This window comes from Xenopus laevis, chromosome 1S (genome assembly GCF_017654675.1).
Source record: "Xenopus laevis strain J_2021 chromosome 1S, Xenopus_laevis_v10.1, whole genome shotgun sequence".
NCBI lineage: Eukaryota > Metazoa > Chordata > Amphibia > Anura > Pipidae > Xenopus > Xenopus laevis.
In genome coordinates this window covers 32,976,175-33,120,353 of record NC_054372.1, presented here as the reverse complement: position 1 = coordinate 33,120,353, position 144,179 = coordinate 32,976,175, and the positions used below count along the sequence as shown (strand labels likewise).

The 144,179-nt window shown below is 37.9% G+C and overlaps 2 protein-coding genes across 5 annotated transcripts in view; both read right to left on the bottom strand.

The window, feature by feature from the left end:
- Positions 1-31,919: 31,919 nt before the first annotated feature.
- Positions 31,920-127,117, bottom strand: mtnr1a.S (melatonin receptor 1A S homeolog). The gene is made up of 2 exons (XM_018243177.2): positions 126,702-127,117; positions 31,920-33,685 (listed from the first exon to the last, which is right to left on the bottom strand). Exons 1-2 carry the CDS (start codon positions 126,883-126,885, stop codon positions 32,817-32,819), a joined length of 1,053 nt encoding a protein of 350 aa, XP_018098666.1. The 5' UTR covers positions 126,886-127,117; the 3' UTR covers positions 31,920-32,816.
- Positions 127,118-140,030: 12,913 nt separating this feature from the next.
- The window catches only part of LOC108706612 (protocadherin Fat 1), a 173,242-nt gene continuing 169,093 nt past the window's right edge, over positions 140,031-144,179 (bottom strand). For 2 of the 4 annotated variants that reach the window (XM_041579499.1, XM_041579500.1), the window contains 2 exons: positions 143,519-143,554; positions 140,031-141,093 (listed from right to left, as the gene is read on the bottom strand). In XM_041579499.1, the coding sequence (XP_041435433.1) occupies positions 140,462-141,093; positions 143,519-143,554 (668 nt within the window). In that variant the 3' untranslated portion in view covers positions 140,031-140,461. Of the gene's footprint in view, positions 141,094-143,518; positions 143,555-144,179 lie in introns of those variants that run through there. The other 2 variants (XM_018243176.2, XR_005964876.1) reach the window with 2 other exon arrangements.

Here is a 144,179-nt window from a genome sequence, read left to right as displayed (position 1 = left end):
AAGCTGAACTAATGCCCCATAATATAAGGATGAAAATAACAAAGATACCTTGAAGATTATGCATATTGTCATAGTTATTCTTATTAAAATTTTGGGAAAGCAGTGGAGGGTTATTATATGAATAATGATATAACAAGTTGAAAATGGAGGATAATTATAAATACAGTGGCGGAACTATCGGGGTGCAATCACACTGCCTCGGGTCCCGTCTGTGGTTTACGCACCAGTGAATCCGCCACAAAAATTGGGAGGCCCCGCTGCATGGCCTACACCTGGGCCCTGCTTGGGGTAGTTATGTTACTATATAAATATGAAAATGATTACAGGCAGATAAATAGACACTGGAATAATTAACATTCAGACTTAATATTTTACTCCATGCAACAAGACAGAAATGTGAAGACTGATAACCCAGCAACATCAACTCTTATTCCCTTTTCAAATTTCCCTACAGAATTACAGTTTGAGATGAGTGTACCCCTGACTAATAAAGGTCTGTGTTTTGTAATAAAATGTTGTGGTTGTTTTGCAAGTGAACTCTAGTTTGTTTTGTTTTCTTTTTTTCAGCTGTCCAAATAATAATGTCACAGCCAGAATAGGCAGTTATCATTTTTGATAGATTCAACAGAAAATAGAATACTAAAATGTGTACGAGTAAAACGAGTGAATATTTTTGGTATATATGTAATGCTACAATTCTTAGGGGCAGATTAATCAAGCGTCGAATTTCGAGTTCATGGGAGTTTGTAAAAACTCCCATAAACTCTCATGAACTCCCATGAACTTGAAATTTGGAAAAACAAACCACCAATAAAAATTTTTCAAAAAAATCAAATTTTCCAAATTTGGGTGAATGGGATCGACCTGCAAACTCAAAATGAATTTGAAACAAATTCGATTTTAGTTTTTTCACCAAAAAACTTAAATTTTTAGGATGTCTCCAAACAACTTCAAATTGATTCCGGGATGTCCCCCATAGGCTAAAACAGCAATTTGGCAGGTTTATGGTGGCAAATAATTGAATTTGAATTCTTAAAGGGCCAATACATGATACATTTTGAAATTCAAATTAGATTTTTTTTTAAAAAAACTTGAATCGAATCAAATGGCAATAAGGGGCATATTTATCAAAGGTTGAAGGTCAAAGTTAAAAAAACTTCGCACTTCGAATTCAAAAAGACCAATCGAATGGAGGTCAAATTTTTTTTGGACAACAGCAGTTCGGCAGCTTTTAGGTGGCAAATGGTCGAAGTCGAAGTCTTAAAGAGACAGTACTTCAAAAAACTTAGACATTCGAATTTCTACGTTTTTTCAAATTCGAATCGAAGTATGACTGTTCCCTAGTCGAAGTACACAAAAAATAGCTCGAAATTCGATGTTTTTCACATAAAAACTTCACCTCGACCTTTGATAAATCTGCCCCTAAATAAACTCCAAAATTTTAATTTTTAAATTCAAAATTCAAAATTTTTATTTTCACTTCAACTCTTGATAAATCTGCCCATACTGTTTCATTCTCACCCTCTCTGTTTCCCTGTGTTTCAGACTATCGTTATAAACTATTTGTCTGACATGCTTTTTCCCATCACTCATTTACATACAATCACAAATTACAAATAGAGAAATGTTTTTTGTTGACATGTGAGACCATTAATGCTAATGTAGCCTTTAAAGCATTTTGAAGGACATTGCAGAGAATAACAAAATTGTCAGCAGCTATAACTTTGTGTTAAGCAAAATTTTTAGGAATATGAAACATCATATTTTGGGTTACCAATCATTACATCAGAGAATGTAATTAAAGGGCTAGTAACACCAAGAGGCACATTTATAAAAGGTTGAATTTCAAATTCATGTGAGTTTTTAAAAACTCCAATGAACTCATAATTCCTACCAATCAAAAGTTATTATAAAAATCGATTTTTTTGAACTTGGGTGAATAGGATCTACCTGAAAACTCAAATGCAAATCGAAAATGATTCGAATTTTACAAACTTGATTTGATTTTTTTTCTCAGAAAAAAAATCAAATGTCAGGAAGGCTGCAAACAACTCAAAAATGATCCCAAGACGTCTCCCATTGACTTAAACAGCAATTCAGCAGGTTTTAGGTGGCGAATAGTCAAATTTGAGTTCTTAAAGCGTCAGAGTATGATAAATCTTGAAAATCGAATTCACATTTTTTTAAAAACGCTAATAGAATTTGAATAATGGCCTAGTCAAATAAGACAGTTTCAACCATAAAATAACTTGAATTCAAATTTAGAATTTTCAATGCAACTCTTGATAAATCTGCCCCCTAAACTGTATTATATGCATTTAATTACAATGTGCTGTTACCCTGCCCTGGTAAAAATTGCATTTTTTCTTCAGATCATAGTTTATAGAATTAAGCTGCTGTTTGCCTATGGGGGTGACCATTTTACCTGAATGCAGCAAAAAGACACAGGTTTACATAACAGATAACCTCTTTACAATACAATGGTTTTAGTTCTTATAGAGGAAGACAAACTATGGCAGAATATCATTATTGGTGCTACAGAACTATAGAAATGCAACCAAATAAGACTTTTGATGCCAAGACTTTGCTCATTTGCATGTGCTTCATCAACAGGTACAAACCTTAATTTTACTAGTCCTTTAAATGACAAACACAAGAGGCAAAGTCTGATCATAATGTGACATTATCAAAATGGATGATGAGCCCAATAAGCACACAAATCACATGCAAGATGGGGAATACTCACCATCTTGTAATTGAAGATGTAGCTTCAGACAATTTACCTATCCATACCTATGATCCGTAACAGAAAATTTGTGTCTAAACCGAGGGATGTGAAGCAAAGAAAAACTAAACAAAGAGTAAAGGGTGGTATGTTGAGTTTTAAAACCAAAAATGTTGTTGTAGTCGTCTTTATGGTACAGTTGCTTTTCCTTGTGCATTCAGTGGATGCAGGTTCACAGACATGTAAACATAGTCATACTCTGATGTTAAAAGACCAAATAGAAGACCAACAAGATATTCAGAAAATTTCAGATGTTCCTTAGAAACCAGAAGGCAAATGATGTTTAATCTATGTTAGGTATATAAAAATCAATATTGTTGCACTCTTATTATAACTGTATTAGGCCCACTTTTATTTAATTTGTTCATTAATGACTTGGAGTCATTCCATCATGTGGCATCCTTGCAGGGGAGGTCTGGACAATTTGGGCAAATGGGATTCAATAATGATAAATATAAGGTTATGCACCTAGGATTTAAAAATATGCAAGCCATTAAAGTTAGGCCAAGTCAGGATAAGTAGTTATGGGGTGTTACAGAAATTATGTGTAAGCATATACATTTTCTTGAATTGTTGTCCCTTTAATTAATTTAAATTGATTTTGCATAGGAATCGTTTAATCAACAATGATAATAATTACACATGGGTGTCAGGTACAAATAATTCAGGTGATCTTAACTTGGTAATTGAAAAAGCATAATAAGAATATCAGTGGGTAGGGTTGCCATCTTTTCTGAAAAAATACTGGCCTTATTTATCTTTTTTCCCTATTAATAACATTGGGATCAGCCATAATTTTTACCAGTGGGTCAACTATTTATGTTCGGGACAAGGTCAAACAAATTAGCAGCCTAATCTCTGTATAATGAACTGTTCTTTATCTAAAAAGCTAACATTCTTTAGCAGGGGGAAGAAAGGGCTCTAATTATACAAAGGGCTTCTCAGTGGACTGCTGGTTTGTTTGACTTTGCTGTTTGGGATCAGGAAGTAGAATGTGACTTTAGTTTCATTTTCAAATGTTTACTCGGGTGTTAGGTGACCAGTAATCTCTACCTGCTGATTGGTTGCTATGGATTACATCTTAAGGGCAAACTTAGTGCCATTTATTACATAAACTTCCTAATTAAAAAATAAACAAAAAATATGTTTAGCAAAAGCCCTATTCATTGCATCAGTGTCAAACAAAATTTAAGTGATAACTTCCCAAGAAGAGGCCTAAACAGAAAATTATGTAATCGCGTTAATTACGTTAGCAGTTTCTGAAAATGTATATTTAATGAAATTAAATATCTGCAAAGGAATAATTGATGGTGCTCTGGGGTGCGCCAGATGCTTCCTAAGATCTTCCTTCATCTGTATGTATTTCCCAGTAACCACACATAGCTGTATTTATCTGGGGATTTGCTAAATAGAAATCAGGTGGTTATTTCACTTGTCTTGTGCCAGTTTATAGTTCTTTGTAGACCAAAAGATAATCTAGAATATACATGAGACACACATATCTAGATAGTCAAGTTAAGCAAACCACACAGAAAAGCAGATTTCAACCCAAACAGATGTTTTGATTTAATTGGGCCCATGGAATCTCATTATTTCCCTCAAGGCATGTAAAACATATTTTACCTTCACACATATAAGCGCATAATTCTGGCAAGACCAGTAATGGCTTTAACATAACTGTCTGTCCAGTTATAATATATTGCAATATATGGGCAAATATAGCTTTTAGTAGCTTTTGGCAGAGTGCAGAGGATATTTTTTGTATTGAATGAGGTGATCTTATCCTCACAGTGTACTCACAGTGTATATCACCAAAATAGAGCACTTCTGTTCAAATGTTAATTGATCTTAGTTGGGATCAAGTAAAAGGTACTGTTTTATTGTTACAGATAAAAAGGTAATTATTTTCCAAAGTGTTAATTATTACTTCCTATATGTGAAGACTCACCCTGGTGGTCTAGTGCTCCATTGGCGGGGACACCCACCATGGTGACGTCCGGTGCAGTGACGTCACGGCGCATGCGTGGCGCCATTGCATCACAGGCGCCATTCCATGTACTGTGAACTGCACCCATGTGTGCACGCTACAGTGTTTGGGCAGGTCAGTAGCATCTTGTAATACTTAATTAGCCTAACTGTGCTCCCACAAATTCCTTGTAAAACCTATTTCTTCTGATCCTGGAGAGCTGAAGATGGCTACTGCTATAAAACTGCAATACCTTTTAATGACATAATGTAGGCAAAACTGCCCTTTCTAAATTTTAATGGTTTAAATACAACCCCCACACACTCTACAGTGGTGCTGTTGAACTGTTGCAGGGAGTGAGGAGGGCAGACCAAACTGAGAAGAAAAACAAAAAAAAACTACAAAAAAATACTACAAAAAAACAAACCCCCCCCCCCCCAAAACTACAAAAAAACAATGATTTGAGCACAGAAATGTGTTCAAACTTTCATAACCTGCCAAATTTTGTAAAATGAACATGGTAATTAGGGGTGTGGCCACAAAAATGGGCGTGGCCAACAAAATTGCCGCTCTACACGTGCCGACTTATTTAGCCCTCTTTCTGTGGGGGAGGTATGTGCTAGCATGGCTGTTCACTTCTCGGGCTTTGAGCCGGTATAACCTCTATAGCCATGATTGGTTCAACCACTGTTTCGCAGCTGAAGCAGTGCCGAGACATGGCTGTCCCCATTCAGCGCATCTATGTAGAAGGCTCATGGCTCCTCTGTGCAATGCCACCAAGTCTTTACAGAACAGGACATAGAGCTGACCGAGTGCCTGCAACGCTAGTCCTCGCCCTACTACTTGCTCTCCCAACCCAGTAATGCTGCATTCCAATGCGTGGGGGTGGTAGGGGGGCCCAGTTTTAAATTTCCGTACCAGGGCCCTTAGGGGTCTAGTTACACCACTGATTTTCATTTAACCAATTTGCTGTTTGGTTATTGTTATTGCAAAAACAAGCTATTCAAGGAAATTATAGTTTTCATTTTAATTGTATTATGTTGTCTCTTACATTGTCTGTCTATGAACGCTCAAGTTGGGGTGGCTATATTACTACTCAACTGTGATTGCTAAAGAAAATATATTACACATTGAGAATTCTGTGTGTAGACACTGATTTGAAATTAATTCAGGATAAAACTATTATTTATGATGCACCTTGGATCTGTGCTATTTCAGTTGCTCAAAGGAATGTCAAGATCACTAACAGGATGAAAGCAGCAGTTGTTCCGACAGCTGAAGCATGAACTGAATCTGTCGAGCGAAATTAGTCTAATACTGCAACATTACTTTTGCTTTATAACTCAGTTCACAAAACAGAGGAATTTGCCTCCTCTACCAACACATCAGTTAATTCATTGAATAATTATTTTATGCTTAGCTATACACTTCTAAGGCCAAAACATGAGCAAACACAATGTGTGAACAGTATCATAATGGAATAATAATGTCTATTAGACAGAAGGTTTTTTTTAAGAACTGTTGTATATTCAGGAACTAGCTTAAAAAACTGATATTTAAAATAAGGTTGTATTAACGCAGGTTCCATTTCTTTTAGTGTTATAGTAAATTGGCTAAATGTGTCATTGGTTGCTGATAATTATATACCACTAACTTATTAATTTTTATGAATGCTGCATGTGGCAGAAATATTACCAATTAATCGGAATGAAACATTTTGCCCACAGCAAAGTATTCTTATTAAGTAAGCATGGTCAGCAAGCATAAAACATCAAATTTAGCATTTAGAGATTATAAAGATAAACTAATTACTTAAGGTTGCCATACACAATAAGATTGTTTGGCAAGGTTGCCAGACGAGCATATCTTAACCCGATATGCCCACCAAAGGAGGAAGGGTTAGTTTTAGGAATAGTGCTGGTGATTAAATGGATAGGAGTCAATGTGCTGTGTAACAACAGTTTTAATAAAGAAAAAACGTGCACATGCATCTGCAGATGAGTATAAATGGTGGCAGTTAGTAAAACAAGTATTTGAAACAGGCCGAATGTCAAGGGCGGCCAGCAGACACTTGAGATGCTGAGAGCCCATCATTAGTGATGGGCGAATTTGTGGCATTTCACAGAAAAATTTGCGAAATTCGCGAAATGGCGAAAAATTAGCGAAACGGCGCCGGCGTCTCGTTTTTGACGCCGGTGCCCGTTTTTGACGCCAGCACCCGTTTTTTTACGCCGGCGCCCGTTTTTTCGGAAAAAAATGTTTGACGCCAGCGAATTTTTGCCGTGAATTTTCACGGGCGTTTCGCGAATTTATTCGCTGGCGGATCGCGCAAATTCACCGCAAATTCGCGCCTGCCGAATAAATTCGCCCATCACTACTCATCATGCAAAATGAATCCCTTTTGTTGTAAATTCATAGATTCATGAATTCATCTATTTTCTAAATATCATTTTTGGTTCATTTTATTATTGATTAATTAGGATGTTAATTCATTATGTAATCAATTAATTAGTCTGATTATGTTTATTCATTTATTAGTTCACTAACTTCATAATAGAATGTTTTTTAATCTAATGAAAAGTTGTAGATTTCATGAATTAGAATTGAATTAAGTATTTAGTTACAATAAATTTTGATCCAACATATATTAATTACACATATGAACTAAACTTGTACGTGCATACTTTGCTTACTATCTGTCGAATTGTTTGGGAATTTAATTCAATGTGTAACGTATTTACCTTTTGTAATTTTGTATACTTATATATGTTATACCGTTTTGTACATTTATCAGAGACATTGCTGCGGGTATTAAATCTAAATTGATCCCAGTTTCCCCCTGCATTAACAATTTCCATTGTAGCTTAAGTTCTATATAAACTAAATTGGTATTAAATTGGTAGTATAGGGTTAAACCCTAAGAGGGTTAATCCTAATGTCATATCCTTTTAACTAGTGATGGGCGAATGTGCGCCGTTTCGCTTCGCCGGAAAATTTGCGAATTTCGTGCGAAATTCGCGAAACGGCGGAAAATTCGCGAAACGGCCGTTTTTCCGATGCCGGCGAATTTTTTTCCGCAAATTTTCTCGGGAGTTTCGCGAATTTATTCGCTGGCGGCGAATCGCGCAAATTCGCCGCAAATTCGCCCATCACTACTTTTAACATGTTTAAATTCTTGTAACAGTTTCTTTACATTTGTGCCTATGATTACGTATCAGTAGATATGAAATGCATTAGGACGTGTAATTTTAGAAAAAGAGACAGGCAGAGAACATGAGGAATCAAAAAACAGGCCAAGGTCAAAGCAGGGAGTCAGAACCAGTGGGAAAAGGGACAGGACAAAAACAGAAATACCACACTGCCTCCTGTGACTCAAGCAGGAGAAGCCACTATCCAACAGGCCCCTGGTTCAAGTTTCAGGGAGTTCCTCCCACACTGATTTACACACACAGAACTGTCAATAACTTTGGCATCAGTGGTTCTTGAAACAAATAGATAACCTTTACTTGCTCATTTTTGGCCACCACCCTGGTGCCAAGGTTGTACATCCCATAATTCTTACCAATGCAGGTCCTGAGTCCCCTTTGCTAAGTGAAAGGTACTGGGAAACTCCTCTCTGGCAGTGCATCCACCTAATGGTATCCGGGAATACACCTGCGGTTGGCCCATTAGGAATAACATTCAACACACACTTTGCTTTTATAAAAAACATCAACTTTATATAAAGAAAGTGTAAATTAAAGAGTAAGTAAAACGACATTTACAGTACACATAAATGACCCACTCCCATGGGAACTTGTGGCAGTCCATTTCCTGGCCCTAAGTGCCAGGCAAAGTCCCGCACTTCTCCATTTGCAGAATCAGAGTCTCAGTCCCTTATCCCCAATGAGTACAATAGGTCCCAAGTAGTAATAGCAGCCCAAATACCTTTCCCTCCAGATTTAGTATTTGGCTCCCTCGTGGCAGGCATAAACAAAGCCTGTGTCACAAATGGAATATGTGCTGGATCCTCTCTTTTTCTACCCTCCCCTGGCATCACTCACCCTGGGGATTCACTCAGACATGTAGGCTCACCCAGAGCTGGAGCAGGCATCCACAGTGATGAATCCATTCCATGAACATATGCAGCTTGTATTATCCTCCAGACATAGTTCCCAGCACTGTCTATAGAGCGAGCACGTAAGATCTCCATGGCTGAACTACAACTCCCAACACTCTCCATAGTGTGGGCACACAAACCAGCATTTCCAAACTTGAAACCATGGTTGAGCTTCCAGGGATTGGAGGATCCTGCCTCAGCCTTGGCAGGCCTATCAAACTCCACATCAGCCTACATTTTGCCGGTTTAGATTCACTTTCTCCTAAGTGAAACAACAGTCAGCAGCAAGACCAAATCGTAATGAAGAATGGCTGTAGTGGTGCTGCAGCAACACCTTGTGGTATCCTCCGGTATCTGCCATGCTGCACCAGCACAAGGGCTCTGGCCCTATTGTCCAGCCCCTGGGAAACCCCATAGCTCAGTCCAACATATGGCTCTGTAGGGAATTAACCCTGCAAGTCCCTACATATCTTTAGTGGTATTTCACAGTTAGTGTACTATTCAATCACATAACAGATACTTTAGACAAGTTCATCCTCTTGAGGATATTAACACAGTCAAAGCATTGGCAACACCCAGAGATAGTACTCACTGATAGATAAAATTGTAGTGGTGCCTGACACAAGGAATATCTCTATCGCTGCGACTAACCACTTGCCTTTGTTGCCAGGTAACACCCAGGGTACTAACCCTTCTGATTAGGCTTAGCCTCCCCAAGCCTTAATGAAAATGCGTCTATGAAGACTATTTAGCAGTCTTCATAGGTGAAGTAATAGTAGTCTTGGTAGTAAGAGTACTTAGTAGTAAAGGGTGGTTAATAATATGTATATAAACAATTTGCAGTGGAACTCCTGAGCTGTACAAATACATGCACACTGCAAAATTCAAACATCACTGTGCCTGAAATCACAAGGAAAGGCTTGTAGCAATGAACTAATTTAGAAAAACCATGGTTAAATGCTTAGGTTCAGTGAGTCAATTAATTTCCCTGTGCCTTAGGGGCCAAATTTCAGGTTGTAAGCATTACATTTTTTCTTAAAACCAATATATAGGCATACATTACTGGGGTAATGAACTGATAACTGGTGCATATGTACAGTATATCAGTCATACGATTCACCCAACCCCCTCAGTCAGATAACATAATTTATGCTAGACTTTGCAGTAAACAGTTAAAGAAGAAGGAAAGCCCCAGGGCGCAAAACCCCTCCCCCCCTCCCGTGTATTGCCCCCCCTCCCTCCTCTCCCCTGGCCTACCCCTCCCGCTGGGCAAATGCCCCTAATTTTTTACTCACCCCTCTGCGCAGGTCCTGTCCACGGAGTTCACAGTCGCCATCTTCTCCCACGCGCGTCTTCTTCCTGCTCTGACCGGCGTCTTCTGGCGCATGCGCAGTAGGAACAGATACCGGTACAGCTCTATTGCGCATGCGCCGAATGTCACGAAGTTTTCCGATTTCACTTCGTGACATTCGGCGCATGCGCAATAGAGCTGTACCGGTACCTGTTCCTACTGCGCATGCGCCAGAAGACGCCGGTCAGAGCAGGAAGAAGACGCGCGTGGGAGAAGATGGCGACTGTGAACTCCGTGGACAGGACCTGCGCAGAGGGGTGAGTAAAAGTTAGGGGCATTTGCCCAGCGGGAGGGGTAGGCCAGGGGGGAGGAGGGAGGGGGGGCAATACACGGGAGGGGGGAGGGGTTTTGCGCCCTGGGGCTTTCCTTCTCCTTTAAAATACCTCCAATATGCTTTTGAGATATCTGTTGTTCTTTTATAAAATAAATTTATAAAATGGGCAGTTAAAATTGATTGTTGACCTACTTTTCCTATAGAAAACATGTAGTGTACCTACATTGTTAAAATGACACTTGCAGGTTGCTACATACATACAGCTGTCTGATTCTTATATTTTGAAATCAGTTAATTTTGTGGCGTTGCACAGCTACCGGAATCTACAGCCATAAGAATTTGGATGGAACAGGTCTGAACCATAACCATTTCTTGGCCTCCGGTTATGATGTGTATATGGATTTCCAGAGTATCCTTCTTTCATCTTTTAATTCATGTTTTAAAAAACCTAATACAGCAATTCTTAACTTTTTAAGAAATGGATTTTAACATTAATAACTGAAGACTAAACTGATCTGACACGATTACTATACTCTGTAATTAGGACTGTAGCCAATCACAGTAATCATATTGTACTTTTCACTGCTCGTGCATATCCTGAAAACTAGCACTTTGCCAAAATATATTATTGAAGTTACTGTAAATATGATTCAAGAAGACAATTTAAAAAAATTAACGTCAGTAATAATCTACTGGCAAGTTACATAAAAATGATTTGATCTCTGGTGTTTGAACAAAGTGTATCACTATTGTACTGCTTCAGAACTCCTATAATATCGAAACTGGAGAAATAAGCCAGTACTCTGTGTTGTGTTATTGCCTGGCAACTACTCAGCATTATAACCAGTAGGCCCAAGACTTTCTGCTGGAAATAGAAATCCTTTGATCCCAATGATCAATGATTTATTAAGGGTCGAATTGTACATTAGAATTAGAATTTTTTGGTCAAAACTCTCAAATTTGAATTGTAAATAATCCAATTAGAATTTGAATTTAAAATCAAGGTTTATCAAACCTTAACCCTTGGAACAATTCAAATTCGACAAGTCAATGGGAGATGTCCAGTGACCCATTTGAAGATGTTAATAGCCTTTCTGACATTCGAGTTTTTTTCTGAGAAAAAACTTGATTCAAGTTTATTTTGAATTCAATTTGAATTCAATTTGAGTTTTCAGGTAGGTAATATTAGCTTGTTTTAGATATAACATTTTTTTTATCAAATAACCTCCCAATGGAATTTTGAATTTATTAGAGTTAAAAAAAAATCACAAGAATTTGAAATTCGACCTTTGATAAATGGGCCATTTCAAATTGAATGGAATCCTGTGAATTTTTTTACTATTAATGATTTGCTTCACAATACCTCTCTCAGTATATTTTCACATATTCTAGAGCTGCATTCTTACTCAATAATTCAGCAATTAATAAAACAATCAAACAAGCAAAGTGACTCACTTCAAACATTTATTTGTGTAAAATCACTACAGCACATAATTTCATTTCAATAATTCCCTTCCACTTTCCCGTAGATGTTCTCCCAATGGTTTAGCCTTCAAATAATCTCATAAATACTCTTTCTTTAAAGAACTTTAGCCTTATTTTGCTTACATCTCTTTTCATCACTCTTCACAATAAACTATAAGTCACTGCCATCAGTGCAGCATCTATCACTTTTATGAATTACATTTTGCCCATAACCACACTTTTTGCTTTATACTGTTTATGCTTTATTTGTAAGCTGTAATCATCAAGGTCCTCTCTATCTTCTGTGTCAGTCTATGTTTGTATGTAATGTGCATGTTATGATTATGTACTTTTTATGAAAAATAAACTTTGCAAGGAGGTGTGAAACAAGTGCATAGAAATAAATCAAAATCAAGGCCCCACCACACAACCAGTATCCTCAGGGCTAGAAGTAGACAAAAGTTAACCAAGCATAGTGGTCAAAAGCAACAATATTAGTAATTATTCTTAAAAAAAATATATAACTTTCAAAAGAGCAGTGATAATGGTGGTGGAGATAGTAAAAATAATTTTGGGAGAAGGAAAAAAGTATGTTAAACAGCATGAATAAAATATAGGTTCAGTCTTTAGAGGCTTATTGTTCCCAGGGCACCCGTACTTCTAAGGAGTGACGGCTATTGTTATGGATTATTGCAATACCAGATTCAAGTACCTTTTTAATTCCCACCTTTCATTTGATTTCAGCCAAAGTTGGGGGAGAAGAGTTTTTCCCTTTAGCTGCAATGGATAGACGGTCATAGGTCAACTGGTGTAGGGTTATTTAATATCTTGCTAAATAGTTCAGAGACCATGGGGCAAATTCACTAAGGCGCGAAGCGCCGAACGCTAGCGTTAATTCGCTAGCGTTTGGCATTTTCGCTACTGCGCAAATTCACTAACGAACGCTGGCGTAGTTTCGCTAGTGTTACTTCGCAACCTTACGCCAGGCGAATCTTTCGCTAGCGACGAAACTACGCAAATTCACTAACTTGCGCAGTGTAGTGAACGCTACCTTTTACGCTAGACTTCCTTCAGACCTGGCGAAGCGCAATAGAGTAGATAGGGATTGTTTAAAAAAAAGTCAAAATTTTTTCTAAGTCCCAAAAACGCTGGCGTGTTTTCTACATGATGGCTGATAGGCTGAAAAAGATCGAAAATTTTTTGGGGCTCCCCTTCCTCCCCCCTACATTTCCTGACTCATGGCAACTTACCTAGACAGTGGGCACATGTGTAGGGCAAAATAAAATTTTTATTTGCAGATTTGAAGGTTTTCTAGGCATTTGTAGTGCAGATACGTGTTCCTCCATTGAAATTTGAATTTTGCGCCGTATGCAAATTAGCCTCCACTAGCGCAACTTCGCTTTATATAGCGAAACAACGCTAGCGCAACTCCGCAACCTTACGCTACCCCTGTGCGCAACTTCGGATTTTAGTGAATTTGCGAAGCGCTGGCGAAACTAGGCCTGGCGAAGTGCGGCGAAGTGCGGCGAAGTGCGGCGAAGTTGCGCCTGGCGCAACTTCGCATCTTAGTGAATTTGCCCCCATAACTGGAGTATAGCTGGACAGAACCAAAATATGTGTGGAAGGGTACCAATCTCCCCACGGTTCCTCCAGCATAGTGGGGGGTGATCAGGTAGAAGAGTGTGAAGTTTAGCTGGGGCATGGTACCAAAACAAGAAGATTTTATAGATGTGTTATTTTTGTCTCAAACAGGTAGTTATACTTATCCTAAATACAAGCCCAGCCCCAATCTGCAAGAGATTGTGGGAGGTAGGAGTCCCATTTGATCATATAGGAGAGTCTTAGGGGTGGATCAACCTGAGGCCCAGAAAACAACTGATAGATTTTAGCAATGAGCACTTTTTGTGGGAGGCCAAGTCTAGCTAATTAAAATGTAGGAGGAATCAATTTTGCATTGTCGCTGTAAGATTTGACAAAATGCCTCAGTTGAAGGTACACAATAAGATTCAAAGTCATTGAGATTGTTAAAAGATTGGATAAGGGATTCAGAAAGTCACCTAGGTTGAACACCTGTCTCTTTCCATTTATTGATAAAATTTGGATAGGCTTCAGGATGTAAGTGATAATATAATATACTTCCATGCTGTTGTACCTCATTGCACAGAATTTTGGTGATTATCACTATTAATCTATTTACAGAATTTTGGTGATTAATTTCTCCCTATTAATCTATAAATATATTTATGTATATGTCACTGAACATATATATGTATGCATATATGCATATAAAAATTATGTCACTGAAACCTGTATATTATTAAAATGTACCCCTATTGTAAAGTATGAGGATATTAGAAGTCACCTTGGTGTTCCTGTATAAAATCACTCTACCTTTGTCTTTGTGATTTTATATAGTCTTCAGTGACTTACTTTTTATAATAGGGGGAACATTATTCCTTACATATTTAATCTTGAAAGAAGAAGGTGACTTTTAAACTTTTTTGACATCCTAAATCATTTTAAAAAGTGCATCATTACAAGGATACATTGAACTAGATGTCTCCTTGATGGGGACAAATAAAAATAGCAGTGCCAATATAGCAATAGCTTCAGTGACTGAACTAGGTGGGGGCGGGCCCTGGTGCAGGCCGTGCAGCCGGGCCCCGCCCCCACCCTCGTCTGTGCGGCGCTGCAGCTGACTCCAGCCAGCGTGACTGCCGGGGGCCCTGGCCCAATTGCACCCCCTGCTCCCCCGGTAGTTACGCCACTGAATACCTTGATTAAAACAAGCGTTACAAAATGAAATGCGATATAATACACTTTAAGGCAAACCATGCAGCATATTTTGGGACCAAAATGTAAAGGCAGTACACATTACATTTAAATGCATTTTGGATTTTCTTTGCAATCAAACCATTGGCATTAGAGAATAGGTTAAAATGTAGACAACAACTTAAATTGCCAGAGCTAGGCCAAACTACAAGCCTTCCGGGCTTCTCAACTTTCTTCTTTAACTTTTCCTGTTCATCTTTCAGGGGAGATAATTACTTCTCAAAGCACACACAGTATGAATTGACAAATTTAAGGACACATTTTGAACAGCTGGGTATTTAAAAGTTACTTTCAATCAAAAGAATAGAACAATTTCTTTTGTAAACAAACAGCAAGACAGTACATTTTCATATCCTGCAGTGAGTCTATATTTAAAATGTGCACAGAAATATCTGATTGTTTGGAAAAGGTATTTTGTCACATGTTGAGGCAAGGTTGACACTAATTTGACTCTTAGAAGAAGGAATTAAATAGAGGACAACTATTTTCTTGTCTGCAGTAGCCTGCTTCTTCTTTGCAAAAATTATGAATTTAAACAAATGTAGGGATTTGCTGAAAATGCTGCTCAAACAAGGATGCTGTTTCGCAAACAAAATTGCCATTTGCCCATTGAAGTAGGAATGCTATGTCACATTCAGTTCACTACAAGGTATGTAATTTTGTCCTCTTTTCCATTTCTGGCTCAAAATTGCCCATAGGGCCGGAACTAGTGGTAGGCAGAAGATGCACCTGCCTAGGGCTCAACGCTGTGGAGGCACTGGTCAGGTGCCTGTTCAAGATTCTTCTGCCAAACACTAGTCTGGATTTGCTCCCCTGTGCAGGTCTTGTCTACCCCCTCTGTCGCTTGCTCGTCTGTTCCTCCCTCCTCTGTCCATTCCTCATCTGTCCATCTCTCCTCTGTCCCTGCCTTCTCTGTCGCGGGTTGCCTAGGGTACCCGATCGGCTTGACCTGGCCCTGATTGGCAGAATGATTTTTCTAAAGGTGAAAGAGAATCTCTGGGGGTACCCAGACAACATAAGTTGTACGTCCAGAAATTTTAGTTACATACCTGTATCTGCTACTCTGGGCTGGTGATCTGAAACTTAATAAACACACAAACAACACACAAGCTCAGGGCACTGTTTGAGTAATGCAGTACCACCATCTTGTTCTGGTGTCTTCTTCTCCCTGTGCCATCTGCATCTGGGTCCAGTGCCATGGACTTGTGCATGTTTTTTAGGAAGAGTAAAGTCACTGTACTGTGCATGTGCTCTGCTGCAATAGGCACAGGGGGTGCGTAGGACACCAGAACAAGGTGGTGAGCAGTCCTCTTTAGCAGTACCCTGGTGTGATTTCTGAAGAAGACCACAAGGCCAGGTACCACATTGACCAAATTATCACTGAAATGTGAGCAATATTTGTGTATGTCATGTGGGTAGAAAAAGACCATTTAATTGGCAGAGACAGAAGTCCTTGATATTTCACTACAAAGTGAAAATCGGATCCAAGTGGCTGAAATACCCTTGCAGTTTGTAAGATTGCAATGACATCTTATGTTTACTCAACAACATTTCCATTACCACTATTTAAGCTCCATTATGCCTTTTCAAGCTTTAGAACCTGGTGATATCATCAGAAAACATGGCCTGAGGCAACAAACTAATTATTACTACCCATCATGATGTGCACATGAATAATGTTTACAGAATATACATCGCCAGACATAAAAAAGTTGCAACTATGCAATCAGTTAATTGTAGTAAACTAAACTAAACTTCTAAAGCGGAAAAAATGCAATTAAGAGGGAAAAAGTGCAAACAGTATATTCCTCAGATGTCTTACTGAAATGATAGAGAAATCTTATATAAACATAAACTTTGAATGCAGATATAATTAGTAGGTTTTCAACATTCATATAAATATTTCACTCCCACATGTAGGAGAAAGCTATAAGAATATTTTTAATCTGATCCATTTAGTTTATTTCCAATACAAATTACATCAGTAAACATAAAACACAGGGTGCACATTTTTATTTTCATGTACAGATATAATTGGTCCCATTTTTTTAATACTTTTACATTTGCCTTCTTATTCTGCCTCTTTTCAAACATGATTTTTAACTTGAGTTTTTAACCTTCAGATTTTTAGGGATGTAGCGAACTGTTCGCCGGTGAACTAGTTCGCGCGAACTTCGACTGTTCGCGTCCGCCGCAAGTTCGAACGATCGAAGCCATTGGATTGAATGAAATCATTCGATCGAATGGCTTCGATCGTTCGATTCGAACGAAAATCCTTCGATCGAACGATTAAAATCCTTCGATCGTTCGAATCGAACGATTTTCGGATGTTCGAAGTTCGCGAACTGTTCGCGAACTGTTCGCATTTTTTGCCGGTGTTCGCGAACGGCGTTCGCGAACACATACTCGGCAGTTCGCTACATCCCTAGAGATTTTAACCTATAAGGTCTGTTTCTATTGTTGCTGATTACAAACTATAAGTTCCATACAGAATGCTGCCACAACAAAGTAATTTGACTTCATTGGACAACTGGATAGCTGTCAGAATCTGCCTGTTCTCAAACTCCAGATCATGTAATACCTGGCTGAGCCATTGAAGGGTTTCAGAGTGTGCACTGGCTAGTTTTCCTCAATAGCATCACCCAGCAGTGTATATCACAACCTCACTGTTCTCACTGTGAAGAACCAACTACGTTCCTTCAAATGAAAGTTATTTTCTTCTAGTCTGAAGGGGTGGCCTCTGGTGCGGTGATCCTCTTTATGCGTAAAAAGGTCCCCTGCTATTTGTCTATAATGTCCTCTAATGTACCATGTAATGGTAGATTATACGATGGCTGGTAATGTTTCTATCTACTCTACAAAATGCCCTAATAGGTCACATTGATCTTATTATGATCATCATTCTTTTATAGCTTTCATTTAGTCACTTCAATTCTAGGGCTATAGGGTTATATTATCATGGTTACAAAACACAACTTGTCACCAAAACCAATGACCTATATTGTAGAACTCTATTTGGACTCTATCTGAATTAAAATGTAGTCTGTGTGCAAAAGAATTTTCAACAAGTCTATCGTAATAGTGGATGCTAAGCAAACTGCACAACAGCTAGACCTGCTATGCGCTCTAGCATTAGGAAATATTGTGGGAGCCTGTGGGATATCAGTGGTTAAATGCCTGGGTTACAGTGTGCCACAATGACAACATTGAAGGCTTTACCTACCAACTGACTGCACGAAGGATACCAATCGCTTATAAAAAAGTAGAGGGTTGGAAAAAAAAAATATGGTCTCACCTAGCTAGCTCAGGAGCCCAAAGGCACAGAAGTTCACATCTACAAAGATGACTTCGGTATTCCTATATGTTATAAATCTGCGTGGTAAAAAGCATAAGCCTGTCTTGGACCCTTTCATGCCTTTTTATCCTCATTAGTTTACTAGTCATTCTGTGTGATGAAACTTTGTGTGGGTTGATATATGTTATTATGTTATACTGTATATGGGAGAGTTCATTATTACAGCTGTGGGCTGTGTTGTCTTCTATGTTCTTTTATTAAACAGCATCTAAATCTGAAAATTAAGAATCGTAATTATCAGAAATAATAAGGACGGAAATAGGGTAGGAAATTATTGGTAAGTAGTGATGGGCGAATTTCACGAATAAATTTGCGAAACGCCCGCGAAAATTCGCTGGCAAAAACGGCAAAAACTGCATCGAAAAATTTTTCAGCGAAACGGCACAAATTCGCCCATCACTATTGGTAAGGATCTGATATAAAGGTAGCTACCAGACATGAAATGTGGTTTGTAGCTCTTTGTTTAGATCTAGATCTGGTAGAGCTTTGGTTTGACAGTCGAACTAAGATCTGTGGACTAGGTGGTAAGTGCTGTGTCTTACAGCAGAACTAATGTTAATTTGATTGGAGTTGGGTGCAGCAAGATATGATTGAGATAAGCCTCTGTAGGTACCGTATTTTTTCTTTGCTTGGATTTCCCAATGTGGAGCGACTATAAGACAAATCCTGGAAATAATAAAGCCTCTTACTACTTCTGTACTGTACTTAAGGTGGCCATAGACATACAGATATTATCGTACAAAACTGATTTACGATATTCGGTGCGTGCATGGTGGGAAAAGAGCCGACCTATGTCGCCAGAAAACTTGGATATGGGTTGGCTCCTCGATCGGGCTGGATGGAAAATTTTGATCCTTTGAAGGTACCCAAACATTGCTCATTGTTAGTTCTGAATCACCAGCTGCAGGTAGAATTCTATTGTTTCTACCTGTATACTGTATCTGACGATTCAGGTCTACACATGTGTATTAAAATGAACGATCTTTCTTGGAAAGATCTTTTCAAGTGTCAAATCTAAAAATATCTTACGATTCAGATTTTTTCACAATTTTGCAGAGTCTTTTCCGGCACCTGATTTTTTTCTAGTAAATTTATTGATAAATACAGGTATATGTGCATGGTGGTTTGGCCAAAGTGGTTTTAAGAAAATAGTGAGAATTTTTTGGATTTAAGTAAATAACTCCCCAAATGTGTGAAAAACACAACTTAGGAAACACACAAGGATGCATATTTAGTCTTATAATTGAAAAGTAAATGTATTTCAATATCTTTCATTACCATTTGACATTGAGTTTGATTGTGACAAGCAGTGATAAAAAAAAATAGCACGACCTAACATTAATCTTAATGAATGAATCAATGCTTGTGCATTTTAGATTATTCTGCCTTTTGACAAGATGAAATAACAAAGTTCTTGATGCTTCAGCTTTTCATCAACTTGCAAAGATTAAAGCAATTGTCCATGTCAGATGAAATGTGCAGTGACACTGAACTGTAATCTAAAAGTGGCACAACCTAAGGGTCTAAGTGTTTTCCTTGCATTGCTGCCTTTTATAAGGTCATAACTCAAGCCTAGATGATTAGCCAGTATTGTAGGGTATTGATAAACAAAGAATTATTGCCCCTTTGTGATTTAGTGCAAGCATTAATCTTAATACTGATTATATAGCGAACTTTCTATGAACAATTTTGTCAGTGCATCTATTCAACCAGTAGGTTCCTTTTTCTGAAAACTGTTTATTAGTGGAAAATAGAAAGGTTAAAAGGAAAACAAGTTTTTTTAAAAAACTGCATCAGTTAATAGTGCTGAAATATATTTAATTCATATTTAATTTTGAAATCCGACATGGGGCTAGACATATTGTCTGTTTCCCAGGTGCTAATAGTCATGTGACATGCTCTGATAAACTTCAGTCACTCTTTATTGCTGTACTGCAAGTTGGAGTGATATCACCCCCCTCCCTACCCCCCCTCCAGCAGCCAAACAATAGAACAATAGGAAGGTAACCCTGACACTAGATAATAGCTCCTTGGTACATATGAGAATAGCACTCAGTAGTAAAAATCCAAGTTCCACTGCGACTTCTTTAGTTACATTGCCTGAAAGCAGTTGCATCCTGTGCTGGCTCTTTCTGAATTCACATAACCAGGCAAAATTACCTAAAATGGCTGCCTACACACCAATATTACAACTAAAAAATGATACTTGTTGGTTCAGGAATACAATTTTATATGGTAGTGTGAATTATTTGTAGTATAAAAATATAGGCTAAATGTAATTTAGAAATCAAAACTACAGCATAAAAATCATGACAGTATCCCTTTAAACCATTTAAAGCGTCATAATGATTGTACAAGTAGGCAATCTATAATTCTAAATTTCTTGGGATCTATGGTTTTCCAGATCTTTCCATAATGTGGATCATATCTTAAGTCTGCTAAAATAAATTAGACATTAAATAAACACCAATAGGATTGCTTTCCCACAATACAGCTTATGCAGCTTAGTTTCCATCAAGTACAAGGAATTAGTGGTAATTTGAATTCAGCATGGCTTGTGTTAGGCAGCACTTGATCAAAGTGAAAATCATTTTTAAAATTAGAATTATTTGCTTAAAATGAACTTTATGAGACTTTTAGAGATGGCCTTCCAATAATTTTAAGCTTTTTGGATAATAGACTGGCAGTAAGGGGGATCCCATACCCATAATACTATGTTGTAAGAGAAGTGCAGTAAAAGACGGATGAAGAGAAGGATGTTACATGCACTAGCTCCAGGGAAAAATGTGTGGTATTGTAGCTATTGATGGGCGAATAAATTTGCCAGGCATGGATTTGCGGTGAATTTCCGCTTTTCGCCACAAGCAAATATAATATAATATATATATATATAAATATATATATATATATATATATATATTTGTATATATATTATATACAAGTATGGGACCTGTTATCCATAATGCTCGGGGCCTGGGGCTTTCTGGATATTGGATCTTCATATCTTGGGCACATTCACTAAAGGATGAATTTTCGCCAGTGAACGATCCGCCACACTTTGCGCCACTTTGCCAGGTGTAATTTCGCTAATACTGGCACGAATTTCTCAATGCGAGCATTTCTTAGAGATCTTTTGCTAGCGTTCAATTCTGCCTAGCGAAACTTTGTTAGTACTCATGCTTAGGTCAAATTGAATAGGGTGGGTACATTTAAGTCGTATAGACGTCTTTATTACAGATGTTGGTTAAAATGCTTGAAGTGGCTACTTATTATTACAAATTACCAAGGAAGCAAAATAAAGAATAAAGAGATCCTCTAATGCCCTAGACATGAGCCCACCCTAAAGCAAATGTGGCACACCCCTTAAATTGAAGCTGGAGAAGGAAACTCTGGTGAAAAAATTAAAAAAAAACTGTAAAATTCGCACTTTAGTGAATTTGCGGAGTTACAATTGTTCATCTGAGTGAAAACTGCGCTAAAGCGCAAAAATGCTCTAGTACGGTCTCTTTCGCTAGCGGCTGTTAGTAAATTGGTGATGTCCCTGCTCTTGAGATTTCTGAGGAATTTTCTCTAGCAACAGCACTTCGCCCTTTAGCAAATCTGCCCCCTTAAGTCTACTAGAAAATCATGAATAAATAAATAAGCCCAATGGGCTGGTTCTGTTATTAATAAGGATTGATTATATCTTAGTTTGGATCAAGAACAGGATATTGTTTTATTATAGAGCAATCCCAGAGTCAGTGGGAGATAGCCTTTCCGTAATTAGGAACTTTCTGTATATATATATATATATATATATATATATATATGCTGTATATTCTGATGTAATCTATGCTTATTGAGGTGATAATACCCCCGATTATCTTCTCATCTGTGGAGATGTACTACAGTAGTAATGGTCTGAATTTGGAAAAAAGGTTTATGTCTTGCTCCACTGCTAGGCTGGCAGGGGTGATTTCTAAGGGCAACAAAATAGACTGGAGGTGCTGCATATAGATTGAATTTATATATTAAATATTGCATATAGACTTGGTTATAAAAGGATTTGTATTGCAATTCTTTGCTTCTTGAAAGCTCAATCCCTCCCTCTGCCTCTATAACTTGTAAGAGTGCTACAACTGAATATACATTATTTATTCCAGCTAAATAGAATATAAGATCCACTGAATATATGTCAGAGTTGCTGGCTAATTTACCTTGGGATTCATGTTGATATCCTAAAATAAAGTAGGATCATCAGCTTTGCAAAGTACTATTTTTGTTCATGGTCAATAGGATTATTCAGATGTTAAGAGCTTTAATGTTTTTTAGAACTGGATGTAAGCTATCACACACTTTTGAAGATGATTTCTTTTGTATCAATTTTACCTGATTTAAATGGTTCTAAATTGAAGTATGTGCAAATTATGTCATTGTGTTTCATAGATGAATACACTTTTATTTCAGATTTAGTCATTAGCCTCTAGAAAGATCCTTGCGGAAAAGATTCATATTTCACAAAGTATTTCTTCTCTCTCTTTCATTTATATTAAACCATTCAAATAATTATAACTCTAATAGGCAACTGATACAGATTATGCAATCTCTCCAGTTCTCTTATACAGATATACAGATATAAAGGGTGAAATGTGGTAGCCTCCATTTTTAGGGAATTGAAGTGCACACTCTGGGGTTTAAAATATGACAGGGTATCTACTGTTCAGATCCCCATACAAATTAGATTATACCCTTATTGGAACTCATCAGTGAGGAGCAGGGTTTGGTGAAGCCAGGAAAGTGTTTTTTTTTTATACAAACCCGTAGGAGTGCTGTGGAGGAAATCAAACTTGCGTCTTCTCACCTGGGTACAGGTTTGCATTGAAACTCATGCTTTCACCAGCGGCAAAACATTTCTATTATCTTTTAAAGAATCAGATTTTAAAATAGATGATGTCAATGTATGAACATATATCATTGAATCTACTAGTTATGTTTTATGGTGGCCAAATGTGATCATAAGTCAGAAAGAGCTATTTCAGATTACTGCTACCTGTATACAATTACAGCCTCTAAGAGCTATTTTTTAGAAACCTCAGCGTGCCCCCTGGAGATTGTCCTACTTTAAAAGCTTCCTATGCATCTCATGATTTTTTTTACAGCGAAGAGCAATTGCGGGGCAAACTTTGAAACAACATCTTAAATGTTTCTATCCATTTTATGCTTGAGATTAGTGATGGGCGAATTCGTCTCAATTCGATTCGCCGTAAAAGATTTGCGAAAGGCCGATTTTAACATCAAAATGGGCACAGGCGTCAAAGTTGATTCCGTCGCCTGCGTCAAAAAAACGTTGATGCTGGGGAATTTTTGCGGCAAATTCCCAAATGTATTCGCCGGCCGCAAAACATGAAATTCGCTGTGCATTCACGCCTGGCGGATAAGTTAGCCAATTGCTACTTGAGATAAACAATTACTGTAATATTATTTTGTTCTGTAATGACTGGTATTGTAGACTCCTATATTAACACCATCTTTAACATTTCTTTTTATATCTATATTCCTCATTTTTCTTTACGGGTAAGATAAAGCATGCTGCAACTTTTTATATTCTCAACCATTTCAGGGGTTTGTGTCTGGGGAAGCAATTAGAGAATATATTACGCAAAAAGTAGTTTCAGCATCACTGTAAGTAGTGAGGGAGGCCTCCAGGGCTACAATTAGGGGAAGCCCCAAACCAGTGCAAACTGTGACCCAGGGAAGGGGGTCACAAAGGACATGGAAAATATGCAGTAGTAACTCACACAGACTGAATAAGATATATATATATATATATATATATATATATATATATATATATATATATATATATATAAATCTAGAAGGTACCTGCACTCTGTCCCCATCATCTACTTCATTGGTGCTTAGTCAGATATTTATATAAAACAGTTCAAAAGAGACCAGCACTCCGATTTCTTTAAATCACCAAGTATTTAACATCTGTGCATCCAACTTTTTGGCCCACATTGGGGCCTTAATTAAGAAATTGGAGTGCTGGTCCCTCTTGAACTGTAGTATATACATATATATATATATATATATATATATATATATATATATATATATATATATATATATATATATATATATAATATCAAAACAGGGGGGTTGTGGGAGCACTCTAAAGGCTTTAAAGTATATATATATATATATATATATATATATATAAGTATAATAAATGCTATTGCATATGTACCCAAACAGGGGTTATTTTGTTACAAAGTTATGATCATAAAATTGATAAGCCACCATACCACGTCAAGGTAAACCCCGAATGGCGGTCCCTAACTTGTTTTATATTTAATGTGCATTTTAGCATTACCTGTAATCAATGTCCGTTGAACGCTGTTATATCCTCCCCAGCCAGCAATCAGGCTTTTAAAGGAGAGATATTCCCAAAACAAACGCCCAATTTTAAAAGCATAGGATCACCACTAGTTTAAAGGGGGGGTATGGGGTGCTACAACCACTGAAGCTATGCCACAGCTCCTGGCTAAATATACAATATCAAAACAGGGGGGTTGTGGGAGCACTCTAAAGGCTTTAAAGTATATATAAAAGTATAATAAATGCTATTGCATATGTACCCAAAACAGGGGTTATTTTGTTACAAAGTTATGATCATAAAATTGATAAGCCACCATACCACGTCAAGGTAAACCCCGAATGGCGGTCCCTAACTTGTTTTATATTTAATGTGCATTTTAGCATTACCTGTAATCAATGTCCATTGAACGCTGTTTTTTCACTGAGGGCTAAATACTCCCCAGCCCTCAGTGAAAAAACAGCGTTCAACGGACATTGATTACAGGTAATGCTAAAATGCACATTAAATATAAAACAAGTTAGGGACCGCCATTCGGGGTTTACCTTGACGTGGTATGGTGGCTTATCAATTTTATGATCATAACTTTGTAACAAAATAACCCCTGTTTTGGGTACATATGCAATAGCATTTATTATACTTTTATATATACTTTAAAGCCTTTAGAGTGCTCCCACAACCCCCTGTTTTGATATTATATATATATATATATATATATATATATATATATATATATATATATATATATATATATATATAAAACTATATTGTCATAAATATATTGATAATGGGTTGAGTGCAGAGGACTCTTGTATTTGTATATACTGTATGTATATATATATATATATATATCTTCGTTTGGGCAGCACTCTGTTTGTGAAGTTTGCCTTGGGTACAAATAAATAAACTAAATATTGAAAGAATGACAGGCATCACAAGATATTGGTGAATTATTGAAAGGTGAATTAAGAATCACATGAAAAACCTTGTCATGTGATTTTTAATACACCTTTCAATAATTCACTAATATCTCGGTGTTGCTGGGCATTCATTCATTCGTTCATTCATTCATTCAAAAAAAAAAAAAAAAAATATATATATATATATATATATATATATATATATATATATATATATATATATATTTATATAAATACATAAACTCCAACTGAATCCAGACACACAATTCAGGCAGCACTGGAAGAGATACAGATTAGGGAAATCAATATTGGTCTACAAGCTACAATAGCAGGATTGGTAGAATGAGTGAAATATATTTTTTACAGTAGGATATGAAATCATCATTCAAAATTGAGTTCAAACAGAACAGATATTTCCTGGCCTTGGATAGAAAAATAAGAGGAGGCCACCGAAGGAGCAGATTTGTAGTTTCAGCCACAGAGAGAATAAGAGTCTCCATTGACTTTTGCTCCCCTACTATGGATGAGCATGGAAGAGTCGTCCTTATGTCTGAAGTGTAACACCCTTAATGTAGATTATATTCATTACATGTGGTGTTGTTGAACATGAGGTTCGTTCTTTCTGGCTGTGTCCATGGCCCATATACAGGACAAGTCCCTTTTTCCCAGTGTACCTCCCCCAATGGTTTTTTGATGGGCATCCTTGATACTGATGTCCAAAAGGTTTTTTACAAAAATCTATATACTATTGTGTGCAAGGAAGTGTATTCAGCCTCAGTGGTAGGTGCTTGTATTTCATCTACACAAGAATGTACAAATCCATGAAAAGTGCCTAAATGTAATTTGCTGCTTCATTTTTAACGTTGCCATCCACTATGCTCTAATTGGCATGCTGCAGAGTTCTGTTGTTGCACCAATTTAATTTAAACATTACTGATTTAAAAACGGACATTGAAAGCATAATGGTGTTCTTTTCAGATAATACCATGTAGTGCATGAGAATATGTAATTCTATTTTGCTCTGTAGTTCCCAGAAATAAAAATGAATAATCGATGAAGAATTTCATATGAAGATATGTTGGAAATTGTTTATAACTTGTTCATAACTTTTTTTGAAAATAGGGCTACACAGTGGTAACAAAGATGTCTCTTAAGATTTTTAGATTGAGACCAGTGATGCTCTCTGATTGTTGAATAACAAAATACAGGACCTGTAATCTTTCAGTAATTTAGATCTTCATACCTTAACATTTATTAATGATTTAAAAATGAAAAAACCCAATAGAATTGCTTTGCTTTCAATATGGATTCATGCGGCTGAGCTACCAACAAGTACAAGTACAAGGTTTTGTGTTATTATTGCGCAAACAAATATCAGTTTTAAAAATTTGAAAATTTTGTTTAAAATGGAGTCTATGGGAAATGACCTTCCTGTAATTCTGAGCTTCCTGGAAAATGGGTTTCAACATAAGAGATCCCATACCTGCACCATATTTCAGTATAAAATGTTACAGACATCTGGAATTTCATCTTCTGCTACATTGTTTGACAGTAGTGATGGGCGAATTTGCGCCGTTTCGCTTCGCTGAAAAACCGCGAAATTCGCGAAACGGCGCCGGCGTCTCGTTTTTGACGCCGGCGCCTGTTTTTGACGCCGGCGCCCGAATTTTCGCGGGAGTTTTGCGAATTTATTCACTGGCGGCGAATCGCGCAAATTCGCCTCAAATTCGCGCCTGGCGAATAAATTCGCCCATCACTATTTGACAGTATAAAATCAGTTTCATCTGCAACTTCCCAATATGGGGCAAATTCACTAAAAGGCGAAAATTCGCCAGCGCTGTCTTCACGCACATCTCAACACTTTGCCAGGCGTAAATTCGCCTGGACAATTCTAATTCACGAAGATCCAAAGTTGCGCACAGGGTACTGAATGCTGTCGAAATTACACCAGCGAAATTAAGCTCAGCAGTTCGAAGTTACCCTAGCGTTCGCCTTGCGTTAGAGTGTGAAGTTGCGCCAGAGTCTATCTCCTTGGCGAAATTATGCCAGCTACTGTTCGTAAATCAGCAAAGTGACAAAATAACGTCACACTGGCGAATTTTCGCCAGTGTTAGCCACTTCGCCCTTTTGTAAATTTCCCCCAATATAATACATTGTAATTACAAATGCTTAGTTTAATGTTATTTGTAAATATGATTGCAACTTAAAGCAGTATTTGTGTATTTCTTTCTGTCAGTTTTGTATTTTTAAGCAACGTAGCAGAAGCCAGCTATCCTTCAGCCAAGGCTCCAAACTCAGAATTGCTTTGAATGCTTTATGGGCACGGCTTCTGCTACACGGCAATTACATTTACAAATAACTCCACCAAAACTATTAATAAATGTATATTGTAATGTTGCTTAGGATTAAAGTTTTATTTTGTGAAGAATAACTTAAAATTGAAAAAGGCATTGTGTGGAGATGAATATTTGCAGTAAATAGTGAATTCATAAATTATCATTCAAGCAGGCTTATCTTTCAAAAACCACACTACCAATTGCAATTAACAGGGTTATTCTGTATTGTTGACTTATTAGATTCTGTTCATTTATACTACATTTGAACTGCTTTCCTATTTTTAGGATTCGGCTGAACCCCAAATCTTTCAGGAAGGTTTCAGCTGAATCCTGATCTGAACCCTAATGAGCACATGCAAATTAAAGGGGGGAATGGGGAAAGAAAAACACTTTGATCCCCTTAATCACATGACCTCAAGTCACTTGATTTTAAGAGATCAGATTTTGGTTGGCCAGGGACTTGGATTTGACCGAATCCAAAACCTGCCCAGATTCAGTGAAATCCAGAACCAAAAGCAGGATTTGTTGACTCCCTTATTTAAACAGTAGCAAATTATTTTTAAATGGTGCCCATCATCCGGATTTCATCAGATCTTAAACATTAGAATTCTTATTTTTGTATGTATAAAAGTGGGCGAACCATTAATTTAGTACCAAAAAATAAAAATAGTAAATAATGTGTTGACACATCAAAATCCATTTTTCAGACAAACATTTGAAGACTCAGCTTTATTAAAAATGTAGATTTTTATTGATACAATGGACTTTCTACATTACTGCTTTTTACAAAATCTAAAAACAATGCTTTTTTTATTAAGATGCATTATCCAGAAAAAAGTTACAGTAACACAAGTATTGTAAAATAATTAATTTCTCTAGTACGATGCTAGTCCATTTTGACTTTTAGCACAGTCCCAAATGGATGGCAGAAATAATTAGGGATGAGCGAATGTTTTCGCTGCGGACATGTCGCCCATAGATTTCACACGTCAAAAAACATTTGCTGCGCGTCAAAAAACAATTGACACCCATACACTTTAATGTATTTCGGTGAATTTTCACCAGTGGAAATTTTTGGCAAAGCAAAATAACTCAAATTCACCCATCCCTAGAAATAAGACATAATTGAAACTTTTAAAAAAGAAAGTGAAATCTCAACCTGGGAAATATAACTTGTTTACTAGGGGTTTCATTGTCTACAGATTGTAGGTGGTAAAGTGTAACTGAGCAACATAGTGTTAAACATAACATACATTTTTGAAATCACAGCAGGTCGTGGACCTCATCAGACTATGGTTTCCGAGGTAAGGATGTTTTTGGCAATGCTTAAAAATAGTCCACAACTATATGCACAAGAAAAATGTGGCTGATTTACTAAGTTGCTAAATTGAACCATTATCTCTCAAAAACCAATCAGGAATTTAATCAAACTACTCCAAGTTAGAAAGTGAAAGCAAACATCTGATTGGTTGCTGTAAGTAACTGTACTGGTGTAATTTAGCACCCTATCGGGGGAATGTAATAAAAATCACTAACGGAAAAAATATTCGCAATGCGAAAAGTTATGCCTTTGCGCGAACAAATTTTGCTTTGTGCGAATTTAATATAGCTTTTGCGAGCCCGGAAACTGTTTATCGTCCACTAACGACAGTGAAAGACCGTTTGCGAATTTTATAGTTTGCGCCAATACGCAGTCAATGTAATAAAACTTCTTACTGAAAAAGTCGTTATGTTTGCTCCAAAAGATTACGACACCTTCAAGCACTTCTTATGAGTGCGCAATTAAAATTCGCAATGCGCAATTAAAATTTGCAATGCAATAACAGTTTAAGGAACAATATTACATTGCGAGATGTGGATTTTTAGTGTTATTGGTGCGAATTGTTTTGCTCTTTGCGACATTTATTACATTCCCCTGAATGTATCTTAAACCAGTGATTTATGTAGTTTCACTCCAAATACTGAAGATGGATGGTCCAAATGTGAAATTCAGTTCATAAGTATTTTCAATAACTCATTCTTTTTTTTTATTTAACTGCTTTATTGGTTTTCAAGAGATAACAAAAAATCAGACAACACTTTATCAATAACTCATTTGTATTTGCTCTAAAATAACATTGGAAACAGATTTCAATCAATACTGAGAGATTATGATTTACATTGTTTCCGTTCCCTTGCAGGGAAGAAAGCTAAAATGACATTTGTATAAAGTTGGAAAATCTTTGCAATTACCCTGCAGTTGATCATTTAGAGCACGAGTAAAACCTGCATCCCCTTCCTGCTATTACACTACATTACACTAGCTGTATCTCTCTGTTGTCATATAGCAAAAGTTGACTAATTTTCAAACTTAATACACAATTATATACATACATAACCATACTGCATACATGGTTCTTTTCTGTTCATATAAAAAGTACACTTGGGTGGTTATTTACTAAACTCCAAATGCGAAAAATGCGAAAAATTTGTGTTTTTTATAGTATAAAATTAAAATTTTTAGTGAAAAAAAATTACAAATTTTTTGGAACTTAATAAACCCAGAGGATGGAAAAGTCCAAATCAGAAAATCTGGCATCTCAGACCTGTCGAGGTTGCATATAAGTCAATGGGAGAAGTCCCAATGATTTTTTTGATGTGGGATGGGTTTGTACAATACCCAGAAGTTTTCGGAGTTTTAGGGCAAAAAGCATAAGCAATCAGAGTTTTTGGGTGAAAAATCCGGAAAATTCGTATTTTTTATGGGTTTTTTTCTGATTTTTTCCTGCAAATTTTTTTGGGAAAGTGTATTAATAAATAAGCCAAAAAAAACAGTGCGAATTCGGTCAGAATTTTTTTCAGAAAAATTAGATAAATTCGGACTTTGATAAATAACCCCCTTGTATGATACACGTTTGACATTGAGTTTTGCCATGAATTGCAAAAAATGTTATCATGGTTTCTTTCCCTACAATTGCATTTTTCAATTGTGTGTGTTTTTGTTGTTTTTTTAAAACAAAAATGTTGCCTAAATTTTAGCGAGATTTGTTTACCACAATCAGGAGAAAACACAAAATTGTATGTTGGTAGCGGAAAATGTGAGAAATCAATGACAAGCAAGCTTTTGTAACATCAGCCCCTATGACTGAAACTTAGGTGCCATATCTGATTAATTTGGCACCTTTCCTTCAAGACAATTTAAACATAACTAATGGAAGGATTAGAAACAATTTCATTAACATTAGATGAACATTTAGTTTGACAGCTTTTTATTGCATATAAACATTTCAAAAATAGAGTCTAACACTTAAAAATAAATGAAAACATAAGAACAACATAATACACGCTATGCTTATGATTCATACAGATTTTACTCAAAGGCTTATGTTCATTAGACTTAAAGTTTGCAAAAGTGGGTACAATTACTTAAATGGGTGCACTTATGAAGATAAAATAAAGTATAAGGCAAATTAAACCCAAAGTTTTGATGACTTTAGCACTAACTAATATTACACTTTCTTCATAACTATTATACAGTTTATAGGCAATAAAAAAAATAAAGGACACAAATTTTCCTGGAAATCTAACCTTTAAATACAGGTTTTTGTGTAAAAGACACAGACATTAAAAATCTTCTCCGTGCATGTTTTTTGAAAACAACAGGGAATGTTCATTTGCAATGCCAGATGCAAAACAGATGCTGTGCTGCACTGTTTGAGTCATAGATATAGCAAGGAGTTTAGACCTAACATTTAGCAGCTATGTGCTGTGAAAACATAGCATAGCAGATTTTTCTGTAGTTGAGGAGGTGTAGGAGATAGATAGGTTACAACATTTGAAAGATATATACATATAAACTGAGACATATAATTTTAAAGACCAAGAATGATAGTGAGTATGAAGATACCTATAGGTCAAGAGATAGCTTTAACAGATAGATGATAGATAGATAGATAGATAGATAGATAGATAGATAGATAGATAGATAGATAATAGATAGATAGATAGATAGATAGATAGATAATAGATAGATAGATAGATAGATAGATAGATGATAGATAGATAGATAGATAGATAGATAGATAGATAGATAGATAGATAGATAGATAGATAGATAATAGATAGATAGATAGATAGATAGATAGATAATAGATAGATAGATAGATAGATAGATAGATAGATAGATAGATAGATGATAGATAGATAGATAGATAGATAGATAGATAGATAGATAATAGATAGATGCTGTATTTATATGTGTGTTTATGACAACTTGCTCTTAAATGAAATTGCAACCTGTATTTTGGCATCAGTACTCTTTTAATAAGAAAAGATAAAAAGCTATGTACACAGAGTTTTTGAGTGTAAAATGTAAACAAAGAGTATTATCGTGTTCCTTGGCAATGTATTGGCATGCATTCTAGCTTATTAAAACAGTTCTGAGATGTTTGGATATCTTCATAGGCACCAACAACGTACTGAAAGTAGCTTTAGATATGTAGATCAGAGGTGCCAAATCTTACGCCAGACTTCAAGTAGTTCATTTACCCAAGCAGATAAAGTGCAAAGTCTTGGAAAGTTTATAAGTGGTGGTTAGGCCTCTGTGCAAAAAGAAATGCCTACATAACCATGATATTTGTAACAATCATCTGAAATCAATAACGTCATTTGGAGCCTGAATGATATGTTGTGTGCTTCTTATAAATCAAAAAACATGATACAATTCTGGCTAAAAATAATATTCTCTTCAAAAAATTCTATTGTATTAAATATAGTAATTGATTTATTAAGTCTATAATACTTTGGCTAGTTGTGTTGCTTTGAATACTCATGGCTTCATTTCATTTAAGACCAGCATCCCCAGTACATTCTACTGGTTTCAATCTAGCAAACGGGACAATGTGATATATATTGTATAAATATATTGATGGCCTTATTGAATTTTTTGATGCAGTATAAAATTCAGACATGTTCTACAAATAATGCTCCTCCATGAAGGATATGTACTGATACAGCACAGCCATTCTTGCATGTGCCTTTACACCGCATTGTACAATAATGGAAGTCACATGTAATTAGTAAGAATTCCATTTTTCCCTAAACTGAGTCAACTTTGACTTGATTATTATTTGTTAGCATTGGAGATGGTTTGCTTTTCATTTTTTCTATCCCATCATTAGAACTTTCTTGAAAGAAAATTTTTGCTGTACAAATAGAAATAACAATTCTTTTGTACTCTCGCCTAAAATTTTGGTTTAAGAGACCATAAATTATAGCATTAAGGCAACTGTTAAAATATGCCATGTAGTAGCTGCCAACAAACAACCATTCTGGAATTCTGGGTAAAATTGTATCTGGGTTCACAGCAACAGCAAGACCAATGAAGTTCAGTGGTGCCCAGCAGACTGCAAACAGTACAAAAACGACAAACATTGTAACAAAGTTCCTGATATCGTGGGGTTTCAGCTTAGGTTTGTTATCTGGCTTCACCCTTCGCCTTACCTGAATAACCAAGATCCATATACGTAAATAACAGAAAGTTACTACGGTTATTGGGAGAATAAAGTGGAAAAACACAACTGCTATGGTATATGCTGAGCTAACAGATTGTGTGAATGTACACGAGTAGATTCTGGCATCGTATTGTAATGATCCAACAAATAAATTTGGCACAATGGCAATGAAGGTTAGCACCCAAATCAGAATGACATAAAACAAAGAATTTTTGTCACTGTACAACTTGTCATATGTGAGACTGTGACAAATATAACAATAACGATTCACTGCAACGCCGGCAATGTTGAATATGGATCCAATGACACTTATTCCCATTAAAAATCCACTAATCTGGCAGTGAACGTATCCCAAATTCCATCCTTTGTGAAATATTGATGTCAGCACCAAGGGATATGGGTAGATGGCAACCACCAAATCTGCAACAGCCAGACTAACAACAAATATATTTCCTAGAAAAACAAAGAAAAAGGTATGGTTACATTTTTTTCATAGGCTGGATTTGTAAAGTATTTCTAATGTATAAAGTAAGTCAGTTAAAGCAAGAATCAATATATATAGAATCAATCTATTAAAATCACAATATATATATATCAGGCATAGCATTACAAAGCAAATTTCTGCCATGCTTTTAAGATGAAATGTACCAATTTTAAAACAGAATAGTGAAAAATGAAATGCTAAAGTAAAATGACTTTTTAACTGTGAAAAAATAAAACTATAACTGAGAAACACCGGGATCCAGTATTAAAAAATGCAACAGTCATTCAATAGCAAAATAATATTTATATTTCAAAGTTATTTCTACTATATGTTGACATGGCAAGACAGTTTTCATTAAAAATAGATCTAGTGGGAAATAATTTTGTTTTCAAATCTTTTTAATACATTCATTAACTGATACCATCTAGCAAAACAAATGTACAGATTTGATTATCTGTGAGTCAGAGAACATTCCACTGGTGGTGTGTATGAACCTGTAAATTGGTGCACTAAGTAGGAAAATAACATCTATAACACACACTAAAAATATTAATAAAAAGAGAGTCAGGTAAATCAGGATTTGTATTTAATTGTATACACAGAATGAGAATAATAATACTAGGGGCAGATTTATCAAGGGTCAAATTTCGAGGGTTAATAAACCCTCGAATTCGACCCTCGAAGTAAAATCCTTTGAATTTGAAGGACTTACAGCAAATACTTTGATCGAATAAAATCATTAGAAGCAAACGTTTCGAACAATTTTAAACGATCGATCGAAGGATTTTTATTCGACCACAAAAAACTTAGTAAAGTGCGGGGTAAGGTCCACATAGGCTTACATTGAACCTCAGTACGTAAGTGGCGAAGTATGAAGTCAGAGTATTTTTTAAAGAGACAGTACTTAGACTATCGAATGGTTGAATGGTCGTACTATTTTTAATTTGAATCGTTCGAATCATTCTATTAGATCGAATTTGACCCATTCGATGGTCGAAGTACCCAAAAAAAATACTTCGAAATTTCAATTTTTTTAATTCGAATTATTCCCTCGAGCTTAGTAAATCTGCCCCCACGAGTAATTTATTAGAGACAGCAGGGTAATATAGTGAGACCTTGATGAAGGGGGTACTGACCAACCATAAACAGAATAATGGAATCATCATCCCCATCCACATTTTCAATGTATAGTTTTACGCTTTTTATCAAAATGAGAACAATCCTATTTTTTTTGCTCAGCATTAAACATTTAGCAATTGTGCAGTGCTCAAAATCCTTTGTTATGCGCCCAATTAGGTTGTCAGGTGCTTAAACTGGATAACCTTTGACTGCCCTTCAGATACAGTTATCCATGTAAAATAAAACCAGTAGCACACTGTTAAAGGTGAAAAAATTATTCTGTGATTTATTTAGCCCATATGCATACAAAAAAAAGAGGGCAACGTTTCGGGTTCCACTGAGCCCTTTATCAAGCCTATCAAGGTTTAGATGTAAAAGACTAAACTCAATGGACAAGTGTCTTATTTCTGCCTATGTGATTCATCTGCACCCATTTTGTTAAAATATAGGCAGATTTTATAGCAAAGAATGCAAATAGCCTATCAAAATTTAGTAGAAGTAATACAAGAGACAGTATACTCCTATGCTTTACATAAGCATATTAATAAGCATTATTCTTAAAATCTATTCTGGCTATTTTTTTTAATTAAGACATTTGTGTTTTTTTATCTTATTAGAAAACACAAAATTATCCTTTTTTAATCCTTACTACATCCCTCTCCATCCTTATTTAATAGAGGATAATAGTACAAATAATGAGCTCTATAATAGTGACTTTTAATTTGACTCCTTTTAACCAGCTACTTCCTGTGCCTCTGGTTTATAGATAAATGGGGGAATGTAATAAAAGTCGCAAAGAGAAAAACAATTGCACAAATAAGAATAAAAATTTGCAGTTTGCAATGTAATAGTCTTCCTTAAAGGAGAAGGAAAGTCTGTATTTACTTGGGAATGCCAAAAGTTAGGCACTCTCAAGTGAATGTATTTACTTACCTGAAACCCCAGGCCGGTGCTCCGATCAGCAGAAAACTGCACCGGTCCAGGAGTTCTTCCAGCGAGCACCACCGAGCGAATTTGGATCTTCCTATTTTAATCTACTAGAAAATCATGTAAACATTAAATAAACCTAATAGGTTGGTTCTGATTCCAGTAAGGATTAATTATATCTTAGTTTGGATCAAGTACAAGATAATGTTTTATTATTACAGAGAAAAAGGAATTATTTTTAAAAAATTTTGATTATTTGGATGAAATGGAGTGGCCATTCCATAATTCGGAGCTTTCTGGATAACGGGTTTCTGGATAACAGATCCCATACCCGTATTATGTTTTAAAAAAAAGTTAGCATTTAAAAAAAAAAAACATTTTCGTAAAATAATTTTAAACATATATATTTACAAATTTTCTGGTCATCTAACTCTGCATCAATACATCAGAGTGGGGCAAAAGTCGCTGCTCTATCTTTAGAATTGTAGTTTGCCAACTGAACCTGGTCTTACACATGATAAATTGGTGAATAGTCCAAGTTTTGTACTAAAGAAATTTTACCTCGTGACAAGATGTAAATGTAAAACAGTGCAAAATTAATTTGGCAAAACCTACCATATTCTCTATTTTGTAAAACGCATGACGTTGAGGCAAATTTAATTGTTACCATTTAGTTGATATGCTCTATAGTGTTCACATAACCTACAGTTTTGAAAATGTACTTGATTATTAGAAAGTACCTATTTTTAGTAAGGCCTTTGGTAGCAAAATTGCTTTCAATGACTCAAAGCAGTTAAATATATTTTGATGAACTGACACAGGTATCAGATAAATTTGGTATTTTATTAAAATCATGTGTGATAGTCAGGAAAGTTTTTATAAACAGCAAAATGGATTTAACTACTTGTTTAATCTGTAATAATCATGCTCCTTAGATTTATATAAATCAAGTAAGTATCTGAAAACAATTGCTTTCCTCAAGAATCAGTACTGTATGAGAGTCAATATTTCTACAGAAAACATCCTGCACAACAGGCAGCTGCCTATAGTATGGTATCTCTATACATTTTCTATTGACATAATGGTATTTATGGGTTACCAAACTGCCAATAATAGACAAATGTGGGTCTTAGCACTGATTATATCCATGCCAATGGAGCCATAAACCTAAGTGAATTTATTGAAGCATAGGCAAGGCAAGTCATATTACTGTGTGTTTTATTCCTCTAGTGACCAGGAACCTATCATCAGCTAATGTACTGCCGATCTCAAAGGCACTAGAGCGTGTTACATGATATGAATAATTCACGCTTATTGTACTGCATGTCTTTCTAGATTTGCACTTGTAAATCCATATAGTTTAGAAAAACTGCCATCATGGATTTGAATATCTGCAGCCAGCAATCATTATGAATATACTTTTGGATCAATTATAAATACAGTAATGCCACCCCTAGTATTATGTGCAGGCAGTCCCTCAAAGTTATGGACACCTAACTGGGTCCTAAAATACAGTTGGGAGGGGTACTGTTTGCTCTTTCTGCTCTAAGCTAGGCCCCTTGCTGCTTTTCACAGTGACCAGCAGATGGCACTGTGCTAGGATATAAAAGGCTCTGAAACCATGCGTTCCTGGTCCATTTTGGCTGGCTCTGACCTGAACAGGCAGGTAGAGCCCTGTGGAACCTAGACAAGTCAGGTCTAGTAAGAATAGGCTACTCAACATTATAGGTCACTCTAGGAGTGACAGATAGACAGGTTAGTTAGCTGAGCAGCTCAAGGCTCCGACGAGGAGAGTCAGAGGGATTAAGATCCCGGGTACTAATAGCCCAGAAGTAGGGACTAAGTGTATAGGAACAGGGTAGATAGATTCTCCTCAGGTTCCACTTAGGTAAAAGGCTGAAAGCTGGGTGTACCTTTATTGCTGCTGAGCTTGTCCTCTTGCCTGTGGGGACTAATACTGACCGTATGGTGCTGTGAGTATTGCCTATTCAATGTGATGCCAAATCCTGTTATGCTCTATTGTATACTCCACTGAGGATTGTGTATGTTCAATAAATCAGTTCATGTTTAAGTTATAAGAACCACTGGCGCCCAATTATTATACCCTGAATCCAGTTACAGTTACTCTACACCCTGCCTCCACACCGTTGCGAGGGCTCACTCCTTAAGATTACAGGTCTCATCCGGAGCATATTATTGGGAGTGGAGCTCAATAGTGGTGTAAATAACACACAATTTACTATAGCGCTACATAAATATGAAATGTTGTATCTGTGAATTTTAATATAGTTGATGCTTCCATTCCCATGATTGCATATTTGATTATTACTGGTAGTCTTACACCTGCTGATAAATCTAAAATAATACTGTACTGTAATACAGTCCTCTCTAAAGGTGTAACAGTGTTCTCCAGTATAAAGAGAACCTACTTAATCTGTTCTTTATGCAGCAAAATTCAATCAAAGACAAAAAAATTTGCTGAAAGTATTTTCTCACCAATTCCTACATTTAGACCATTGTGCTAACTATTTTAATATCAAGAAATACAAAATATCTTCCATTGACATTTATGACAAAAATTTAATTTGAACTGCATTTTTAAATGATCAGGGCCCGGGGATGCACTAAAATTGGAATGCCCTAATGCTTACATATAATTAGTGACTAATAGTGAGATCCATGCATGACTTCAAGAATTTCATATTCAGGCAATTACAGACATTTGATTTTTCCAGTCGAAGACTCACTTTAATAATACTTTAACATCACAAAACTAGCATTAATAAGCCAAAACATTATTGTTTTATAAATATAATAATAATATAATATAATTCCTACATTTTCACATATAGTGTAATATACAACCTCTTAAGTAGCGTGCAAACTGCAAAGACACATCGGCATTTATCAGCACTATATTCTTGAGGAACAGGAGGGGAAGACATGAAGGAATCCCCCCTCCTACCCCCACCAATCCCCTAATTTGTACATCATTAGGGAACTGTAGAGGCCATAGGTAACAATGAGAACCTGTCCTTACTGAATACCCTATGGCAGGAATCCCCAACCAGTGGCTCATGAGCAACATGTTACTCCCCAACCCATTGGCTGTTGCTCCCAGTGGCCTCAAAACAGGTGCTTATTTTTTAAATTCTTGGCTTGGAGGCAAGTTTTGGTTGCATAAAACTAGATTTACTGCCAAACAGAGTCTACTTTAGACTCCAAGTCCACATAGGAGTTACCAAATAACCAATCACAGCCCTTGTTTGGCCCCACCATGAACTTTTTCATGCTTGTGTTGCTCCCCAACTCTTTTTACAATTGAATGTGGCTCATGGATAAAAAAGACTGGGGACTCCTACCCTATGAAATGTGGTAAGGACTGGCCTGCACACACTGATGCTTCACTTTGCACAATGCACTAGGTAAAGAGTGCAGCATTCCTTTAGGCACAAGTGCTTATTAGCACTGGACAACCCCATTAACTTTATTCCAGAAGAAGGAACATTTGGTTCCAAAAGGATTTCTAGCTATAGCACAGAAGGGTTTTGTTATGTTTTGGGTAGCCGAGGATGAGTAGAGTATAACAGTGCTTTATTAGCAGAGACTCATGCAGCCATTACACAACAGGAAGCAACTCTTACATTCACTTTTAAGCAGTCTAGACAGTATTCTGTATTCACAGTATAACTATTGTGTACAGTAACATCTACAGCCTACAGGCCATTTGTATTTATACCACATATTCCCCCTATAGTAGGAAAGCATTTTGGCAAATGTACTAAACAACAACAACGCATCTTAAATCAATAATATACATTCTTCACATCACATAGTCCTTGATCTATGCAGGTAGTTTTCTGATTCTCTCAGTACGCCTTATAGGTTCACTTTCTTCAGGCCTGTTGCAGTTGAGTCAGGAATAGGAAAATGCCCTTCATCAAATGAAGCTTCTCCAAAGTCATATCTAACAGGAGCAAGAGGACTTGAATTCCATATGCATCCATCAGACAGTTCATATGTGTATGGTTCTCGCTGGCATCTCACTTCAAGTGGTGTAGTAAATTTAGATTGTCCTTGTTTCAGTATTCCTGGTTTCTTAATTCTGACTAAAGATCCAGGCTGAAAGTGTACTTCTCTGGCACCATGTTTTCTGTCAGTATAAGCCTTGCATTTGGCTTGGTGACGTTTCAAAATGTCAGCAGTAGAGGATTTTGTAGGCACAGTATTTTGTAGAAGTTTGATATCTGCAAAATGTAACTTAGTGCACATCTGTCTGCCATGTAATAATTCAGCTGGAGATGATTGAGTTGTTGCATGACACGCTGCTCTGTAGTTATGTAGGAACTCTGTTGTAAATACTTTCCATGATTTCCCAGTAAGATTTGCTGTCTGTAGTGCTTCTTTCAGACTTCTGTTGAATCGCTCGATTTCTCCATTTGCTTGTGGGTAATACACTGAAGATTTCCTATGCACAATATTCCTCTCTCGCAGAAAGGATTCAAACTCATATGAGACAAACTGTGGTCCGTTGTCTGATATTAACTCCTTTGGATTACCTTCTCTGCTGAAGACTGTAGACAGAAATGTTATTACTGTAGCTGATGTTATATGAGAAACAAATGCAATGTCAGGCAATTTACTGTAATGCAACATGTTTATGCCTAAGGTCATGAAAAATGAAAAATATACTGTAATACTAAGGACATCATTATGACAGGCGTCGTATTAAAAAGCCTATTCGACACTATTTTGAATATGTTTCGTAGTTGCGTAGTATTGTTTCGTGCACTGCAACCTCTTAGAAAATAACTACAAAATTATAATACATTGCTGGAAAAGGAATATTCATTTAGAGAAGAAACATCAAAGCAGCTAAATTTGCTTCAGGGACAAGTACTGTATGTGCAGTGTAGCATAGTCGGACTCTGATTTGTGTTTATATGATATATTATGCTGTATATTTTATTTGTTTGGAAGATATTCCCTATGGAATTACAGCACATGATATTCAGTAGAAAAAAAACTAGAATTAACCGTTGGGTCTAAAATTAAAGCAAATATCAACATGAGCAGTTTTGTTATCGAAAATAAGCAAAATGTTTTCTTTTATGGTCCTTCAATAGAAACTCACTGCTTGGGGTGTTTATAATATCAATGGGGAATCTGATTTGGAATTCTCTCCTAATTCTTCTGTGCACCATCTTGGTTAGCATCCCATGGAGTGACAGGGAAGAAAAATAATATCGAACTTGAGTTTAACTTTAGAGATTTAGTTATCCTGCAAGAATGGAGTATAAGCGATTCAGATAAGGAATGGAAGACCTCATTTTCCATGAGCAGGCACATATTCGTATCCATAGTAAGAACTTTTAGGGAGCATTGCTCCATACAATACCTCTGTAGATTTTTGTGGCACTAATAATGCAGGGGAGAGCCAAGACGACCAGGCACCCTAGGTAACACAGCCGGCCACCTCGCACCCCTCTGTGCATGCACCCATGCTCAGTGGCATCACTCATGGAGGGGGGACCCTCAGAAAAAAGGTGAGAGCAGTGAACCCAGGAACTAGAGAGCAGACTGGGGTAGACCGAGGAATCTTTTGCAGTAAAGAAACCTTACAACACATAAATGAATCAAACTGTGCCTGTGCCACCCAGCAGCACCTAAAATACTGCCCCTAACCTGTACCTGTGTCAGCCTGCAGCCAAAATATTGCACCCAATCTGTACCTGTGCCAGCAGCACCCAAAATATTGCCCCCAGTCAGTACCTGTGCCAGCCAGCCAGCCAGCCAAACTATTGCCCCCAATCGGTACCTGTGCCAGCAAGCCAAAATATTGCCCCCAAATCTGTACCTGTGTCAGACAACAGTCAAAATATACCTATGCCAGCAATGCCCAAAATATTGCCCCAAAATCTGTACCTGCTGTGCAAGCCATATTTCCCCCTCAAATCTGTACCCGTTGTGCCAGCCGTATTGCCTGGCCCAACTGAAGTTGCTGTCCGTAGGAAAGTGGTGGAATGTTTTCATGAAAACGCAAAATATTCAGTTGATTTAGACAATTGTACTATATCGATACTGTGTATTACAAAAAAGGAAGAGTAAGATGTACAGAAGGAGCAACTAACAGGATAACACCATAATTACCAGCCACCCAGCATTTTTACAAACATTGGAGCACTGTTAATTATATCATCATGTCTGCTGCACACATATTGTTGCGCAATGATGTAAGAGGAAAGCATCCATGCCTGCTAGTTTTGAGACTAAATACATTATATAATACTGGGGAATATTTAAGTTTACTATAGCTATAACCCTTTTGGAAATCAGATACTAGTGTAATGGAACAGAGAACCCTTCCTATGCGTAATAGATCTTGCCAGACTAACTTAATTTCTTTTTATGAGAAGGTAAGCAGGGACCTTGATTCTGGGATGGCAGTGGATGTGATTTACTTAGACTTTGCTAAAGCATTTGATACAGTGCCACACAAAAGGTTACTGGTTATTAAGGAATGTTGGCCTGGAACATAGTATTTGTACCTGGATAGAGAACTGGCTAAAAGATAGACTACAAAGAGTGGACCAGTGTTGTTAGTGGAGTACCACAGGGCTCTGTACTAGGTCCCTTGCTTTTCAACTTGTTTATTAATGACCTGGAGGTGGGCATAGAAATGCAGCGATGCTGCATTCCTCTACCTTATGAGATTGCATGCAGGAAAGCGATTTCTCCTGAGGATTTTCTTAAATGCGCTCTTTATGCTTGAGCCTGCATTGAGCTTGGCCAGAAAGTATGGCCTAGATATCCAGCTGTACAGAGAGCCCATCCTGTTCCCTGCCAAGCTGATAGACATCCAGGAGGTGAAAGGTGCCACTGTGGAGAGTGTCTGTGCTGCAAAGCTGCCTGTAAACTCCAGCATGACTGCCTCTGAGAGCAACCTGATGAGACAACAAGTGTGGAGCCCCTGTGAGAGGACAGGTGTTGGCTATGTACCTGCTACTTGGAAGCGGCTATTAAGTCCAAGGAAAGGTACTTTGCAAAGGTAGCGTTACCTGGAGTATAAGAGCTCTTGAAGAGACATGTTGCATTGAATTGAACTGAACACCTATAAACACTGTTGGGAGTTGTTCGTGAGACTGTGATAGTAAAAGAATTGTGTTAGGTAAACAAAGTGTGATACTGTATCTACCAGTGGGTTAGCTAAACCCTATGAATCCCCAGTGCAGGATTTGTTATGCATTTGTATTATATAATATTTGCCTTCTTTTATCTTTATGTAAATTTAAATTTGCTGCAGAAATTTCTGGGTTTTATTTTTCTAGTGGAATTCCCCTGAGGTGTACTTCTCAGTGTCCACACTGTTAACCCAAGTTCCCAGTATGTTTCATAAGCAAAGAAGATCAGATCTGCTGGATCTCAAACAGGTTAAAGGGGACCCGTCACCCAAAAAAAATGATTCAATATCCTATTTTATCACATTAGTCAAGCAAAATGAACTTTAATTACACTATATAAATTATTTGAATCTTGTTTCCTTCAGTCTGGGAATTCAAAATGATAGCAAGCAGTCAGGAGCCATTTTGTGGACACTGTCTTTAAGGAAAGCCTTGCATCATCTCAGAATCTTGTTTGTGCACCAGAATGGGGGACCCGCTGTCCAATTAAATGTTAAAGAGAACAGGGATATGTGGGGAGAGCAGTGACATGTAGGAAGTGCTGAATCGAAAGTGAAAGTAATTGCCTGCCCCGCCTCTATGCCCATGGCATAGAGGAGGGGCAGACAATATTTGATTGACAACTGAGATTTTTAAATGAGCTTACAACAGCTATGAATGCTTTAATAAAAAATAGAAATTGGATTTCATGTTTAATTTGAAAAACTTTTATTATACAGATTTTTGTGTCTGGGTCCACTTTAAGTAAGGTAAAGTAAGTGTGAAATGATTCTACAGGATTGTGCCAAGAAAGGGTTACACTAGTAAAATGACTAGTCCTTTAATAAGCAGGTCTATCGGTTTAGTTTCAATATATTATGTGTGCCTATCTTCTCGGACGCAGTCTAGAGTAATCCATGGGATTTCTCAAAGGATAATGAAAAGAAAACAGCTAAGTTAAGATTCTGCTACTCAATATGAAGTTAAAATGATTTAACACAGCAGCAGTCTGCATTTGAAAAGTACCCACCAAGATTTAGTATCTACCCATTCAAACATGGTAAGCCACAACAAGTCAGATGCTTTTGTTATAATAACTGCACTTGCCCAGTATAAGCTGATTGGTTGATAAAGGTTATAGGTCAAGGGGAAATTCACCTGTGTTTGCCTACAATTCTGTACAGGTAGTAAAATGTCCTGCCTTTTTAAGTCTGAACGTGGTGTGAATTTTTCAATTTCCTATTTTACTATGTTTAAAATAAAAAAAGCTTTATTATACTCATTCTCAAGTGAATTTAAAATGAATGAATTAATAAAAGCTCCCAAAAATAACTACATTTAATGAAATGCTGCTACTTCTTGAACAACATATATTTACACCATCTGGACATGCCATAAGCATAAAAACAAACACAAATACGGTTTTGTTTCCACAGTGCCTTGTCATGATCAGCTCTACAGACTTTTTTCCGCAAGATAATTAGCTAGCTAATTACAAGAATGCACAAAACATGACATACAGAACAGTATTATTTTTAACCCTTTGCTTGCTTGGGAGGAAGCTGATGACCTTAAGATGCATTTAGTGATGCAGATTAGAGTATAGAAGTCTTTATTGACCTAATTAAACTGGCTTTAAAAGAAAGATAAATGCAGTCCCAAAGTTTATAGTATTGTTCAGATTAACAAAACTGTGGGAAACACTTGATATTGATTTTTCCTTAACTGTCACTGAATGAAATGTCAGCTAATAAAGAATTGATCTGTATGAACTGTTAATAATAATGATTGGAAATCTACTCTTAAAGGCAAAAAACAAAATCCCATTTTTACTTTCTTTAATGAAAAAGAAATCTATCTCCAAAATATTTTATTTTACTTTAATTAAAAAATGTGGACCTGTTTTTATAATAAACCTTACTGTATGCAGTGAAATTCCCCCTTCATTTTATTTGCTCTGACTGCTGTGGATAGGAAACTTCAGATGGTCCCTAACTGCTCTGTAGGGAAATGATAATACTCAATGTCGGACTGGAACACCAGGGGCCCACCCAAAAATCTTAGACCAGGGGCCCACTCTCAGTACTATTATAATTCCTCTCCTCATGCAACCTCTATTTTGCTAGTCAGTTTATTTACATGCTATAATCAATTATTCAATCTATTTATTCTCTTTGTTCTCATAGAAATAGGAAATGGCCATGAAATGTGCCAAATGTTTTGAAGCAGGAGGGCCCACTCACACCTGGGCCCACCGGGAGTTTTCCTGGTATCCCTGTGGGCCAGTCCGACACTGATAATACTTTCAAAAGGCAGGGGGCCCCCCACCTTACTTCCCAGAACTCGAGTAGCTTTATTTGTTTCCCTATAAGCAGCCGACAACCCTGTAGAGATTCGTATACACAAGCCCAGTGCAGAAGCCTCATTTATAAACACAGCAAAGTCCAATTTTTGGATGCAAATCATCTTGTATTTTTACCCTTGTTTTTTGTCCATGGAAATTCTGTCTGCTGTATATTCATTTGCTGCCTCTGTACACCACATAGTTCGGTATATCTATGCATATTGGGCATCAAATTGTTCAGGAGAGCCCTTTCGTTCATATTTGTGGTGTTTTATGCTGGTTTTATGGGAAATTTCATAATACATATACCAGGTGCTTATATTTCATCATTTAGAGGGGCAGATTCACTAAGCACCGAATTTGGGCTAGCTTCCTATTCGCTCACATCGCAACACTTCACCAGGTGTAGATTTGACAGGACAAAGCTAATTCACTGAAATCTGAAGTTGCGTCCAGGGTGCCGAACGCTGACGAAGTAGCACTAGCATTACTGCGGCAAGCGAATCGAAGTTGCCTAATTTGCATACTGCAGGAAGTTAAAGTTCAATGGACATATATGTTGCAGCCAATACATTACACAACACAAGCCTGGAAAACCTTAATAAAATAAAATAAAATAAAATAGAGCTATTTTATGGCCCTATACATAAGCCCAGTGTATAGTTTATGGGCCACGTTAGGAAATGTAGGGGGAAGCTGGGTACCCCAGAAAAAATTTACGATCTTTTGCAGCCTATCACCCTGAAAAATGAAAAGCTGCCAGCATTTTTTGGGACTTTTTTTCAACTATTTCATGAGGAAGTCCTATCTACTCCACTGCACTTCGCCTTGTCTGAGGTGGTGAATGAAAGTCTGGTGCAAGAGGTAAAGTTCAGTAAAATCCACATCTTAGTGAATTTGCATAGTTATGTCCATTCGCCAGAGCGCAACTTCGCCAGGCGTAAGGGAGTGAAATACCGTCTATTTTCTTCGCTAGCAAAGTTACGCCTGTGCCCGTTAGTAAATCTGAAAAGTAACAAAATGATGTCACGCTGGCGAATTTTAGCTAACATTAGTCACTTCACCCTTTAGTAAATCTGCCCCAGAGTGTCAGCTCATTTAGGTGCCTCTGTATACCACATAGTTTGGTAAATCTATGCATATTGGTCCTCAGACTGTTCAGTTGACCCCTGGAATTCATATTTAGGATGTTCTATGCTAGTACTTTAAGAAATGTGATGCGTATAATGGTGCAAAATTCAAGCCTTTCAGAAATTTCATAGAAACAGCTACAGTACATTTAGCATAGCTTTGCAGTTTGGTAGTTTGCAGTAGAAAAACATATTTACCCATTTTAGATTCATCATAATTTGTGTATTTTCAATAAATATATGGTTTGGGGGGTCAATGTATCTTTTTGTGTTTTTACCTTGCAAAAAATACAGTTAAATGTGTTGATTATTCAGAAGCTGATATATTATTCAAATTGCAGGTAAATAATTGCTCACCAAAGTTAATTACACATTAATGATGATTAACTGAATAAGTTAAAACTGTCACTGAAATTGAAGACAAATCATGACACTTCTCCAGATCCATATGCAACTTCTTCTCCAATTTAACACCATGGGGCCCATTCACTTAGCTCGAGTGAAGGAATAGAGGAAAAATAGTTCGAATTTCAAACTGTTTTTTTTGGCTACTTCGACCTTCGACTTTGACCTTCGACATAGAATCGAACGATTCAAACTAAAAATCGTTCGACTATTCGACCATTCGATAGTCGAAGTACTGTGTCTTTAAAAAAACTTTGACCCCCTAGTTCGCCACCTAAAACCTACCAAGGCCAATGTTAGCCTATGGGGAAGGTCCCCATAGGCTTCCTAACAATTTTCTGATCGAAGGATAATCCTTTGATCAATGGATTAAAATTCTTCGAATCCTTTGATCGAACTAATTGCGCTAAATCCTTCGACTTCGGAAGTCGAAGGATTTTAATTCGGCAGTCGAATATCGAGGGTTAATTAATTAGGTAAATTTGCCCCCTAGGGTGCTCTCAAGAAAGTTTTTGAGCTCCTCATCATGGATGATTGGGGTAGAAAGATTGTCACAGCTGTGTCTACCTCCTCTTCTATGTTCTCCTCACCCACAAGCTCTTCCTGGCTAAGGGAGTATTAATATTCCTGTTTACATATATACCCATTAAAAATGACACAATGTTACTTCTGATTGCAGTAAACCATATCCTAAGTTTTACAAAACTAGCTAAGCAGTCTCACTTATCAACCATCTAATTCTCACCCAGTAATCACTCCATAGGGTAGAATGGCATTCTAATTGTTCCTGGATATATAATCTCTGCCCCTAGCAGAAAAAAAGATAAAAAGAAAACATTGTTCTCCTGATGCATCTATAGTCCACAAAAAAGTGCTTAGCTATAGTATTATAAAGCATCAGGAAAACATGCTCCTGATTTAATTATTGACATCTTTCCAGTCCATAGAAAACACAGTTATACAGTATTTTGAATTTGCTTACATTTTCTCAAGGGCAGTTTACCCTCCACCAGATCATCTTCTAGTTGGTTGTCAATTCTGTTCGTCAGTGCTGGCGGCACTAACATAAAACAACTATATTTCCATGATTATTGTACTAGCAATCACTGTCTTACATCTAGTCCCCTAAAGGCACGGAAAGAAAAGAGGCAAATGGAGAAAATAATATAACACATTTATGGAATATTATTCTTTTTTTTATCAGAATATTAAATTTAATTTCTGATTTCATCATATACCAAAGGCTGTTACCTACTAAACAATAGCTAATGAGTCCATAATTACAATGTAAACAGCTAAATGCTAATTTCTGATTAAAAGCTTTATTTTGCTGCACTAATTACACTATGAACGGGAAGTCTACTGAACTGAATAAAACAGTAATTTTCGTGAAAATATATTTATAAATGGGGGGGGTCAGTGCAAATTTGGTAAGAGTGGTTTTCAGAAAATACTGAGAACATTTCGGATTTTGATAAATAATCCCCTGTATGTTATGTATCATTATTTGTGAAAACAGAGATATTCTGTGCATATATTGCTTATTAAAGAGGGATAAGAGTTGTGTTATGTACCTTAAATAGCTGGTATTAATTGTAGGTGCAAATGTGAATTTTTTAACAGTAAGGGAACATGAATCCAACAGATACAGGCCAAGCCCCCCAAAAAACAACCAAATCATTTTAAATTCATTCAATAATAATCCATACTGTACATGCATACATTGCATATACACAATGCAAAAAATAGTTGTCATGTTATTTATCCTTAACATTTCTAACAATTCCTAATTAATCTGCAACTACGGTAACCATGCTTAATATTTAAAGTGATTTGCTCCATCCAATTCAGTTGGCATGTAAGCAAGCACATATTGGCACAGCAGGAAAAGGGAGCCCTGCACATACTAATTGGCAAATTAAAGTATAACCTGTAGGTCTTCCATGAGCCAAAAGATGCTGAATATTTTTTCTTGCACCTCATCCACCACAGTAAAAGCAAACTGCAGAAGTTGATCCTAGTGATTGAAAATGAGTTGCCTCAAGCTCAGGGCTCCAGCCTATGTAAAATGGTCTCTTGATTATCCCTCTTTCTTAGGATCTATGACAAAAAAAACACTTTTGCTCACCATGCCAGTCAACCAAATGACTATGTTGGGTAGGACGAGTTTCCCTAATTACTTTTTATAAAGTACTATTACAGTTCTTACAGTAGTAATACATTTATTCTAAACTGTGGGTCACAAGACGCAACTGTATTTAGGGACCTGTAGGTTTAGTACCCTCCCTATGCCTTTAAATCCCTGCACTTCCTTTTATCTTCAGTTACTGGGCAAAAGCTCATGTATCCATTTATTCATTTACATAATTCCATCATTGGCCCCTAGGTCTATGACTACTTCCTGCCACAATTTAATATGATTTAATAGTGTTTGGTTAGGGGTGGTCCTTTCTCTTTGGCCTTCATTTGCTGACCAAGCTGGATGTGCTCCAGGGAGTCTGGGATTAACAAAGCTGTGCTGCCCTAGAATGACCCTACCTCTAGTGAAGTCAGAGAGCAGGAACCCTGTGTATGAGGCTTTAGTCAGTGACAGGTTACTCCTTGCAATAGTACTTTCTAGGAAAGTGAGATAGTCCGATCTAGACAGAAAGAGCAACATGTGCTCCAACAAAGCTTGATAGCAGCGAGTAGCTCTCCCCTGGGCTCTGCTAGGGGACCACAGTTGAAGAGTCTTCTCCCTGATCCATGTCTGCTGTATGGGATTCAGACCACATGGGGCATTGAAACTTTAAGGATAACACTTAAAACTCATTAGCTGTCTCCCCAAGGTGTCACATTGTGCTAGCTATGTTCCAAACTGTACTGGTGCTAATTTGCCTCATTGGATTGTGGACATAGTCTGGGACAATAAATTTATTCTGAACCTCCAAGAACCTCCTGGAGTACATATCTTATTTTTAAATACAGTAACATAAGTGAGTTGCAGTTCTACTTTACCTCTCCGTCATGCCTTCCACAAAGTGAAGGCCCTTTCCTGTGTGTTAGAATAAAGTGTAACCCATGCTCTGCAGTCTTTAGCTGGACATAACCTGATATAGCCCGAATTAGTGTAACAACTGTTAAAGAGGATATTATAGGAATCAATAAATGTGCACAACATAGTTTTGTTGAAGAATAGAATATTGTAGCCCCACAACGACCAAAGACTTGAGTTGTAAACGCTGACATCCAATTTCAGCTTTATGATGTATTTACCATTATATTGATTTATTCAAGGATAATGAGAAATTAGACCAATATCAAATTGCAAACTTATGAATGGTGCACCTTGAACAATTTCAAAATTTGTTCATTAAACATAACTGTAACTACATCAAAGGCAGCTCTGTCATATTATATAACTCATATACCCTCATATTACATAACTGCATGCTTTGTGTAAATAAATATAATGTAAGTTCTAACATTACTTGTTCAAACAATCTTTTTATCTAATAGAATGCAATTAAATCATGAACCTGTCTCACAACACTAGTTAAACGCAGTTCTGACTCATTATGGTAAGAGCAATATGTACAGTGCTAGAAATGAGTGGGCTAAAATGTAGATAATTCAATTTACAGCACTAGCCCAACTGATACTGAAATAGGAACATACTGTATATAGTTATGCTTCTTTGTTAAAGGAACAGTAACACCAAAAAATGTAAGTGTTTTAAAGTAATGAAAATATCATGTACTGTTGCCCTGCACTGGTAAAACTGATGTGTTTGCTTCAGAAACACTACTATAGTTCATATAAACAAGCTGCTGTGGATCAATGGCGGAAATTGAAAAACGGCTATATGGCACAGGTTAACTAATGGATAAAAGATAACACCATTAGACAGACAGAGCTTATTTGCTATCTGCTTTGTAACCTGAGCAGTTTCTCCTTTGAAAATCAAATCTAAGTTTGCACTTATGCTTGCATTAATGGCTTTATATACAAAGAAGTGACCAAAGGTTACCAAAGTTTATTTGGGGGGCTATAATCTAAATTTTTCTGTTTGAGACTTTTATTACATTTCCCCCATTGTGTGCTCATAGAGAAAAGCTGGGAAACTATGTGTGTGTCTGCACCCACTCAGGAGTACATTTTCGATTCCTGTTGTGCCAAAGTTGTGTCTGTGTATGTGCACCAAGTATGTGTGACAACCCATAAGAATCCCAGTTCAATTCCTCTGCTTTCTTAGGTAATTACTGGTCAAGGGGGCACCCAATGGGGGGAGCATTTGATGTGGTTGGGAAGAAAGAAGAGGACAATTTTTGGGAGAAGGCATTTATAAAAAAAAAGTTGTGGAATAGCTCCACACTCCATTAAAGAGACATGTTAAGTGCAAAAGTTGCCAATCTGTCTCACCTTTACTTTAAACAGATAAATAAGGGGCTGGAGTATATACACCAGCTCCCCTTTAAAGAAGAAGGAAAGTCATTTACCACTTGGGGGTGCCAAATGTTAGGCACCCCAAGTGAATGTATTTACTTTCCTGATGTAAATAATTTTACACAGCAGAATAGACCCCTAAAAGAAGGTGCAATTCACTTAGAACACAGCTGTCTTTTTGGTTATGGTCTGGCCCACTGGGCACTGGGAGAAATCCTGGAAGGCCCCTGATACCATGAGCTCATTGCATGCCCAGGATCTGCGGAGGGAGCAGGGGGGTATGTAACAGTGAATGGGGGTTCGGGAAATGGCAGTGTTGGTGAATGGGTAGTTGGTTGTTGGTTGGGACAAATCTATGAACCTGGGTGCTGATGCTTACAAGCAATGTTTATGTGTTTCACCAATACTATTTTTTATTGGTGCCCCTGACCTTCTGGTTACTGTGTTTTTTCATTAAATTATGCTATATTTCTAGTCTTTTCTTTCTGCCCCTGCATCCTTCCAGCTTCCAGTATTGTTTTCAACAATGGGCATACAATGGGCATCACTAGGAAGGGCCCTTTAAATGGAGACATACAAATACACAACATCACCAGGCATCACCCAAGTACTAGAGGGTTTTTGTAATCCAGTCAAAACAATGTAAAGTAACAGTTGGCTGTCATTTTAATTCCCAGGTACCTATAATGATTTAACAGTGTTAAAGTAATCAAGAAATATAATAATTTATTATTACTAACATTGTTTTAATAAACCACCTACCTGCAGATTCAAAGGTATTTTAAATTGCAGTAATAAGTCACTTACTATGCAAATTGAGCCATAAAGCCCAGCGCAGCAACCTGCACATTGCTTTATAAACATCTGAGATCCTATCAAACTAGTCTGCCAATTCTTATTAACTCCACTATGGATAAGTATGTGGTGATGGCGGAACACATGCATGTATGAATGCATTATCAGTCTAAAATTGATGTTTTGAATTTCAATTACATGTGAAAACTGTGATTAATGGGTCATATGACCGCTGTCACTTACAATATAGGGCACAATTGCTGAATGAAAACCATTATTCAAAGCATCATTCCAGTTTTCAGTTTATCTCAATGTAAAATAATATCTCTAAGTCCTTTGGGAAAAGCCAACCATTGAAATGCTTTTAGACGGCTGGAAGGCAAATGCTCAAACTGAACCATCACTATGCAGGGCTATTTATATCTCTACAAGCACCTTATTGCACTATTTTTGTGCTGTATGAATATTCTACAAAGAAAGATCCCTTAAGGAGAGCTTCAAGAGATGAGGGCTCATGTTATTGTGCATACTACAGACCTAGATCTTCTGCTAGCGGATGTATATAAACACATCATGGAATTCATTTCACCTTCTTGTTTGTATTTTATCTCCTTCCCTGCATTGATATTCTGCATTGACTAAGGGGTCCGTTTACTAAAGAGCGGTAAAAATATTCACACAAAATATAGACAAATTTGTTGCAGAATATGTTTTTGCCAGTTTACTAACCTGCAGTAAAGTATTTTTTCACCAGAAAATTCTCAAGGGGCAGGAAATATTCCATAATACTTTTTTTTTTTACCCATCATTCTTTGCTGACAGGAGAGAGAGATCTGTAGCTATTGCTGAAAGGATGTTTTGGCTTCTGCTTCTATCTGCAGCAATTTCAGCTCAGAGTCGTATTATTGTCAGCGGTCATCACAGTCCAAGGATTCGTCAGCTTCTACACTTTTTTGGTTTGATTGTGATTGGCTACATTAAACTGTGCATTTCTATGAAGTAAAGAGATTGACTGGTATGATTTCTTGTTCATATGATTCTATAGGCAGAAGGGTTTATATGATACATACATGTTTGATTGGTGTTACTCTGGTGATGTTGTTGGATGGTATAATCATGAGCTTTGAAGATGCATTTCTGGCCGAAAATGTCACAGTAAAAATTGCCATAATAACTGCCATAAAACAAGACTATTTTATAGCATAAATATTCGCAAAAACGTAATTTGTCATCAGAAAATTCACAACTCACTAAAATTACCGCTAACGTAAGCTGGTTCGTTAACGTAGTTACTGCAAGTGATCACAATGACTTCTGAGCGCATTGCTGTTCAGTAAACTTAGTCGCTGCGAATATTCTGGCGGAAAAATATTCGCAGAGATAACATGCGGAAACTACTTTTTACACCACTAATACATTTTCAGGAATTTTTCTGTGTCATTATGTGCTATGTAATTATACATGTAGTTTAAACAATAATTTATATTTTAGAAATGTTGTTAATGCAGCAAATTATTTATGTTTGATCTAGGCTATATTCGTTATTAAATGGCATGGAAAGTCCATTAGAAACTTGTTTGATTTCAATTAAGGTACAGGGCTGAGCTGGCCAGAAGCTTGTGATATATAAAATATCACCCCACTCTCCCCCTGCATAATGTACAGGAGTGCAGACCCTCCTGAGTGTGAAGTACTGTACCTAACGGGGAACCATCTTGAAAGCAAAAATGGAATATAAGCTTCTTCACATGGAAATAAACATCTTAATATGTACAATCAATAAAAATGTTGTACTGCACTATCCCTCTCTCTTTCTTTACATGAAGGCTTTGTGTTGGAGTCAGGTATTTTTTTAAATAATAGCACTAATAAAATATTTAGGAAATGGAAGCAAAGGCCAAACATCACATATAAACATTTTTTTCTGTAACCAGAAAGCGCCAAATCACAAGAAGGCATCTCCCAACAAGTGCATTTTAAGTAAATAATTATAATATTTAAAAAGATTACCTTTTTTATCTGTAATAATAAAACAGTCATATGCAAGTGATGGTAACACATCTGTATGACCCCAAATTGGTGACCAAACAATCCTATTGGGTTTGTTTAATTTTTAAATTATATTTAGCTGACTTAAAGTACTGTATTGTGATCCAAATTCCAGAAGGATCCCCTATCATGATCCAAACCTACTCTGACTTAAGATAGTCCTCTTTTACTCTCTGTTGTTTACATTCTCCATTTCCTTGTCTTGTTCTTTTCACATGCCCAACCTCATTTCTCCTTGTGTCATTTCCTCCTTTCTTTCTTTCTTTTCCACCACTATCTTCCTCTTTGACCTTAGAATGAGCAATTCAGTGTTTAAACCCTGGCCCCTAACACACCAACACATTCTTTAAAGATATACTGACATCAGAAAATAGCCTTTTTTATTATCTATCAAAACATTGTCTTTGAATGCTGTTTATAATTTTGCCATAAAAGTATTTGCCTGATGCTGTTAAATTCCCTTTCTTACTACCCTGTCCCTGTATGAGGGAGCTGCCATATTTGTACAGCAGTAGTCAGTTAACATTAGAAACTGACAGATTAAGAAGGGAGAGTCAGGTTGGCAAAACAGTCAGGTTAGGAACTTCAAGTGACAATTACTTACTCACAAAAGCAGAACTATCAGCAAAAAAACATCAACATGACCTATAGGTAACTTTTAATGTAGATTCATATTTTCAAAAGAAAATTTTTAGTGTCAGTATCCGTTTAAGTACAGACATAGTTTGGGGCTATGAAAGTGTTCTATCATCTTATCAGTGAGGGGGTTTGAAGTGCTGGGTGCTTGGCAGAGTTGAGAGGAAGGGAAGAGGTCCCCTTGTACCTGTATTTAGTAATCAACAAAACTGTGCCTGAGGATATGATGTAACACATTGCGCCCAAGTCTGATATTTCGTCTACCTACTGTACCACAGAAATAACATGGAGTTACATTAAGTTACATTACAGCATTAAATACAAGGTGAAACTCAACTAGTCCTACTGTAGCTTATAAAAAAAATGTTCTGGCCTATATTCCCCTGAGCAATGCACAGGAGACAAAGAATAAAGGACCTGCCACCTAAATTGTTTCCTTTTTTGTGTTTTAGGAACATTTTATTTTCAGGATTCAGAGGACAAGGATCAGGATTTTGCTTTACAATACTGCCACTAGGATTAGAATAGAATAGGCCATTTAGATCTTTTCAGGTATTTATTTGAAGAACTGGCTATGCCTGCAGCTAACTAGACCATAACATTTTAAAAATAGTCTGCTTTTTAGCTCAGCTTCAGTATCTAGTAGGTATCAAGTCAGACTTGAAGAGCTTTTGCAAAATGAACTGCACACACATGGAATACAACTATGTAAGCAAAAACATGCCATTTAGAGCTCATACAATAACAAGCTACAAGGAAGTCATTTTCTCCCCCCATTTCCTTCAGGAGTGCAGTGGCACCCACAGACAATGGCAAGGGTGCAGAGTGTGCAAGTTTTGAACTTGCACACTACCTTCCTGCCAATAAAAGATGTCCTGTCTTAATGGGTAGATTTCCATGCATATGCCGCACTATAGCGTGCCAGAACATGTATGTGGTGTTTATACAAATAGCCTGTAGGTGTCACTGTGCACAAGAGTTATACTAAGTACATAGTACTTTCTATACTGCTTAAAAGTGTTAGAGTTGAAGTGTAATGGCTGCATGAACCTGCTAATAAAGCACTGTTCTACTCTACTCATCTTTGGCTACCAAAACATAACAAATTGGCGACAAGATGTCTCTTCTACCTCTGCAGCAGCCTGGTGAGCCTACCATACCTTTTTACTGCTTGTATCCGTATGTTTAAAAATAACATTAATGCTGCTGACCAAGGGGAGATTTTGGAGCTTTCTGGATAATCAGTTTCTGGATAGTAGATCATATATTAAAATGTTTTTAATAATGGGACTCATAAAGGGTCAAGATGAAACCCAGCATGACTGTTGGCAGAGGTACTTTGCACCTACTGATGCTGTAGGAACCCTGGTGCTATGGTCACCTTCAAGGTGGAGATAGCCTTAGGGTTCTCCATTGTCAGTGGGCACACAATGCAATGTTGATGGTGTGCAATGTTAAAAGGGTTGGCCCAGAATAAGGGTTCATTTGGATAAGCTTTGGGAAGAATTTTTAAATGATCTACTAGATCTGGGTCAGTTTATAGATCAGTTAGGATAAGATTTGACATATTTGCTGTTCTATATGTTTTGATTAAGTAGCATGTATTATGTATCTATGATCCTTGTTATGAGCTATGTGGGATCATGACCAAAGGCTGAACATCTAAGTGGAAAGGCTTCTACTGAACAATCCTGACAACCACTGATCAAATGTAATAAACAAGGATTAATTTTATTAACTCCCTTTTATTAATTCTAGGATTTGCTGTGCTGTCATACCTATCAAAAGACAATTTTAATTACACACCAACATTGACACTGATTATACAAGGCATCTTAATCAAGGGCTGATTTATCATTGTTCAGTTTTTTCTAATGAGTAGCAACAATGGCTACAGTCAGTAAAAAAATATACCAATGCCTTAAAGTGGACCCGTCACCCAAAAAAATTATTCAAAATCCTATTTTATCACATTAGTCCAGCAAAATGAACTTTAATTACACTATATAAATTATTTGAATCTTGTTTCCTTCAGAGTGGAAACTCATAAATATAGCAAACAGGCAGGAACCATTTTGTGCACACTGTTATTAAGACAAGCCTTCCATCATCTCAGAATCTTGTTTGTGCACCAGAATGGGGGACCTGAAGTCCATCCCTGTGCCCTAGTTACACGATTAAACGGTGAAGAGAACAGGGGAATGTGGGGAGAGCAGTGACATGTAGGAAGTGCTGAATGGAAAGTGAAAGCAATTGTCTGCCCCGCCTCTATGCCTAGGCATAGAGACGGAGCAGACAATATTTGATTGACAGCTGAGATTTTTAAATGAGTTTACAACAGCTATGAATGCTTTAATAAAAAATAGAAATTGGATTTCATGTTTAATTTGAAAAGGACTTTTATTATACAGATTTTTGTGACGGGTCCACTTTAAGATTTTTGACACACATTACTATTACATGCCTCCTTTAAAGGAACAGTAACACCAAAAAATGAAAGTGTTTTGAAGTAGTTAACATATAATATACTGTTAGCATGCACTGGTAAAAGAAACTGGTGTGTTTACTTCAAAAAAAGACTACTATAGTTTATAAAAACAAGCTGCTGTCTAGCCATGGGGGAAGCCATTCTGGCTGGAAAAAAGAAGAAAAGGCACAGGTTACATAGCACATAACAGATAAGCCCTGTCCAAAACAATGGTATTTTATCTATTATCTGCTATGTAACCTGTGCTTTTTCTCCTTTTTTCCAGCCTGAAAGGGACACTCTAGCTTTTGACAGCTCAACCCGCTGTGACAGATTTGTACTGTCCCGAGTTTCTCTTTGATCTGCTGCACTGAACAGCCAGAAACAGATACAAAGTTTCTAAATTAATTGGGTCTTGGCAGAGAGCCCAGCATAGATACTTAACATCATTTTGTAACAGTTTAATAAGATAAGAACGAAGACTCACAGCTTAAAGGGCAATTCCCCTTCATTTGCAAAACTGTAATAACATATACAAGCCACAGAAATGTGTACAAACGTTCATAAACTGCCAAATTATGTGAAATTAACATGGTAATTAGGGGGTGTGGTAACAAAAATGGGCGTGGCCAAAAAAATCACTGCGCTTCAAGCTGACCCCCCCATGCAGACATTTCAGTGAGCCCCCCACTTGGGGAGCAGTCCCAAAGCCTGTTATATTTGCTTCAGCATAATTAAAACACCATAAAAATGAACAAGGAACTGCTCAAAATTTTGTAAACTTATCTGTGATATTTGTGTTTGCACATTGCAAAGACCAAATACCCAATCCAAACTGACAACTACAATTATCTAATAAGCTTTGCCATTTTCTTATATGAGAAGAAGAAATCTATTCCAAATGTGTTCCATTATATCTCATTGTACTGTCGCTCACAGAGAGAAGAGTACTATTATATTAAAGTGGGACTGCCGCTTTTGATCTGAAAGGTCATTTTTTCAGATGTGACTTTGTTCCTGAGTGAAAAGTACATTCAGACAGAGAGGAAGATACTTTAATAGTAAGATACTTAGATGTGATCTATTTGGATTTTGCCAAAGCGTTTGATACTGTGTCCCACAAACGACTGCTTTCTAAACTAAGGTCTGTTGGGCTTAATGAAGTCGTTTGCAAGTGGATAGGAAACTGGCTACAGGATCGGGTACAGAGGGTGGTTGTTAATGGGACATTCTCTACTTGGAGTAAGGTTCTTAGTGGGGTCCCTCAGGGCTCAGTATTGGGTCCACTTTTATTTAACTTATTCATTAATGACTTAGGGGAGGGTGTTGTAAGTAATGTATCAGTGTTTGCAGATGACACAAAACTATCCAGCCCAATTAATTCCATCCAGGCTGTGGCATCCTTGCAACATGATCTTGACAAACTGGCAATCTGGGCAGCTAAGTGGCAAATGAGATTCAATGTTGATAAATGTAAAGTCATGCATCTGGGATGTAAAAATATCCAAGCCACTTATACCCTTAATGGGACTGCACTAGGCAGGTAAAACAGCAGTGTGCGGTGCAGGGGATCTTACAGCTACAGGTGACAACTAGGGATGTAGCGAACTGCCGATTTGGTGTTCGCGAATGGCGTTCGCGAACACCGGCAAAAAATGCGAACGTTCGCGAACAGTTCGCGAACTTCGAACACCCGCTAAAATCGTTCGATTCGAACGATCGAAGGATTTTAATCGTTCGATCGAAGGATTTTCATTCGAATCGAACGATCGAAGCCATTCGATCGAATGCTTTTCATTCGATCGAATGCTTACAATAGTTCGAACGAATGGAAATCGTTCGATTTTTAGCGGTCGAAGGAATTCGAATGGTCGAACGATCGAACGCGAACTCAAAATGCGAACGTTCCCAAACGTTCGCGAACATTCGGCGGACGCAAACGGTCGAAGTTCGCGCGAACTAGTTCGCGGGCGAACAGTTCGCTACATCCCTAGTGACAACAAGTGCCTTATAAACACATATAATAATAGTTAATATAGTCCAACCTGGTGGGTTCAATATATCACAGAAGGTTTTTCTTTCATTCAAAATGTATGCTTTAAACTGCTTCTGTTTTTAACTCTTGTGGACATTAATGCTTTACCTAAATTTTTACTTTGGTGGCAAATATGCCTGCTGTGGCTTGATGGTCCCTGTAGAGTAAATAACACAAACTCTTAGTAATAAATATCATCAGTAGCTTTAAATGGCTAATTTATTGTTCATGATCATATTTATTCTGCAATTCACAAAAATGATGGCAAAAAAACATACACAATTTTCGTTAATTCGCCGATTCACTAATGGACGCTGGCGTAAATTCGCTTGTGTTACTTCGCCTTGTGAATTTGCACAAAGGACGTAACTACGCAAATTCACTGACGTGTGAATTTTTCTGAACGCTACCTTTTACGCCAGACTTCCTTCGCCACCTCAGACCAGGCGAAGTGCAATAGAGTAGATAGGGATTGCTTCAAAAAAAGTTAAAAAATTTTCTAAGTCCCCAAAAACGCTGGTGTTTTTTCTTTTTTATGGGTGATAGGCTGAAAAAGATCGAAAACCCTCCTTCCCCCCTAAATTTCCTAACTCATGGCACCTTAACTATACAGTGGGCACATGTGTAGGGCAAAATAAAAATTTGTTGTTTTGAAGGTTTCCCAAGCTTGTATAGTGATGCTACATATACCGCCATTGTAACTTCAATTTGGCGCCGTATGCAAATTAAGCATCGCTAGCGTAACTTCGCTTTGCTTGGCGAATTAACGCTAGCGCAACTTCGCAACCTAAGGCTTCCCCTGAGTGCAACTTCGGATTTTAGTGAATTTGCGTAGTGCTGGCGAAAATATGCCTGGCGAAGTGCGGCGAAGCGGACGCTGGCGCAAATACGAAACTTAGTGAATTTGCCCCTCAGTTGGGCTGAATTAGAATAGAATTTACAATGTACCTGTATTTACAATTTGTAGAAAATGAGGAGATAGTGTATGAATGTTTTTTACCCCATTTTGAATGCTGTAAACCACCCACTCTATACAGTCAGCAGTTATGTGCTCCTTGCAGGAATCAGCAACACCTTATAGGGTTCTACAGGCTGGAAATAGGGTCTGGGGTAGTTTACATTGTATTTATTTTTTTATTCTGCTACTGAATATGACTTCAATTTAAAATTGTTCTTCCAAAAGAGCCTAAGTTGGATCATTTGCACTCTTGAGGGTAGTGTTCAGGCACTGATTGTATAAGACTGACCTCCAAAAATTGGAATGCAAAATATTAAAGTTCCAGGCCTGGGGATTGCGAGTGATAGTGAAAAATGTGTAGGATTATTTGGGGTGTTCGGCATGAGTGGGAACTGCATCATTTAAATAATTTATGGTAGTCAAAATTGGACTTGGGGGCCTGGGGCCTTTGCCCCTGCTGCGCCGCGTGAGCATGCTACCAAATGGCCAATCACAGTCCTTGTTTGGCACCCCAAGAATATTTTTCATGCTAGCGTTGCTCGCCAACTCCTTTTACTTTTGAATGTTGCTCACGGGTTCAAAAGGTTGGGGATCCCTGTTATAAAGGATGCAAACGAGACTGTAGGGGTTCAAACTAACCATGATCAGAAAGCATGCTAACAGTTATTTCTCCCTAAAGGAGAACAAACTTCCCTTCTAAAGAGAAGCTCAAGAGTTGCCACCTTTTTCCCCGGTGAATACCGGGCAAGGGGTGGGCCATTACGCTGAGGGGGTGGGACTGTGATGTGGAGGGGCATGGCTGTGACATCAAGGGGGGAGACTATGATGCAGCAACTGGCGATTGGCCAATCGCCGTGTCAATCACGGGGAATCCTGCCCATTTTTCCTTATTTAGAAAACCGGGCAGGAAGTTCGAAATACCAAGCTGTCTGTGTTAAAACCGGACAGGTGGCTACCCTAGCACCATCTTTGGTTCCTCTTGTTCCTTTTGGCTATTTACAAAACTTACCGGTGCAAACGCAGTAGGGGTGAATACCAAACTGGCTCCAACTGCGCATGAGCAACAAAGCGTGTCAGGGGTCCTTTAACGAACGTATCGAAAGATGCCACTTGTGAGCTCCGCTGTGCTACTCTGCATGGAGAGGTCTGTGCGACATTCAGCTACACTTTTTATATTCGTGGACTGTGTGAGGAGGAAGAGGGGAGGGAGTGAATGGGGGCTAATGAATGGATACTTTCTCTTTAAGGGGGCAGGGTTGGTTCTCCTTTCATTTTATCTTTTGAGAAACCAAAACTCAAAGTCATACTCATTTTTTGCCTTTTAACCTGTCAGAATGCATAATACAAAATCACAGATTTCAATAATGACAAAAAATGTGTCCACCCCAGAAAATACCTTCTTTCATCTGATCTTTTGAACATTGCTTGTCTTATCATGCTGTTTCCAGGAAAACCGATTTCCTGGGAATCAAACCATACTTCCCCTTGACTCTGACTGTTTTTCTGATCTACATTGTTTCTCACCAATCCTTTTTGAGGCACTTATCTACAAAACCTTTGACCTACCAGGGTCTTGTTTAAAGCTGGCCATAGACGCAAAGATCAGATCGTACGAATCGAGGATCCCGACATTTTTAAAAGATAAAAGGTACAAAAGATAAAGGTTAAAAGATTTCTGAAGGCTGCGGGTAATATCTCTGCTGTATTGCCGATCGTATGATTTTCAGTGGGAGACTGTCACTAACTTTCGTACGATTGCTGTCAGGCGCAGAACATCGGCTGATCTGTTCTTTTACTACTTTATTTGATCGGAATGGTTAGTGGCAGTTCGGGAGATGAATGAAGTCCGATCGTACGATGATTCGTACGATCGGATCTTTGCGTCTACGGCCAGCTTAACAGAAAGCTCCCCTCTAGCTCACAGCCAAACTTCTAGCAAATAAAAATAGATTGATTAAGCTGGACATCACGCTATCACGTTTGGAATCAATTTTCCAACAAGTCTAATAAGGTCTAAATATAAACATCTTAATAGTAGAAGTCTATTAGTATCTAGTTACTAGTCTTATAGTATCTAGTTACTAGTCTTATATGTAAATGGAAACATGTATATGTGGACTTAGAACATAAAATGAGGTTATTTAACAGCTGTACCCATATTCTTCAATCAGTCTTGGTGTTATGGATTCACTCAACTGTGTGCCATGCTAACCGTTTTATTTTTATAATTTATAAACCATGTTTAGCCGTCACCGAAAATTTGAGTAATATATTCCCGCATTACAATTTTATGTACTTTTCAATTATAGAACATCTTCTATCTTTCTATAATATCTAATCTTTCTAAAAGTATACCAAGTTCTTTAGATCTGTAAGGGCTGCACTGTAATAAGGACTTCAACAAAACAATTCACTATTTCAGATCATTATCTGTATTCTGTTATTTATTACATTATTGAACACTGAGAACTTGCAGAGCTGTGTTAACCTTCATGCTATAGTCAATATACTGTGGCAATCTGCTCCCTAATTCAAAGGAAATGCGTGCATGATGCTTACATGAATCTTACTTAAAGTGGACCTGTCACCCAGACACCAAAAGCTGTATAATAAAAGTCCTTTCCAAATTAAAGATGAAATCCAATTTCTATGTTTTATTAAAGCATTAATATCTCAGCTGTCAATCAAATATTGTCTGCCACTCCTCTATGCCTTAGGCATAGATACAGGGCAAATAATTACTTTCACTTTCCATTCAGCACTTCCTAGATGTCACTGCACTCCCCACATTCCCCTGTTCTCTTCATCATTTATTTGTGTAGCCAGTGCTTGGGGATGGACATCAGGTGCCCCAATCTGGTGCACAAACAAGATTCTGAGATGATGCAAGGTTTGTCTTAATAACAGTGTCCACAAAATGGCTCCTGCCTGCTTGCTAGAATTATTAATTCCCAGACTGAAGGACACAAGGTTCAAATAATTTAAATAGTATAAAACCCAATATAATAGTGTTGAAACTGAAGGAAAAAATAATTGATAGCATCATTCAATAAAGAATCAAAAAGATTAATAATTTAATTACATTTCTGTTTAATGAGAGAGCTATATTCATCTCCCTAGAGCTATTAGCTACCACCATCAGTCTAGTTAATTGCTGCACCTAGTGTCCTTTACATTTTGTCATTTTGTATCTTGCCATGATGAAGTACATGGGTCCACTTTATATAAATGTAAAACTTACTTAGAATTTAGAAATTAAAACAGACAAGGGTCCTGTTGGATCCCAGCATGTTAAACTGAGGGTACAAATTTGGGGCTCCCCCCTCAGTTCCAAGGCCTAATCCCACAATAAACCAAATACCCACATCTTTGCAGGTACCCCACCTACTGTAGGATATCCATTATTTTGTCTGTATTCTAAAATAAACTATAATAATGGTGCAAGTATTTTCCCACTATGTGAGCAAATGACCACCAAGGGGAACCATACATTTGATTATATTTAGCTTTTATAGTTGACAGTTACAGCAGAGCTCTGGACACCAAGAAAAGTCAGGTGACTGGCTATGAGCAGACTAGAAAGGTTCAGCACACACACAGGTAGTGGAATGAAGAGGCATTCAAAGAAACCTCACCTTGAATGGAGGTTTTATACCCTCTTACCGGGTGGAGTTTCACAGAGTTCTACATATATATACAGTATAAAGTATAGAGGAAAACTACTAACCCTATTAGCTGAATATTTTACACATTCCTTGCTTGGATAGTGTAGCCAGCTCCAAGGGTATGTTATCCTTCTTAGAAGAAGGACCTGTAACTCCTGGTAAACCCTAAATAGGGCATTGATCTTGCCCTAGTACTACAGAACATCAAAAACTAATAAAATGAAAGGAATATACATATACAGGTATGGGACCCGTTATCCAGAATGCTATAACAGATAACAGATCTTTCCGTAATTTGTTTTAATATTACAGAGAAAAAGGAAATCATTTTTAAAAATCTTAATTATTTGATTGAAATGCAGTCTATGGAAGATAGCCTTTCCCGCAATTTTCTGGATAATGAGTTTCCTGATACCAGATCCCATACCTGGGGGTTTCCGGATAACAGATCTTTCTGTAATTTGTTTTATTATTACAGAGAAAAAGGAAATCATTTTTTAAAATCTGAATTATTTGATTAAAATGCAGTCTATGGAATATAGTATTTCCCGCAATTTGGAGCTTTCTGGATAACAGGTTTCCTGAAACCAGATCCCATACCCGTACCATAATTATTCCTAAAATATTTAATGGCAAATAATGCTTATTTGTTGCAGCATTTGTAGGGAGTCAGCATTGATTATTGGTCTTTTTTACTTATCTTCTATGCAGTATTCATTGATATTTTAAATCAATTATGGAGTGCGATAATAAAAAATATGCAGTGCAAAATACATTTTCCTAGACCTCTCCCTTACTATTCATTAAAGGAAATTATTACTGAGCCTATGCAAACACTAAGGGGCACATTTACTAAGCTCAAGTGAAGGATTCGAAGTTAAAAAACTTCGAATTTCGAAGTTTTTTTTGGGTACTTCGACCTTCGACTATGACTTCAATTCAAATGTTTCGAACTAAAAATCATTCGACTATTCGACCATTCGATAGTCAAAGTACTGTCTGTTTAAAAAAAACTTCGACTACCTACTTCGCCACTTTAAACCTGCCGAGCATCAATGTTAGCCTATGGGGACCTTCCCCATAAGGTTTCTAAGTTAATTAACCCTCGATATTCTATCCTTAGTAAATGTGCCCCTAATTGTTGAAGGATTTACAATGTCTAATTACAGTTTAAATGGATGTCCATCGATATGTAAGAAGCATTTCTTTTCAGCATGTTGCATGATACAGATAACCGCTTCAGTGAGCATTGAATATCAACAAATAAAGCTCCTCTTAACGAAGGAGTCTTTGCTGGGGACTCGTTTTTTATACTGCAACAATTTATGGTAAAAAAATTTTACTTTGCAGAAAATGTAATTAAAATCAAATTTTACAGTATTTGATGAAATAATTTAGCAATTAGTGTTCTCACGATGAACTCGTTGCAAATGTTTACCGAGGATTCCTGATGTGTGCCTGACCAGGGTCGGACTGGCCCGGTCAGGGCATTGGGAAAAAACCCGGTGGGCCCCAATCTTGTTGGTCCCCGTGGTTGTATTGTGGTAATCACTGGCGACAGAAATCACATCAAGCTTGTAACAGCAGTACTTATTTGAGAGGTTTGTGCCAAAGTGGTGGACCATTATTAGGGAGGATTATTATTATTATTAGGGAAGAAGACGGTTGGCTCTGCTTCCCTCAGTCCGACTCTATGACTGCCCGTGTGTAAATGAAATAAAGGTGGGGCATATATACATACAAAAAACCTGGAAACACATAATCCAAAAAATTCTAAATTACAGTAAAGTAATTTACCACAGTATTCTATGTATAAACAAATAATTATTTGCTTCTAATTTCCCTTTTTCAGAAATAAAAATACAGTACTTTGAAATTCATGTAATGGAAACTATACTAGGCTCAATCCATGATTTCATTTTGTATGGTTCAAGGTTTGATGGCTCCAATCACAGAAAGGGCACTGGACAATTTATCTAATACCTGAACAAAATGCAGCCAGCCTGACCATAAAGCTGCAGTGCAGTATCATCTAATGCTAAACGGTACCATCAGTTTCAGATCAACTACTGCAAAAGTATATTTCAAATAATTTTATTTAAAACTTAAGAATGTCTGTAAATGTAATATAAAGGTTCCTTGCCACTTAATTGGTGCCATAAATGTTGCCTCTAAGAAAGAAAACTCTGTCTGTGTGGAGGTCTGCCTTTATTTTAAGAAGATGTAGATCTACTGGATCATGCTTAGTATGCCATTGCCCTAAAGGTCGAAAATATAAGATGCCATTACCATATACACTAGACATTTTGATTCTTCTCAGACTGAATGGTACTGGATCCAACTAGCCATTTGTGGTACAAATAATTGTTCTAATGATAATTGCAGTGCAGCTGACGCTGTATGGGTGTGATGTGAGATTGTCTCATTCTTACAGTTCCAAGTTTCCAAGAGTCACTGAAAAATAAGTCCCAGGTAACTGTATTCTAGAATGAGACTGTTTTATTTGTGTTGTAAAGCTGAGTTTAATTTGTGGTATTTTTGTTTTTCTCTAAAGGCTACATTTTGGGGGTTCTTTATCAAGCTATTTATCCGAACCTCGAATAATTCGTAGTTTTCAGAGCAAAAAAAAAAACTAAGAATTTTTCGAGATTCTGATGGTCTAAAAACTCTGAATCCAAAACCCTGGCATCTAAAAGCTCTCGAGGTCCTGTATAAGTCAATGGGGAAGGTCCCAGAGTCTGCGCTGATGTCCTTACTGATATCCAATGATTTCGGGGTTTTGGCACAAAAAAATTAAAAAAATAAAAATTGTTTCTGCAGAAAACTCAGAATTCTGAGTTTTCGGGGAAAGCTCTGAAGTTTGCCTGACCCTTTTTGCGGGCTTTTTTTTCGGGCTTTTTTCTTCACAAATAAGGAATTCGGAGTTGCTCTGAGTTGGATATTAGAAATACTGAGATAAATTTAGACATAAATAAATAACCCTTTTGTGTTGAAAGATAAGTTAATATTCAAAATACATTATTGTAAAAGGTTTTTTCTTGATCCTTGCTAGATACCAGGGTCAAGTCATTTGCCTTCAGCAGCCACTTGATCTCTGTCTCATTCTGTATTAGTATAACAAACAAGGGAAAGTTGTGCTCACCACTAGTTTTTAAAAACATTAGGCGGGGGTGCAATGAGGGTGTGACCACAAAATACATATAGACAAATACAAGATTCCTCTGCACTCAACCCATTATCAATATATTTAAGACAGAGACATTTTGTGCATACTGCTACAAAATGTCTCTGTCTTAAATATATTGATAATGGGTTGAGTGCAGAGGAATCTTGTATTTGTCTATATGTATTTTGTGGTCACACCCTCATTGCACCCCCGCCTAATGTTTTTAAAAACTAGTGGTGAGCACAACTTTCCCTTGTTTGTTATAGTTCTACAGGAGCAGTGACCAGCTCCATGTTGTAGCTCCCACCCCCTCCAACTATAGTCAGGTGATCCCACTGGTGTCTAATAAAAGGGCAGCCAAGTTTGGGAGTTTTACTTTGAAAGCAGCTAGTAAGTTGCAGGTAAAACGTATTCGTCCCTTTTATAAAATGTATAATGAAACCATAGAATTCTTAATGAATCAAATGAAAATTGAGCATAGGACTGGCCAGATATGGGATGACTTTGACGTAGTTGGCCAGCTTAAATATATTGCAATATATGGACAAACAATCCCTGTTTTGTTTAAAGGGTAAGGCATTTTTCAGTAGCAGTATGCACAAAATGTCTCTGTCTTAAATATATTGATAATGGGTTGAGTGCAGAGGAATCTTGTATTTGTCATTCTGTATTAGCTCTGGGACTGCTAATGTCTCCGCTGTTTAAGGCAGGTCATTGATGTTCATACTGAAAAAGCCAGCACACTTGTCTCTCTTCTGCTGGCTGTCTACATATTAGATATCACCACTCTGCAGATAGAGAATGTGTATGTTGATGTTCTTTCTAACAGTTTCTATGGTATTGGCAGAGTATTGGCAGCATCGTAACTCGATGTTACTAGGAACCAAAGCAAATTCTTTTAAGGTCCCCAAAACATCACAAAGTTGACCTATTCTAGTAAGATATAGCAAAATTATTCTTCAAATGGATTGTCGTAAATAATCATATTTCCTATTGTGATATCCATTGTTTATTTAAAAGAAATTGATAGTTAAGTACGGCCTTACAGGCCCTCTACACTCCTGTGCCCCCCCCCTGCAGCTGCAGGGTCTGCTTCATCAATAGTTATGAATATTGGCAAATGACTGTGTGGAGCAGATTACTTTAGCCCTATAACATACTCTGTCTTCAGACACAGCACAAGGTACATGTGCTGGGTTTTAGTAGGGCTGATGCCTGCAAAAACTGCCTCTTGAATTATTTTTAACAGACTCCTGAAAGGTAAAAGTTTTGTGGTGAGTTTGATCTCATTGTTAGTGATGGGCGAATAAATTCGGCATACATGGATTCGTGACAAATTTCTGTGCTTTGCCACCCACGAATGTTTTCGCGAAACTGTGTCAAAAATTAGCCGGCGAAAAATCCTCCACAACAAGATTTTGAATTGGCGTGGACATAAAAATTGACACAGGTAAAAATTATTCAGACACCCGTTGACTTAATGCATTTGTCGCTCGCATCAAAAATTGTAGCACGTCAAGATTATTTTGACGCACATTGCCTTCAATAAGTTTTGCAATTTTTCGGGACAGATTCGCCCATCACTACTCATTGTCAGTTTGGAACATCATAGAGTTCAGAAAAGAGCAGGGTATTATGTAATGTATAAGAATCAGCTGAAGGACTAGAATTTGCTGCAGTTCCTTCTCATCATTAAATCCATAATCCCAAACCTGTACTGCTCTCATTGATCAAGGATAAGAAAAGACGGCTAAAATTCTCACAAACAGCTGCTCATATTGGCAAATAACATTGACAGAAAGGGAGAGGGACTGCATTGTAATGAAAAGCACGTATACAGTATATACCGAACTATTTTCATACATATACCAATGTATTACAAATCATTATAACAAAAAAAGCCATTGTCTCTCTACTTTCTTAGGATTTAGGTTGTATGCTTAAAATTATAACACTTTCAAATCCCCATCACTCCATAGCTGTATTAGTTGTACCTTCTGGAGTTCTAACATGTCAATCCCAGTTAAGTCAAAGAGGTCCTTCAGGGAAACCTAATCAATGAAAGGCTAATTATTTTCACTCTTAGAGAATTCAGCTAAACCAGTTTTAAGTTCTTGTATATTCTCATTCAAACTAATTGTATTTTAACAACCTAATAATCATCTATTTTGAATTAGACATGATGGCTGGAGGCATTTTGATTGTATCTATGTGTCCGGATAGAGTAACTCCATCTCAGCAGTAGCATTACCCATGTATTCTACACCTAATGAGCAGTAGCGTAACTACTGGGGGAGCAGGGGGTGCAATAGGTCCAGGGCCCGCACCCCCGCAGGGCCCCCCGGCAGTCACGCGCCCACTGCAGCGGCGCACGGAAGAGCATGGGGGCGGGGCCCGGCTGCATGGCCCGCACCAGGGCCCGCCCCCACCTAGTTCCATCTCTGCTAATGAGCTAACTTGTCCATAACCACTAAGGAACCTATTTATACAGTAAAAATAAAGTGGCCCATAAATACACCACAAATCTTTGCAAAACAGGGCTCATTAGGATTTTTGCCCCCTGCTCCACCATGAGTGCCTGCAAATAAAACTCATTGCGCTTCACAATAAAGCACATTGACTCGTGCTTTATTAATTATATGGCGCTCCCTGTATTTGGCAGCACTGAATTTATGAAGGGTGGGTTGGAGGAGGCACATTGGCATTCCCCATTCCCCATTCTGCTACCTAACTTGGGCACATTTCAGACATGCAAGTTAGAAAAACACTGATAAGTGTATGGCACGAAGGAGTCTTTCCTGTATTGGTGCAAATTGTAGAGTGCAGCTCAATGAGTGCTTGAGCTCAAGGGAATGTGGTTTTGCTCACCTTTTAGGCTTATTTATTAAACCTCAAATTTTTCTGGTTGAATTTTTTAGTGGACAAACTTAAATTTTTAGAGGGAAAAAAATAGAATTATTTCAAGATTAAGGGGGGTTGTTTACTAAAGTTTGAATTTTTCTGGTTGGACTTTTTCAAAGAAAAAAAATAAATTTTTTTCGAGATTTATTAAACCCTGAGTCAGAATAAAAAAGTACTCCATCTCAAACCTGCAGAGGTCATGTAGAAGCCAGTGGCAGCTATACCGTTTACAATTGGAAGATATCATGATCTGCGTTGGGTTTCTCATCATAATTCGATTAATTCTTTTTTTTTGGGCGAAAACTGCTAAAAATCCAAATCCGAAAATACTCCAGCTAAAACCTGTCACAATCATGTACAAGTCAATGACAGATGGTCCCTTTAACCTTTGAAAAATGTTTTTGCCTTCATGATTGTTGAGAGTTTCAGGCCGATTGATGCTGGTTTGCATTCAATAATCTGAAAAAGTTGTGGTTTCTGTTCGATAATCTGAAAAATTTGAGTTTTTCAACAAAAAGTTGCACTCTTCGAAATGTGGCATGATTTTGTTGAGACTCAAAGGATTTAAACAACAGCAAACAAAAATTAATTGCGCAATCGATCGAATTCGATTCAAAGTTTTTCCCTTCGATTTTTCCACCAATTGACTCCAAATGGGTTCTAGGAGGTTCCCCATAGGCGAAAAAATTTGATATTCAAATTTTCGAATTTTTTTCAAATTCAAATCGAATTTGGATTATTCCCTAGTCAAAGTACGCAAAAAATAGCTCGAAATTTTAATTTTTTTCATTCGAAAATTCACCTCGACCTTTGATAAATCTGCCCCTAAAAATATTGAAGGTTTGCAACCTGCCTAAAAATGTTTTATTCCATATTAAACGTTTAAAGATCACGTGTTTTTTTGTTTTCAATTTTTTCCAGTCTTCAATAAATTCAAGGTCATAAATTTGTATACTGTATATGCCACTTATTTTGGTGAACGGGGAAAGCAGGTCGCTGGGCCAAATAGTATTGCCTTGTGCTGACAAGGCAGCTCAATGGATCAAAGAGCACTTACTGGAGATGTGGGATAAATTACTACTGCAGTAGGCCACGGGCTGTCATATTCTAAGACTGAAATATAATGGTTTAAAAAAAGTATATTATTATTTGCAGAAAAATATTTCTGACCTTCTGTTATTGTGAATAATATATGTAAACCTATGTGTTTGGGAACCTCAAACATGGAAGGGATTGAAGCAGAGTTGAGCGTATTCCTTCATGCAATGCAAAAAGACATACCAAAAATATTTGTTTTCCCTATGTTATATTATTTTGCTGATCCAAATCATTTGTATTTTTCTTTTCAGCAATGTATAGTAATTAAATCTGTGTTTTCTATGCACCGGTTAATCCACAACAAAATCTGGTGTTTTCTCGTTAGCAGATGCAGGGAAGTATTCCTCCTGCCACAGTAGACATCCTAGCTCTATTAGGTAGGCACAGATTGCAGCACAGTCACAGATGCTTCCTCCATTGTCGCCTTTTGAATAGAGACACTGCAATCACCCTGTATAATTTTATAGATCATAATGCTGAAGTTTTAGATTCAGTGTTGAAATTAAATTACATTTAATGGCATAAGCAGTAAATAACACATTGGCTACATTTACTTGTCATCTGATCTACAAATGCACTCATTCATAAATCGGCAAACCAATAAATAAATAGAGTTTAGGCCCCCAAGCCGAGGAACAGTTAAATATCAGAGCAGAAAGCAGATGATGGTATGAAATATATATATATTTTCCTACAGAGTATTTATTTATTTGTACTAGCTCAGACGAAAATTGTACTAATCCCATCAGATTTAACAGCCTATGGTGGCGGCTAATCCATTTGTAGCAGGAAATAGTATGAGATAATGCCCGTGCTACTCGACTTTTTAGTATTACCAAAATAAATCTGATCCAGAGACAGCAAAACAAATCTGCTCAGTTATAAATAGAAACTAAGCAAGCATTAACGTTTATCAATCTGTTTATTAACATATACGTTTGGGAATCACTAAAATAGAAGATATTTTAATAGTGCAGAGTAAAGAGTTTTTATATTTCATCCAATATAATAGAGAAACAATTAAAATCTGTAGGTACATTTCTACAAGCAATGAATATATAAAATGGGCACATACAGGAGCAGATTTACTAAGGTTTGAATGGTAAATTCGATTTTTCTACATTTTTATTTGGTCAAAACTCACAATTTCTAATTTAAAACCACCAACTCGAATTTGACTTATCACATCTTGACCCTGGAAACAATTCTAATTTGATACTTCGTCAATTAAAACCTGCCGAATTCATGTATATTCCTGATATTCGAGAAACTCAATTCAAATTCAATTCGGAGTTTCTAGTCATTCCTATTAGATCAAATGTTGGACGTTCAGGTTTTCTCTTAAATAACCTCCCATTCAAGTTGTGAGTACATTCGAATTTATTAAAGTTTAAAAAAAATCACATAACTTCAAAATTCGACCTTTGATAAATAACTCCCACAATGTTCTTCCCTTAGGAAAACCTCTCCAGAGCATGTCAAGGACGAAAGGTAATTTCCAAAATCGTACAATTTTTTTCAGATTTGTAGCCCGAAAACCACAAATTTTTCGTTCTATCGTACGAAATCCAGCGCAGATCATGATATCTTCCAATTGTAAAAGGGAATCTGCCATTGACTTCTATATGACATTTGCAGGTTTGAGAGGGAGTATTGTTTTATTCTGACTTTTAGCAGCCTGGGGGTATAATAAATCGAGAAAAAAAAAAATCCATTAAAAATGTTTTCCCCTTTTAAAACTCTGACCAGAAAAAAATCGGACTTTATTAAATAACCCCCCTATACACAGCGAGAAAGAGACAACACTTACAAGTTTTAACCTAAACTAATTGAGCATTTATTGTCATTGTTGGCACCATTTATCATGATCCCCTACTTAATTCTCTTTGTTCTGCTTTGTATGTACAGTGTTAATGAGTCCTTGGAGGTCTGGGACTCCGCTACTTGTTTCAAGGGATAGGGAATTTCAACAACATAAATGTTATAAAGTATTATCAGGTTTTTTTTACTTGACTTTGCCCCCCTCATTTCTACCATATATTATGATTGTTGACTAATAATGATGAGCGAATTTCTCCCATTTCGCTTTGAAGATTTTTCCGAGTTTTTGCGTAAAATTTGTGAAACGGGAATTTTGACGCCGGCATCAAATCACAGGCATCAAAAAGTAACAATGGTGACAATTCCAACGCCGTCGTCAATTTGACACACATTGAAGTCAATGGACGTGTGTCGGAATTGTCATCGGCGTCTGAATTTTTTCTGGTGCCAAAAAAAATTTGCCATCAAAATTTTCGCAGCAATTTTTAAAAATGTATTCGTAAACGCGAATTCTCGCCTGCCAAATAAATTCGTCCTTCACTATTGACTAATACTCTGCAAAAAAGAACCAAATATCATTAGCAGATTTCGATAATGGGAAAAATTGTGACAGAGGTTTTGATCACAGGTCATTTTTACCTTTGGGTATACGTGTTTAACAGTGCACAGAAAAGGGAGGTGGCAGGTGGAAGAGGATACTGGAATGCTATTGGGTTAGTTAGACAGACGTAGTGATTCGTCACGGCTACTTACAGTGACTATTTAAGCAAATCGCAATGACTGATTTCCAAAACGCAAAACGTCTGCTTGGAGGCCCAACATAATATTTAAACCTCAAGATGCAGTTACATAATGAATAAGAATAAACTGTTAAATATGTTGAGAGCAAATAAAGCCTACATAAGTGAAGCCTACTAGAAAATCATTTAAACATTAATTATAACATTGTTTTGTCTTTGAGAAGAATTATTTATATTTTAGTAGGGATCAAATATAAGGTACTATTTTATTATTACAGAGAAAAAGGAAATCATTTAAATAAGATTTACATCTTTTATTAAAATGGACTCTTTGGGAGACAGCCTTCCCATAATTCGAAGCTTTCTGGATAATGGATCCCCAGATCCCATACCTGTATCAGCTAGTACCAGAAGCAGAAAAGAAACACAAGACATAAGGTAAAAATAAAATTCAATTCTGCGTGAATAAAAAGATTAATGTGAGGGAGGGTACAGTTCCATTTTAAGACCTCTTGGCCAGAACGTTTTGATTACGGAGGTCTTTCAGAAAAATAAGATTGTTGCCTCTTCTTAAAGTTCAAAGTAATGCTAATGCCATATAGTGCAAAACACATTTACTCAACACACATTAAAATCAAGTAATTGAACTGTCACACTTCTAGATGCTGACCCGGCTTGAAGATATCAAAAGAATAAAAAAGCTGGATTTGCAGTTTCTTGTCCCCGTCAGCATTTCCTTGTGCATAACAATATGACCTAGTCCTTCTACCATGTACCATTTATTCCTATGCAATTCCTATTTTTAATACATTTTCATGCCCTGTGCATTAACCTAACACTGTATGCCTGTAACTTATGGCATTAACATTTAGCTTTGAATTTTCAAACAGTGGATGTTGTTCATTAGCTGGTCAATGACTTTTAAGCAAGAAATAAAGGTACTAACTTTACCTATAACAAAACATTTTTGGAATTAGGTGACATATTTATTTTGTGTGTCTACTATGATCTTAAAGGAGGGTGCACTAGATGTGAGTGGGGACTTGCCATAGGCGGCAGTGCATGGCCAGTTAAAAGGGGCGGCAAAAAGCCGCCTCTTGTAACATAAAGGGTCAGATTTATTGAAGGTCGAAGTGAAAATTTGAATTCAAATTTTTGAATTTTTTTGGTCAAAACTCCCAAATTCGAATAGTGAATTATCAAAACTCGATTTGAGTTTTAATTCGAATTTGAATGTTAAGATGAATCACACTCTGGCCCTTTAAGAACCTGAATTCGACCAATCGCCACATTAAACCTGGCTGTATAAGTCAATGGAGAGCTCCATGAATCATATTGGTGATTTTTGTTTTTGCAGCCTTCCTGACATTGAGTCAACACGAATCGAGTCTTTTTTATTCGATACGAGTTTTTCTAATTCGTATCGAATTCCATTCTAGTTTTCGGGTCCATTCAATTTGTCCAAGCTGAGAAAATTCAATTTTAATCAATAAATTTCGAGTTTAAAACTCACATGAATTCGAGATTCAACCTTGATAAATATGCCTCTAAGGGGCAGATTTATCAAGGGTCGAATTTCGAAGTAATAAGATCGAATTCGATCGAGTTTTGAGAAAAAAAGAAAGAATTTTGAAAAAATTCAAGGGACATGGGAGATGGGTTGGGAGTGGACAGGCAAACTATTTTTTGTAGATGGGCCCGGCACAGCCAAGTTATGAAACTGGTTTACTGCTCGCCATACCCAAAGGTCAACACTTTATAGAGCCAAAATCTTTTGGATCTAATGTTATTTCCCTATCAGGAGACTACATTTAAACATTTTTTATGTTAAGGGAAAAGCACATATAATTTTAGAATTCGTAACTATGTGGTTTATATGAGGAGTGCTGTTATGAGTTTGTATGTACAGTATATTTATACAGACCATTGTGCAGCTGCTCAGACAAAGCACAAATATATACACAATAACAGAAGCAGGAACTCAATGGCAGTGCAAGTCTGTATATTAAAGCACAAGTGTTCTGTCTCCTAGGAGATGTCTTTATCAATTCAGCAGCTCGTATTATTATGGGGTATTTACACATGTACATCATTTATTAGATTTTGTTCAGCAAAGACCTACATGACAGATACAGAATGCTCCAAGACTTAAGAATCACTTTACAATTGAAACTGAATGTTTATAGGCAAGTAGTGGGTGGGAAAATCCCAATATAACAAACTCTTAAGCATTCATACAAACATGACATTTAGGGGCAGATGTATGAAGGGTCGAATATCGAGGGTTAATTAACCCTCGATATTCGACTAGGAACTAAAATCCTTCGACTTCGAATATCGAAGTCGAAGGATTTAGCGCAAATCCTACGATCGAACGATCGAAGGATTATTCCTTCGATCGAACGATTAAATCCTTCGAATCGAACGATTCGAAGGATTTTAATCCAACGATCGAAGGAATATCCTTCAATCAAAAAAACTTAGGCAAGCCTATGGGGTCGAAGTTTTTTTTAAAGAGGCAGTACTTCGACTATCGAATGGTCGAATAGTCGAACGATTTTTAGTTCGAATCGTTGTAGTCGTAGTCGTAGTCGAAGGTCGAAGTAGCCCATTCGATGGTCGACGTAGCCCAAAAAACACTTCGAAATTCTAAGTTTTTTTAATTCGAATCCTTCACTCGAGCTTCATGAATCGGCCCCTAAATATTATTATAGTAGTGGTAGTGTAGAAGTACAACTAGTGAGTGGTATTTTATAGAATAATTTCAACTTTAAATAAAAATTGTATCCAGCAGAGGGGTGGGGGCATGGGTGAATGACCTACACCCCAGACTAGGAACTACTAGTTCTGTTATTGGTCAATAGAGCTCCCGGTAGAATGTATCCCATACTCACCTAGTGGTGCAGCCATGATGCATTCCAGCAGCACAAAGCCAGTGCAATTAGTATAGTTGCAATCATACACATTCTTCATCTTGAAGTGGATATATATATATATATATATATATATATATATATATATATATATATATATATATATATATATATATATATATAATATATATATATATATATAAATGCTTTGGGTGTCCGCACTCGATCTCAAGTAGAGTAGAGGTGCACGATCAATGTTCATAATATGCAGTAGTAATGGATCAGCACACTCATTGTAGAAGTGAATAAAGTGTTTTATTGGTAACACAGCATTGTTATCCGACGTTTCGGTCCCACCTGGGGATCTTTCTCAAGGATGCATAAATATATATATATGTATAGCAAATTACACCAGCATTTCTGTTCATTCAGGAAACTTCATCAGGAAACAGTATGAATTAACACAATGTCAGTCCATAAAAACTGACTACAACATACAAAACCCCATAATTACCAAACTGAATGATTCCAAGTGCAGCCAGTTTAAGAAGAGTACGTTTAATTTATGACTGTAAATGCAATTGCAAAGCACTAAAACAGATCATTTATCACACAAATATGCAAAAGTACATAAGTGCTCATATCAACTTGCAGCATAGCAAATGTGCCCATCCAACCTGTTAGATGAATTATGTGCAAGGACACTTAGGGGCCTATTTATCAAGCCTTGAATATTTATGGTCGAGTTTTAAAGGGCGAAAAATCTGAATTTTTAGAGGAAATAAAACATGCATTTTGAGATTTATTACGTTCCTAAGCTGCTGAAAATCAGAATCTGAAAATACTCCCGCTAAAACCTGTTGAAATCATGTAGAAGTCAAGACAGATGGTTCCTTTAACAATTGGGACATATTTTTTACCTTCAGGATTCTTGATAGTTTCTGGCTGGTTGAGCTGATTTTCCTTTAAAATCCGATAAATTCCAGTTTTTAGGATAACAACTGTACAAATTCTAGTTTTCAGAGCGTCAATTTGAAAAATTTGCACAATTCAAATTGACGCTTTGTTTTGACTTTTTGTTGCACCAATTTTATCGAGAATAATTATCGGTAAATTAAGGGCTTCTGGTTTGGGAGTTTGGTCAATTTCTTTGTTTAAATAAAGTGAGGAAAAAAAAGTGAGTATTAGTGATGATCGCAACATAGCTTGCATCATCGATTATGCTGAAATTCTGCAGGTGGGTTCAGGGAGAGAGGCAGAAGGAGCAGGAAAGCCTGGACTAAGGGTAAGTGCCTACTCTGAAAGTGCCTACTCTGCCTACCTCTAGTTCCGGCCATGGAGGGCATGAAAGGGGTCATACATAGCATGACCCCAAATCATTTTTACAGTGTAATTAAAGTTCAAGCTTGACTAACATGATAAAATAGGATTTGGAATTATTTTTTTGGGTGACGGGTCCCCTTTAAAACGGATTTCACATTTCCATTACATATGCCAGGAAAGCCTAAAAGGCTGCAATTATCTCTACTATAAATATACAGTAACTGTCAGATATAAACAAAACACCCACCAGAACAATCTTCACCCCCTCACTGTCAGTAGGTCTAAAAAAATGGCTTTCAGTGCAGGAATCTTCAAATGCAACAAAATCAGAGAATACCAAAATAAATAGCTCCTAGAAGATACTAAGAAAACACATATTTTTTCTAAAAATACATGGTAAATAATGTAAAACCATTGCTGACCTCCAAATGGATATTTACTCTTGTTTGACATTACATCCTTAATAGTGATGAGTGAAATTTTTTACCCGGTTTCACTGTGAAATAAACGCCCATAGACTCCAATGGGTGAAAAAAAATTGTCAAAAATGTGTCCAAATAACTGTTGTGCGTGAAAAGAAAATTGTTTTCACTCATCAAAATATATCGGTTTTCCATAGACTTCAATGCATTTGAAATTTTCACCATTTTGAGAAAAAAAAGCATCCCTACATAGAGTTTATTGGGGCTGCAGTTAATCCAATGCTTGAAGCTGTAGATGTGAATGTAACACTTTAGGGGAGGTTATATAGTAAATGGTCATAATTTGCTACAGTTCTCATCCGCTATAGCAACCAATAAGAAGCAGCGTCCGACTGGGGGGGTCCAGGTCGCTGGGGGCTGCATCATCGAGGCCCACAAACCAACCCTAGGCCCCTCCATGGCCCTCTGCCCCAGCCACTCCCCCTGCCAATGTGTTCCTCTTTTCTTTACAATGGTGGCATGAGGGAGCAGCGATCAGGTACAGGGAGAGCACAATCGAATGCACAAACCTTGTGGCTTTTATTACAGACTTAAGAAAGTTTCCTGGTGGTTTATAATGTGTGTTAGCTTTGCAACCAAAGAACTGGTTTCAACTTAGTCCTATAGAGTATCTTGTAGCATACAATAGGTTAAATGACTATGGCTGTATGGTCTTGGTGCTCTATCCAGAAACCTTGCTGCTTGACTTGCCCGTATTTCATATAGTAAAGAAGTAGGATGGCACGCACTGTTGCAATTGTGCTAAAACATAAGTGTTTGATTTGGATCTCAAACACAACATTTCGGAGGTACAACCTCCTTTATCAAATGTTTTCACTCCCCTACCTAGAGTCTTGGGAAGGACTGGGCCTGGGTCTGGAGCTCCTACATGCATCTGAGGATGTCATCACTGTGGATGCCTGTTCCAGCTCTGTGTGAGCCTACCGATCTGTATGAGCCCCCGGGTGAGTTTGCCTGAGGGAGGGTAGATAAAGAGAGGATACAGCGTGTCTCCTGTGTGTGATACAGGCTTTGTTGCTGTGCCTGCCATGTGGGAGTAAATACTTTTGTCCAGTGGGAAAGGTATTTGGGCAGCTAGCGCTATCTGAGAAACTTAAAGGCTCTTTGGGGAAAAAGGACTAAGACTCTTTGTCCACCAAGAGTGGAGTGGGACTTTGCCTGGCAAAGAGGTGCCAAGATTAGACAGCAGATATTCCCAGGGTAGTGGGTCATTTACATCATGCAAATGTATATTTTACTTTGCCTTAAATCTTGCATAATTTGTGTGATCTGTATTCCCAGATCCCATTAGGTGGAGGCACTGCCAAGAGAGGAAATTCCCAGTACCCTTTCACCTTGCAAAGGAGACTCAGGACCTGCATTATTTGGCAAGAAGGTACAACCTTGACACCAGGGGGATCACCAAGAGGGTGTTACAGCTCCATTTTAATAATATTCTTATGCAAATAGGTAGATTGCCAAGTACAAAATAAAACTCATATAATAGATGACACATACTAAATAATTGAACAAGTGATTCAAAGTTTACATTGTAGGTGGCAGTGGGCTGAAACATGTGTTTCCTTTAATTAAAGATGCCGCATTTAATAATCTCTTCGTACAGCTCCAATAAATGTAAGAGCATCAATTCAAAGCAAAAGAAGAGCGGAGCGGCTGGAATTATGATGCTTACATTACTGTACAGATTTCTGGCTTCAGGCTACAATACTAATGAGCAAAAAAATAACTGTTATATGTTGGATCATCAATAAGTAGAATAAGAACCAGATAATGATGACCAAATAGTAAATGAAATAACTTTGTAGGCAGTTTTTCAAAGCAATAAACTGGAAAGGTGCAAAGGGAAAGGAAAAAAACAAATAACTAAAAATGTAACCCTTAAAGGGGTGGTTCACCTAAAGTGTTACTGACACTAAAAAGTTCATTTTCAAAATATTAATGTACATTAAAATTCGCCTATAGGTCATGTTCTTTTTCAATGATAGTTCTGCTTTTGTAATTATTACTTGAATTTCTTAAACCTGTCTGTTTTGCCAACCGGACTGTCCCTTTTCAGCCTGACTCCTGCTGCACAAATATGGCTGCCCCCTTCATAGAGGAACATGGGGGTAAGAAAGGTCATGTAAAAGCATGAGGCAAATACTTTTATGGCAAAATTATAAATAGCATTCAAAGATAATGTCGGAGAAACAAAGGAGAAATCGAGCGCCACCCGATGGATTGTCGCCCTGTCGCCTTTTCTGAAGAGGAGCGCAAGCAGAATTTTAGTGAGTTATTTCTTAATAAAGACTTTGCGATTTTAAAGTTAAATATGTCTTGGTGTTTTTTTTCCGTTATATACAAACGAATTTTTTTTTTTTTCAATTTTAAAGTTATTAATACTTAATAGTAATAATAGTGATGATATACAGTGAGTGATATATGGAATCAGCCTAATGTGACCCAAATGGTTGTGTCCTACAACTGAAAACACCAGTGAGAAGTACTGTATGTCAGTCAGCAGTAGCAAAGGTTACAAGGGTCAAGGAGGCCAAGAACATGGAACCTTGGCCAGAAAGCAAATTGTACATGGCAATAAACCTTTATTACAAATTGTTAATGATTTCAAAGTTAATAGTTCAGATACTTGTTCCTCAAAGCCTGATCATCTATAGCCAATACTGATGGTTCTAAAGCCAATATTATTTCCAACAATGCCTTGCATGCTCAGTATGTATTTAATTCTGACCTTCAGGCTACATAGGCAAACAGTTTACCAGGAAAAAAATTGATTGTTAGGGCTTAAGAATGTGTTTCTAACACCTTATCCATCACTCTGCTGGTGAGCAAAGCTCTAACACAAGCTTTGTAATTGTTTATAATAGAGAAATATCTGGTCTACTGATATCATGAAAGGGGTAATTTAGGAGGCTGCAAAGCTTTATGCCTCAAATTATATTGATGTTAGGGTACATAAAAGAGTAACAATATACAGGTATAGGATCCGTTATCCGGAAAGCTGTTATCCAGAAAGCTCTGAATTACGCAAAGGTCATCTCTATTTTATCCAAATAATCTAAATTTTGAAAAATGATTTCCTTTTCTCTGTAGTAACAAAACAATAGCTTGTACTTGATCCAAACTAAGATATAATTAATCCTTCTTGGTGGCAAAAGAAAATACAGACTGGAAATAAAAATGAACAGTAGAAGAAATAGAGGTGAGAAACATAAAAGTACAACGTAAAGAACAGAAAACAGTACTGTAGAGAATAGAGGAGTGGAGAACAGAGAAAGAGTATAATACAAGGAGGAGAGTATGATGGGGTAGGGGATTTGATGACAGTAGATGAGAACTAAAAGTCAAAAAAGGGAGAGAAAATACATTTAAAGGAAAACTATACCCCAGAATGAATACTCAAGCAACAAATAGTTTACACCATATTAAGTGGCATATTAAAGAATCTTACTAAACTGTAATATAGATATCAGTATATATTGCCCTATTACATTGTTTTTATTTTTGTGCTGCCTCAGAGATCACCTGGCCAGAAATACTGCGGGCTCTAACTGTAACAGGAAGAAGAGTGTGTGTGTGTGGGGGGGGGGGGGGTTAAAGACAGAACTTTGTCCACTAATTGGCTCATGTGACCTAACATTAGGGGGTTATTCATCAAGCTCAGACTTCCCGAAATTCGAATAATTCGTAGGTTTCGGACTAATAAAAAATTAGATTTTTTTGGAATTTATTAAAGTCTGCTAGTCTTAAAGGTCTGACTCTGAAAATCCGGCATCTCAAAGCTCTCGAGGTCTTGTATGAGCAATGCAGAAGGTCCCAGTTTCTGCGCTGCTGTCCGTACTGATATCCGCTGATTTCCGGGATTTTGGACCAAAAAGTCGGAAAAATTGGCAGTATTTGCAGAAAAAACCCGAAAAATTTGTACTTTTCAAGCAAAGTTCAGAAGTTATCGGATTTTTGCACAAACCTATTTTTTCTGACTTTTTTAATGATAAATAAGGTCCACTTGGGCAATCATAGTTGCTTGGATTTCTAACTTAGAAATGCTTAGAAAAATTGGGACCTTGATAAATAACCCCCAAGGTGTGTCTGTAGGATCCCAGGAGGCGGCCCTTAGTGCTGATTTAATTGGTATCAGTTGCAGTTGCCTATAACAAATAATTCGGACTTTGCATTCATATTTTAACCTGTAGTAAAGTGTTTAAAATTAATTGCTGCACTTGTGCAATTTAGGTAATGTATATGTGCAATAAAGAAGGGATAAAAAAGGAAATGAGAGACAAGGAGACAAGAAAGTAAGAAAGAGGAACTGAGAGATGGAATACAGACAAAGATCAGCAGTGACAGGAAAAAATACAAAAGATGTGTGATAAAAGAGATATGTTTTAGGGAAAGGGGTTGATGTTAATTAAAGAAATGTGTGTACATAAAGAAATAAAGTGAAAAAAGAAAATGTTGAATGGAGAAGAAACTGTGGGTGTGTAAAGAAAAAATAGGGAAGAAGTAAAAATAGTTTTTTCATGTTAAAAAAAGAAATGGAAATGGAGCTGAAAGAATAAATAATAGAGAGGAAATAGAGGGTAGAAGTTAAGGGTGAGTAGAGATTAAAGGGACAAGAAAGAAGATTGGAGCAATGAAGAAAAAGATAATTTCCAATTGGGAATCTTGGCTAATGGTTTGAGACACCCAAATTTACCATCACCCCTTCATACTATACAATTTTGGGATAATTTGGGGGAAAAACATTCAGTTTTATACTGTATAGGCTAGACATAAATGTCTATTTTAATAATTGTAATATGATACATCAGAAGAAAATCTAAAAATTACCATAGATATATGAAAAGATGACTCATGAGTCACCACTATTGCAAGTGTCAATTTGAACTGAAAATGCAAATACCAAATACAGAGTATTAACGAAACGTATAACTAAAAAAACTGCACCAAAATATTGCTGTGCTGTGTTTAAAGGGCAGATTCTGTGATGTGTTCTTTGTTGATATAAGGCTCACTGGGAGGCAGAGTGTGCATGAATGGTACGTACATCAAGACATTGAATGTACAAAGTGAAAATTAAGCACAGTGCGTCAATAAGAGTTGCCTGAATTTCTTTTTGATTGCAAGAGCACAAGCAAACGGACATCTATAAAAGATGGAAAAAAGCAAAATAACACCCACTGCTCACACAACAGGGTTTTAAACAATGTAATGCACTATTCCCTACAAACCATAGACACGTGTGCATCTTTACTTACTGTACTATAATAATACGTCAACCCATGTGAAAGGCAAGGAAAAATACAACACAGTTTGTGGGCAAAACATAAAAAATGTCTTTAGAATAGAATGAATATTATCTTTAAATACAGATTTAGCATGATTTGTTGTAGATAAATAAATGTGCAGAGGACTCGTTTACAAAGTACAATGCTTTGAGTGGATGCAAATCACCATGTTTTTTAACCAGAAAACAGTCTTCATCTAGAATTCAGGAGTTATGGTGTGAGTTTCTCCACTACAGACACATATGATGGACGATTTTGCAAATGCATATGTGTGCAAATGGCATCACTTCTAGGGTGTGGCACCCACAAAGCATTAGTGTCTAATTTAAAGCTAGTTAGTTGTATATGTAGTCATAACCCACTAAGGGAACCCTGGCATTAACCACAGGTATATGCTTGTACTAATTCTAGAAACCCCTTTGTGTCCATGCACACAACCAGGCACCATTCATCAGAGCAGCCTGAATAGACATATTAGCTCTTGCCACAATATTCAAATGAGCATGTGTAGGGCCTATTCAGTACCTATCCTTTTTTGTTTTTATTGGAATACTGAGTACTGAAATGTTTGCTTGGAATAAAACCATGTGGGTTATCTTTTCTGAGTTAAATCTGTCTTAAAGGGCATGTAAAGTCTAAAATAGAATAAGGCTAGAAATGCTGTATTTTGTATACTAAATATAAACATGAACTTACTGCACCACAAGCTTAATCAAACAAATAATTTATGCTTTCAAAGTTGGCTACAGGGGGTCACCATCTTGTAACTTTGTTAAACATCTTTGCAAGACAAGACTGTGCACATACTCAGTGTGGTCTGGGCTGCTTAGGGATCGTCATAAACAAACCTGCTTGAGTTCTGCATGGCTGGGAAGTAAGGCGGGGGCTCCCCCTGCTGTTCATAAGTATGATTGTTTCCCTGCTCAGCAGTTAGGGACCGTCTGACAATTCCTATCCACAGCAGTAAATTAAGGGAGAATTTCACTGCATACAGTCAGGTTTCTTGTAAAAATGGTACACATTTTATAATTAAAGTATATTGGAGATATGGATTTTAAAATGGGATTTTATTTTTTGCCTTTACATGCCCTTTAAGAACAGTAGTGTTCCTTCAAAGTGGTGCTCCCACACACAGAAAAATATTTGTTGGTCACCCACTCACAGTTACCCCCCTGCCAAGTTGCTGCCCATCGAAGTTTGCAGTGATTTGCATATCCCCTGCTACTGGCCAGGAGGTCGTGACCACATCCTGCCTCACACTGGTATAGTGCTGGAAAGGAGTGGCAACTTCCTCTTTGCTTTCCACATGAGGAGCAGGGTGGATGTGTGCTGAGCCTGGGCATGGGTCCAGTAAAGTCGGGGACCAGGCAACCCCGTGAATGAGGTCAGCTATAGTAGGGCAGACTTGTAATAGTCTCTCTAGGAGAGAAAGGCAAATAGGTAAGAGAGAAAGAGCAACTGAAGCTCCAACAAGGATTTGCAGCAAGGAGTAGCTTCCCAGAGGCTCTGTGTGAATGTCTCAAGTGCAGGGACCTCAGTGAAGAGGGACTGTAGGGTAGAGACAACTTCCTGGAGGGAATGGTTGAACTGATGTACTGAAAATGCCTAAGGGGGTTCTGCTTCAGCTGAATTACCTATTACCTGAGGCTCTGAGTGAGTTATATGTGCCTCTCCATATGCTGTTTATATCTATAAGCTCTTTGTGAGTTTACCAATTTCTGTGTGAGCTGTAAAGTATGTGTCATGTGCTTAAACCTCATCTCCTGCGGGAGTAAACCTGTGGTCATTGTCTCTGACAATAAACCGTTTGTTTGTTTGCACCAAAGAACCTCCTGGCGCCCAAGTTTCTGGTTTTTGTGTACAGTAGCCTGTGTGGGTTGTAGTTCCACTACACCTTAAAGGGAGAGCTTCCACTTAGCGAAGGCCCTGACCCTGTGTGTAAGTCGCAGTGTAACCCATGCTTATACCGTTCAGCTAATTGTGGTCAAGATTGCCCAAATAGGTGCTACATTAGTTACACCACTGCTTAAGAACCTGAAACAAGCAAAGAGCATTGATTACTAATGATTACTCGCATATCACTAATTCTGTCAGTTATTAATGTTCAATTTATGGTAAAATGTATTTGGATTCTGTTTTTCAATGGTATTTCAATTATTGTCAAGTCTAGTCCTTGAAAATTAGAATAAAAAAACGCAGTAGAAGTTGTAAAACAAACATGAGATATTTCTGTCACAGTTGGAGATTTTTTTTTTTTAAATGTTTTTATTTGCACCATAATACCCAACATACAATACAAAGCAAACATGTTATTACAATTATGAATAAAACTTTGCCTTCTTGAGACTGGGTCTGGTCTACACACCCTCAGTTGGAGATTTTTAAAACTACAACAATTTTTGCTAACCATTTTAGGTCCCTATATTTCATAAAGGGAAACTGTTCACTAGGAAAAAGCTCACTAAAACATGTGGGAATAAGTTATACTGTGAGCCATATTTTTGATATACCCTCACTTATTTAGCTGTAATGAGGGACCAGAGCTGCTTCCTCCCTGCCCAGATTCATAACTTCCCTATCACTTGCTGTCAGGTCCTGCCGTTGATAAGACAGAAATCTGATCTTAGCTCAATTACCTTGGGGGAAAGCTTTTTACCCAAACTGAGTCAGAGTTTGAAGACTCTGTTAGAGCAAAAATATATGTTCCTAATGTAGGGGATCAGACAAATCCTTCCCCTGTTTTCCTGTCTGTGACATCATCCAGCCCAGTTACATGTAGGAGAGCCATCCGATTGGTTGTGTGCCCCAGTGCATCCTTTGGAGCCAAATGTACAGGGTCTCCGATAGAGCTTAACAGGGGAATCTCTGCTGCAGCAGCTAGAGAGCAGCTAGAGAGAATCAGATCTGTGGAGAGTGACACGGCTGCTTTAAAGGAGTTTCTAGGAAGAAGGAGAAGAGAAAGGCTGCATTTTGCTCTGCTGGATAAAGTATCTATGAGGGAGAGCCGGTTTCTATCTTCTGTCTGTGGATCTTTTAAATACTGTGTGTTTCCCCAGGGTGAGGACAAGTCTTTCTCGTGTACCTGCCACATGGAAGCGGCTACTACTTTCAAAGGAAAAGGTACCTTGGGGCAGGTAGCGCTACCTGGGGACATAAGAGATCTTTGAAAAAGGGCATTGAACTGACCGGAGTGATTCTGCATTTATCCACCCAGTGTGGGACATTGAGAGACTGTGCCAGGGGTTGATAGTCCTCACAGGTTCCACAGAGTAAAAGCTATATTGTGTGATTTGCATTTACAGTTACTAAATACAGTTTATATAAAGTTTATATTTGTTTTATTGCAAACTGTGTGTGTTTTGTAAGGTCAGCTCCTCAGTGTTCCCTAAATGGAGGCCCTGCACTGTAAATCTCAGTTCCCAGTACTTTTCATATGCAAAAGTTAATTGCTAAATATGTTGTTTCAAAGCTTTAGATATTTTCATATTGCAGAAAATTGCATAAATTCAAGAAATTGCACAGAGAAAAGCAACTTTAAACAGTCAAAGGAATTAAGTACAGGAACCATTTTATGCCAGATGTACAACTTGTGCATGATTCACAATGTAAAACTGGCATTTTTGTAAAAGAAAACTGGGAACTATTTATGTGTAAAAGGCAGCATAAAATAGAAAAAGCTCATATTATAATAAACTTGAGTTGTGCAAAAAAAAAAAAGGCATAAAATGTGTGAATCTATTTTGGGAGTTTCAAGAAACCTCCGAAATTCTAATTCTTCCCTGGAAAGCTGTTTTGAGAACTAAAGAACAATGCTTTTACCAAAACACTATCTGTCAGTCGTGCAGAGACTGCCTTGTAGTGACCAGTCACATCATCTGAATGTACCTTGTGACCTCAATGTGATGCTCAAATTGCCTTTTGATGTATCTTCTGGAATGTGACAGATTTATTCCATAATAATAATAAAAATTACACGCCTGTATTTTTAGCCTATAGCCCAGCAAAAATGAGAGCACAACAACATGTTATGAATTTCATCAACACCAGGCATGATATTTGCAGCACAATGTGTTTTGTTTTGTTTATCCTACATGTATTGTTTAGCCGTAAAACAAAGAAATGTCTGACTCTTGTCCCACACAAGAGCCCACTCCTTCCTTACATATAGATTATTGGTTTTTCTCGGATAGCTGTTTTCTTCCTTCCACCATTCCTTACACTGCATGCATTTTTATGTATTTCGAGATGATGGAATTGTCAGCATTTTCAGTCATTGGCCCCTGGGGCTCTTTTAAAGTAATCTTGGGTTTCCATGGGACCTTCCTCAACATTTTTCTTAATGCACGGCTAATAACTTTTGAGAAATGGCCTGGTCAAGGCAATATGATATTGTCAAACAACTTCCCATTTACAGTAATGGATTTGACAGTCACCCAGGGGGATATTCATAGATATTTATATGTCCTTATACCTTCCCCACAGATCACACAGATCAATAGCTTTGAATACATTAATCAGATTTTATTTGGCATGTTCACTTAAACTACAGAGATTACAGACAGCTGGTCTGTGCCTTTTATTTCCACATATATTATACCACGGGGCATTTCCAACATTTGTTCAGTACACACTACTACACACATATAGATACATATTTTTATATATATATATATATATATATATATATATATATATATATATATATATATATATATATATATATATGCAGCAGCTCTCTTAAAGCTGTTGCAATTCCTACAATCCCTTCCAATCCAGAAATCTGTATTTTTATAAAAGGAGTGATAAAATGTATTAGACCACAACTAACTTAAGTTCCATGAAAAAATGACAAAATATATAAAGCGGCAGATGATTAGATCTCCACCCGATCCATTCTGAATTTGGCATGGATACTTTTCCTGAACTGCGGTGGCAAAGTTGAGCAAATTTCACATGCAAAGTAAAGTTTCGGTGAATAATCAAATACATTAAATATTAATTATATGTTATAACTCCAGCAGATATCTATGTGTTATGTAGTCATTCTACTATGGTGAATATACCATAAACTCTATACTGTCTATGTGCTTGGGCTAGGAGTCACTACACATGACTAATTGTAGCAATCACAACCGTGAACTTGGACTCCTCTTGGATTAATACATCTTGATGGAAATTTTTGCTACCAAGATCAAGCCTGTTAATGCAAATGATAATAGGATGGCATGGAGTTGGCTGCAGTGGAAAAACAAAGCACATGCGGAAAAAAGAAGTCATTCTTAAATATGTGCTATAGCTCTCTTGGGGTGCACAGAGAAAGTCTGGATTAATTTTCTAGATAGGTCAGTAGGGTCACAAGAATTATCTCCTCCATGACTGGCTGCAATAATCTCTGGGTTGGTTCTAGATACCCTGGTATCCATTCAAAACTGGAAAAATAATAAAAAAGCAGCTTAACAAAGGGTTCAGGTTGCTGTGGGTAGCTGCCATCTGCCATGGCATTTTGCTTTCCAAATGTGTGACTGGGATTACAGTTAGGAAGTTGTGACTACCACACTAATTGTATTGCCCTTGACAAGATTGTTTTGATGTTTTTTCAAATCACATAGGGACCCATTTACTTACAGTAGTTCGAGTAAAGGAATAGAATAAAAAAAACTTCGAATTTCGAATGTTTTTTTTGGCTACTTCGACCTTCGACTACGACTTTGTTCGACTATTCGATAGTCGAACGTTTGACTATTGGACCATTCGATAGTCGAAGTACTGTCTCTTTAAAAAAAAACTTCGACCCCCTAGTTCACCACCTAAAAGCTACCGAAGTTCTAAGGTCCCCATAGGCTTTGCTATCTTTTATAGGTCGAAGAAAAATCGTTCGAACGATGGATTAAAATCCTTCTAATCGAACGATCGAACAAATTGCGCTAAATCCTTCGAATTCGATATTCGAAGTCGAAGGATTTCAATTCGGCAGTCGAATATCGAGGGTTAATTAACCCTCGATATTCGACCATAAGTTAATTTGCCCCATAATGTTCACATATACAGTAAAACACATAAAGATACAGAGAGAGACATAAGAATAAATGGAAGAGAAAAACATTTTGAAAAATCCATGTCAAAAGGAACTACTGTACATATATTTTTTTTTTTTTTTAAATATTGTGGTTTTTATTCTGACCACATTCTGCACCCTGTGGTTCCACTCATTAACACTGCAGCTCTGACAATGCACATTTAGAAGTTTTGCCATCGCAAATGCCCTGGTGAATCAATGAGTTGCACTGGTAGCTAAACCAGAATGAAAAGCCCACATTTTGATTTACTTATATGCTTATAAGGATATGTTTGATTTTTTTTTTTATATTACACCAATACATTTACATGTTACTTTATTTATCAGTTACATCAGTCCCTGTCCCAGTGGAGCTCACAATCTATGGTCCTTATCACATTCACACAACACAGGTCAGTTTCATCAGGAGCCGCCCTGTATGAATTTGGAATGGTGATAGAGGGCCAATTTTAAAATTTCCTACACAAATAAGATTTCAAAAAGAAATCCCAAGATTGTATGTTTAAAGAACAATGAATGCTAACAATGTATAAAATAATAAATCACTGGCACTGATTTGATTTTAGAGAATTGTGTTTTCTTTACTTCTTCGCTAAAGCTGTATACCCCCTGCGCCCATCCCGTCTCATCCATATTAACCTCTCTTGAACATTCTTTTTAAAAAAAATGTGTTCTTAAGAAAGTTTGCTATATATGAATTAACAAGTGATCAGTTGTAGAGGAAGCGTTTCTCCAGTAGGACATTCATGAAATCTGACAGGTTGAATGGTGCAAGAAATATGGAATATATGTCTATAATAGCAATATGCTTGATTGGAGATTGAAGAGTTGTCATAGAGCAGAAATGCTACAAAAATTCTTTGTTTTACTCTTGTAGTTTGTAGAGATAATGCACTTTGAGTCTGTAAATATTAAGACAACTTGTATGCTAGTAAGTGGTTTTATTATGCTTGTGTCTCTGTTTCCAGGAGGAAGGTGCAAGGTACTGGATTAGTCATCTTCTTAAAGTCTGTAAATAATTCAATTATTGAATAGATTGTAGTGATGTGGCATTTCTTAAAAAGTAAAATTCTGCACAAAAGATGAAGTTATTGCCAGTTCTGCATACAGTCTGTTGGTTTTTGTTGGTGTTGGTTCAGAGTTTAAAGGGCAATCAGCGGCAAAATCATACAGTTATTGTACTGTATCAATTAAGTCTTTTGAAATTAGCTAAAAACCAAATATGAAGATTATGGCTCTGATTTCTTAGTTTGTGGCCCATTCATTATTCAGACAAATCCAAAAACTATATATTATGTAACCTTAACAAAAAGCAACATATGACAGAAATGATGTTCACATATTCACCATTCAACCCCCTTTGTGCTGCATCTGGCAAGAATTTTGGTTCAACAAGCTGAGGAGAGGAAGCTGCCTGAACAGAACCAGACAACATCCTCCAAAATTGTCTTAATTTCAGCTCCATGGCCATTTTTGCTATGTGGCAGGTAGAAACACTCAATGTCCTTGATACTACAAGGAGGTCCAATTCTGGGTCCAGCTGTGAGATAGTACAGATAAAGTGGATCAAACTACAATTCTCAGAGATCCCAAATCATGACTTATTTGTCACAATAGGGGTCCACAGCCTTTGTATCTGGGGTTTTGCTGTGCCCTGCTCCTCCCACTGGACTAAAAACCAGCACAAGGTGCAAAGGGCAGTGCCAGTGGGTGCACAGCAACCCTGCTCCCATTCTTCTCAAGGACTTCTCAAGTAATATGCAATCAAAATATTTTTCTTTGTACATATGCCTGCTTGGTCCTTGTAGGCACTAACTGCAACCAATTATGATATGTGATAATTGTTGAATACATTTGTGCAATACACTTGCCTGAATTACAAAAAAAATGAAATGTAAATTGATATTTATTTGATTTGATATAGGTCAAATGTAACGGCATAGCAGCGCATGCTCAGTTGGAGCAATTTTCTGTTTCGCGACAACTGCACATGCACCGAAACTAACGAAAAATTGCAGAAGCGCCAGTCTCATTCAGAAGATTACCGAATCGGATTAAGATGGCGCTCGCGAACTCTGCTGGACAGAATCTTCACAGCAGAGGAGAGGTAAGTAAAGATTTAGGGGCATTTGCCCGGGGTAGCAGCTAGGCTGGGGGGAGGAGGGTCGATGTAGGGTAGGGGGGTAGGGTTTTTTTAACGTTAGGGTTTAGTTCTCCTTTAACAACTTGACCTGTACAGTTTGTCCCATGTTCATATTTTTAAACCACTGATTTTCAACTTTCATAAGGGGCACGACATGTATATTGATCAGAAACACAGGTGAAACTATCAGAACTTACTTGTTAACCCATATATTGATTTATCTTTTACCTTTGAGCATACCTTCAAAGAATGTTAATAATGGACAGGCCATTGAACACACAAGAAATTCTTATTCCAACAATGGCCTTTTTTGTAAGTGTGCCACTAGTATGAGTAAATTATTTACAGTGCACTGTCTGTGCCTCCATTCTGCTCATTTAAAAGCTGTTGAAATAAGGTCACAGCTTTTTTGATAGATAATCCATTTTGCACACGAAGGAAAACTGATGTTTCAAATTAGACGGCTGTAGCATATTCAGCAAAAAGCAGCAGGATTCCTTGAGACGCTTGTAGTTTTGATTCGTAAGAAATATTCAAATAACAACATTCACCAAAAATGTTTAATCTGTATCTTCTGATTGGTGGATGTTTTATCACTGGGGTATTTAATATATTTGATTATTGAGTGTTTGAGATTTGTTAACAGGGAAATGCCAATTTGCTATGGATAGATCTAATCTGATTTAAAATTGATAATATTTATTTGCATAGCTGTATTTACTAACCCCATTTGTATTCTCTCTCTCTTACTTTGGCTTTTACATTTTTAAAAAAAGCTAACACCCCAGGTAACCCACAGAGCCACACGATACACTCCCAACATTCTCTGAAAAAGTACGTTTTCACTAACTCTTTAGATCCAAGAGAGTTCTTACAAATATGAAAACCAAAATGTCTTCTGTATTATACATTACTGTGGCATGTTTATTGATGTGCTTATTCGATTACATTTTTACCAGTACTCATATTCCCTATAGCATTAACTATTCAGATATCATCTACAGTGTATATGAATTTTTAAAGTTCAGTTTTGTTCATTCATCAAACCTTTTGTTTCTCACCAACCCTAAGACAGGTATTCATCATGATAATATATATATATATATACCTCTACATGCTGGCTGGTCATATAGACTCTACTCATATGGCCATTCTAACTAAAGCTGGCCACAGGCGCAAAGATCTGATCGTACCAATCAACGTACGATCAGGCTTTTTTGGAATTTACGATCAGACTCTAATGTAACTTTAAAAAAACTGTTGCCATGTCATGAATTTTCAGCAAAGTAAAACAGGTTAGATTCACCCATCACTATTTGGCATCTTTTTCTTACCCAAAATTATGTGTTTTATCTATAATTCTAGTGCAACTGCTTAATGTGCACCTGAAATGTCAAAATGGATGCAATGGCACATGCTTTTTGACATAAATTTGGTGCAAACTGCATATACCAGTTGCATATAATCCAGTCGGACTGGGATGCCAGGGGCCCACCAGAAAACCTTAGGCTGAGGGCCCACTTTCCAAACTATTATACCTCCTCTCCTCACTCAACCTCTTTATTCTTATAGTCTTTTTTGTTTACATACTATACTCTATTCTTCCATTATTAAACCTCTTTGTTCCCATAAAGAAATAGGGAATGACCATGAAATAGGCCAAATGCTTAGAAGAGGCCCACTGACACCTGGGCCCACCGGGAGCTTTCCTGGTATCAGGTGGGCCAGTCTGGCACTGATCTGATCTCTTTAACTGTACAGTCAAAAATATATACCTGCAAAAGAAAAACAGAGAAGTGTTCTGATGTTGCTCTGCTCAGGTAAGAGATCAGAAACCTCAGATGCCCTTTCCCAGGTCCTTCGTGAGCAGAGCAACCTGTTTTCCTTCCGAAGTTATATCTTTCTGAATGTACAAATACAGGAACTGACAAGCAAATCGGTTTTATTGGCCATCAATATAAACTAATAGCTCAGAAACAAATAAATAAATTAGTTAATACAAAAGTCCTTAGAAAAAAGCACCTTGAATAATTTCACATTATTTTTTCTTTTATGGTTTACTTATACTATAACATTGTTTAGCATCACATGATTTGTCATATCATTGTCTCTCATAATTGGCCTTCTGCCAAGGGACTAATTTGATTGACGTGTGCCTCAGCACTCTCACATTAAGAGAAGTGCATGCTGATGAGGGATTAAACAATATATTGGTTTTACACAATAAATGAATAATCCAGTGTTATGTGTTTAGTAGAATAACAATTGCTGTTAAGGGGTCTTTATAACACACTTTATAAGCAATCAGACTGAGATGTCTTGGGATTACACTATTAATTTGGACAGGGTCAATGGCAGTTTTCTAATTCAAATGACTTTTAAGCAGTACCTTCCCATTACCCAATAAAACAGACCACCGGGTGATATATAAAGGGCCATAGTTTTATTATAAGCAAATAACATGATTGTTACAAAAATATTATAATAAATAGATTATAAAACTTTTGGTAAAATCAACATTACAATCATACATAGTGATAGGTGAATTTTCTCACCAGATTTCACAGTGAAAAAATGCCCATAGACTCTAATGAGGGGGTCCCCAATCTTTTTTTTTTTTTACTTGTGAGCCACATTCTAATGTAAATAGAGTAGATGAGCAACACAATCATGAAAATAGTTCCTGGAAGTTGGCTGGAAGCCCTAGAGGCTGTCTAAGAAAAAGGAGGATTCAGGAAGAGCCTGGGTTTGGAGCAAAATACAAGGGGTGGCCCAGGGGAGCATATAAATGGCAGCTAATGACAGAAAACTGCCATTGGCTGCAGCATCCAGCCAGAACTAAAGTTTATTAGACTGTCCAGGAGTGCAGACAGGCTGCTACTTCATGCTGTGCAGATTTAGATGAGATTTCTGCCACTCCGGAAGTAGAGAGAGCTGACTTTATTCCCTGCCAAGATGCTAGATACTCAGGATGTGAAAAGTGTCACTGCTGAGATTGAACCTGCTGCACAGCTGCCTGTAATCTCCAATGTGACTGTGTTTGAGAGCACTGCAGTGAGTGAGCCACCCAAGGGAGGATATTGGCAAGCCTACGAGTGTGGTGCCTCTTTGTGAGGACAGGTCTTGCTCATATACCTGCCACTTGGCAGGTATGTGTCCAAAGGGAGAGATACCTTGGGAAAGATAGTGCTACATGGGGGATAAAAGCTCTTGGGAAGGGACATTAATTTGAACTGAACTCTGTGGTCATTAACCCCTTCCACTATAATTGGGACTGTTGTAATTAAAGGACTGTTTTAGAGAGACAGTCAGTGTGATAAGCAATGGTGCAGGAGTGCATTGTGTATTAGATGCCCAATTTATTTTTTTTCAGTTAAATATAAAGTTTATATTTATTTTACTGCCAACTTGTGTGTTCATTGATCCCTTATCTGGAATCCCAGGCATGTAGTAGAGATTTCTAGCAATTTTATTCTGAATAATCTTTATACATTCACTTATATGACTTTTTCGTGGTTCCCATGACAATATTAACCTTTTCATTGTACTTTTCATCCAATCTAACTGTACTTTGCTCATTATATACTGATATATATATATATATCTCATGTACTGCCAGGGAAATGTAGGACATTGTTTTCATAGCAGAAACAGCCATACAATTCTAGAAGCAGAATTTCAAAGCAGTGAATAAATTTGTTTTATTTTTCAGCAAGCCAATACCATGCATTTGCTTTGTAAATAAAAGTGACAAGTACTTTTCTAAAGTCCAATTTGATGTTCTTTCTATGAAGCACCTTCCATTTTTACCCTGCATGTGAGTAAAGTGACACTTAAAAAGCACTTCACATGAGTATCCACAATGTTTCCCTTATCATACCATTATGAACTGCTGGCAGATACATGAGTCAGAACAGGGTGCGGGTGAGATGCTCAGTGCACTCTCCTCTTCTCAATCATTTTAATTTCATGTGCAACTCAAGGGAACAGAACTTCTTACTAGAGCGGCAGTTCAATCAATAATTAAACCTGACAGCAGTAAAAAAAAAAAGAACATTTCCAAAAGAGGGCAATTCAGAGGTTATGGTTATCATTTTCTATTCAACAATCAGCACAAGATGCCATAGGTTAGTGCCTGGCAAGACTTATCTACAATGTCCCACAGATAGTCCATGTGTAGCCAAGCCACAGATAGGCTAGTGTCACTTCCAGCACATCAAGACTCTGCACCTTGCAACAGATAAAAAAAAATCTGTGACGAGGTGGAGAGAGCACGTTGGTTGGCCTAAGCTAAGGCATAGAGGCGGGGCAGGCAATATATGATTGACAGCTGGAAGTTTTAAATGAGTATATATGTTCTAATAAAAAAAAGAATTTGAGTTTCATGTTTACTTTTAAGAGGAATTAATTATATATTTTATTATTTATTATATTTATTTTTATGTTGGGTGGCAGGTTTCCTTTAAGCATCTACATGATGTTGAAGTGCATTCTACCTCCCACAACTCATGTGTACATTGCTCACCACAGGCAGTGCTATATTCTTGGGGGCCGTTGCAGGTCTCTGCACTCCAAAACTGAGCACAAAGACCTGCAGAAATTCATGTATCAAGGAAGGCAAAGATTGCACCCATTTTTTGCCCACTGTATTCCCAAATAGAAATGGCCCTTGACTGTGTGTATATAGGGGCAACAGGCTGAGGGACTCTGGAAGGAACACTAACTTAAGGCAGGTGGTAATCCAGGGCTACTTTATGCCCTACACATTGCACCTTGCATGTTATTACACTTGAATTATCAGACTAGGATGCATTTGCACATTTGTGCTATACTTAAGGTGTAGGGACTTTTTAACTGATTTTACACTTTGCAAAAGTAGAAACATGAGTATAAACAGATTTTAACCTACCATCAGTACAGGTAAATGTCTGTACTTTTACACATGGATGTGATGTAGGTTTGTTATACTCATGCAGGCTTCAACTTGTTATATGATGTAATCATCATTATCCATACGTAATGTAGCCATTTGCTAATAGTACAGAAATGATTTTTGTTCTTAGAACATTTCTAAGTGCTACACATAGAATTTTGTATTGTTGGGTTAACTATCTCATTTTCAGACCTGAGGTACTGGGGGATTAAGTTATTTAAGTGATCTGAGTACAGTGTCGGACTGGGACACCAGGGGCCCACCCAAAAATCTTAGACCAGGGGCCCACCAAAAGACCTTAGATCAGGGGCCCACTCTCAGTATTATTATAATTCCTCTCCTCATGTAACCTCTATTCTGCTAGTCAGTTTCTTTACATGTAATAATCTATTATTTAATCTATTTATTCTCTTTGTTCTCATAGAAACAGGTAATGGCCATGAAATATGCCAAATGTTTTGAAGTAGGAGGGCCCACTCACACCTGGCCCACCGGGAGTTTTCCTGGTATCCCTGTGGGCCAGTCCGACACTGTCTGAGTAGAATGTTATAGGAACTCATCTCATACATAGCAATCTCCCCTTAAAAGAACTCAGGCTATACAATGGTTTCTGCTAGTGAAAGGGTTGTGTAAATCAATTTACCGCTATACACAGATAAACAATGTTCTTTTACAGACACATATCACCTTTACAGTATATGGTGTCTAAAATACAGCAATGATCTGCTATGCCTTCTGTTTTTCCCAATGCTTGGGCAATATATTTTAGTATATTCTGATATCTTCTATAATATATATATTTGAGTTAGTTTTAAAGTTATATTGCATAATTACACAAAATCCTGCATGCAATTCTTGGTCGACATTCAAAAGGATTTAGCAATCATATGCAGCAATAGTACAGTTGCCAAGGATAATGTCTCTCCAAGTGCCCCAAGACAAATCCCTTCACGTTCCCAATCCTCTAACCTTCCTCCAGCTTTTCAAAAAGCCCTACATTCCAGTGCTTACATTCAGCAAATTACCAGCCAGCAAATAATGTATAAAAGGTTGTTAGCAGGTCCCCAAACATCTAAATAAACTGTTAATCTTCACACGGAATTGCCACTTAATAAATTATTCAATCTCCCAGAGATTCCTGTTGCGATAATAAGCAAATGCCATTAACATTCTACTAATGGTTGTGTTGCTATGGCTGGGGGGACGTTGAGATGAGAGCCCACCAATATTACACTACACACATTTTCAGCACAGAAAAGCATTAAATGAATTACAGTATGTGCTCTATAATTCTGGGTTGACATTTCACTAAAAAATGAATTCAGAAAACTTGCAAAAATTCACAGGAATTCATTCAGTTATTTATTGGCATTTTATTGTGTGGTATTGACTTTTTTTCCCATGACAGATTAATTAAATCATAAAGGTTTGTAAGCACAGAGGGTCAATGGTCAGATTGATTGCACATCTACTATCTTTGAACTTGCTTTACACGGATTCTGATGTGTAACTAAGATTTTAAGGAGGTGGACATATGCGTTCTTGCTCCCTTCTTCCAACAAAAATGTCTTGTTGCCCTTTAAATGAGGTGTAATTGAGAGAAGGGTTCAAAACCTTTTATCCTATTGCTAAACGTAGTTTTGTAGAATAGGGAAAAATATTTTTTTTTTCCTATGAAAAACTCATGAAGCAGCAGTACCTACAGGAGTCATCTAAAGCCCATTCATCTGAAGCTGTTTCAATTCTCAACAATACCGGTTTTTGGGATGCTGCAGAACTGCTGGTTGAAGCTTATTGGCCCAAATGCCATAAATAATGATTAGCGAGCTGCAAAATATGTTGGCGCTATATAAATACTTAATAATTATGCTGTCATAATTTCTATGTCTTTCGATATAAACTATATAATAAATATAGGAGCTTGATCACACTGTAATTGTATACATTTTTCTTGCTGTCTATCTTAATGGCTTGATCAAACCCCTATATAACCCTAAGAATTTAGGTAAGGAAGTATTGAGCAGGAGTTGACACTTTAAAAAGAACAAAGCAAACACAAGGGGAAAATAAGTATCTTCTGGTTCAATTATGTTTGACAAGATACAGATAAAAGAAAGTGTCATCACTGAACAGCATAAAAGGAGAAATCCTCCTTTAAGTGGCAGATGGATTTTAAGTCATGTGGTCTACTGCATGGAATATCCACTCAAGTTTCTGAAAAGATCAAACACTTAGGGACACATTCATGAAAAGTGTATAAAAGTCAAAAGTTGGTTTAAAATGAAATATCCCTTCATGTAAATTATATATTAAAAGGTATTTATTGTTACATTGTTCTGAAAATTTGCTTTGCGGGAAAAAAAAAACAAATTTTCACGTATTTTTTGAATTTTTTATCCGATTTTCAAGATTTTTTCGAATTTTTCACCCGAAAACTCAGATTTTTGCCCGAAAACTCAGAAAACTTTGGGGGTATTGCTCGAAACCCAGCACACATCAAAAAATGATTGTGACTTCCCCCATTGACTTATATACAACCTCAACAGGTCTGAGATGTCGGATTTTCAATTCGGGCTTTTCCATCCTCTGGGTTTAATAAATTCAGAAAAATTTGTGATTTTTTAAAAGTCAGATTTTACAAAAAAAAATCTGATTTTTTTTTGATTTTTCCATTCGGAGTTTAGTAAATAACCCCCTATGTGTGTAGTATTTAGAATATGACATACACCAGAACTATGTTGGAATTTATATAAAATGTATGAAATCCAAAAACTGTTTTCTAGTTCACTTGCACAAACAGCACAGCCAAAGAATTTGTTTTTACTCATTTGTAACAGCTTCAGTGGTTTCTACACAAGTGTGCACTGGTTTCTGTGTCCTACAGTTTTGTTCTACTACAAATGTCCTGCTTTCATAATTGAGTACATTTTACAACTGCTATGCTATGGAGTTGATTCTTTGATTCGTTCCTCGTATTTCTCAGGTGGTTGAAGGTCGATCTGAGTATTTGAGACCACTGTTGGTTGAATTGGGCAAACAGAGTTGATGGCACTAAAGGGGTTAATGAAGATGCTAGGGACTGTGGGGAGGTGTTTTGGTGGGATGGGATTTTCTGTGATTGCAGCCCAGGTAGGACTGGCTAAACTAAACACAGAAAGAAATAGTCAGCTCTCAGTCTAACCCACACTCTGAAGTAGACCAGCTGCCGTAAACGATAAAAAGCCAATATTTGTACACAAAGAGAAAGAGAAAAATTGCCAGTGTGCGGTTTGCCTTTCAAAATTATTATTACAAAACAATTAGGTGTTGCCACACTTTGGCCAAAATATGTAAATTTACATACATATGTTTACATCCATAGGCAATATTTGGCTACAATTTGTACATGAAACACAGAAAGAAATCATCAGCGCTCACGTAGAATGAGGGGCCTTGACGTGGCACGGAAACATATTTTGGCCAAAGTGTGGCACTAACACTTTTTTGTAATAATTGTTTTTAAAGGCAGACCATGCGCTGGCAAATGTTCTCTTTCTCTTTTGAGGACTGGCTGGACTGTTGGGGAGGGATGGTTATTTAAGGATCCTGCTTCCATTTCATTCTGGCACCTGGAGAGCAGGTGGAGCTCCCCCACCTATGATCTTTTGCAAATTTTGGCTGTTATTATATTACACCTTTTGTTATTTTAAGTCCAGCTTAATTTTGTTCAACCTGTATTTGTTTATTATTTGTTATTGGCTTTGGAAAGGGTTTCTTAATGTCACAGTGGGGAGACAGGAATAGAAGTTTGTCCTTGATATCCCCTTGAAAAAGGCATTTGTGCTGAAACGTTGGGGTTATTCTCATTTATGGCAAGTATATCCGCTCCTTGTTGCATCTTTTTTTGCTTCGTACAAAGCTTTGGGTGGTATGTTTACCATTACTTTGTATATCATTGTTGTATAAACCGAACATTTGTTAACACAATTGTATATTGCCAAATTGTTTTATACAGTAAAAGATTTTTTGATATCACCCGAATCTATATTTGAAATTTTTTTTTGAGACTGCATAACCTATTGTATGGTATATTGATTGTATGGTCGCTCTGTGTAGGGGTGACCTTGGTTTTTCGCGCCTCCAGCTAGGGTTGCCACCTTTTAAAAAAAAACAATTACCGGCCATGGTGGGGGGCGGAAAAGAAAGGGGCCGGGCATGATGCAAAAAAAGGTGGAGCCGATGAGGGTGCTGTAAAAGGGGCGGGGCCATGGGATTAATGACACAAAAGGGGTGGGGCCATGTGGAGTAGCGTCGCGAAAGGGGCGGGCCACCGCCCGAAGCCAACGAAAATGTAAGTTTTCATCGTCGGGCAGGGGATTTTGTAAATGGTATTATAAATTACCGGCAGCTACATTGCCGGTAAATTTGTAATACCGGCCCTGGCAGGTGTTTTACCGGCTAGGCCGGTAAAATACCGGCCGGGTGGCAACCCTTCCTCCAGTGCATATTTTTGCTAAATATCTGTTTGTATGGTGCCCTCCATTTATCCACATTTCCATAGAATTATGTCCTTACCATTGGAACAGGATCTCTTGGTTCACCTTACATGCCCACCATGGCGACAGCTGGCATTTGGATAATGTATGGTTTGATATGGGATAACAACAATGTTTTTTTATTTGCCACCGTCGAAACGTGGAAATTCGCCACAAATTCACGCCTGGTGAATTTATTCACCCATCACTATGGTGCACAAATGGCATAGGGACCATCAACGGAAAGGTCCACTGAGGCAGTGACAGATGTATAATATTCTTACAGAACTGTGGAATAGGTTACTGCAAATCTAAATAAAGAAAATATACTGCATGTGTTTTATGTATCTTAAAGGATGTCAACCCAAAACATATTAAAGAAAACATAATTCTAAGCAACTTTGTAATATACATTCATTACAAATTTTCTATGGTATTTAAGTTATTTGTATATGTATTGCTATTGAGAGCAGCATTTGTCTGTTCTATTCTCTGCCCTGGTGGCTCTGGCTTTTGAAACAATATAACACAAGCCAACGGACTGATAAGACTCGTCTTGCTGGAGGAGACTGTCTTTTGTAACATTGTTTAAAAAGTAAAAATCAGAAGTAAAGCTAATGCTGCTTTCAATAGCATTTACATTTAAAAATAACTTTTAAAGCACTAACAATTTTTAATAAATTCAAATTGGAAAGTTTTTTTTTTGGGTTGGCATGTCCTTTAAGAGCTTCTAACAGAAAGTGGACCCCAGAAAACAATATAATTTTGAAGAGGATACATTATGTACAGTTATAAGATGCCTTTCAAGTCCATATTACCTAACTGTCAATATGAGCAAAATACACCAATTTCTATGAAAATACCTGAGACTTATAAACAGTCTGGTGTAAAATATGCAATGCTACAAAATCCAGCATTCGGTTGGCAGGGGGTCCACAAAATGAATATTTCCATTGCCGTAAAAAATGTCTTTTTTTTATTACAGCCTGTACAGAAAGATCTTAATACCGGTGAAAAAAAATGCAAGAGAACTCTTATGGTAGAATAATTACAGATACAAACAATTCTGACTAAACATTTAGTATCTACATTACAAAAGAGAATACATGCTAAGTGCTTAAAAATAGTTTCTACAATAAAAAGAAAAGGGAAATTGAATGTGTTCGCCTTGCAATGTGTTTAAAGCAGATATTTGCATGAGATAATAGAAATTGTGAATGTTCTTATTCATAGGATCCTTTCTGAACCCAGTTTAATGCAAAATAGTGGGAAACGGAGAAAAAGCAACCGCAGGCATCTCCAAAGAAGCCGCTAAGAAAATCAGAGGGTCCTAACTGGTTAATACAGAACATAGCAAGGGAGCAACATTTTATGCTGTGAACCCCTAGGAAGTATGATAAACCAGATAGTGGATTAATAGGTTCAGAATGCCAACAAACTGAGAAATTATGTTAATGTGCATGAAGTAGTATATAATCCATTGTTACTGTATGTTGATTCACAGGATCAGCAAGATAACACCAGCAATCATCACCCTGGGTTTCTGATGTTGTTGAATAGTCACACGTTATTTTTAAACCCATAATTAATCACTTATCCCCACAATATCTTGGTAGGGAATTTCTTAAAGGAACAGTAACATCAAAAAAATTAATTTTTTTAAATTAATAAAAATATAATGCAGTGTTGCCCTGCACTGGTAAAACTGGTGTGTTTGCTTCAGAAAACTACTATTGTTTATATAAATAAGCTGCTGTGTAGCCATGGGGGCAGCCATTGAGAAAGGGCTCAGGTTACACACTGTTATCCACTATTTATCCTGTGCCATATAGACTTTTTTCAATTGGCTCCATTGCTACACAGCAGCTTGTTTATATGAACTATAGTAGTGTTTCTGAAGCAAACACATCAGTTTTACCAGTGCAGGGCAACACTACATGATATTTTCATTACTTTAAAACACTTTCATTATTTGGTGTTACTGTTCTTTTAAGAAACAGGAAATATTGATAAAGGTGGTTCTGTTACTGATAGATAAATCCAAGTAAAACTTGGGTGAGAAGGCAAGCCTGTTGCAGTGTTCCAAAACTATTAAACACCTTAGAATGTGAGTGCTTTTTTTTAGCGCTATAGGTGGAAACCCTGCTGGATTGATAGAGAGCGCCAGCTGAGGCACTGCCAAAAGTGCTAAAATACAGAAATGTACCACAATACTAAAACTGCACATCTGTTTATGAAATCAGTAGCCATCTGCAAGAAGCCATTTCCAGCTAAATCATTTGATAGAACTTTCCCAATGTCAGTCTTCACCATAGAACTGCTATTATATATGTTGCGCTACAGACTGAAGTAGTGCTATATGAATAAAACTATACACATATATTGCCACACACCTTATTACACTTTCACATTACAGAGTATGTTTGGCCTGATAAAAAGCTCCATTGTCATTTTAATCTTATCCAACCTGAATGCATGTCAGTTATGGGGTCTGGAATGCTTGGGACCTGGAGTTTTCTGCAGAGCTGTGGAGTTGGAGTTGTAGTCTTACCAGTGCAGAGCAACAGTACATTATATTTTAATTACTTTGATACACTTTCAGTTTTTGGTGTTACTGTTCCTTTGAAAACAGAGGATTCGGAGGTACCATAAACCGAGGAGTAGAAGGATTTATGTACTGACTCCACAGCCCTGGTTTTCTGCAATAGAGTTTTATTCATAACTTGTAGCCAGTGCCGGGCCAAGCTGACCGGACGCTCTAGGCGACCCGGCAGGCCACCGCGAAGGGAGTTAGGGAAGAGCCGGAGAGGAGGAGAGAGCGCCGAAGGGGAGGGAGGTGGGGAAAATGCCTGAGAGGCGGGGAGGGAGGCGGGGAAGAATGCCGGAGGGGAGGGAGGTGGGGAAAGCAGCAAACATGGACTAGATGTAGGCAGAAGACAGGTACATACCTGCCCAGCGTCTCCCTTTAGTTGAGCCTAGTTGAGTGCCAACCCCTAGTTCCGGCCCTGCTTTTAGCACCATACTTTCAGGCTACTAAAATCATTTAAGCATTAAAGTTTTGCCACCAATATGGATTTATGTAAGCTCAGTTCCCATTATGAAAAAGGCACTGTCTTACTATTGCAGAAAATCTCTTTAAAAAGGACAAATGTTGGAGCTCTGGGTTTATCCATCCATAATAACTCACTTTTTCCATATTACTAGGAATGCCAACTCTACACTGCATTTGTGCTCAGAACTTTCCAGAACAAATTCTGTCCTTTTTTTGAATCCATGGGGGCAGATTCACTAAAGGGCGAATTGTCGCCAGTCAACACTTCGCACACTTCGCCAGGCGAAAATTCGTTACCACTACACTAATTCACTAAAATGCAAAGTTGTGTCCTGGGTGGCGAACTATGGCGACTTTTCGCTAGAGTTACTTCGGCAATGTGAGTGTTTTAAAGCAAAATTATGATAAATTGCTTCTGCCTAGCGAGTTAATTTTCTTATGCTTAGGTCAATTTGAATAAGGCGGGTACATTAAAGTCGTATGGACGTCTTTATTAGAGATGTTGTTGCAAATGCTTGAAGTGGCCACTTTTTATTACAATGTCCATGGAACCTGAATAAAGACAAAAGAGATCCTCTAATGCCCTGCACATGAGCCCATCCTAAAATTAATGTTCCATGCCCCTCAGATGTCTGGGGAAAAAGGTTAACCCAAAAAAGTGTAATAGTTAGGACTTTTGCAGGCAATCCCGCTTAAAAAAAGGAAATGTCGCCAGCGTTTTTACAACTGTAATGCATTTCCAGCAGACAGGATATGATGTAAGTGATATAGGATTGAGGAGGTTGAAGCTTCAGTTCATCAGTTCCCTGGTCTGAGGTGGCGAAGTCAATTTGCAAAGTAACTTCAATTCGCCAGAACGAAAAGTCGACTGGAGTGCATACATATGCTAGCGACGGTCCCGTTCGCTAGCAAATTGTCACCTGCACCTGTTAGTAAATTGGAGATATACCTGCGGATGGGATTTCTGGCAAAATGTCGCTAGCGTTAGCCACTTCGTCCTTTAGTAAATCTGCCCCAAGGACTCTTTCTCCACGACCCTTTGAGCCCCCACCAATGTTGCGCTCACATACATATTGAGGCCAGCGCACACAATAAATTGTGGTGCCCACAAAGTATTTTGTGAGACAACTTCATTTTTCACCTGCACAGAAAAAATACATAGAAAATTTACACTGTTTTTGTTAAGCCTGACAATGTGTGGTGTAGTATCCTGCTGTGTTTTATACAGCATAATAAATATGTCCCTGTATTGTAAATACAGTTTTATTTTCTAACACTGGGTTTAAATTTCTGTCACTGATGTGAATATAACTCACTGGCTGTGGTCATATTGCTAAGGATATTGTTTGGCTGGGAAAACAAAAGAATAGCATGTTGATAATTACTACACAATATTGTATCCTGATCCTCAGATCCCAAAGAGCTTACCACCTTATTACTGCCAAGGTCACTGTATGGAAAAACACACATGTAATGATGGCAGCAGAATCAGAAGAAGACAAAAAATACAATAAAATAGTTTGTGATTTTCCTTTGATGGGGGTTTGTTTTTATGTTTTCAAGTTAAGTATGGTAACAAGCAATCAATTTTTTTTTGTTTATTTATCTATAACATCTTTAACACAGATTTTTTGGGGGGAGGAATATAAACTGAAATGGTAAGATATAAATATGGTGGATAACTAAGCATGAACTGATAGAAGGCTTACGTTTTCCTAGTGCAATTACACTGTTCCTATCACCTACTCTTTGTTGAATTGACCTTCACTGCAGTCATGAAAGGCCCTGTGAATGTTGAATATGTATTTATAACGTTATTTATAAAGTGCTACAACAATACGCAGCATTGTACAGTCCTGCAATATACAAGTACACGCAGGGAGGACAAGTATTATAATAAATAGGTAGACAAACACAGAGATATTGGGGCAGATTTATCAAGGGTCGAAGTGAAAATTCAAATTTTCTCATTTAAATTTCGAGTTTTTGAGTTTTTTTAAGTGAAAATCGACTAGGGAATAGTTAAAATTTGATCATGTACTGGCCCTTTAAGAATTCAATTTTGACTAATCGCCACCATAAACCTGCCGAACTGCTGTTTTAGCCTATGGGGGATGTCCTGGGATCAATTTGGATTTCTTTGCAGCCTTCCTGAAAATCAAATTTTTTTAGAGAAAAAACTCTAATCAAATTCAATTCGAATTTTATTCAAGTTTGCGGGTTGATCCCATTCACCCGAGTTTGAAAAATTAAAATTTTATAATAAATTGCATTTGGTCTCATTTCGGTCGAATTACGAGTTCATGGGAGTTTATGGGCGTTCTCAAAACTCAAAATTATGTATGTGGGTGTTTTAAAATTCTAAATTATTTAGGTTGAAGGGTATTCTTTCAAGTTTGTTTTACAAATATTGGCAATTTGCAATATGCCCACATATTCTTATACCCATTACAGGGAATAATATTAACACAATGTCTTGTCGTCTTGTCTAAGAGATCAATATTTCATTCTGACCCAGTCCTTATACAGTACAATGTTTATGCTCATGCACACTTCAAATAAAAGAGATTCAGAATTTTTAGAGATGCTTCTTGTAGCCATAGGAGAAGCTAAAGGCCATAAGATGACACGGTATAGTATAGTATATCGTATCCCCCAGTCCATTATCATTTATCCTCATCACTGTCATAAGGCAAGTCAGCCCACTATCATTAAGAGCTAAAATAGATGGTGAAGCAGAGCACACTCCTCAGTGTAATCAATGACGCCCGGTGCTCAGGGTAGAGGGCTCGGCAACCCCCTCGGTAAAGGCTTCCAAAAAGGTACACTGGCACACAGGGCAATTGAAAAAGCAGGGTTACCCCTTGCTACTTTTATTTAAGCGGACGTGCGACGTTTCGGGGTTCCTACCCCTTTCTCAAGGGGTAGGAACCCCGAAACGTCGCACGTCCGCTTAAATAAAAGTAGCAAGGGGTAACCCTGCTTTTTCAATTGCCCTGTGTGCCAGTGTACCTTTTTGGAACACTATCATTAAGAAATATCAATATCACCATCATCCAAGCAGTGTCTATAATGAAGTGAGGAAATAAGGTTTTTTTAATGACCGTCACTTTGCAAGTCACTCTCATGTTTGACACACACGTGACGATAGTTATTTTGCAAGGTACAATTTGGGGTAAGATGGGCAATGTCAGAAAAATAAGATATTGATCCCCTCCTTATGACTCCTGGCATTCTGAAATGCCCTTTTTTCATTTTGATCATTGAAAAATCTTGCTGAAAATGCATTGGGATCAACAGAATATATCATGCTTCATCTCTCTATTCCAAAAATGATGTACAGTAGTTGTGAAACATGAAACGCGTAAGGCTACCTCCTTGAGTATCAAATAAACTTTTTGAAATGTTTACACATCTGTTGGGAAGTCTGCTGAGTGCTTGCGATTCAACAACACAGTTTTGATTCGCTCCCCCAGCTGAAGGCTCAGAGCGATTCACCTGTGCCTCTTCCTTTAGCAAATTTACTTTGGGATCTTCTATATATTAAATACAAAATGGAAAGCTTACAATATGAAGCCATGGTGGTGGCTTATAGTTATGGACACAACATACTCTAGTACGTTATATTTATTCCAAAAAATAACATTCAAAGGGGTTGTTCACCTTTAAATTCACTTTTGGTATGATGTAGAGCAGGGGTCCCCAACCTTTTTTGGACCGGGGCAAAATTTTTTTTTATTTTGCAAGGTTCAGGGGTGGGGTCGGGGGCAGGGTCAGCGGGGGCAGGGTCAGCGGGGGCAGGGTCAGCGGGGGTCATCAGCAACTTTGGATGCGCCGGCGGCCCAGTGCGGGAGTGTCCACGGCCCAATTCTGGGCCGCGGCCCAGCAGTTGGGGACCAATGATGTAGTGATAGGCTGAGACAATTTGCAACTGGTTTTCACTTTTTATTATTTGTGTTTTTTTCTGAGTTATTTAGATTCTTATTAAGCAGCTCTCCAGTTTGCAATTCAAGCAATCTGGTTGCTAGGGTTCAAATTACCCTAGCAACCATGGATGAGAGACTAGAAGATGAATAGGAAAGGGCCTGTATAAAAAAAACTGAGCAATAAAAAGTAGAAATAACAATAAATCTTTAAGCTTTACAGGCTTTTTACGATTTTTTAGATAAGTCAGTGACCCCATTTGAAAGCCAGAAAGAGTGAAGAAAAAGGTGAATATTTCAAAAAACTATAAAAAAAAAGAAAATATTTAGACCAGCTGAAAAGTTGCTCAGAATTACCCATTTTAAACATCTTAACAGTTAACTTGAATATGAACCAACCTTAAATTATAAAGGCCTAGCTTATTGTAGGTACAGTATGTAATGTGCCCATACTGCTAAAGCAACTAATATTGCAAAGAAGAGAACAAACTTACTAAGTAAAACACAGTCAGGAAAATGAATAAAGGTGCACATACACTGACAGTTATCAACTTCCCATTCAGCTGGGGCAAAGGGTGAAAATAATTCCATCTCAGCTCAATATCGGATCATTCTGTTCAGAATTAGGCAGGGTAGACTTAGGGTTGCCACCTTTTGGCCCGGTTGAATTCGGGCAGGGGGCAGGGCCATGGTGCAATGGGGACGGAGTTGTGATTCTGCGGGGGGCGGTCGTGACATCAGGAGTGGAGCTATGAAGTGGTGATCGCCGATTGGCTGATCACCGCGTCAATCATAGGAAATCTTGCCCGGTTTTCCTAATTTGTACAAATGCACTGCCTTGTCAACATTGTAAGACAATTACCTGGATAAAGGGCTGAAATCCAAGTTATATGGGTCACAGAAACAAACCAACAGACCATGAGGATCAATAGTTGTTCAGCTGTTACAGTAGTACGGCCCCATTTTCATTCTCTAATAGGCAATTGTTTGGAGACATGCTGGGATTTGTTGCTCAGCAACAGCAGGGACACCATACAACAAACCTGGGCCACAACACAAATCATTTCAATTAGACAAGGAGCAACTCAATGAGGGACAACTGTTCTTTGTTGAAAATGGGGACAAATAGATATTTTTGCTATGCTGGTGTGAAGGGAAAAAAACAATTGGCAGGTTTATTTCTTTCTTTCCTTTGATGTGGTTCTGAGCAAAACTGCTGTTTTTTTGGTACTGTTGGCTGTACTGTAACTGATGATTCCATGTACAATATTAGATTACATTGCTTTTTAAAAATGATCCTCACTTGGCAGAGCTGTGCAGGCTGCAGGTGCGCTATTGACTTGGCCAACATTTTACAGATAAATGAAGGTTATTTGTATAGATGAGGCAGCTGTTTGTTGTGTATCTGTCACATATTACTGTGTGGTTTTGCAAACGAATATAAAATGTGTGCCGTGTTTCACATGCACAAATCAAGATGGCAAAGCACTGAAATAAGAAATATGGGCAATACCACAGGTTTGTAACTCACAACTGTACACTATATGGCCACTAAATCCTTATCCCTATAGGGTATAAATATGAAGATGGTCCTTCATTTGCCGCCCCCATCCCCATCTAGGCTACTAATGGGTTCAGATGTGTGCACCTGAGCTCTCTATGCTGGGTCAGGTTCGGCACTGGATCTACATGCATCAGGGCAATTTGTGCCTTCTTTTCCCTGCTGATGCGACCAACCAAACCCAAAAGTGCAAATATCAGCATTAGTGCATTAGTGGGTCTGGGCATTGGTGTTGGGGATCAGGACAGGAGTGCAGTCAGCTGAGGTTTGGCTGGAGTCAGGGCTTTGTGCAGGTCATTCAGGTTCTTTCACTCCCATCTTAGCCAACCAACTCTGTATGAACATCACTTTCTGCATGGGGCATGATTGTGCTGCAACAGGAACAAGCCTTCCTTGAAGTGTTGAAACAAAGTTGGAAGCAGGAAAGTGTTATAAATGTCACTGTATGATGTAGCGTGTAAGGTCTGCTTTCAGTCAATCAAGGTGCCCTAGTTCAAAACTATGGAAAACAACCTCAGACCATTATTCCTCCTCCAGCAAACTTACTGTTGGCATTGTGCAGTCAAGCAGATAATGTTATTGCGCCATTGGCTAAACCTATGCTTTTTGGTCAGACTGCCAGATGGTTAAATGCAATTTATTGTTCCACCATGCTACAGGATCCATAGTGATAAGTGGGAAGCTTTCCACCACTCCAGTCCTCGTTGGTGTGTTAGGTTCATTTGCCTCTGATCATCTGTATAAACTCCACACTCCCTACAAATAGTTCTTGTGCTGATCTTGCTTCTGGAAATAGTCTGGAATTCAGCAGTGAGTCTTCCAACTGAGGACAGATTATTAAAGACAGATTGTTGATATACTTTAGGCGATGTAGGGGGTTATTTACTAAAATTCAAATGCAAAAATTCTTGATTTTTTTTAGTATAAAATCTGACTTTTAGAAAATCACAAATTTTTCAGAATGTATTATACCCGGAGGACGGAAAATGTCAGAATCAGAAAATCCAGCATCTCAGACCTGTCGAGGTTGCATATAAGTCAATGGGAGAAGTCCCACTGATTTTTTTGATATGCGCTGTGTTTCGTGCAATACCCTGAAGATTTCTGAGTTTTTGGGGAAAAAAAGCATACAAAATCAGTTTATTGGTGGAAAATTCAAAAATTCTGATTTTTTGCTGCAAACCACAATTTCGGGAAAATCTAATAATAAATAAGTGGAAAAAATCTGTGCGGATGTAATCGGAGTTTTTGGCTGAACATGATGAAATAAATTTTGACATTGATAGTGTATTTGCTCATTAGATGCATATTTTAACCTCATTGCAGTAGACATCATCCCGAACCTCAGAGTCATATTTATTTGCATGCCTCATAGCACAACTACCAGTCTTCATAAAGTTATACTGCACAACTCCAGTTACCTACAGTTGTCTATGTCCCAACAGTTACACTGCACAGACCCTGCTGCCCCTGCTTTTGTGTAGCTAAGCTCCTGTATGTCTTTGTATACAGTATATACAGAATGCCCCAGCAGTTATATTGCAATGGGGTTTGATGTTTTCTTTATCATATGGCTCTGGTCTTGTTTTAAGTCATGATTGTTCTGATAATGAGCCCCACACTCTTGGCCCCGGCAGGATTTGCTCATAGCACAGTTAATAAATGAAACTAGAGCACTTAAGCCTTTTATCCCTGATGTCAAGTCAGTGAAAGCTTATTTGCAGAAACGCTGCGGCTGCTGCAATTGGTTATTTGTGTGCTGCTTGTAACACCAAGGGCCCATCTTGTAGCCACAGGGCCCCTTCCTGACGTCCACCCCACCCCTTGTACGCAGTGTCACATTAACGTTGTGTTGCATCCCATACCACCATCTTTGTTCTAAACCTAACTCGGGCAGCCGATTGGTGGGGAACGTAGCTTCCTTGAGTGAAGAAAACCTCACTCCCTTATATATCACTATTTAAAAACCTGGAAGCCCAGGCTGAAACATCACTTACTCCTCTTGATTTACTGTGGTAGGTAGTTCCCCGTGAGAGGGTCAGATCACAACCTGTACGGACACTTTACAAATAAATTCCAGGTTTTCCAGTCTTACTCACTACTTGCACAAAGAGTTCCCATGTTTGATTGACCACCATAAGGGACGACCCAGTGTATATTCCCTGTTGCAGTGATTATGCCTCGAAATGAGCTGCTTGTTGCATATAGTGGGGTAATATTATATTTTCAAAAGGTGTAAAGTAAAAATCACAACAGACAGATTTAACTGGAAGCAAAATAAGGAGTTAAGAAGGAAAATATCATTAAGAAGTATAATGAAAGATCTGGAATCTGGAACAGGCTAATGGCACACATAGTTTAAATCAGCAGGGAAAACCTGTCACCACCCATGCTATCTGCCACTGACTTAAAGGCAATGGGCCACAGTGACTTTGTGCTCTATGTATCATACTGCATCTAGTGGTCTACTTAGGACTTTCTATATCATTCCTTATTATTTTAGATAATAAGTGACTCAAACGCAAACAGCATTAGTGTAGGCGCAAATTAACTCTAACCTTTGTCATGTGTTTATTTTATCTGTGAAGGAAACCGTCAATAATTCCAGTACTAGGTCATTCCCTACATTCATATAGGTTATGTTGTGGGTTAAAGTGGTATTGCTTTCACCTACTGTTATTACTAGACAGACATGAAAATATCTAGGTGTAGATTGTTGGACTACTCTGTGATTGCGTGTGAATGTGTGTCAGCTCTTTGGCCGTCCAAAGGGGACCTGAACCAAAAAAAGGCGACAACCATTTTTTTAAACAGAAAGGCCTCTTCCACCCAGGCATTTTAACCTACATTCCCATGTGGTGGATCTTCAATGAGTTCCTACGCAGGAAGAAATGCAGCAAAGTATTTTCTACTAGTTCAGTGCTATACTGTCCTATTACTACAGAATGAAGAGATAATCATAGAGAATACATACTTAGATCTTTAATCCCTTACAAATCAGCGTATAAGCACTCAGCGCCGACTTATTTTTATGTTTTCAGCATATGTTCTCCCTTCAAACGTATCTTTATGTGTACAAATAAGACAGCAAAGATACACGTGTTCTTTTTAATGTATGCTTCTCAAATGCCATTTGATTTCAATTTTAATTGACAGTTTTGCTCACCTAAAGTAAATGATTATTGTAGTAGAAATGGTCTTGGTTCTATCACTCTCCATGGGGAGTCAAAACGCTCTGAAAACATGATTAAAAGAATGCTTGACTGTTGTCAGCACCCTGTTACATTGTTTAGAGTGCTGTCACTGCGAAAGCTTTTATTTTTTGGAAAGGCAATTATTCCGCTTTCAGTAACGCAGTGAAAAGTCACAATAATCATTTTAATTGAAAAGCTGGTAAATGGAAACATGCCGCCCAGTAACAACATTTGGATTGATATTATATCTAATACTTTAGCACCAAAGTTTACAGATTTAGCAAAGGGTAATACAGGTATGAGATCCATTATTCGGAAGCCTGTTATCCAGAAAGCTTAAAATTACGGAAAGGCCATCTCCTATAGACTCCAAGTTAATCAAATAATTAACTTTTTCTTTTTTTTACATGATTTACTTTTTTTTCTCTATTAATAGAAGGTTACCTTGTACTTGATCATAGCTATGATTTTTGTTAGTCCATAAGTATGGAGATCCAAATTACAAAAAGATCACTTATCTGGAAAACCCCAGGTCCCTAGCATTCTGGATAACAGGTCCCATACCTGTACTGTTTTATTATTACAGAGAAAGAAAAAAAATGAAATTATAATTATTTGCTTAAAAAGATTAAGATAGAGACAAGCAGATAAAGGGCATGGAACTGTTGTGAGTTAAGCTGGCCATAGACGCAAAGATCCGATCGTACAAATCATCGAACGATCAGACGTCCCCATCTCCCGACCTGCCACTAACCATTCCGATCAAATAAAGTAGAAAAGAACAGATCAGCTGATGTTCTGCACCTGACAGCAATCGTACGAAAATTATGTCCAACAAAAGCTAGTGACAGTCTCCCACTGAAAAACGTACGATCGACCAAACGACTGATCTCCGCCGGACGAAAAATGTCGGGACTCTCCACACGGTCCGAAAGTCGTACGAATCCTTGATTCATACGATCAGATCTTTGCGTCTATGGCCAGCTTAAGGAATATTATTTGGATACATAAAAAATATAATGATAAGGCCACTTATCATTATAATTTTAATAGCAGACCCAAAACCAAAGATAGACAGCTCTCTCTGGAGTTAGCTGTGGGGTTTGTCCCAGTACTGATTGGGGAGCAGCTATGTGTGCAACCAGACCTAACTGCACTGCATGACACTACGTCCGTTACACGTCACTTACAGCTGTCGGCACAGTGAGCCCTATATATAAAAATTCTCCAGTGGCAGCTAGGGGAATTTTCTTTTTCTTTAAAAAATGTATTAAATTAGATAGCCTCCCCAAAAACTGCCACCCTATGCACTGGCCCTGTGCCTTTGAGTGCCTACATATAAATACCACCCTGTTGGGAAAGGGAAATCACTGTATAGTGACATAGGTCCAATATGAAGTGCTTGCTACAGAGATTGGTTATTGTTACGCAGATCTATCAGATACGTAGTACGTTGTTTGTGCTCTTGTGTTCTGCGTCCCCTCCAATACAATTCAGAAGAATAGTTGAATATAATAAGGGTGTGGAAAAAGCCAGAGCTCCAAGAACCCTCACACGATAACAGGTGAATGTAATTGTAAACAATAAATAAATGGCATGGGTGTCAGGAATCCAACTTGGTAAATATTACTAGAATAATAAAGTGATAGATACAGACAATATTACCTTATATAACTAGGAGTGCCAGTCAATGGTCAACTGTTTTAATCCTTATCATTGCATATCCTTTTTCACGTTTGCTTCTTTTTCATAAATTGCATTACCGGTACATATTCTCTCCCTCTCTTCTTTTCTTTCTTCCATACCATTTCCATCTAACTTTAAACCTCAATAAAATTCTTTATATTGAAAAATAATTTCTCTTTTGAGTAATATATGCTGAGAAAAAGATTTTATACTATAGACCTGAAGTCTCTTTTAGAAGTGACAGAAGAGCATCAAAATAGATGTTATATTATGGAAATTTGAGTTTGTATTGAGTATTAATTGTATTAATTTTAATGGATTTTATGATATGCAAATATGTGGAGTCACCATGGGAACTATTTTCTTGCCTTTCATAATGCTAACTTATTTATGGACGAGGGGGGGGGAGGGGATTATTTAATGTGGCTAATGCCACTACAGCACAAATGATAGATATTTTTGTAAATGGAGATTATATACAAAAGATTATTTTAAGGAAGTAACTAAAAATAAACATTATTATAAACATATTACTTAATAATATTCTTCAAAGTAAAGAGAAATTGTATGGCAAATCCAGGTTCTAGGATGCTTTGGACTAAGCAGGCCAATGGGATATAAGGGATTTACTGACCAAATGGGAAACTACAAAAAGAGCGTAAATGTTAATAGATAATCAAGGGATTTTAATACAATTATTATTAAGCATTGGTATATTTTAACTAAAGATTATGTATTACAGGAGATTATTGAAAATGTTCTGAGATTTAGATTCAGAACAGCTAAGAATTAGTGATGGGCGAATTTGTCCCGTTTCGATTCACTGGAAAATTCGCCAATTTCCTGCGAAATTCGCGAAACAGCGAAAAATTTGGGAAATGTAAATGTCAACGCCCGTGTCAATTCTGATGTCGGCGTTAAAGTCAATGGGCGTCCGAATAATGTTAACGTTCAATGGTTTTGACGCGAGACACTTTTTCCACGCATGTGCAAAATTTTTTGACGCCGACGGATTTTGCTAATTTATTCGCCAGCAGCGGAACGCAGAAATTCACAGCAAATTCACGTCTGGCGAATTTATTCACCCATCACTGCTAAGAATGTAATGAGGTTTATAGAACCATCCGTTCTTCAAAAGAAAATACAAATTTGCAGGGTGTAATATATGCAAAATCTGCAATTTAGGATATACAAGTAATATGGAATCAATATAAATATATAAATAATGGACTAAGATTAAGATTGTATCTTTTTCAGAAGTTTCAAATTCTAGAAAGATATTGAAATGAACGGATGGGTTTCAGAGAAATTACCAGGTACTTAATGGTGGTGTAAAGGAGGAGGCAAATTTCTTTTACAAAGTCAGTTCTAGACAAAACATGCCAGGAACCATATGTGAGTGGTAGTATGCAGTCGGAACTGTAGGGGAAAGTACAGAATAAGGGGGAGTATAATAAACAAAGTATATTACTTTTTTTATATTAATTAGTGCTTCACATCCAGATTTCCAAATAAGTAAATTCAGACAGGTTTTGGAACAGCAATCAGCTGATCGCCATAACCCTTCTCCTGGCATCACATACCCACCCCCCAAACATCGCCCTGCTTCCAACATCATCTGCACCACTCCCTCCACTGACTCCCCAGTAGGTTAAATTTTATCAGGAGCCAAAATCGGCCGTGCACGCCTGCACCCAAGTCGACACAATGATTCTGGGTGCAGGCAGGAGAGGAGGCTAATGCCTAAATAGGCGCTGATTTTGGCCTGCGTATATCAGCAGGCTCATTTCAGTACCATGTTGTACCAGCCATATACCTTTGCACTAGATATGTTCAGAATTTATTGCAATATGGATTTTGTTTTGTTTTTTTAGCCATTCTATATGTAGTTTTTTTACAGCTAAAGCAAGGAATCATTTGGTTAATACTATCCCCTTTTCTGGAAGCAGGTGTCAAATATGCTGTCCTTAAATATGGATTATAACAATTATTTAGCACCTTTTTAATAACTGAATGCAGATGTCAAGTTGATGTATCAAATGATCAATATGTTGTGGTAAAGAAATAGACCTCGATTATAAATCAATAGACGATTATAAATCAAAAGCTTTAAAAAGCAGGGTAGTAAAATTATCAAAGGTTCATAAACAGCACATATATCAAACTATCAGGGGAATGTAATAAAAGTCGCAAAGAGCAAAACAATTCGCACCAATAAGACTAAAAATCCACATCTCGCAATGTAATATTGTTCCTTAAACTGTTATTGCATTGCGAATTTTAATTGCGCATTGCGAATTTTAATTGCGCACTCATAAGAAGTGCTTGAAGGTGTCGTGATCTTTTGGAGCAAACATAACGACTTTTTAAGTAAGAAGTTTTATTACATTGACTGCGCATTGGTGCAAACTATAAAATTCGCAAACGGTCTTTCACTGTCGGAAGTGGTCGCTAAACAGTTTCCGGGCTCGCAGAAGCTATATTAAATTCGCACAAAGCAAAATTTGTTCGCACAAAGGCATAACTTTTCACATTGCTAATAGTTTTTCCGTTAGCGATTTTTATTACATTCCCCCATATATGTTTTAATTACAAAATGCCTTAGACAATGAAAAACAAAAAGAGTAAAATGCTTGATATGCAGAATATTGGAGCATTTCAGGACATATCCACCCTACATTAATTGTATTCTACCCCTTTTGTAGTTATCTGATTCTTTTATTTTTTACTTTCTCCTTTTACATCTCTGTCCTTATTGTATTCATGGAGTGAGTCACACAGCAAATCCTGCCATATCCACAGGGAAAGACTCCTTTGCACAGACAAGCTGTGAAGATTCTACTAAACTTTAGAGGACATGCCACTTCCCCACTTCCTTTTAAGAATCACAAAAGCAACAGAACAAAATCATCCTCTTTGTTACGCTCTCATGATTATTATTCTTGTAATGTATAAGGTTATAGAACTTATTTCCATCTACTGTATAACACATTTTGTAATATAATGATAAAGTATGGGAGCAGTTATCTGGAAACTCATTATCAAGGAAGCTCCGAATTACGAGAAGGCCATCTCCCAGACACCAATTTAAGCTAGCAATTATAATTTCTAAAAGTGATTTCCTTTATCGCGGTAATAATAAAAGTACCATTTCATTCATCCTAACTAAGCTTCAGGAATACTTATTGGAGGTAAAACAATCCTATTGATCCAGATTACAGAAAGATCCCCAGGTCTCAAAAATTCTGAATAATAGATCATATACCCATATTCATTTTGTGTAAAATTTCTAGCTTCTCCTTATACGCAAACTAGATGCACAAACTAATGACAACCAAGTGATTCAGAAGGATTTTTGTACCCAGTGGGCCTTAGTAAGTGCCTACATTTTATCATATTTTTGAATAGGGAAGATATGACAGAGGCTCAAAGAATAAACCCGTGAGGCTCAAGTAAGATCTTATAATTTGGGAAGCTATGACACTTGCTTAATCTGCTGATTAGGATAGTAATTTCTCAAGTGAGATATAAAGATGAAAATATAAAGGAAGAAAAGGGCTTTCAGGGATGATCCTTCAAGTAGTAAGGACCCCCCAGAGGACCAAAATGGAGAAGCGCAGGGCAACTGGATAAATACATGTGACCCCCCCTCCCCAAACTGCTTCAGAAAGACACAAAAAGGTGAAAAATGAATCTTTAAAATTCACTATTAAAAAAAAATTACCACAAATAGAAAATAGAAAGTAATTGAAAAAAGTCTTTATTTTCTGGTGAACTCTCTGAAAACAACTGAACTGATGGAAAGTGGAAGTGCTGGAAGGTGAACAACCCCTATAAAAATGACAGAGAAACTGTGTGACAGTTGGGACAATGCCTTATAACGTTCTGGTGGTGTTGCAGTTCCTGGAGTTTATTTAGAGTTTGCAATGTGTTCTATTTTTTTTTTTTAAAAAAAAGGTTTTTATTTTGCATTTTTCACAACACAACAATACAAACAAACATAAACAAGCATTACTAGGACAATTCAAAAATTGTACTAAACATCCTCAGAGCATGTCAAATATTAAGTATTAAATATAAGCACCCAGGGTAGAAGGCCAATTGGGCGTGGGAGGGCATTCTGGATTGGTTCCCCATTTAGGTTAGGTATTATCAGACCGAGGGGGCTGACTCTGGGTCAGCTTCCAACCATGGATCTCAAACCTTTTCAAATTTTTGAGGACAGCGTCTGGCTATATAATTAAGTTTGATAAGGGGTAATTTATTATTTATCATCTGTACCCATTGTTGAACTGTTGGTGGCTCATCCACTTAATTTCTGCAAGTTTTTTTGCATAGAAGTATAGCGTTCTGGTTTTATTCAGGAGGACTACATCATCCACTAGACACATCTATTGGGTTGGAGCTCCTGGTAGCAGGATCTGGTCGTTGAGGTATTTTACCACTTTGGTCCAATGCTTGTGTATTAGTGGATAGGTCCACAGCAGATGGTAAAACCCAGCATCTGGAGTTTTTAGGGCATATAGCGTTAGGGTTTCTACTCATTACTTTTAGTCTCATCTGGATAATAAAGGTCCTATGCATTATTATATTGGACCATTTTATCCCTAGTAGAGATTTAGAAAGTCCTATACTCCCTCTACTGTTTCTTCCCACATTACGTCGTCAAGGTGAGGTATGTCCTCGACCCATTTGTTCTTTGCCCCATTGAAGAGGTTTCTTAAGCTAGGGAGTAGGGATTTGTAGAGATCAGATATTAGCTTCTTGGGGTTGGGATCCCATAGTCTACTTTCATAGGGTGGGATCATGATGAAGATGGTTTGAGAATCAAACTGGGATATAAATGTATGCCGTAGTTGGAGATTTCGATATACCTGAATTGTAGGCTGATTCAGCTTTACTTTGAGTTGGGCCAGGGTGGGGAAGGTATCATCCACTAGCAAATCTTTTAAGTGTCGTACCCCCAGTTTAGGCCAATAGTGGAAGTCTGGCAGCTGCAGGAGATGTTGAAAATTAGAGTTCCTCCATAGTGGCGCATTTGGTGAGGGTTTGGAGCTATTTTTGGTCATTATTTTAAGCGCCAGTGTCCATATTCTCTGTGGAGTGGGGTCTATTTTAAAAAGGTTTGTTGGTCTTGATAACACAAATAGAGGACTGGCTGTAGGATACAAAATAATAGTATAATAATTCAGCCTTAACTGGAATGGTGTTTTAGGTGGCATCCATGAATGACTAGGACAGTGGGTATTGGTAGTAATTGCTAGTAATGTGTTCCAGGAATAACTATTACTAACCCAAACCTATAAAGTAGAAGAATCTGCAGCCAGACAGTAAGAGATACTGGAGCAACTGCTTGAGATTCTCTGACGTCTACTGACTTCTGTCTCTTTCCATAGTCATACTGAATGGTTCTGGATAAATATTGCTTAAGATATTCTCTCATCAACAGGAATCCGTTCAGCTTGGAGAGAAGGCATCGAACACTTTAATTGTCCCAGTAAAAACATATTCATAAGGTGAAGAAGAGTGAAGTTGTTCCACAGAGCAAAACCAGGAGCAAATTCAGACTTGTCTCCAGGCTTCATACAGGCTTCAGACTGACCTATAAATATGCTTAATGAGAACTGAAACGCAAGACTCCTGGTTCAGTTACAACTAATTATCACTAAAAGGTAATCAAGAGGAACAAACCATGCTAAATATGAAATATTTTCCCATTCATTCATTATAAAGTACTAATCCATTATTATTATTATTATTTTACAACTTCCCCCTCCCTAACCCTGAAATAAGATCATGAGCTCTGTATGAACACATTTATTTAACAGAAATAACAGGTTTGATTGATGCAATACAAGCTCTATATGCCGCACATTCACTGAATAACAAGTCATGTTGAACACACATTTATATTGCCCTTGTAATGTAATTATCTATTTGTAATATATATTTTTCAGAAGTCAGATTAGTGTCAGGATACCAGAGTACATGTTAAGCAGTTAGGGAATATAAGGCTGGAATCAATACCCCTCCCTTGCATATAGGGCACCCATTTGTTTGCAAGTGATTTGAGCTAAGATATTGCTAGTTAATTGTCTGAGTGTACTGGGTATTGCAGTTCCCATCAAATGGCCACATATAGGGGCTTATTTATAAAGTGTAAAATGATGAGAGGAATTAATATCTGAATATTTGTTCAATGCTGTTTTAATTTCGGATCTTGTGAGTATACCCAGTTGGGGGCTCTTTTATCAACAATTAAAAGGCTATACTTCACTATCTATATGGCTTTCCTATCTAGGTTTTATCCAAGGTTGTGAAGATTGAACTAACTGTGTTCGGCCTTTATACTGTACCTCTTAAATCTGGTGAGTAGGTTTTCTCTCCAGAGAAGTTTCTTATTACCTTAATTAGTGGGGTTACCATACTGACACGATGGATGTGTTTTTTGCAATTTTAACTGAGCACTTACGTATCTGGATATTCTGCACCAAGAGTTTTCTTGTTTGCGCTTCCCCACAGAATACATCTTAAAACCTTATTTACAGTTTGATCGTTTTTGACAACCCTTAAGTTTAGCTTTCCAATGGGAGCAAAGAGCACACTGAGCATGTGCAGTGTCACTGATGTGATCCAGCATGGAGAGCTTTGAAGGCCTGGATCATTCTCTTTTAACTGCCTAGAGTATTAAGTTAAAGCTGACAGTTTTATGCATAAAAGATCTTGCCAGACTAATTTAATTGTCCTTTATAAAGAGGTGAGCGGGAACCTCGATTCTGCAATGGCAGTGGATGTAATCTACCTAGACTTTGAGAAAGCTTTTGATACAGTAAGGTTAATGGTTAAATGAATGAATGTTGGCCTGGAACATAATATATGTACCTGGATAGAGAACTGGCTAAAGGATAGACTACAAAGAGTGGTGGTAGGTGGAATATTTTCCAAGTGAACCAATGTTGTTGGTCGAGTACCGCAGGACTCTGTACTAGGTCCATTGCTTTTCAACTTGTTTATTAATGACCTGGAGGTGGGCATTGAAAGTACTGTTTCTATTTTTGCAGATGATACTAAATTGTGCAGAACTATAGGTTCCATGCAGGATGCTGCCACTTTGCAGAGGGAATTTGTCTAAATTGGGAAACTGGGCAGCAAACTGGAAAATGAGGTTCAATGTTGATAAATGCAGGTTATGCACTTTGGCAAAAATAATATAAATGCAAGTTATACACTAAATGGCAGTGTGTTGGGAGTTTCCTTAACTGAGAAGGATCTAGGGGTCTTTGTAGATAACAAGTTGTCTAATTTTGGGCAGTGTCATTCTGTGGCTACTAAAGCAAATAAAGTTCTGTCTTGCATAAAAAAAGGATAAACTCAAGGCATGAAAACATTATTTTGCCTCTATTTAGGTCACTGGTAAGGTGTTACCTGGAGAATTCAGTGTAGTTTTGGGCTTCGGTCCTTAAAGGATTAGTAACATAAATTTTATTAAGAAAAAAAATCCGTTAGTATAGAACAAAAAAAAAACAAAGACAAATTAAACTTTTAAATCGCTAAGTCTTTCTTAAGAAATTACTTACCAAAACGCCGCTGCGCTCCTCTTCAGAAAAGGTGACATGTCGACTATGGCTATCTCCTATAAGGAAAGCATTGAGGAGAAATAGAGCGCTGCACGATGGATCGCCGGATCGCCTTTTCTGAAGAGGAGCGCAAGCAGAGTTATTTTTTAATAAAGACTTAGCGATTTTTAATTTGTCCTAGTGTTTTTTTTTTCATTCTATACTAACGATTTTTTTAAAATAAAATGATGTTACTGATCCTTTAAGAAGGATATTAGTGAGCTGGAGAGAGTGCAGAGACTAAGTGCAACTAAACTGGTTAGGGAGATGGAAGACTTAAATTATGAGGGTAGACTGTCAAGGTTGAGGTTGTTCTCTCGAAAAAAGAATCTTGCGAGGGGACATGATTACTCTTTATAAGTATATTAGAGGGCATTATAGACAAATAGCAGGAGATCTTTTTTCCATAAAATAGATCACCTAACCAGAGGCCACACCTTTAGACTAGAGGAAAAGAACTTTCATTTGAAGCAACGTAGGTGGTTCTTCACAGTGAGGACAGTGAGGTTGTGGAATGTCCTGACATTGGTATATATAGTTTGTGAGTTTATGGAGGGGTCAGTGTGTATGTACTGTATGTGTGCTGGGATTCATTTGGAAGGGTTAAACTTCATGGACTTTTTTCAACCCATCTTAACTAAGTAACTAGGATGGTCCTATCCCCTTGTATAACATTCCTTACCTCTGAAGCATTATATGGTGCGTTACTGTTGACTTTTGCTCTCCAGATATTGTTGTCTAGAATGCAACTGATAACCACATGGTAGTGGTTTAATGGTGGGAATAGCCTGGAATGTTGCAATATAGTTTAGATCTTCCTCTAAGAAAGAGCAGTGAGATGATAATGAACTACTCAGCTTGTTTCAATGAAACATTGGAGGAAGAATATTTATGTTGTCCATGAATGTATCATCCGAATGAATATAAGGATTGGGCTGTTTGTAGGCTCCTGGCAGTTTTCGGTTCCAACACTTTGAGTTTGGCAACCCTCCCCCAATGTCTGAGGAAACCCCAGGCATTCAATAAATGAACACTAAGTTCTACTTGTAGCTCATAGATTGGCAAATCTCATCCATGGGTGAAGGAACTACAGCATTTCAATGAACCAATTAAGAACTTAAAGATACTGGTCATGGCCAAGATGAATTTTCATGAACCATGAAAAAGCTTAGATGCACAGGTCATGTGAAAGAAATGTGGAATTTCAATGAACCAATCAAGATCTAAGATACCCGTGTCATGAAGAAATAACAGGCTTTGGTGAGCAAGTCAATAGAGCTAAACAGGTTTCAAAAGAAACTCATTTGGTAAATCAATCAAGATGCAATCATTGGCGCAGTTTATTTCCTCTAAAATATATTTCAGTTATATGAATTTCTGGTACCCCAGAGATCAATGAACTCTACCATAAAAAGCTAAAAACACAAGGACAGCCAAGTGGTCATAGTATAATGAATATATATATCTATATCTATAATTCATAGACTACATTGTTGCGTATTTGGTTGTAAGCTTTCAGGCTACACATTTAGTTATTGCTAGTTTGAATTAGAACTTTCTATTCAGGCCTCTCCTATTCATATTCCAGCCTCTTATTCAAATCAGTGCATGGTTTCTAGGGTAATATGGACCCTAGCAACAAGACTACTGAAACTGCAAACTGGAGAGCTGCTGAATAAAAAGCTAAACAACTCAAAAACCACAAAGCTATTGTACATTGTCTCGGAATATCAGTCTCTACATCATACTAAAAGATCATTTAAAGGTGAGCAATGCATTTAACAGTAATTGCTCTATAGACAATATCAGGCATGAAGTTACTCTTAAAACTCTTAAAACCTTCTTCTACCATGTGTTGGTGGGAATTATCCCCTATTTATCCATAGCGGAAACAAAGCACATTTCTCCATACATAATAACAATCCATACTTAATAACAATAATAATTAGCAGTTATAGTAAGAATAGCATCTGAAAGAGCTTTCAAATGTGGTGAATATAATTTTGGACTCTTAGCACCATAAAAAACGCTTCCCTGTACCATCTGGAACACTAACCAATGTATTTTACAAGTTAAACAAATATTTTGCCTTCTTCATAATATTCAAGTGAAGTGTAAAACAGCATTTTACACTTGGAGAATCTCTGTTATAGTTAAAGGGATACTGTCATGGGAAAAACATTTTTTTTCAAAACGCATCAGTTAATAGTGCTGCTCCAGCAGAATTCTGCACTGAAATCCATTTCTCAAAAGAGCAAACAGATTTTTTTATATTCAATTTTGAAATCTGACATGGGGCTAGACATATTGTCAATTTCCCACCTTGAGTTGTTAATGTAGTTAGTTATGTCACCAAGGATAATGATGCATAGTTACCAGGTAACAGTATATGTGCTCTATAAATTGCACAATGCTGCCCTTTGTTACTTGGTTATTTTAGTTACAAATGGTATAATACATATAAATACTGTAAATGCCCCACTTCCACAGAAGGGCGACAGATACACAAAATTGAAAAAACCAGCCCAAGGCACACATAATGCAGTAGCAATAAGGTCTCCTCCTATAGTTAATTATGTGTCTATGGCTGCAGCCAACGTCCTCTATCTGATCCAACAGGCATGCAGTCACTGTGCTAAAACAAATTCAGGAGGCATGCGTGGACTGTCATCTAACTGTCAACTAACTGAATAGGCAATTGCACTAGAGCATTTAGGCATTGGTAGGCATTTAGGCATTGTCATAGAGTAGATTCAGTAGACATGCATGTCCCATCCTCCAGCTACTGAGCAGGGAAGTAGGAATTCCCCTAAAGCAGATTCAGTGGGCATGCACGCAATATCCTCCAACTAACTGACCTGCAAAGTAGGCACGGTCCTAGTTTAAGTGGGCATGCATGTACCATCCTCCAGCTAATTAACCAGAGAAGCAAGCACCTGGACTAGATCAGAATCAGTAGGCACTGGGGCGCTCCGCCAATTTAGACAAGTTGAGAAACTCGCCTCAGAAGGCAGCGCCCCCTGGTTGCCAGGGACTGCAAAATTGCCTCTCCTGGTAACTTTAAGAGCTGAATTTCCTTTTTCAACCCTGAAATTTGGCTCCTCTAGTGCAGAGGGCTCAATTGCGCTCTCTGCATTAGCGACGTGGAACCCCCCCCCACACTCCCCTCCGGCGCTGAAAAGGTGAGTGCCATGGGGAGTGGGAGCGGCAGAACGAAGGCCGCCTCGCTCAGCAAAATGGGCAGGATCGGCCCTGAGTAGGCACTGTCCTAGAACAAATTCAGTAGGCATGCATGCCCTATCCTTCAACTAACTGACCTGTGATATAGGCACAGTCCTAGATTCAGTAGGCATGCGTGTCCCAACCCCCAGCTAACTGAGCAGGGAAGGAGGCAAATTCAGTGCCATTCATGCCTCATCCTCCAGCTAACTGACATCTAACTGACAGAGATGCAAGCGCCTGTACTAGATCAGATTCAGTAGGCACTGTCCCAGAGCAGATTCAGTAGGCATGCATGTCCCATCCTCCAGCTAATTGACCAGAGATGCAAGCACCTGCACTAGATCAGATTCAGTAGGCACTTGGGCGCTCCGCCAATTTAGGCGAGTTGAGTAACTTGCCTCAGGTGGCAGCGCCCCCTGGTTGCCAGGGGCTGCAAAAATGCCGCTCCTGGTAACTTTAAGAAGCAAATTTCCATTTTTCAACCCTGAAATTTGGATTGCGCTTTCTCCGCTCGAGACACGGACTCCGACCCCCTCCGGCACTGAAAAGGTGAGTGCTGTGGGGAGGGGGGCGGCAGAACGAACGCCATCTCGGGCGGCAAAATGGGCGGGATCAGCCCTGAGTAGGCACTGTCCTAGAACAAATTCAGTAGGCATGCATGCCCTATCCTCCAACTAACTCATCTGCAATGTAGGCACGGTCCTAGATTAAGTGGGCATGCATGTCCCATCCTCCAGCTAATTGAACAGAGATGCAAGCGCCTTTACTAGAGCAGATTCAGTAGACATTCATGCCCTATCCTCCAACCAATTGACCTGCGACGTAAGCACGGTCCTAGATTAAGTGGGCATTGTCCTAGAACAAATTCAGTGCTATTCATGTCCTTTCCTCCAGCTAATTGACCAGAGATGCAAGTGCCTGTACTAGATTAGATTCAGTAGACACTGTCCTAGATCAGATTCAGTAGGCATTCATGCCCTTTCCTCCAACTAACTGACCTGCAATGTAGGCACAATCCTAGATTAAGTGGGCACAGTCCTAGAACAAATTCAGTGCTATTCATGTCCTTTCCTCCAGCTGAGTGAGCAGAGAAGGAGACATTCTCCTAAGGCAAATTCAGTGCCATTCAAGCCCTATTCCCCAGCTGAGTGATCAGGAATAGAAGCAGGAGCTTTAGATCAGATGCAGTAGACAAGCCCATGGCACAGGCAGAAGGGGACAGGGAACTTTGGGCCAGTTGATCACACACACGGCTACTTGCCTGCGTTCCTCAGCTTTCTGTTCCTGAAGACGGAGAGGATGACCAGGAGATTGCCCAGAATATCCACGACGATGGTGAAGATGAGGATGGCAGCCAAGGCGGTGGGAACCCAGGGAGGTCGGTGCAGCGTCAGTTCCTCGGGAAAACTCAAGGTGCCGTTCAGGGCACTGCCATTAACTCTCATGTTTCAGCCGATTTTCTCTCGGGTGCCGCTCGCACTTTCCTGAGTTTCTCCCCATAAGACTCGCGGTTTCACATCATCTCAAAAATCCTTTTCGCCGGGCGCCCGGTGTAAGGCGGATCTATGGGAGTGCGCGCAATAGAGCGATAGGGAAGCGGCCATGTCTTACTCACCGGCAACTTTGCACTTTGCACGGACATGAGTCGAGCCGGATACTTTTATAGCAGCCGACCCCGCTGCCTCCTAACACTGCGCTTAGTTACAGGCGCCGGGCGACATCTAGTGGCAGCGGCGAGGAATTACCCTCAGCTTCGCGCAAGGAAACCGGGCGCCACCGTGTGGAATTTCTACAGATTGCACCTTCCCATGCACAGAAGCTTATTTCTTCTACAATCATAGTTAGTGTATTATTACAGTTTAATCCCATACAGACACGTATTCTTTGCTTCCATTCTACTTGCAAATACTGATTTAATAATGGGTGATCTCATTATTAAAGGGGCCAATCACCTTTAGGTTATCCTTTAGTATAATGAAGAGAGGGATATTCAATTGGTTTTCATTTTTATTCTTTGTGTGTTTTGAGTTATTTAGCTTTTTATTCAACAGCTATTGCAATTTCAGAAATCTGGTTGCTAGGGTCCAAATTACCCAAGCAACCATGCACTGGTTTGAATAAGAGACTGGAATATAATAATAATAATAATATAAATAGAAATGATTATTATTAGGGATGCACTCAATCTACTATTTTGGATTAGGCTAAACCCCCGAATCCTTTGTGAAAGATGCGCCAGAACTGAATCCAAATCCTAATTTGCATATGCAAATTAGGGGTGGGAAGGGGAAAACATTTTTTACTTCCTTATTTTGTGATAAAAAGTCACACGATTTCCCTTCCCGCCAGAAAGATGAGTAATATAAAGTAGCAGTAGGAATAAATGTGAAGCCTTACAGAGCATTAGATGGGGTCAGTGAAAGCTGGAGAGAGAAAAGAGCAAAACTAAAAAATGTAAACAATGGAGACAAATTGCAAAGTAGTTGCTATGGATTGGACATTGTATAACATATTAAAAATAAACTCAAGCACCCTGGTAAATCAAAATTCTAGTAGAAAAAAAAAAAAATATATATATACATATATATGCAAATACCATTCTGAGCAAGTGAACAAATTGATTTTTATTTCTGCAGAAAATATGACCCTGCTCCCATCAGCTGCCTCCTATGTGATCATTTAAGGAAAGCACTGAGCATATAACAAAGGTGGCTTTAAAAATGGTCAGTAATTTGCTAATATGAGTCAAATTACCCATTCATAGTTATACCTATAAAACCTTACAAATAACATCATGTAGTTTCGTTCCTCGCTCTCTTGCTGATATAATACAGAATAGCAACTGCCTGCTAGTATGGAGCCCTAATTGATATGGATTGGTGTGTGAGAGGCACCAGCTATTCAGAACAAGAATAATTGTCATTTTACAGCAGACCTGCTTAGAAAACTCGTTCATTCTGTTGTCCGTGTAACAGGGTAGAAGGAAATCATCATCCAATTAAGTGAACTAGTGGCCTGTTGAATCATGCATTATTATGAATAGTTGTAATTATATATAATTATAATACATACACAGACGCACACAACTATTATATATATATAGACACACATACGCAAATATATATACAGTATATAAATGTATACAGGCACACACAATTCACATGGCAGCCTCTACCTTGGAGTCAAACAGTGCAGGTAATGGAGCAGGATAATAGTAAATTCATGTAGAGGAGATCAATGTGCACTAGTGTGTGTGCTCGGTTGTGCTCTTGCAGACATAGTAAATTTGCAGTTATATGACCATTAAAGAAAACTCACATTTCCTGAACAGAGGAGAATGACACACAGTATTTGTAGCATAAAAGGTCCCAGTCCATTTGTGTCGAGAGGTGAAAGGATAAAAAAGAAAATCATCCTACTTTTAAAAACAGTTTTGTGTGTTTCACAAACAGTATGTCAGGCAGGTGGTGTTTATACATCTCCAGGCAAAACATGTATCAACTACCTTTGTATCAACGAGGCTCCCAACAACAGATGAGAGTTGTAGAGTATCACCATGTCCACCTCAGAAGGAAAACTAGAGTGGGGGCTTCCAATGAGAACAGAACCATTGGAGATAATAAAGCTACAAATGAAAAAAAGAAAAACCGCCTACATTTCTATAGTAATCTATATAACAACAGGAAAGACAGAAAGTGATACGTTAAAGGGCAAAGAAGGGGACAGAGATAAGGACATTGTTGGAAAGATCATTCTGTCTCTTCTAGTTTTACTTTAATACAGAAAACCATCAGTAATACTATACCCCTAAAACAATGTAGGTCTCTATAAAAAGATATGGCATTAAAACAGCTCATATGTAAAATCCTGCATCATGTAAATAAACCATTTTCATAATAATATACTTTTCTTGTAGTATGTGCCATTGGGTAATCATAAATAGAAATTGTTTCCGTCATTAGGATGAGAGCACTTTGCTTATGAGAGTACATTTGGCATAAATACGGTGCTAGGAATTCAAACAAAGGTGAATGCCTGAGATTTTCCCTGCTTCTCAGCAGTCGTTTATGCTCTTTATATGATAGGCCACACTAACAGGAAACTTTTAGTTTGCTCCTTCATTATAAAGGAATAATTAACCCAACGAAGAGCACTGGCAGTAAGTGAAGATGCAATTGCACAAAGTTTTAACAAAAGCAACTGTTGGGCAGAATAACCTTTGCCATGAAGATAATACACACTAACGGGGGAATGTAATAAAAATCGCTAACGGAAAAACTATTCGCAATGCGAAAAGTTATGCCTTTGCGCGAACAAATTTTGCTTTGTGCGAATTTAATATAGCTTTTGCGAGCCCGGAAACTGTTAAGCGACCACTTCCGACAGTGAAAGACCCTTTGCGAATTTTATAGTTTGCGCCAATGCGCAGTCAATGTAATAAAACTTCTTACTGAAAAAGTCGTTATCTTTGCTCCAAAAGATTACGACACCTTCAAGCACATCTTATGAGTGCGCAATTAAAATTCGCAATGCACAATTACAATTCGCAATGCAATAACAGTTTAAGGAACAATATTACATTGCGAGATGTGGATTTTTACAGGAGAATGTAATAAAAGTCGCAAAGAGCAAAACAATTCGCACCAATAAGGCTAAAAATCCACATCTCACAATGTAAAATGATTTATTTTTCTCTGTAATAATAAAACAGTACCCTGTACTTGATCTAAACTAAGAAATAATTAATCCTTATTGGAAGCAGAACTAGCCAATTGGGTTTATTCAATGTTTACATGATTTTCTAGTAGACTTAAGATATGAAGATCCGAATATCCATTATTTGGAAAGCCCCAGGTCCCGAGCATTCTGGATAACTGGTCCCATACCTTTATCTGAAAGATAAGAATGAACATGATATAATCCTGTGTTGTTACAGAATAATTTACCATTTTTGGGTTGCAGTGTGTGTAGAAGTAGCATAAATGCAGGACGTTGATCAGTGGTGGCTTGGCAACTTTTATCTGAATGCCCCTGTTTTTGAAAAAGTGTACACAGAATGGTTCATAATAAAACATGGAAGCAGAGAATGCTATTGATCAACATCCCATTTGGTATGTAGAAGTCTTATAGGCTAGATCTGCCAAAAATTGATTGTTTGCCTTAGTATTTTGTCACAACCAGCTATATGTTTCTGTGTTTGTTATTCTGCAGGCAGGCAGGTCCAATTCCATTTGGCCTTAGCCTCCCAAACCAGTCCCTTTAATGATCATTTTATTCCTTTAAAAATAGGTGTTGGCCTTTGCTACATAAAGGAGGTTCAGTCTGTGATACTAATGCGCTGATCAAGATAATGCAATGAAGTCACGAGCAGCCAGCCTATGAAGAATATGACCAGAAGTCAATGGTTAGGACCCCTATATGGGCTTACCCCAACACAATTTTAGGATCTTTGGGCAGAGACACACACTCAGATTCGGGGAGATTAGTCACCAGGCGACAAATCTCCTCTTCTTTGGGGTGACTAATCTCCCCAAACTGCCTTCCCGCTGGTGGGATGGAACTCGGGGCGCTTCGTTTCCTGAAGACTTCTGATTTCAGGCGACTTCTGAAAACAACGCACTGCCAGTACCATCCCGCCGGCGATTTACAGTCTAGCCGGCGGGAAGGCAGTTCGGGGAGTTTAGTTGCCCCAAAGAAGAGGAGATTTGTCGCTGGACGACTAATCTCCCCCTGAATCTGATCGTGTGTCTCTGCCCTTAAACTAACAAATGGCCAGTGCATAAGGTCCCTTAGAGTTCATTACATGGGCACCAGTGTCCAGGAGAATGGAACAAGTCCTAAAGTTGAATTCAGAGAACATCACACAGCTCTAGTACGGTCAGACCTAAGTAGAAAAAAAATTTAACATAAAGGTCAGTGACCAAAACATTGGAAGATCACAATTAAAACTGCTAGGACTGATCATTAGTGATGGGTGAATTCGTCCTGTTAAACGTGAATTTTTTTTTTTTGAAACTTCTCTTTATTTTTCACGGTAAATCTCCATACAAAATAAAGGCATATATCGTACATTACAGCCATATCGGCACAGCACAAAATGTCAGAAGATACAGCAGCATCACATGTACAATCAATACCTGAGAATACAGTACAACCATTAACTAGGTCAACTAGATCATGTAGAGCAACCAGGTCACCAGGTATGTCCGCCAATCACATATCAAGATCAAATCAACTCAGAGTTACACAACCCTCCAGAGTCATGAGGTAGCCTGTGGTGCCGGGTGTCGGAAAGACTGCCAGACAGACCATATTTTATCGAACTTCAAGTAATTGTGATCGTTCTTGGCTGCCATCAACTCCATACTAGCCCTGTGATCAACTGCCACCAAAACTTGTTGAAAGTCCAGCAGACCAGCAGTTTTCCAGTTCTTAGCAATCAAAAGCGTTGTAGCATTAAAAATATGGAACAAGAACTTCTTCTGAAATCTAGTGACCGCATCAGGCAGGTTCAACAATAAGGCAGCATCCGGTGTGTGTGGGACCCCCAATTGTAAATCAACATTTATCAGAGCGAAAACAGCGTTCCATAGGTCAACTACCAAAGGACAGGACCACCACAAGTGCACCAATGTCCCATGATGCCCACAGCCCCTCCAACACAAAGGGGAGTACGTCCCCGACATTTTGTTCAGCTTTACTGGCGTGAGGTGCCACCGATAAAGCATTTTTTTATAAGCCTCAATATGGTTAGTACACTTAGTAGCACCAACGAGGGTTAGCTGAATTTCCTGCCAACGATCAGGTGTAAACTCTACATTAAGTTCTTGTTCCCATTTAATAATATGGGGATGTTTATGGTCTGGTGGCAGAGTAAGTAGAAATTTATAGCAGTCCGAGAGAACTCCCTTAGCCAGACCCCCCACTTTACACAAATATTCAACCCTGGACCTCTGACGTAAGGTTCTATATGATGGTAAGGTTTTGCTCAGAAAATGTGTGAGTCTGAGATAGGTGTAATAGTCTTTCTGACACAGTTGGTATTTGTTCTGAAGTTCTGTAAATTGTCGGTAGACATTTATCAAGTACAAATCCGAAACTGTCTGTATACCCTTTTGAACCCAAGCATGCAAATCTAGATCCTGTACTAAAAATTTTACATTCAGCAAAGGCATATTCGGTGAAGGGAATTTCCCCAGGTCCCAGTGTTTGTGCAGGGAGTCCCACTGAAGAATAATGAACTTGGTGGAGGGTAACAAGTTTGAGGTCCTAGGTCTGTGCTTAACCGGAAACCATAACAATTGGGAAACGGTTAAATTAGAAAGGGTACCATTCTCAATATCTAGCCATCGTTTATAATTAGGGGGACTATGCATTCTCACTGCAGTCTCTAAGAGGGAAGCTCTATAGTATTGCAGTAGATTGGGTAAACCCACCCCGCCGTTACTCGAGGGTTGATGCAAGACTTTGGCCGAAACCCGGGGTCTCCTGCCCCCCCACACAAACGAGGCCAATTGCGACTGCAAAGACGTTAGGTACTTCCTAGGGAGCTGAATTTGAATAGTTCTAAAATAGTACAGTATTCTGGGTAAAACATTCATTTTAGTAGCTATAATCCTACCCATCCAAGATGTATAAAGGGTTTTCCATCTTTGATAATCAGCCAGTAAAGTTTGCTGTAAAGGGACAAAATTCAACTTGAAAAAGTGATCAGGATCCTTGGGGAGTTTTATACCCAAATATGTAAGAGAGTTAGGCTTCCATTCAAAGAGAAAGTTACCATGCAGGCATGTCAATAGCCGGTTGGGGATGTTAAGTGCCAGCGCCTGAGTTTTGCTCGAGTTAATTTTGTACCAAGATGCATTGTAAAAGGCATCCAATTCCTTCAGTAAATTAGGGATAGCTACGTGCGAGTTGGACAGCGACAAAATGATGTAATCAGCGAAAAGGCTTATCACTTGAGGGCCTATGTTAGTGGGAATGTCAGAAATGTCCTGATTCAACCGAATTTTACACGTTAAGGGTTCTACAAGGAGCGCAAAAATCAACGGGGAGATGGGGCACCCCTGCCTAGTGCCATTGCTGATGGGGAAGGCGTCAGACAGGATTCCAGATGCGCAAACTCTAGCAGTAGGGGAGGTGTACAACATTGAAATTGCTTTAAGAAATGTAGGGCCTAAGTTGAACTTACACAAGGTGGCTTCCATATAACCCCAATGAATCCTGTCAAACGCCTTCTCCGCATCCAAAGACAACAGGATTGATGGTATGGAATTTTGCTTGATAATGTATAACAAATTGTGAAGTTTCCTGGTATTATCTGCTGCCTGGCGTCCCTGTATAAAACCCACCTGATCCGTGTTAATGAGGGAAGGTAATATGTTGTTAAGTCGTAACGCTAGTATCTTAGAATAAAGTTTTAAGTCGGAGTTAAGCAACGATATAGGCCTATAATTTTGGCAGAAATCCGGCGACTTGCCAGGTTTAGGTATTGTTGAAATGTGCGCCTGTAAGAATTCAGGGTTAATTTGTCCCGTATTAATTATATGCCGAAAAAGCGTCAGTAAATGAGGGGCAAGTAAATCCTTGTATGACCTATAGTAAGCGTTCGTAAAGCCATCCGGCCCCGGCGCCTTTCCCATTTTCAGGATCTTAATCGCTTGGAGAACTTCCGAGATGGAAATAGGGGCATTAAGTTCAAGTTTAAGTAACTTTCTATGAAATCCCGTGATGGTTGTACTTCTGCTGGATTCGTGGATAAGTTATAAAGGGAGGCATAATAGTGTGCAAAGTGGTCGGCTATACCTTTGGGGTCAGTGATTTTAACATTATGATCTAATATATGGCCTATTCTAGACTGGGCTTGTTTGACTTTAAGTTGTGTAGCCAGGAGTTTGGTCGCTTTGTTACTGTTGGTATAATAAAATTGCTTAAGTAATTTCAATCTATATTCAGTTTTATACATTAGTAAACTACTGAGTTCCCTTTTATGGGTTTGGATTTCGGAGTAGAGTGCATTGGTAGGGTTGGAATGGTATGCAATAGTCGCTGACTGTATTTTCTGTTCCAAATCAAGTCTCTTAATATCCCTTTGTTTACGTAACCTAGACGATATCGCAATGAGATCTCCCCTGAGGGTGGCTTTGTGTGCTAACCATAACGATTGAGGATTAATTTCCGCTGACTGATTGAATTGGAAATACTCCCTAATTTTCGATTCTACTTGTTGACGTGTATCTGGATTTTGCAATAAGGCATCATTAAGTCTCCAGGGCGTTAAGTGGGATTTGTGCCTATAAGCATCAAGATGGATGACAATTGGCGCGTGATCAGACCAGGACTGGATGCCTATCCAAGCTTTGGAGATCAGGGTCGAAGTCTGTCGATCCGTAAATATAACATCAATTCTTGATGACATGGCATGTCTGGGGGAATAGTACGTGTACTCCTTATCTAGTGGGTGCTGAGCCCTCCACACATCAACAAGTGCCAAGTTGTGAAACAACCCCCGTATCTTAGCAGCTATCCTGAGCTGGGATGTAGTAACTCGTGTAAACGGTTTAAAGGTATCTTGGGTGGGGTCTAATACTGTGTTAGAATAGAGACTCCTTTCGTTTTCGAAGTGGAGTATGCATGAAAATTGTGTGGGTATTTCTTATTGTAAAAATTAGGATGATTGGACCGTTTAAAGTGAGTTTCCTGATAAAATATCACATCTGCTTTAGCCTTGTAAGCCTCATTCAGGGCCAAATTACGTTTCTGCGGGGTATTCAAGCCCCTGGCATTAAGGGAGTAAAACTTAACCATCGAAATGAGCAGCTATTTGCGAAGCCCCATAACTATACACATGCATACATTTAACATTGAGAATGAGCAATTGGACAGTGACCTGGTAACCATGTATCTGAGATAAGAAAGAAAAGCAAACATTGCTGAACCGTAGCAAAACAAAGTAGGAGAAAAGGTAGTAATAGAAACAACATTGTAAGTATGCAAGATGGTGATCAATGTCGGACAGGAAAAATTGTGACATAGTTACCATCCTGTGGCACAGAAAAAGGTGAAATCTTGGCTGTGCCGAAATCACGTCTGCAGGCAGTCAGCTTGTAGACTAGGGGGGGGGGGAGAGGATAAGAGAAAAAAAAGGGGGAAATAAAGTGAACGCTCCGTATCTCGAACCAATTCTTGGAAAAAGGAAAGACATCCGCCTTAAATGAGGGTAGAGGCATATCTTCCGTCACCGATCTGTAATCAGGCTGTGTGCCATTCTGTCGGCAGCTTCTTGCTGGAGGAAGCTTGCGAGGACATGTTCTTAGGAGATGGCGGTCTAGTCGGGCCTAGGTTCCAGCGTTGCGTAGCTTTTATGGCCTCATCTGGTGTGGACAGAGTAATCAGCGATCCGTTCTTGAGGACAATTATCTTTACCGGAAAACCCCAGCGATAAGGGACTTTATTTTCCCTGAGTATGGTAGTCGCTTCAGCAAACGCCTTTCTTTTCATCAGTGTGGCTTGCGACAGGTCTGCAAAAACTTGGACATCCGAATACTTGGCCGGCCAATTATCCTTTTTACGTGCCGCTTGTAAGAGTCTCTCTTTGACCTTGAAAAAGTGAAGCTTAGTGAGCACATCTCTGGGGGCCGCCTCCGGAGCTGACCTGGGTTTAGGGACCCTATGGATCCTGTCGATGGTAAGCTCTATGGCAGGTGTATTTGGCAAAAATTAGGCCCATAAGATAAGTCTCCAAGTCCTGCGGCAAAACGGATTCTGGAATACCTCGAAGTTTTAGGTTATTCCTCCGTGATCTGTCCTCTAAATCCGCTACTTTGGTAGAGAGACGATCCACCTCTTTCCCCAAACTCACTTGTGTGTCAGCCAGGTCATTGTGGGCCTCGGTGTACTCCGCCATTTTGTTTTCCATGTGCGCAGTGCGTTCGCCCAAGTCTTGTATTTCTTTCCGAATGTCCCGTGAAAGCTGCTTAATATCTGCTTGCAGTGTTTTCTGAAGGTCGATCAGCATAGACTTAATTTCGTCTGCTGAAGTGCCGTCCTCAGATCGAGGCAACACGCCGTCCCCTTCCTCAAGCAGGTTATCAGAAATGGCGTCGTTCTGTGCCTGCGCAGCTTGTGATTGCGAAGAAAAGTACGCAGTGACTTGTTGCGGAGCTTTTTTGGGGTTCTGCTTGGGCGCCATGATCCAGGCTAAAAGTTGTGGTATAGCAATGCCGAATAGTGCGGAGTCTTTGCTGTGATTAAGCGTCAAAGTGGCTCGAGTATACGGAGCTACTGTTTCAAGCGTCCATCTTGTGCAACGGGTAACTCCGCCCCCCCTTAAACGTGAATTTTGACGCCCGCATTAAAGTCAATGGGTGTCCAAATGATTTTAAAAGAATTCACTGGCACACAGGTACTGTGTACAGGATTAACCTTGCTGCAATTCACTTAATAAAATAGCAAGGTTTATCCTGCTAGCAGTACCTGTGTGCCAGTGAATTCTTTTGGATCCATTGGAAGGGGGGACGCCTATTCCTCCATTGCTGTGCACCAGGTGTTACCACGCTTGAAGGCCAGGGTGTGCGAGTGCAACCTGATTCCTGTCCAAATGATTTTGATACGTGACAGTTTTTATGCGCGTGACTATACAGACAAGCATCCAATTTTTTTTGAAGTGCCAAATTTTTGCAAATGTATTTGCCGACGGCTAAACGTTGAAATTCGCCGCAAATTCACACCTGGTGAATTTATTCTCCCATCACTACTGATCATCTGATGTACTTGCAGCCGGGAAAAATCACAATACAAGACTAACTTGTACAATAAAAGATTTGACTTCACCAAGGAGTTTGCATTCATCCTATAAGAAAAATCTGGATCCCCACTTGGAGCTGTATTACGTTATCAACAGCTGTTGGCCCCTTTTAGTAAGCACATCCACCTGGCAAAAGTCTGCCATTTCCAAACATTGTGTATTATCTCTATTTTTGGCTTTATATTCTGAAATATTCTCTTCCACACACGAAAAGGCAAAGTGAAGTCTTAGTGAAGACGGGTGTTGGTGTTATACCAATATAACGGGTGTGCTATACTGAACATTGCTACTGAAACTGGGGCATTTATATATATTTTTATAGCAGTACCAGAATCTGAATTATATAATGAACCCAGTGTCTACAGAAAAGAGCAAAATGGTATGTGTGGAATAAATATATTTGTAATTCTATTTGTAAGCAGTAACAAGTGGATAAAGTAATTTCTGTTTTTCCTCTGAAAACACAATTTTGCAAATTTAAATTTTGGAAAATGTAAACCAATTCATTAAGAAAAAAATGTTTGCGTTCAATTGTCTACAGGTTTAACATGTATAAGTGTTTGGATTTGGCTTGGCTGAATCTGAATCCAGCAAAAAGAGATTCAACCAAACCAAATCCAAACCCCTCAATTCACGTGGCTTGAGTCAGTTGAAGAGAAGTGGGGTTTTGGTGCAAGTTGGTAAACTATACATTAAATCTGATGGCGATGATAAAACAAGTGAAAATTATTTATCATCATCAGAATGTTTGAGCAATAAGAGAGCACAAAGTTGAGTTTACCAGCTAAACCCATTAAAATTCAAAGAATGTGGTTTAAAGGGATACTGTCATGAGAAAAATTTTTTTTTTTCAAAATGAATCAGTTATTAGAATTCTGCACTGAAATCCATTTCTCAAAAAAACAAACAGATTTTTTTATATTCAATTTTGAAATCTGACATGGGGCTAGATATTTTGTCAATTTCCCAGCTGCCCCTGGTCATGTGACTTGTGCCTGCACTTTAGGAGAGAAATGCTTTCTGGCAGGCTGCTGTTTTTCCTTCTCAATGTAACTGAATGTGTCTCAGTGAGACATGGGTTTTTACTATTGAGTGCTGTTCTTAGATCTACCAGGCAGCTGTTATCTTGTGTTAGGGAGCTGCTATCTGGTTACCTTCCCATTGTTCTTTTGTTTGGCTGCTGGGGGGGAAAAGGGAGGGGGTGACATCACTCCAGCTTGCAGTACAGCAGTAAAGAGTGATTGAAGTTTATCAGAGCACAAGTCACATGACCAGGGGCAGCTGGGAAATTGACAGTATGTCTAGCCCCATGTCAGATTTCAAAATTGAATATAAAAAAATCTGTTTGCTCTTTTGAGAAATGGATTTCAGTGCAGAATTCTGCTGGAGCAGCACTATTAACTGATTCATTTTGAAAAAAATTTTTTCCCATGACAGTATCCCTTTAACAAACTCAACAGTCAAACGTAACATATACATAGGGTCACCACCTTGCGCTAACCAGACATGGGGCAGGCATGATGTTCAGAGGGCAGAGAGAAACAGTCAGTGGACAGAATGTTGATGTTTAGGGGTGGTCTGATCAGGAGGTGTGGTAAATGACATATCAGGTGGTGGTTGGCAAGTTTGTGTAGCTCCTGCAAGAGTTTTTTTTTATCCAGGTTGCAGAGATCTGAACAAACGTTTCAATCCAGAGAGCCCAAGTGATTATGAGACAGGTGGCGGCCCTACATGAAGACAAGCAGCTAGTTTTCCTTTCAATAGATCAGCTGTAAATTCCTACAAAATATCCTTTTTTCTGCTGACAATTCCTACTTAGACTGGCATCTAAGAGGTTATTTATTAAAGTCCGAATCCAAAAAACTCTAAAAATTAGATTTGTTTTTTAAACTGTAAAATCCAAATTTTTATTGTTAAACAAACCTAGAATTTTACGAGATTTATTATACCCTGAGGATGGAAAACATCCAAATCTGAAAGACCTGCCGAGGTTGTATATAAGTCAATGGGAGTGGCCCCTATCCTATTTGGACGTTTCTGTGTTCTGTGCTGGAATTAGCCCGAAAATCCGACTATTTCAGGTTTTTTGGGCAGAAATCTGAAAAATTCTGACTTTTCGGAGAAAAAAACCCCATACCATAAGGATTTTCTCTCGGTTTTGAGTTTTTACCTGATGAAATTGAGCTTTTTTTAAAAAATAAATAAGGTCCAATCGTGGATTCTAGTTTGGTCAGACTTTTTTTATTTTAATAATCTGGATTTTGATAAATAAGCCCCTAGTGTTTGCTTATTACAACTGTACAAATGTACTATGTTATGTGTTTAAATAATGTTAAAAAAAAAAACTGTACACATATAAGTGAAATGAAAATAATAAACTTTTGTTTTTTTAAAATAATTTATTGTCAGTAAGAAAGACTGGCTACTGGTAGTTCTCAGTAAAAACCTTTACAAGACCTTTGCATCACAAATATACAGACACCATAAAAACTGTGTCATGGTGATTTTGGTTCTAAACAGGAATGCAGTGGGTCCCCATTACACTTTCCAAGAAGGGAAAAAAAAAAGATAAATCTAAAATATGGAATTTCTGTTTAAGACAATTTTATACTTCCGTTCTCTGCTGGTACCTGCGGCGTGTACCTGGAAATTCCATAAGTCAATAATTCAGTGGAAGAGAAGAGATACAGTGAAGCCCTGGTTATTGAACAATCTGCGTACTAGTACAAAGGGCAGACCTGGAGATCGCTAAAGTTCAAATAAAGAAAATAAATCCACAAAATATCTACAAAATCTAGTTTATGCTATTAAAATCAAAACTGTACAGGAAATTTACAAGTGAGGAAAAAAAAAGTTAAAATTATATATCAGACTTTATAAATACACATCTCATGCTACTGTGATGCCGTGGTTTTTCCTCCTATGCAAATTATTTCATGGTATAAAAATAAAGGGGCGGAGGGGATGTAAAAAAAATAACGCAGTCCACCACAAAGCTTTCCTTCACTGGACTTCCTAATTTGCCTCTTGGAATGACATCATAATGCACATTAGAAGACTCCGCATGGTGCAGAGAATTCATGGCGGACTCAAATCTCTAATGCACAAAAGCATACAGAAAAGCAACGCACAGGAAATAAAAATATATATTGGAAAGATCATTTTCTCTATCAAATTTTGAAATTTTGTGAAATGTCCAGGCACTTTTTCGAGTGTCAGACGTCGGTGTGATGTTGGGAATTCAGAGGAGGGATTGTTACATCTTCAAAGTGACCGTCATCTCCACTCTCATAGTCACTCATCATAACCTCTGACTCCATCTCACATCCCGCAGACACGTCAGTGCATGAAGCTGCAGAAGTATATCCAGACATGGACATGTTGTCCACAGTGGGGACTTTAAAGTCTCTATTAAACCCCAATATGTAGGAAGCAGCATAAGGCTCTCTATAACTATTGCCATCTCCACTTGTAGTGCTTTGAGGTTCTGACATACTTGTTGGGTATTGATGATTAGGAAGGTATTTATTTAGGTTATATCTCTGACTACTTTTCGTTGATGAACCTAGGCTGCCAACGACAGGCATTTCCCTTGATGGTTGCATCGAACCATATTGTTCTGTGTATTCTGGTGGTAGTGGTGGAAGCTCATCAGCCAAAGGGAAGTCATCGGGGGGTGGTGGAAAGTCATTCTCTATGTCATAGCCTCCAGGGTAATAATCAGTGTCAATGACATGTGGGTCTGTGTAGTGAGGAACTGGTTCTTCAACAACTTCATAATGAGGATATTCCTGAATATCTGGCAGTTGGACACTAGGCATCCAGTCTGAAGTATCCCAATGATAACCTGTTTTAAAGAGAAAACATTAAACAACATTATCTTTAGCTAGACTCACAGGCTAGCAGGTTAGTGGTGTACCAAGTTCCAGTATAAGTGACTAAACACGCAAGCATACAGTAAGTGATGTACACACAACATGCAAAGCTCGTCACCTCAATCATATCTGATCACATTATTCCTTCATTCTATAGTCTTCATGTCGTTTGTTATACACGTTAGTTAAGTTAATATGATGCATACTTTCATATGAAATACTGTATGTTCAGTATTCATTTTTGGGTATGGGAAACAACATTTGATATAGACTGTATTGTACATCTCAAGCTAAAGGTGAAGTCAGCTATAAACCCTTGTGGGTGCTGATTTTGACATTAGGAAAGATGTCTCCAAAGGATTGGGTCTCAAACAATGTTGGACTGGAATGCCAGGGGCCCACCAGAAAACCTTAGGCTGAGGGCCCACTTTTTTAACTATTATACCTCCTCGCCTCACTCAACCTCTTTATTCTCCTAGACTCTTTTCCTTATATACTGTACTCTATTCTTACATTATTAAACCTCTTTGTTCCCATAAAGAAATAGGGATTGACATGAAATAGGACAAATGGTTAGAAGACACCTGGGCCCACCGAGAGTTTTCCTGGTATCCCGGTGGGCCAGTCCGACACTGGTCTCAAAGCTCTCCATAGCAGAGATTATCTACCCATACATGCAGCATGTACAGTACTGGGAACCTGGCAAAGGGCTTAGCAGAACACTATGATCATGGGTTCAATACCAACTAGGCAATATCTGTATGTTGTCCCTGTGTGTTTCTTCCCACACTCAAAAAATATACTGCTGCTGTTAAAACCCTAGTAGTTAAGACCTTATAGCCTGCCAAGTAAACATTACTCATTGTTCTCCATAGAGACTGTGGTGTGACCAGTAGGCAAATATTTCCTATATAAGTATAGCATATTGACTGATTTAGAAGACAGCACACATTGCAGTGAGGTCACAAGAAGGTAACACATATCAACCAAATGTGAAAACAAATACGGGGACAAAAAAACTTGTGGCAGCGTGCAAAAAACTGCAGAGATTATTTGCAAAACAGGGAAAGGCTGAGAAAGGCTAGGATTAGGGACATTGACAGATTCAACTGTGCACAGGTCTGAAGAATGGATAGAGAATGAAAAAGACAGAGGGAAAGCAAAACAAGCTACAGAATACAAACAAAGGCACAAGGCATAACGTCAAGGGTCTCTGGGAAACTCGTTATTTTGAAAATGGCAAGAATAAAGTGAAATGACATCTGTAACCTTACAGTTACTTTCATTAATGAGACCCATCACATTTTTCTGAAGTATTATACCTTTCCGCTGTGTAGTGTCACGTCATATTCAATGGAGTGGGTTTTTTTTCTTGAGGGTTAATTACTCCCTATATCAGGCTGCCCAACTTTCTAGGGTAATGGCACAATAGGCAACTGGTGCCCAAAAGTCTAGCATTGCAAACACAAGACCTGATAGTAATGCTTGTTAGGCATTTGTAATGCAAGCCATGTAACCCGCAATTCGGCGCTGACCAAATCATCCAACAGAGTCGCTACTGTTGTATTAGCAAAATGGCTTTTATTTAAACACACTGTGTGATATACATTGGCAGTGGGTGAGTAGTTTAACTATGCCAATGTATATGACATAGTGTGTTTAAATAAAAGCCGTTTTGCCAATACAACAGTAGCAACTCCGTTGGATGATTTGGTCAGCGCCGAATTGAGGGTTGCAAATTCGGGATTGAAGTTGCCAGATTCCCGCAAGAGCAGAGGCCGTCAGGGAGACGCTACACAACATGAGGGTGAGCTCCGCTTTTATACACTTCCTTAATTATTGTGAGACTATTTGTAAGCGCCCAAAACGGACCCACGTGCCATTAACCTAGGGAGCAACAACGGAAAAGATTAGAGCAAAACTGCTGGGCCAGCGCTAGCTTGACAGGGTTAATAGGGAGACCTCTTTAAGTCATTAGACTATTTTAAAAACAATATAATTATGTAGCATACGCATCATATTAACCCAATTGTGACCATTTACTTTAGTGGCATATGGAATCATTGTTTTTTTTTTCCTCAATGTACTCAGGAATGATACTGGTTTTGCAATATCTACACATCTGCTACATTTTAACTCCCTTCTAAAAACATCCCTTGGAAATAATTTGTCCCACCTTGCCGGTAAAACACACAAGATCATTCTTCAGTTTTGGGTAAAACATACAAATGCAATTTTTGTGTTTTGCTGGAAATAAGTGGAAACAAAAACCTGCTGCCACATCATAACAATGACAACGAAAATACAAAACCCACAGGTGAGAGATGAGCGGTAACCACACAAGCAGTGCTATTAGTATCAATAAACAGCAAAACAACAACAACATGCAGAAATCACCTCTTGAATTCCTGACTTCAGGAACTTCTAAAGACTCTTTAAAGGCAAAGTAAAAAGAAATGAAAAACATTCATTATTAGAAGTCAAATACTTTGTATGGCATGTTTTTGTGTATGTTTAGGACACAACAAGCAAGGCATTGAATAATTCAAAGCAAATATGTCGATTACAATGAGATCTGAGGAGATACATAACACATTCACACATTTCATACATATATGGAATCCCTAGCTCATAGGTGCTTCCAATTGAGTATGGTCTCAACCTACAATTAAAGGAACAGTAACACCAAAAAATGAAAGTGTTTTAAAGTAATGAAAATATCATGTAGTGTTACCCTGCACTGGTAAAACTGATGTGTTTGCTTCAGAAACACTACTATAGTTCATATAAACAAGCTGCTGAGTAGCAATGGTGAAAACTGAAAAAAGTCTATATGGGACTGGTTAAGTAGTGGATAACAGATAACACCATTATGTTCTACAGAGCTTATCTGCTGTGTAACCTGAGCTTTTTCTCCTTTGAATGGCTGCCCCCATTGCTACACAGTAGCTTATTTATATAAACAATAGTAGTGTTTCTGAAGCAAACACACCAGTTTTACCAGTGCAGGGAAACACTGCATTATATTTTTATTACTTTAAAACACTTTAATTTTATT

Excerpts from the sequence above, each read along its gene's own strand:
- mtnr1a.S (XM_018243177.2), bottom strand. The coding sequence starts at position 126,885 with ATGAGAGTTAATGGCAGTGCCCTGAACGGCACCTTGAGTTTTCCCGAG. Across the intron at positions 33,686-126,701 it reads CAGAAAGCTGAGGAACGCAG|GAAATATATTTGTTGTTAGT; the intron begins GCAAGTAGCCGT and ends TTGTTTTTCTAG.